This window comes from Trichomycterus rosablanca, chromosome 3, assembly GCF_030014385.1.
Source record: "Trichomycterus rosablanca isolate fTriRos1 chromosome 3, fTriRos1.hap1, whole genome shotgun sequence".
Classification (NCBI taxonomy): domain Eukaryota; kingdom Metazoa; phylum Chordata; class Actinopteri; order Siluriformes; family Trichomycteridae; genus Trichomycterus; species Trichomycterus rosablanca.
In genome coordinates, this window is record NC_085990.1 from 12,861,380 (window position 1) to 12,981,506 (window position 120,127).

Genomic DNA, 120,127 nt, shown 5'->3' on the forward strand with positions numbered 1-120,127 from the left:
TTGTAAAATGTGTTTGTCAAAGCTTGATTTGTAGAAAAACCACTGACTTTTGACCCCCCACTGTAACTTCACTGTAACATAAACTTATATATGTATATACTAAACTGATTTGACTTTTGACTTTACTTTAACAACCAGTCAGTGCAGATTTCAAGGAAACTTGAAAGGAACTTTCATTCACAGCATTTGAGGGTGCACATGAATGAAGCATGAGACAGCAGCCTGGTGAATCAAACATACATATACGAGAAAGAAAAATAACTGTTTAAAAACAAATAGTTCAATTAATAAATAAAATAGTAAAGGAAAAATAAATTATTATATTATAAGAAATTATATTATAAGAAACTACTATAAGAAAACTGTCAAATTAAATGCATAAGTGATACCTGATTATGCATTTAATTATTTATAGCTGAGTCTAGAATGTGTGGATTAATAGTGATCATGGTAGTGTGTTGGAATTTGTAATTATTTTAAATACATTTGATGCAAAATCTTGCAAAAACAAGGAAGCTTCCCACTGGGATATCTCAATTTCACAAGATCAATGGATGACAAGATTGAGCAATGCTCACTTTCACCATGTTTCAATTAAAATAAACTAAATAAAACTGAATGCATTTCAGTTGTAAACATATGCAATCATGAAAGGTTTTATCCACCATTTACAGTCATGTCAGTTACTGACCAGTGTCGGGGTTAAGCTTGGCGCTGTTCAGGGTTTTAATAAGCTCTCCCAGGCTCTTCTTGTCGCCGTTCATCTTCCAGTTTCCACCCACGAAGAATTTTCTGCCGGTCATGATTGCAGAAGGTGAAGCACTAGCACACTGCTAAGTTATTAAAGAGTAAAGGTCAGCCCGGTCGGAGAGATGAGCAGCAGTGTAGAGGAACAGATCCGGGTATATATGGAGAAACAAGCAGCTCCTCCTCCAAAAACCTTACTGGTCCTAACCATGATGCCCTCAACGCTATAGTGTAGGGTGTGTTCCAACTTAGAAATGTCAACTGTCCTTACTCACTTCTGCTTGATCACTACCACCTGACAGAAAGTGCGTTTTAGTAGATGGATGGATGGATGGATTTTTTACATACACCGATCTGCCATAACATTAAAACCACCTCCTTGTTTCTACACTCAATGTCTATTTTATCAGTTCCACTTACCATATAGAAGCACTTTGTAGTTCTACAATTACTGACTGTAGTCCATCTGTTTCTCTACATATCTTTTTAACCTGCTTTCACTCTGTTCTTCAATGGTCAGGACCCCCACAGAGCAGGTATTATTTCGGTGGGGGATCATTCTCAGCACTGCAGTGACAATGGCATGGTGGTGGTGTGTTAGTGTGCGTTGTGCTGGTATGAGTGGATTAGACACAGCAGTGCTGCTGGAGTTTTTAAATACCGTGTCTACTCACTGTCCACTCTATTAGACACTCCTACCTGGTTGGTCCACCTTGTAGATGTAAAGTCAGAGATGATCGCTCATCTATTGCTGCTGTTTGAGTTGGTCATCTTCTAGACCTTCAAAGTAGAACTACAAAGTGCTTCTATATGGTAAGTGGAGCTGATTAAATGGACAGTGTGTTTAGAAACAAGGAGGTGTTATGGCTGGTCGGTGTATATTGCATAACTACAGCGCAGTTACTAATGATAAGGAAGCATCTGAGTGACAATTGGATGAATGAATGCAATTGCAGGGAGGTTCAGTTCCAAGTATACAGTGTATGGTTCAAATTAAATATAGATTAAATATTAAATAGTACAGTGATAGAGTGGTGAGTATTGCACATTGAATTGTGCCAATATAGCCATATCTATATCTACAGTGTATCACAAAAGTGAGTACACCCCTCACATTTCTGCAGATATTTAAGTATATCTTTTCATGGGACAACACTGACAAAATGACACTTTGACACAATGAAAAGTAGTCTGTGTGCAGCTTATATAACAGTGTAAATTTATTCTTCCCTCAAAATAACTCAATATACAGCCATTAATGTCTAAACCACCGGCAACAAAAGTGAGTACACCCCTTAGTGAAAGTTCCTGAAGTGTCAATATTTTGTGTGGCCACCATTATTTCCCAGAACTGCCTTAACTCTGCTGGGCATGGAGTTTACCAGAGCTTCACAGGTTGCCACTGGAATGCTTTTCCACTCCTCCATGACGACATCACGGAGCCGGCGGATATTCGAGACTTTGCGTTCCTCTACCTTCCGCTTGAGGATGCCCCAAAGATGTTCTATTGGGTTTAGGTCTGGAAACATGCTTGGCCAGTCCATCACCTTTACCCTCAGCCTCTTCAATAAAGCAGTGGTCGTCTTAGAGGTGTGTTTGGGGTCATTATCATGCTGGAACACTGCCCTGCGAACCAGTTTCCGGAGGGAGGGGATCATGCTCTGCTTCAGTATTTCACAGTACATATTGGAGTTCATGTGTCCCTCAATGAAATGTAACTCCCCAACACCTGCTGCACTCATGCAGCCCCAGATCATGGCATTCCCACCACCATGCTTGACTGTAGGCATGACACACTTATCTTTGTACTCCTCACCTGATTGCCGCCACACATGCTTGAGACCATCTGAACCAAACAAATTAATCTTGGTCTCATCAAACCATAGGACATGGTTCCAGTAATCCATGTCCTTTGTTTACATGTCTTCAGCAAACTGTTTGCGGGCTTTCTTGTGTAGAGACTTCAGAAGAGGCTTCCTTCTGGGGTGACAGCCATGCAGACCAATTTGATGTAGTGTGCGGCGTATGGTCTGAGCACTGACAGGCTGACCCCCCACCTTTTCAATCTCTGCAGCAATGCTGACAGCACTCCTGCACCTATCTTTCAAAGACAGCAGCTGGATGTGACGCTGAGCACGTGCACTCAGCTTCTTTGGACGACCAACGTGATGTCTGTTCTGAGTGGACCCTGCTCTTTTAAAACGCTGTATAATCTTGGCCACTGTGCTGCAGCTCAGTTTCAGGGTGTTGGCAATCTTCTTGTAGCCTTGGCCATCTTCATGTAGCGCAACAATTCGTCTTTTAAGATCCTCAGAGAGTTCTTTGCCATGAGGTGCCATGTTGGAACTTTCAGTGACCAGTATCAGAGAGTGTGAGAGCTGTACTACTAAATTGAACACACCTGCTCCCTATGCACACCTGAGACCTAGTAACACTAACAAATCACATGACATTTTGGAGGGAAAATGACAAGCAGTGCTCAATTTGGACATTTAGGGGTGTAGTCTCTTAGGGGTGTACTCACTTTTGTTGCCGATGGTTTAGACATTAATGGCTGTATTTTGAGTTATTTTGAGGGAAGAATAAATTTACACTGTTATATAAGCTGCACACAGACTACTTTTCATTGTGTCAAAGTGTCATTTTGTCAGTGTTGTCCCATGAAAAGATATACTTAAATATCTGCAGAAATGTGAGGGGTGTACTCACTTTTGTGATACACTGTACATCAACATACATACTCATGTGTATGAATATACTTAAGTACACATATATACATGTATATACACATACATACAGTACATGGCTACATGTAGGGCCCTCAGTTCTTAGCTATCACATGCTGTCTCCAAATGCTGGAGTTGAAGATCCTAATGGCTTTGGGGACAAAGGACCTTTTTAGTTTGTTCGTGGAGCAGCTCAGTGACAGCAGCCCCGAACATACTCCTCTGTTTTATGATAACTGTGTGTAGGGAGTGGCTCTCATTGTCCATAATGGAGTGCTCAGGGTCCCTTTTTCTGCCACAGTCAAAGTAGAAAGTGTAGCAAGATAGTAGCTGTTGGTAGCTCAGCAGATAAAGTACTGGACTAGTAATGTAAAGTTGGTGGTTCAAGCCCATCATCACCAAGTTGTCACTATTGGGCCCCCAAACAAGGCTGAATTCTGATTTTAATTCACACCCAATATTCTTAATTTACCTGTGCATTCTAGCCTTTAAAGAATGCGCTTACATGCACACCTGCTTATTAGCACACCTGCTTATTTACGCACATATCAGTACGTCAGTCATGTGGCACTGATGCAGTGCATAAAATTATTTAGACAAGAGTCAGGAGTTTTTTTTTTTCTTTATCCGATCATTGTCGGGTTACACCCAGAAGCACTGGGCACATGGCAGGAATACTATGGACAAGGCACCAATCCATTGCAGGGCTTCGGCTGTCGATTTGAGACACACCCTTAGTCCTGTCAGGGGCTGCTGTATCACATATTTCTCCACTTTTCAGATAGTTATAAATAAAACGAGTCCAAAAAACGTGTATAGTAAACACATGTAAGCACGTTTACACTATAATCATACTTATCGGTATTTAAACATTTAAACGAATGTACGTTTTTCGAATGTATAGTCGATATCATTGAAGAGAGGGTTAAAATGGGCGTGGTCTACTAACATACCCAGAGGTCTTTGCGCGGTGTAAAGCGTTCATTCAAATGTTTTATTTTATGTTCATTTGTCAATAATACTTATAATAATGTTTTGGTTAATTGTGTAACATTATAATGTTTTTATGTGTAAACCATGCTTTTACACGGTGTTAAATATGTTACATGTTAGCTCACCATCAACAAGATGTTAATGTGATCTAATGGGAAAGATGTTCAGCCCAATAGACTTCAGGAAATTTTGCTCTTTTAGTATTTGTCTAGCAGGTTTCTCTATTTGAGAAGCCCACACGTACTTGTATAAAAATAGATTATGTTTAGATTGCATAGGTGATATAGGGAGAGGACTGTTAGATAAGTAAGCTTGTGTTGGATTCTCTGAGTGAATCGAGTCAGTCGATTCGAGGAACGATTCAATGACTGAAGTAGCAATAGCGGCAGCTACTGGTTAATGTCTTGAAAGTGCAGCAAAGTAGGTCATTTCATAGTAAAGCTTGTCTGAAATCAAATAAGATTATATTTCTATATCTAAAACAAGCAGTTAAGTGTAGGTCTTCACATTGAAGTACCACTTTATATATTTAAATTTTCAGCATTTTAGCAGACGCTTTTATCCAAAGCGATTTACAGTACTGTGACAGTATATTATGTAATCAATTGAGGGTTAAGAGCCTTACTCAAGAGCCCAACAGTGGCAACCTGGCATTGGTGGGGCTTGAACCAGCAACCTTTTGATTACTAGTCCAGTACCTTACCTGCTAGATTATATAAGAACTTGAATTATTTTATAATATTTATAGTGTTTTTTGTGTGTATATATGTATATATATATATATACATATATATAAAAACACTACAAATATTATAAAATATTTCAAGTTCTTATCTAGATATATATACATATATATAAATATATATATATATATATATATATATATATATATATATATATATATATATATATATATATATATATATATACATATATATATACAGTACAGGCCAAAAGTTTGGACACACCAGCCAAAAGTTTGGACACACCTTCTCTTCAATGTTTTTTCTTGATTATTTTTATTTTCTACATTGTAGATTAATACTGAAGACATCCAAACTATGAAGAATTATGTAGTGAACCAAAAAGTGTTAAACAAACCAGAATATGTTTTATATTTTACCAACTCTACCTCTGCACAACCCAACTGATGGTCTCAAACACATTAAAAAAGCAACAAATTCCAAAAATTCACTCTAGACAAGGCACAAACATTCATTGAAAACCATTCCAGGTGGAAACCTAATAAAGCTGGTTGAGAAAATTTCAAAGAGTGTGCAAATCTGTCATTAAAGCAAAAGATGGCTACTTTGAAGAATCTAAAATATAAAACATATTCTGGTTTGTTTAACACTTTTTTGTTTACTACATAATTCCATATGTGTTCCTTCATAGTTTGGATGTCTTTAGTATTAATCTACAATGTAGAAAATTTAAAAAAAATTAAGAAAAACCACAGGAATGAGAAGGTGTCCAAACTTTTGGCCTGTACTGTATATATATATATATATATATATGTGTGTGTGTGTGTGTGTGTGTATTATTGGTCATATTGTCTATAAATAAATATACCCATAACCAATACATTGTATATACTGTATTTATGACTACAACAATATGTTTCTATCTATCTATCTATCTATCTATCTATCTATCTATCTATCTATCTATCTATCTATCTATCTATCTATCTAGTGTGCAATCACACAGAGATTATGTTTTTGTATTATATTTGTATATTAATTGCATTAATTTGTGTAAACATTTGGCTTAACAAAGAACTGTACAATTAGGTGGGTTTATGTAACAAAGAATATATAAATACGACTAGAATGTTCTATACATTTTTATTGAGAAAATCTGTTTTATTGTGTTTTTGCATGTTCCTTATAATGACAACAATAAACAAAATCTTTTTAAATTTGTTTATTAGGATTTTAACGTCATGTTGTACACACTTTGGTTACATTCATGACAGTAGTTACTCATTACATACGATTAATCAGGTCACTCACAGTCATTAACAATTTAGTATATCCAATTCACCTCACTTGCATGTATTTGGACTGTGGGAGGAAACCAGAGCTCCTGGAGGAAACCCACACAGACACAGTGAGAATATGCAGACTCCACACAGAAAGGACCCAGACCGCCCCACCTGGGAATTGAACCCACACTTCTTGCTGTGAGGTGACAGTGCTAGCCACTGAGCCACAGCGCCACCCAAATCTTTCTAAATATCACAGAATTATTTTGTTTCTTACTCAAAATCATAAACTTACACGGCATGGTTATTTTACTTGGATTTTTTTTTTTCGAAATACTGGTGGAAAATTACACCAGAAGTTAACTCACTGAAGTGAATCACTGACTAAAATTGAATCGGCTCAAATATGCAGCATTGTATATGGAATGAACATGAAAGTGACTCCCCGCCGTCCAAAATCTGACTGCATGATGCATCTGTATGTGTCCTGTGTATTTTTAGTACATACTTCTCTAAACGCATCTGAAATGCCTTTATTAAGTAGAGTGCTGGAAATAAACACTGAGCCGTTAGTTTATACATGTGTACTACAGACCTACAGCTATGACAGTGTATTTTAGATGTCAGGCAATGCGAATGAAAGAGTCGATTCCTAAGCAAAAAACTGAATCGGTTCAACTAAGCTTTTTCTATATGATATGGACTTAAAGCTGTGAAATATCGTCTCTCAGAAATCTATGAACACGATTCCTTTGATTCCTATGTACATGATTTCTCTTTTTTGTTTAGAGTACGTGTTTTTCTGAAAACATTAGCACAGCCTTGCTTGTTGTTTTCAAAAAGGAATTAATAGGGACAAAAGTCAGTTTAAGAATTTAAAGAAATGTTCGGTTAGCGTGTGTTTAGAATTACAGGTCTAAGAGTCGGTTCCGAAGCTATGGAGTCGATTCACAAAGTCAGACCGTCTTAAAAATACAGTATAGTGTTTTATATGCTGTGGACGTGTTGGGGTGACTCCTTGCACCTCGACGATCTTTGTACAGCGCTGTAATGTTGCAGTGGCATTAAAATGTGGTTTCTATGAAGAAGTGGCGAATTGTGCAAGGTGTAGAAAGAGAGGAGGAGAAATGGGAGGGTAAAACAGAAATAATAGCTCTGTGGAGAAAGGAGACTTACTCACACGAGCACGGAAACTCCTGTCAGTGCCACTTCCGCCCATACTAAACATGGCGGCTTCCTTGATGGAGCTACTAGCTGATTATTTAGGGTCGCCCGAACCGGCTGTTCGACTTGTTCTCTCAGTTTTAATAGGTAAATGCATTTAAACTTTTTGTGCTTAATATTTTAGACATGTTTCTGACAGACAGTTAGCGCAGTAGTTATAATAGGTATGTAAAAACAGGGTGGAACACTGCTGTGTGATGTGGAAGTTAGTGGGGTCGGTTCGACTCTTGCTCTACTTGGCTAAGCTGCCGAAAAGATCCGAGTCGAACCGAACCGAACCGAACCGAGCCGAGTTCAGTTTGATTGTGTGAATTCAACTTGATGTATTTTTATCCACCTGTATTGGTGCTTATTGAATAGTTACTCATTATTAAAACACACTGAGTCTGTCTGGCACACGTGGAGGTCGATTATGCTGATCACTCCCTCTGCTACATGCCTTCCTACAGGCATGTCCCTAAATCTCACTGCCTGACGGGACAGGTCTTTCCGACTTACACTTCAGGGTGACCTGGCTGCACTCCTCCTCAGATTTGATCAAAGCTGTCAGCTACGAACTGTCACTGTAAAATGATTCACCCATCTCCAAACAAACAGGAGGTTTGGAATAGATTATCTGATTTAAGAAACATCAGGCTACTCGGATCTTCTCTGGACTTTGGACTGACACATGGGATAGGTTACATTAGGTCATGCTGCTGAATACAGAGGTGATTATAAGGAAGTGATCATGAGTAATTGGTTTAATATTGAATTCACAGATGATCATTTACAACAACAATTCAAATGCTTGTCCTCCAGTCTTGAGGTTTTAGACAGACATGGTGGGTTATTGGCACAGATTTGATTACAGTTCTTGAGTACAGAAATGAAGGAACTGATTTATATTAACAAATGAAATGAAGCTCATTAGACAAAACGTAAAATATCTTGGATGCAAACTGTAAATGTAAAAAACACAGGACACACGTTTTTTTATTTGCATTTTTTATATTGTCCCAACTTTTTCCGAATTGGGGTTCTAAATATAGTCAACCTAAGAGAACACAAAATACATTATTATTCTGAGAATAAAGGTATCCAACACCAATTTGAAAATGTGTGTTAGAATGGAATTTCCCCCTTAGTTCATCAATCAATTAACTTAATTTAAGATGATTGAGTTCCACCAGACTAAACACACCAAGCTCATTACCATCACTGCTGGGGGCGGCACGGCGGCTAAGTGGGTAGCACTGTCGCCTCACAGCAAGAAGGTCCTGGGTTCTTTCTGTGTGGAGTTTGCATGTTCTCCCTGTGTCCGCGTGGGTTTCCTCCGGGTGCTCCGGTTTCCTCCCACAGTTCAAAGACATGCAAGTGAGGTGAATTGGAGATACAAAATTGCCCATGTTTGATATAACCTTGTGAACTGATGAATCTTGTGTAATGAGTAACTACCGTTTTTGTCATGAACGTAACCAGAGTGTAAAACATGACGTTCAAATCCTAATAAACAAACACAAACCATCACTGTTGGTTATGTTATCACATAAACAGAATCTTTTCTGCAATGTAATGGAGCTAAAAGGTCTCAACAAGCTGCAAACCATGTCACAATCTTGATCAATTTCAGACAGTGAATATGTAAAATAGAAGCAATTCAGAAGGAGGCAAATTCTTTTTCACAGCACTGTACAAATCCTTAGTAAGTTTTCTTTCTTTCTGTTATTTCTATTATTATTATTATTATTATTATTATTATTGCAATTACTGTCTGTTAAAAATGTCATTTCAATTTATATCCAACAACTGATGCTTGGTTCCAGTTTAGAGCATAGCTGCAGTCTGTACAGAGTAAGAATTTGAAATATGCAAAAACGTAAAATCACAGTTTCAGTTATAAAAAAAATCTGGACGTCTAATGCCACTCTTTATATGGTATCATTAGAAAATAGTAAACAGAAGGTACATCTTTAATTAGGATATTTTGCTGGCACTCTGAATAGTTTTGCTGGTTTAACAACTTCTCCCACACACTCTAATTCCAATTAATACTACAGATGACAACTGATTATAAAACAATTCCTGCTCAGAATAAAAAAACCACAGATAATTTAGACTCCTCTTAAGTCTGTTGGAGCTAATTTGTTTTAAACTAATATCATCGTTTTGAAATACGTATTGTATGGATAAACAACCCTCCTTTTTTCACAGGTTATCCTCTTGCGCTGGTGTACCGGCGGTTCCTGTTCCATCAGTCTCCTTCAGTCCTTCATCTCTTCCATGCTCTTTCAGGCCTCTGTCTGGCTGTCTTCAACTTTGGTAAGAGAAAATAAATTGAAAAGTAGATTGAAAGTAGAATGGAAAACAATGTAAAAGCTGCAGAACAGACTTGGGGAAAGTGCTAGGAATGTACTGATCTAACACTGAGTATCAGTATCGCCTCATAGAAGCCATAAATGCTGGATCAGCTCCCTAATAATATGCACAATACTTTTTGTTTGTACCACGAAACTGATTGGTTACATGTTAATAATTTAATTTTTAAAAGAAGTAGTTTGGCCTGCTGAGTAGAAAAAAACTGTCACATGCTAATGTGTGGGTGCTTGGTTCAGTGGTCTGTTACCCTAGCCCTCCTTTGCTGATATCTGGGTTCAAATCTCAACACAGAAACGATTGGCATATCCAATATCGATTGACATCCTGTTTAGGACACTCCTACCCCCCAGTGTATTCCACTGGAATCAGAACCGCCACAACCTTAACCAGGATAAAGTGGTTGATTGAAATAAAATAAATATTTATGTGCTTATTGTACTACGTAGTAATAAATGACTTAAATATGTGATTTCTGTAACAGCAGAAAATCTACTAATCAAACTCCAAACTTGATCAGTGTTTTTTATGAGTCTGACTTTGTTTAACAACCATGAACCAAAACAGTTCCTCCTGTGGATATTTACATCCTGTCTTTTATGGTTTGGCATTGTAGGGCTTACAGTATAAGACTGATGTCTTGTAAGCAAAATAAAGCACTCTGTCTAGTACTGTTATTGGAACATAATATGCTGAGACTGCATCACACCACCTATCATGGATTATCATTAAGTTTAATGTTATTTCTGTACAAAACCATGTGACAGATAGTAAAGTACATTATGTATGCAATATGATACAATATAATAAGGGTAAAACTGTATATTACAGAGTGGGTGTGTTCTTTGTGCATATAATTGGTTTAAAGTGAAAGTATGAACTAACCTGTGCCTATATTTACATGCTGCTTTGGGATGCAACAGCAGGTTGGTCTTTTCTCTGCCTGTTTACTTCTGTAAATGTGTTTTGTGTTGCATGTTTCCAAATACGCAAGAATGAAGAAGTTATTGCATTGCAAAATGTGTCTGGATGCAATGCATAACACAGGGCACGCTGCATTTTTAGTGTTGCAGCAACTGTCTGGTTGTTTTTTAAGCTCAGTGTGTGTGAGTGTGTTTTTCCTGGTCTGTCATGGCAGTTCAGTTTAAAAATGTCAAATACTAGCAGGTGGCGCAGCAGTAAAATACGCTAGCACACCAGAGCTGGGTTTTCAAATACATCGTATCGAAACTCAGCTCTGCCACCCGGCTACATGAACAATGATTGGCTGTTGTTCATAGGGTTAGGGGCAAGCCGGAACATGGGTCCTCATAACTGGTGCAATTACGACCCCTGCTGGCTGATTGATGGCGCCTGCACAGGGCTGAGGAATAATGCTGATCAGGGTGTGGCTCTCCGTGCACAATTCTGATCTGTATATATGAACTCGACTCATGAAGGGGAAAAATGCAGTCTGTACTTAGCACGTGTCGGAGGGGGCGTGTGTTAGTTGAGAAGCGTCCTCACTCAGCGGTGGAGGGTTGAATCAGTGGAGGATGCAATCGGAGTAATTGGACACAACTAGATTAAATCTCAAATACTTTCAGACATGTGCACAGTCACTGGCCTCTTCTTTTCACTTGTACAGAGAGACCAGCTTTGTTGTGCCAGTTGTGTCTGTTGGGTGTCTGGCTCAGTTGGTAGCACAGATCAGATGTATCTGATCCAAAAACAAAACAATCCTCTGTAAGATCAACCTTTTAGTTAGTTATAGATTTATAGTGTGTAATGATTTCTTTAAAGCTGAAGTTTAGTGAGGCATTAAGGGCATGTGAACTAGATGATGGGAAATCACAATGCAAACACACTTTTAACAGAACATGCCCTGTACAAAGCAGTCAATCTGTTAAAAGGATTGACTGCACTTACATCTTTTCCACTTGTCTTCTCTGATGTGTGTTTGATCTTAAATATTTAATAGTCTTGTGTCCCCGCAGGTTAAGGTATGCAGCATTTAACCACTGAACACTAACAATGTGCCACCTCTTGTTAGTTTGTTGTCAATAAACCGGTTTAAAACAGATTTTGTAACCTTTGCCATAGAAATACAAGTTTATACAAGCGTTTTTTTTTTTGTTTTTTTTTTAATTACTTGCTGGATGAGCCACTGATGTGTTTGTTCCCAGATATTTAATCTTGTGTTTCCTGATGTGTTTGGTGACCATTGCTAGAGTAAAACTAGCAATAGGACATGGTGCTAAAGAAAACAGTGCAGTCGGTTACATCCTGAAAGCGCTCCAGTACTGTTTATAACCTCCACAGTGAGGTTACGTTTCCATACTACACTGCGTTTATAATGTTCCTAGTATTGTACCTCTCATGATGTGTGAATGTCTCTGATCTGAATCTCTGATCTTACATTGTATTAAATAACATGTCTCTCTGTTACTATGTGTGTAAGCTATTAAATGCACAGGTCTGGATGTTCTAACCGAGCTGCCTCCATCTGTTTCACTCCCAGGGTCTCAGGTCTGTCACTCTGCGATATGCATAGTCATTCAGTTCCTGTTGCTGAGGCTCATGGGAAGGACGGTCACTGCTGTTCTGAGCAGCTTTGTCTTTCAGATGGTGAGATACTTACAGTAGACCACAAACACAAACATCCCTCTGTTGTGTTTGCATTTTGTGCAAAATACATGAATGTTTGCATAAATGACGCATTTACTACCTCAACTCTCCATTAATGTGCTAGTTGGGACAGTAGTTTGGAAATTCACTTTGGTCTGTCCAAATATAAAAGCATACACCACAGCAGCTTGGCAAAAAGAATGGGAAACTTATACCACCAACAGACTCTACGAAATCCACCCTAACATTAAAAATGGAAAGAGCTCAATACCCCAAAAAACAATTGGAACAATCATACCTACCTGCTAAAAAGAGACCAGCCCCCACTTGCCTCCTTTGTGGATCAAGAACTGCTATCAAACACATTCTCTATTTATGTCAAAAGATGAACACCATCAGAACAAAACTTTACCTACAAACAATGTCATGTCTTACACTTTGGTTACATTCATGACAGAAATGGTAGTTACTCATTACACAAGATTCATCAGTTCACAAGTTAAATATCAAACACAATCATGGACAATTTTGTATTTCCAATTCACCTCACTTGCATGTGTTTGGACTCGGAGAAAAAAAACCCATGCAGACACAGGGAGAACATGCAAACTCCAGACAGAAAGGACCCAGACTACTCCACCTGGGTATCAAATCAGGACCTTTTTGTGCAATAGCACTTAAAACGCCATATAAGTAATGAAAAAACAATTAAACTCCACACCCCCATAGTCACACAAACACTCTAACCACTATACACACCAGTAAAGAAAGCAAATCGACCTCCGACCTCCGACCTCCTACTTTGATGTTTAAAGACTATTATTAAATCTATTATTCAGCCATGATAATAGCCATAGCACCTGACATGGCAGGTATCGTCGGCTAAGGTGGCGCAGCTGTAAAAACACACACTGGAACCAGAGCTGGGATCTCGAAATCATCGTGTCGAATCTCAGCTCTGCCTGCCAGCTAGGCTGAGCGGCCACATGAACAACGATTGGCCTGTTGTTCAGATATGGGTGGGACTAAACCGGATGGGGTCTCTCTCATGATTGGTGCAATTACGACCTCTGCTGGCTGATTGATGGCGCCTACACAGAGATGAGAAAAGAGTGCTCTCAGGGTGTGTCCCTCCGTACACAATGCTGAGATGCACTGCACTCATCAAAGTGTAGGTGATAAGATGCATACGGCATGCTGCCCACGTGTCAGGGGGGCATGGGTTAGCTTCGTTCTCCTCAGTCAGAGCAGGGATCGGCATTGGTGGAGAGGAAGCATGACACAATCGGGCAATTGGACGTGCTAAAAAGGAGAGAAAATGCATAAAGAAAATATAAAAATAAATAAATAATACACAGCCATCCGTCAACAATGTCCAGCTTATGTTGTCACATTAAATGGACTAATGCACAGTGGAAAGTGTATTTTAGTCTGATAAGTCCAACATTAATTGATTTATTAATTTGTGTTTACTGGGCCAAGGAAGAATAAGAGCCAGATAGTTACTGGCATAAAGTTAAAAAAACACGGTCTGCCATGGTATGGTGGTGCATTAAAGCTCATGGCACTGGAAACTTGCACACTTGTATAGGGTACCATGTACACATTTTGGGCCTGACATCTGTGCTCATGACAATAACAAGCCGCATTCTCTATGTTATGGCAGAACATCTACATAATCCAAGAGTGAGGGTGCTACACTGGCCTGTCTGCAGTCTAGACCTGTTTGTTATTAAAAACATGTGAGGTGTTTCAAAAACAGAATATGACAACAAAGCACCGGTACAGTTGTGCAGATAAAGACAACTGGTGTATTTGGTCCAAAACTGTTTATTAAGTGTTAAAAGTACAGGCGGGTCAACACAGTGGACGGGTTGGCCTAATGTGATACAAGTCGGTACTGACAAATTACAACCAGCCCCCAAAACTATCTTTTTTAAGTTCAAACTTGAAACACTGTGTTTTCAATAACAGATCAAAGAATAATTACAAATCACTCACTCACTCTCTTTTGTAACCGCTAATCCAATTAGGGTCGCAGGGTGCATGCTGGAGCCTATTCCAGCTTTTCAATGGGCACAAGGCACACAGTAACACCCTGGACGGGGCGCCAGGGCAGATACACACACACACCCATTCACCTATAGGGCAATTCAGTGTCTCCAATGAACCTGACTGCATGTTTTTGGACTGTGGGAGGAAACCAGAGCTCCCGGAGGAAACCCACACAGACACTGGGAGAACATGCAAACTCAGCACAGAAAGGACCCGGACCATCCCGTCTGGGGATTGAACCCAGGATCTTCTTGCTGTGAGGTGACAGTGCTACCACCGAGCCACTGTGAAGCCCAATTACAAATCACTGCTTTCTCAATATACTACCCCAAAATCTTTTGTTTCTCCATCTATTAGAGTGGTTACCTTTAACACTGCTTCTGTAAATCTGCATCAACAGAATTTATTTCCAGACCTGATCAAGCGAAGCCGATCTGGCTAATCTGGTAGTCTCATTATCTGCAGCAGGCCTGCTGGATTAGCCTTGCCTCTGAACTTGATAAAAACACTGGCTTTACTGGAACAGGTTTCACTGCATCGCCTTCTTGGGAGGCTCATACCTTGAAGGTGTTACAAAAACTGGACTGAGGGGTTAGTTGCTTCAGCTGCTGTTCAGCAATATTGAGGTTTGCTCAGTGGTAAAGTAGGAGACAGTAAGAATGGTTAATGGATGTTGGCATAGCATATGATTTTGTAACACATTTAGTAATAGATTTAGTGCCCTTTGTGCCTTGGTAATTGGAAAAATGTGATCTTGGAGGAGAACACTCCAGTCAGACATGAAGTGTTTCATGGCATGAATCAAATAATCAAAAAGATGCGCTTTGTCCACGTGATGTAAAAGAAAACGTAATTTATCAGACCAGGCCACCTTCTTCTATTGCCCCGTGGTCCAGTTCCGATGCTCACATGCCCTTTGTTGGTGCTTTCGACGGTGGACAGGGGTCAGCATGGGCACCCTGATTGGCCTTGGCGCCAGTTTACCACTGTTCCTTCCTTGGACCACTTTTGATAGATACTGACCACTACAGACCGGGAACACCCCACAAGAGCTGCAGTTTTGAAGATGCTCTGACCCAGTCGTCTAGCCATCAGGATTTGGCCCTTGTCAAACTGACTCAAATCCTTACCTTCGCCCATTTTTCCTGCTTCTAACACATCAACTCTGAGGATTAAATGTTCACTTGGTGCCTAATATATCCCACCCACTAACAGGTGCCGTGATGAAGAGATAATCAGTGTTACTCACTTCATAATGTTATGCCTGGTTGGTGTACACTGGCAATTGAGGGTTAAAGGCCTTGCTCAGTGGCCCAACAGTGGCAACTTGGCGATGGTGGGACTTGAAGCAGCAACCTTCTGATCACTTAACAACTTATCCCTAGTTCACACTACACGATTTTTGCCCTAATTTTTGCTCGCCGACTGGTCGCCGCTAGATTTGCCGATTCGGGAGCAACTCGGCGTTTGCTCGGCGATTGAAACTCGGCTCTCATTTGCTATGTGTGAACCACTCAACAACTCGATCCAAGCGGCTGAACAAAGAGAGACATCTAGCATGTCAGATATCTGGATCTGAGTTGCCCGACAGGCAGTGAGTGCTGTGTCGAACAGCCAGTGAGAACGCAAGATATGGTGTGAGGGGAAACACAGGGGAGGTGTTGTAAAAAGGTGGGACAGGGGCATAATTTATATCAGAATACATCGGTACACACACAAGTTTTACAGTATATCTGCCCTTATCGTTCTCTACAAAACATAACACCACCATTGCGTTGCAAAAAATTTTTTATTGACCTCCAACTTACTACAGAACAATTCAAGCCAAATCCACTCGGATTCATTTATATTTTCTCCTTAATTTTACGTTGCACATCAGCGCACAAACTTTGATCGCTCGCTACTTGTTGACGTGCATTTTTGCGTGTGTTTTCGTGACAAAACGTAGTTTGGGAGACCAGAGAAGCTTGTCTGCAATTCCAGTTGGTGATAGAACGTGTAGTGTGTGACCCCCTATCACCGATCAGTCGTGTAGTGTGAAAGCCACTCCCGATTACAAGAAATCCTGTCGTGTAGTGTGAACCTCTGCCTACCACAAAATACAATGAAGTTAATCAGTGAAGACACAAACAGAGTTTGTAATTTAATACATTTATGTTCTAACGTTTCTCTTTTTCCCCTTTCTTACAGGCATATTTATTAATTGGTTATTACTACACCGCTACAGAAGAGTATGATATCAAGTGGACGATGCCTCACTGTGTCCTCACTCTTAAACTAATCGGTACACTCACTTCTTCTTCCTTCATTTACACCAGGGGTGTCCAAACTTTTCTTGTTGGGGGCCAGATGGAGTAAAAACACAGGCCATAGACTTTTATTATGTAATAAACTATGTAATTATCTGTCTTTGACAGTGTTGTGTAAACTAAGATTTTGCCAGTTTTACTCACCAGTTTATAATCATAATATGAAGATTATTATACTTCTTCAAATTAAACGTACCCACTTCCCTCTGAACTTAGTGAAAAAATATTCATTTTCCCAGCATGTCTGAAATCTTCTGCATTCTTTGTCTAGTTTTTCGTTTCTTTGGAACCACCATGTTTATCCAAAAACTTGTGGGTGAAAGAACATGGGGAGCATTTAGATTTATTTTATGCGATAGCTTCACCCAGAGTTCAAACAGTTCAAGCAGTTTTTTCAAAACCTGCCGTAGTTTGGACATCCCTGATTTACACTTAATTAACGTGTTTATTCATGCAGTGTTGAAATGCTTTGGAAATATTTATTACCAGCCGCTAGATGTTTATTCACGGCTTGGTATTGATGAACTAACAGAGGAACTGGCCTTGTGTTTTCATTAACACTGAATGACTAATTAATCACTAGTGTGCTTTTCTCGTTACAGGTTTGTCATTGGATTACTATGATGGTGGAAAGGATCCAGTAAGTAATTGATGTGTATTTTTTTTAACTTATAGATATTTCAGTGGGTGCTTCGGTGGCACTGTGTTAAATTAATCTGGCTCACCATATGGACACAGTGGTCCTCGTGTTGCCCTACAATCAACTGGCACCTTATCTAGGGTGTATTTCTGCATACCTATTCACACCGTTGGAGACGTAAAACGTTTATCTACAGTCTGCATGTTTTTGGGGGATGAAGAGGGAAAACATTCTGAACTCCTTGCAGAAAGTGACCGACAATGAGAATTAAACATAGGTCTTTAGGACTCATGTTGCAGCCAGCTGCACTTCTGCACTTTAAGTCAAGGCTAATATATGTAAAATTAAAATGGGAGCTTCTCATTGCTGTGCCAGTTTAAAAACACCTGAACTAGGAAGCTCTCGGTTGGTGCATCAGTCTAATGTGCTGATATTGTGAGCACTTGGGTTTGAATCTCGGCTCTGCTGTCAATCAGTCTGGACATCCAGCAGGCAAAATTGGCTGGGCCTGAGAGAGAGAAGTTAAATAGGTTCCTCATTACTGCTGCAATTGAGGCCTCGGGCAGCACGGTGGTTCGGTGGATAGCACTGTCGCCTCACTGCAAGTAGGTCCTGGGTTTGATTCCCAGGTGGAGCAGTCCAGGTCTTTTCTGTCTGGAGTTTGCATGTTCTTCCCGTGTCTGCATGGGTTTCCTCCGGGTGCTCTGGTTTCATCCCACAATCCAAAAACATGCAAGTGAGGTGAATTGGAGGGGGTGCATGATAGTCCACGGCTCTTTTCGGTCAGGGCAGGGGTGGTACAGCAATGGGGAAGTTACAAGTTACATCAAGGAATTGGACATGACTATAAATTGTAATAAGTGATCAACATTTAAAGTTTTTGTTTGAAGCAACAACAAAGAAGCACCAAAATGGATTTTGGATTACTGTGTATCAGAATAAAAACATCTGTAGTTCTGAGAGCTGACCTTGTACCGGTTCTGTGTCTAGATTAATTGTCTGAGTCCTTGACCCTTCCTAATACATCAGAATTTAAAAACTTTTCATCTCTGTTTGTCCTGTACTTTGCTTTAGTCTAAATTAAGCGCGGAGCAGAAGACCTCTGCTCTACCAACCACCCCGTCTTTCTTGGAGGTTTGTGGTTTCTCCTACTTCTATGGAGGCTTTTTAGTGGGACCTCAGTTCACGCTGCGCAACTACATATGCCTGGTTTCCAGAGAAATGACAGACAGTCCCGGCCAGCTACCCAACAGGTAAGCTCATGTGCCTCTGAAACATGACATTTTCATGTCGGTATTTTCATTGAACTTGAACTCTAGCACTGTCATCTTCATCTTTGTTTTTTTCCTTTGTTATTTGTAGTGTGATCCCTGCCTTCCAGCGTTTCTTTTTGGGTTTGATCTGCCTTGGTATCTTCACGATATTTGGTCCATACTACCCAGACAGCTATTACCTTACAGATGAATTTGAGGTCAGTAAAATGTTTTGTGATCACTTGCTATGATTGCCATGATTTTGGAAATTAGAAAATATCTACTTACAGCCGCTCAGGTGGCGCAGCGGTAAAAGACATGCGCTGCAACCAGAGCTGGATTTCGAAGGAGCGTCGTTTCGAATCCAGCTCTGCCTTCACGGTCGAGGCTGGGCGGCTATGGACAACGATTGGCCTGTTGTCCGGGTGGGGGGCGGGACTTGAGACCGTAGGGGATGCTCTCTCAGGAACGGGGCGGTCGCGCCCTCTGCTGGCTGGTTGGTGGCGCCTGTATGGAGACGGGAGGGGGTGTGGCGGAGTGTGTGATCCTCCGTGCACAGTACTCTGCCACGCTACACTCGTCAAGTGTGGGTGATAAGACGGTCGATTGGCTGGAACGGAGGCGTGGAACGGCCTCGTCAGCCCCAACCAGGAGCAGGAATCCGCACTAATGAGAGGATGATAGATGGGATGAAAAATTGGACGTGCTAAATAAAAAAATAAAAAATGAAAAATCTACTTACAGTCAGTATTGAAGTTAGAGTGAAAATGGGTAATAAATAGCATTAGAAAAAACTAGGGTGCTTGGGTGGCGAGGCAGTAAATTGCTCTTGCCGATTGTAGCTATAATCGAGGGGTCGAATCCCCTGTGGTGCTATCGGCCAGTCAGAAGTCTACATTCAGACATGCTTTTTTTTTTGCCAATTTGTTTATGCATTTTTACCCTTTTTCTCCCAATTTAGCGTAGTCAATTCATCTTCCGCTGCTGGAGACTCCAGTCATGTCCGAGGAGGGTATATTTGTCTGCCTCATGCTCCCTCTGATGCGTGCGCAGTACACCGACCCCACAATTTTGGTGAATTCGTGTATGAGGCCAGTATTCGCACACGGAAAGCCACGCACTGATCCACTGATTGTACAGGCGCTACAGGCTACAAACCAAGGTTCTTACACAGCGTCGAAGACCCCACCCACATTAGTCCGGTTTTTTACCCTTCCGACAGACTTTAAATGGCCAATTTTGTCTGCTGCAGGCATTGCCAATTATGCCTGCTAGAGGGCGCCCAGCCGACCGGTAGAAGAGCTGAGGTTCTGATCTCAGCAGTTCAGAACCTCAGGGCTGGTGCGCTAGCGGATTATTTGGCTGCACCACCTGGGTGCCTCAGACATGCTTGGCTGTGTCTGAGTGGTGGTGACCAGGGCCCTGCGATGGATTGGCATCCTGTCTGGGGTGTGGTATTGCATTGTGCCTAATGATTCCGGGAAACCTGCCCGCTGTGACCCTCACCATGATAAAGCAGAAAAAACAACATGAAAATGAAATGGAAAAATTTAGAATTGTATTTGATTAATTTGTTTTTTATTTGATTTAAAATAAACTTGGGTTTGGGTAAAACTGTGGCGTAGGTGAGAATGATGGAAACATTTCCGCTCTTTAAACTGTAGGAGGCATTGCTCTTTATTCAATCGCTTTTGAGAAAGTACAAAAGCATGAAGAAGAGACTAGCTCTGTAATACATAGCCCACTCTCCTTGACCAGCCAGCAAAGGCCACAATTGCAGCAGCAATGAGAAACCCAATCAAACTTCCACCCTTAGGCACAGTTGTTTCTGCTAAATGAGAGATTGAGATTTGACCAGCACCTTTAAATTTGTTTCTCAGAGAGCTTTGTTCGATTTATGTATTATAAAAACATTTTTTAGGGTCCAGAATTCCTCACATCTAGAAAAAGTCATTCTCAATGTTATTTTATAGAAATTTTGTCTTGGTAATTTTTTGTTATAATGTTAACAAATTTGTTAAATGTCTTTTTTAGGCTCAGCCTTTTTGGTACAGGTGTGTGTATATTCTTCTGTGGGCTAAAGTAAATCTGTACAAATATGTCAGCTGCTGGCTAATAACGGTAAGTATTCACCAAAACACAATTAATTTAGATTTAATATCATTAAATTAATTTATATTAGTACTTATATGAACAAAGTAAATGTATGTATAAATATAAAAAAATATTTCTGTATATGCTAATAAAAATATACTGGACTGCATTTTCTCCAAGATTAAGAAGAACACTGAGCTTTCTTGTTCCAAGTATGTAAATTAGATTCCATTGAAAAAGCGTTTGTTCTATTAATAATTGAAATCACCAGGAAACACCGTGGTGCCTTTAGGATCATTAGAATTTTTAATCACTTAAAATTCTAATTGAAACCGTATTTAAACATTTTGGCACTTGAGCACCAAGTGCAGAAGAGAAGCCTCTTGATATTTATGTTAACTTTTCTGTGAGTAGTTGGACATAATAGACAGAAACTGTAGTGCCAGTGGGTAGCCCATTAAGAGCCAGTGGATTAACTGTTGCACAATGTATAGGAGTGGATACAGGCGGCTGTGGGCGATGGTCGTTAGTGTTGGGCTGTCCTTTATCAGTGCCTGTGCCTGAGAAAACACAATCATGGTTGTTAGCTTTTGGTATTTACATGAACAGATAACATGGCAAAAATAATGTAGTGTCAGGTTGGGAGATTGCAGTCATTGATTGCACTTCACAGTACATTAATAATCATGTGTGATATAACTGTTGTTTATATATGAAGCAGATCAAACAGCTCTCACTCATGTTGGGAGTTTAAGCAGATGCGAGTAATTATTAAATTCTTTGTAAATACTATGTCTTGTAAAGCCTAGAATCTTTAATACTTTGTGTCAGGTATCACTGGACAGATTAAAAGTGGGCTAGAAGTAGTAGTGGATTACCTTACTGCAATGCATCCGAAGAAAGTGAGCTTGGAGTAGCAGTGCAACAGATACCATGACTTTATGAGCTTATGATCGATTCCTATTAAGGGAAAATAATGTGCGCTCTTAATTTATGTACCTTTTTTTCTGTCATTTTAGGAGGGTGTGTGCATCCTTACTGGGCTTGGCTACAATGGCTCAGATGAGAATGGCAAACCCAAATGGGATGCCTGTGCTAATATGAGGGTCTGGATATATGAAACCACACCACTCTTCACAGGCACCATCAACTCCTTCAACATCAACACCAATGCATGGGTGGCCAGGTATATTCCAGCTTTGTTTAGCACAGCTAGTCATTATTAGAGCTGCCGCATGTTTCCTGTTTACCAGTGTGCGAACTGTCTGACTGTGTTATTCCATTTTCATACAGACACATTTTCAAGAGGCTGAAGTTTCTTGGGAATAAGTTGGCATCACAGATGGCCACGCTGCTGTTCCTGGCGATCTGGCATGGTCTGCACTCCGGCTACCTGGTCTGCTTCTCTATGGAGTTCATCATTGTCAACGTGGAAAAACAAGTAAGCATTTAGTTGAATACAACAGTTCAGGGTTTTTTGAAACAATGACAATCGTTTTTTGTCTCCTCCATGGCTGTGCTTTGCTTTTGGCATCACACAAACATTTTGTCTCATTGGCGGGGCTTTAAAAAGGTGGCAAACTGGGTCAAATTTGCTTATGGCACAACAGTCTAATGAGTCCACCACTACAGTTCAAATATCAGCAGTGCTATTAACCTAGCCAGGTGTCTCATGGGCACAACTTGCCGTGCCTGATGGAACGAAAGCTTAATGGGGTATCCTTGGCATGAAGCGGCGTAGTACAGCTCTCTGTGGGAGTCCACTGCTGTCTAGTGAAAAAAAGTAGCTTACAACTGCATTGTCTTAGAAAAGGCGTGGGATAGTCTGCGGCTCTCTTCAGCCAGCTGGCGGTGGTGCTAGTGGCAAAAGAAATGCAATGAGTAGAATGGAAAAATAAAAACGATTAAATAAAAATGTAATAAGTATTAGTAGTAGTATGAACAAAGATGTTTGTGTTCATCATAAACAAGAATTTGTTAAAAAAATGTGATGGGGACATTATGACATCACAAATTAAGGACATTAGTACTTAATGGCCCATTCCTGGGAGCTCGAATACACCGTATCGAGTCTCAGCTCTGCCTGCCGTCTGGGCTGAGCAGCCACATGAACAACGATTGGCCTATTGTTCAGATCGGGGTGGGATATTAAAGTCGGATAGGGACTCTCTCATAACTAATGCAATTTACGACCTCTGCTGGCTGATTGATGGCGCCTGCATAGAGACAGGAAAAAAGTGCTGTCACGGTGTGTCTCTCCGTACACAGTGCTGATCTACATTGCACTTGTTAAAGTGTAGGTGACAAAATGCGTACGGCTGCTGCCCACGTGTCGGAGGGGGCGTGCGTTAGTTTTGTTCTCCTCAATCAGAGCGGGGATCGGCATTGGTGGAGAGGAAGCATGACACAATTGGACGTGCTAAAAGGGAGAAAAAGGGGAGAAAATGCATAAACAAAAATATTTTTAAAAATAATAATAAATCACTGCCAAACACCTTTTTTTTTTATGTAACAAAACGTAAGAAACATGTTTTATTTTTTTATTTTTTTGCATTTTCCATAGTGTCCCAACTTCTTCTGATTTGGGGTTGTAAAAAACTGTGATATTGTAAAACTACATTATTTTTGCCATGTTGTCTATCCATGAAAATACCAAAAGCTAACAACCATGATTGTGTTTTCTCAGACACAGGCACTAATAAAGGACAGTCCGACACTGACGAACATCATCCACAGCCGCCTGTATCCACTCCTATACGTTGTACAACAGTTCATCCACTGGCTCTTCATGGGCTACCCATTAGTACCATTCTGTCTCTTCACTTATGATAAGTGGCTCAAGGTGGGTGAGCAATGAAGCACTGGTACAATCACTGGCATGATAGATTGGTTGCTTTTTGACATGATCAAGGGTCACAGGTGAACATGTACATGAGGTCATAACCTTTCAAAACATGCCTCTGTTTTCTTTTAATAAGATGTTTCATTTAAACTGGGGGCAAAATAACAACTCAGTGGATTCTGTTTCTGAGTTCTATTATTTATAGACCAAAGTCAGGCTGTATTCACTCAATGCTCAGAAATTTTAATGGGTTGCTTTGGATGTGTGATGGAAATTTTAAAAATTCTAAACTATTCAGGTGCTTTTATGCATTTTAAGGATTTGTTTGCTGTTTACCAGTGTTTCATTCATGTGATTTTTTTTTTTTTTTTTTCTTCTCAGGTTTATTCATCAGTGTATTTCTGTGGTCACATCTTTTTCTTCATTGCCTACCTGATTCTACCGTTCCTTCGTAAAGCACTGGTGCCTCAGAAAGCAAAAACTGACAAGAAGGAAAATTAAAAAAACAACTGGGTACTTTTGTGTTTCTATTTTCTAAATAATCTTTTTTTTCTTCTTTTATCTGCCATTGTTCTTTGTCTTCCTGTTTTTGTGTCTGTTCTTACTGTCTCTTTTCTTCATTTTTCTTTTCTTCATTTTCTTTATTACTTTTAGACAGAATGGAATGCTGTTGTTTGTCTTGTGTACATTTACACTGATCAGCCATAACATTAAAACCACCTCCTTGTTTCTACTCACTGTCCAAATTATCAGCTCCACTTACCATATAGAAGCACTTTGTAGTTCCATCATTACTGACTGTAGTCCATCTATTTCTCTACATACTTTTTTAACCTGCTTTCACCCTGTTCTTCAATGGTCAGGACCCCCACAGAGCAGGTATTATTTAGGTGGTGGATCATTCTCAGCACTGCAGTGACACTGACAGGTCGCTGTTGGCTGGATATTTTTGGTTGGTGGACTATTCTTCCAGCAGTGACAGTGAGCTGTTTAAAAACTCCAGCATCATTGCTGTGTCTTATCCACTCATACCAACACAACACACACTAACACATCATCACCATGTCATTGTCACTGCAGTGCTGAGATCATCCACAACCTAAATAATACCTGCTCTGTGGTGGTCCTGTGGGGGTCCTGACTATTGAAGAACAGCATGAAAGAGGGTTAACAAAGCATGCAGAGAAACAGATGAACTGCAGTCAGTAATTGTAGAACTACAAAGTGCTCCTATATGGTAAGTGGAGCTCATAAAATGGACAGTTAGTGTAGAAAAAATGAGGTGGTTTTAATGTTATGGTTGATCGGTGTATACATGTGTACAGTATGATGAAATTCTACTTCCTTAATTTAAATAAAAACATGAATTTTAGCTTTTTAGAAAACCTGACGGCACAGTGGCTCAGTGGGTAGCACTGTCGCCTCACGGCAAGAAGGGCCTGGGTTTGATCGCCAAGTGGGGCGGTCCAGGTCCTTTCTGTGTGGAGTTTGCATGTTCTCCCTGTGCCTGTGTGGGTTTCCTCCGTTAGTCCAAAGACCTGCAGTCAGGTGAATTGGAGTTACAAAATTGTCCATAACTGTGTTTGACATTGAACTTGTGAACTGATGAATTTTGTGTAACGAGTAACTACCGTTTCTGTCATGAATGTAACCAAAGTGTAAAACATGATGTTAAAAATCTTAAGAAATAATAAATACATTTTAAAAAAGAACTCAAGGTGCCCAGGTGGCGCAGCGGGATATTCCACTAGCACACCAGCGCCGAGATTCTGAACTCCTCAGTTCGAAACTCGGCGTTGCCACTGGTCAGCTGGGTGCCATCTAGCGGGCATAATTGGCAGCGCCTGCAGCAAACACGTGGGGTCTTCAAACACTGTGTAAGGACCCTGATTAGCAGATAGAGAGGTGCCTGTGCAGAATAACTTTTGACTCCCACTTTATTTCTGTTTTGAATTATAGTAAATCCATCCTCTTTAATTTCTTTTTACTTTTTCTTTCTTACAGGCGTCATTGTCTGGATCTCCAAACACTGACTGAAGGGAACTGTGACATACTGGAACATTTTAGGCATTTAATAATATATATTATAAATATATATACACATACATATTCAAATATCTTCATTTGTTATGTATGTGTTGTGATTTGAGTCGGCATTATTTTGGGGCTGTTTGGGAGAATATTAAGGTGATGCAGCAGAGTGACGTTCTGGTTCATTAAGAGCTGTTATGTTTTATGAAATGAGACGTGAGTGAAAGTCGAACGATTATCCGTAATAAATCGTACGGAGTATCGCAGCAGTATTGCACTCGTGACTCTGGTTTTGAGCCATCTCAGTGTCAGGTTCATGCAAAAACAAGCATCTGAGCCGAGAGCCCAGAGTGCTGCCTTGAATTTCTGTGCATTTTCAGGTGTCCAGTCAAATGAGTTTTCTTTCCTGAGCCGCAACCACTGGTACCATTTATACACTAAACACTGTCCTGTAAATCTCATGCAAACACTCACCACATGATGTGCAGTCCAACTCTGATACGTCTTGCCTTGTAAATGAGTTTTTTTTTCCGTTGTTGTTGATTTGACACAGATTTTCAGGATATTTTTAGCGATTTTAAAATGAATGATTTTTGTAATTTTGTAGCTTTTTTTCCAGTCTACAGCAAAGAATGTGCTGTCTGTGTATGACTTTTACACTTACACTCGGTTCAACTAAAACGGAAGCAAAAAAGCATTCCCAATGCCAGAAATTCTATCCATTAATCACACTTTTTGCCAAAAGGATCATTTTTGTATTACAGTAAACATTGGTTACTTGGCACTGTGTGGACCAAGCAACAGTGAGGAAGCTTTTTCCTGCCTTCAGCACTGATGCCAGGGGAAGAAGCGGTGACTCACTGCAGCTTTGGGACGATGTTAATAATATTTATACGTGTTCGACCTTTCACTGATGTTTGGTAAACTAATTCTGCCTTATTGCTACCAAATGTACGAAGGAAAAAAAATCAGTTTCAATGATTTTGTAATGTACATTAAAATGCTGGATTTGATCTAAATCTGACTCCTGACTTTAGTTTTTTGGCCAAAAGTGCGAATTTGCCTTCTAACTGGTGGGTTCAAATATTTAGGTCACACTCTGGGAACAGGAGCAGGAAATTAAACAGAGCTGTGCAGTTTTCCCTTGACAAACACTAACAGTAGAATGGGTGGTACCGAATAGAATGGGTGGTTTCCATCTTGCAGTTTGGATACATTTCTGTCCTGTTATAGCCGCCTCACTCAGCTTCCGTTATTTATTCAGCATGTTATTTTCAATAAGAGCTTCATTCAGGTCTGAGACATCCAGAATTACAGGGGCGCAAGGCTGAAATCCCCTCCGACAAGGTGCCAATCCATTGCAAAGAAAACACACGCCTACATTTTCACTTACCTAATCTCACCTCTGGACACATTTGAGCAGCCAATCCACTATCTGCATGCTGAAATGTGGAGATGTCTATAGTAGCTTACCGACAACTGATTCTAAAATACAAAGCTTGGATCAAATTTAATATACCAGCAACAGTATGTACAAATGAAGCTGCCTATAGAAAGTAGGCCAACACTTCAGGCTATTAGAACTACTTTAGTTCTTCTTAGAATGTTCTAATACAGGTCCTAAATGGATAGTGGTGGACCTTAGTGGGTTCAGAGGTGCACATATATTTGACCATGTATTATAGTTACATATATCACAGCAATATTACAATATTTTCCAGCTCTTTAGACCCAGGGGTGCTGTAAAGAGAGGGAGGTAAGCTTTGAGATACCTGCCAGATGGTCCAAAATTTTAGTGGCTCCTTTACTCAGTGCCAGCATCTGCCAGAATCTACTGTACATTAAAAAAAAAAAAGGTTAATAGAAAAATTGGCTTAGTGTCACAGGTGACTTGTACCTTGTGCTCAGTGCTCTTCAGGATTCGCTGTGGCCCTGATCAGGATAGATAAAGATAACATGAATGCTTTAGGTGATCTTTTTTTTTTTTTTTATTATCTGTAACTCAATCCATTTACAATCTAACAATGTCAAACTCCACACATGCAGTGACCTGTGGTGTGTATTGAACCAAAGTCTTGGGAGCTGTGCAGCATGAGGTGTTGTGGTGAGTCCAGTACCACCACAATAAGAAAACAATAAGCATAGCCATTTTAGGAGAACCAAGACATACCAAACTTCTTACAGACAGTAATCAGCAGTAAGACTCGAACCCAGGTCCTTTTTTTATTTAAAAAAAGTTGTGTGTTGTGGGTTTGGACTGAGTCTTTAAATCCAGTGTTAAGTACTGTAGTATAGGGAGGGTTTGGCCAGCGACTTAGATAAGGGAGCCGCTTACGTCATTTTGCAGTCTGGCCTAATGGGGTCGGGAGACTGGAGGGGGCGGGGCCAGAAACGCTTCAGCTGTCAATCATGGCAAAGTGGAGGAGGTGGAGGATTAATACAGTGGTTTGGGGATGAGTGAGAGGGATTCAGCGTGAAATAAGGGAAGAGAAGTCTGTGTGAGTGAGAGAAGGAGGGTGTGTGTGTGTGTGTGTGAGAGAGAGATTAAAGATTATACTTACCTCGGACTAAACATCAGTTCCACAGGAAACTTTAACCCGGCAGTAAATGAACTGAGAGAAAAAGCTCGCAGGGCCTTCTACGCCATAAAACGTCAAACATTCGTGGAAATTCCAGTTCGAATCTGGCTTAAAATTTTTGAATCAATAATTGAACCGATTGCTCTATATGGCAGTGAAGTTTGGGGTTCGCTTACACACCATCAATTCCATAATTGGGACAAACATCCATTAGAGACCCTGCACACAGAGTTCTGTAAAAGCATCCTAAAGGTGCACAGACACACCACGAACAATGCGTGCAGGGCAGAATTAGGCCGATTTCCACTAATTATAAACATACAGAGAAGAGCAATTAACTTCTGGAACCATCTAAATGAGAGCGACCCCCAAACTTATCATTATAAAGCCCTGAAACACCAAGAGCTGAGCAAACATACCAGTCCCCTAATCCAACTGGTCCTGAGTCACTGCACCCATACACCACTAACACACACAGACACCCTAATAACACACACAAACACATTACTAACACACGCCGCCACACCACTAACACACACTAACACAATAAAGACTCAGGAACAGAAGAAATCTGCAAACCCAATTAAAATAAACCAAATTACACAAAAACTCAGAACTAAATATCTGAATTATTGGGAAACTGAAACTAAAACTCAAAGTAAAATGCAGTGCTATTTGACCCTAAACAGACACTACAGTGCAGCAGATTATCTGAGCACAGTATCCGACCCTAAATTAAGAAACAAACAAATGTGTGTGTATGAGAGATGGGAGTTTGTGTGTGTGTGTGTGTATGAGAAAGGGGTTTAGTGTTTGTGTGTGTATATAAGAGAGGGGGTTAGTGTGTGTGTGTGTATGAGAGATGAGAGATGGGAGTTAGTGTGTGTGTGTGTGTGTGTATGAGAAAGGGGTTTAGTGTGTGTGTGTGTATAAGAGAGGGGGTTAGTGTGTGTGTGTGTGTGTGTGTGTGTGTGTATGAGAAAGGGGTTTAGTGTGTGTGTGTGTGTATATAAGAGAGGGGGTTAGTGTGTGTGTGTGTATAAGAGATGGGAGTTAGTGTGTGTGTGTATATAAGAGAGGGGGTTAGTGTGTGTGTGTGTGTGTGTGTGTGTGTGTGTGTGTGTATATAAGAGAGGGGGTTAGTGTGTGTGTATGTGTGTGTATGAGAGATGGGAGTTAGTGTGTGTGTGTGTGTGTGTGTATATAAGAGAGGGGGTTAGTGTGTGTGTGTGTGTGTGTGTGTGTATGAGAGATGGGAGTTAGTGTGTGTGTGTGTGTGTATATAAGAGAGGGGGTTAGTGTGTGTGTATGAGAGATGGGGGTTAGTGTGTGTGTGTATATAAGAGAGGGGGTTAGTGTGTGTGTGTGTGTGTGTGTATGAGAGAGGGGGTTAGTGTGTGTGTGTATATAAGAGAGGGGGTTAGTGTGTGTGTGTGTGTGTGTGTGTGTATGAGAGATGGGAGTTAGTGTGTGTGTGTGTGTATATAAGAGAGGGGGTTAGTGTGTGTGTATGAGAGATGGGAGTTAGTGTGTGTGTGTGTATAAGAGAGGGGGTTAGTGTGTGTGTGTGTGTGTGTGTATGAGAGATGGGAGTTAGTGTGTGTGTGTGTGTGTGTGTGTTTAAGAGAGGGGGTTAGTGTGTGTGTGTGTGTGTGTATATGAGAGAGGGGGTTAGTGTGTGTGTGTGTGTATGAGAGATGGGAGTTAGTGTGTGTGTGTATGAGAAAGGGGTTTAGTGTGTGTGTGTGTGTGTGTGTATAAGAGGAGGGGGTTAGTGTGTGTGTGTGTGTGTGTATAAGAGAGGGGGTTAGTGTGTGTGTGTGTGTATATGAGAGATGGGAGTTAGTGTGTGTGTGTGTGTGTGTGTATATATAAGAGAGGGGGTTTGTGTGTGTGTGTGTATGAGAGATGGGAGTTTGTGTGTGTGTGTATAAGAGAGGGGGTTAGTGTGTGTGTGTGTGTGTATGAGAGAGGGGGTTAGTGTGTGTGTGTGTGTATGAGAGATGGGAGTTAGTGTGTGTGTGTGTGTGTGTGTGTATAAGAGAGGGGGTTAGTGTGTGTGTGTGTATGAGAGAGGGGTTTACTGTGTGTGTGTATATACAGTGTATCACAAAAGTGAGTACACCCCTCACATTTCTGCAGATATTTAAGTATATCTTTTCATGGGACAACACTGACAAAATGACACTTTGACACAATGAAAAGTAGTCTGTGTGCAGCTTATATAACAGTGTAAATTTATTCTTCCCTCAAAATAACTCAATATACAGCCATTAATGTCTAAACCACCGGCAACAAAAGTGAGTACACCCCTAAGAGACTACACCCCTAAATGTCCAAATTGAGCACTGCTTGTCATTTTCCCTCCAAAATGTAATGTGATTTGTTAGTGTTACTAGGTCTCAGGTGTGCATAGGGAGCAGGTGTGTTCAATTTAGTAGTACAGCTCTCACACTCTCTCATACTGGTCACTGAAAGTTCCAACATGGCACCTCATGGCAAAGAACTCTCTGAGGATCTTAAAAGACGAATTGTTGCGCTACATGAAGATGGCCAAGGCTACAAGAAGATTGCCAACACCCTGAAACTGAGCTGCAGCACAGTGGCCAAGATCATCCAGCGTTTTAAAAGAGCAGGGTCCACTCAGAACAGACCTCGCGTTGGTCGTCCAAAGAAGCTGAGTGCACGTGCTCAGCGTCACATCCAACTGCTGTCTTTGAAAGATAGGCGCAGGAGTGCTGTCAGCATTGCTGCAGAGATTGAAAAGGTGGGGGGTCAGCCTGTCAGTGCTCAGACCATACGCCGCACACTACATCAAATTGGTCTGCATGGCTGTCACCCCAGAAGGAAGCCTCTTCTGAAGTCTCTACACAAGAAAGCCCGCAAACAGTTTGCTGAAGACATGTCAACAAAGGACATGGATTACTGGAACCATGTCCTATGGTCTGATGAGACCAAGATTAATTTGTTTGGTTCAGATGGTCTCAAGCATGTGTGGCGGCAATCAGGTGAGGAGTACAAAGATAAGTGTGTCATGCCTACAGTCAAGCATGGTGCTGGGAATGCCATGGTCTGGGGCTGCATGAGTGCAGCAGGTGTTGGGGAGTTACATTTCATTGAGGGACACGTGAACTCCAATATGTACTGTGAAATACTGAAGCAGAGCATGATCCCCTCCCTCCGGAAACTGGGTCGCAGGGCAGTGTTCCAGCATGATAATGACCCCAAACACACCTCTAAGACGACCACTGCTTTATTGAAGAGGCTGAGGGTAAAGGTGATGGACTGGCCAAGCATGTCTCCAGACCTAAACCCAATAGAACATCTTTGGGGCATCCTCAAGCGGAAGGTGGAGGAGCGCAAAGTCTCGAATATCCGCCAGCTCCGTGATGTCGTCATGGAGGAGTGGAAAAGCATTCCAGTGGCAACCTGTGAAGCTCTGGTAAACTCCATGCCCAGGAGAGTTAAGGCAGTTCTGGGAAATAATGGTGGCCACACAAAATATTGACACTTCAGGAACTTTCACTAAGGGGTGTACTCACTTTTGTTGCCGGTGGTTTAGACATTAATGGCTGTATATTGAGTTATTTTGAGGGAAGAATAAATTTACACTGTTATATAAGCTGCACACAGACTACTTTTCATTGTGTCAAAGTGTCATTTTGTCAGTGTTGTCCCATGAAAAGATATACTTAAATATCTGCAGAAATGTGAGGGGTGTACTCACTTTTGTGATACACTGTATATATAAGAGAGGGGGTTAGTGTGTGTGTGTGTGTGTATATGAGAGATGGGAGTTAGTGTGTGTGTGTGTGTATGTGTATATAAGAGAGGGGGTTAGTGTGTGTGTGTGTGTGTGTATGAGAGATGGGAGTTAGTGTGTGTGTGTGTGTGTGTATAAGAGAGGGGGTTAGTGTGTGTGTGTGTGTGTATGAGAGATGGGAGTTAGTGTGTGTGTGTATGAGAAAGGGGTTTAGTGTGTGTGTGTGTGTGTGTATATAAGAGAGGGGTTAGTGTGTGTGTGTGTGTGTGTGTATATGAGAGATGGGAGTTAGTGTGTGTGTGTGTGTATGAGAGATGGGAGTTAGTGTGTGTGTGTGTGTGTATGAGAAAGGGGTTTAGTGTGTGTGTGTGTATATATATAAGAGAGGGGGTTAGTGTGTGTTTGTGTGTGTGTATGAGAGATGGGAGTTAGTGTGTGTGTGTGTGTGTGTATGAGAAAGGGGTTTAGTGTGTGTGTGTGTATAAGAGAGGGGGTTAGTGTGTGTGTGTGTGTATGAGAGATGGGAGTTAGTGTGTGTGTGTGTGTGTGTATGAGAGATGGGAGTTAGTGTGTGTGTGTGTATGAGAAAGGGGTTTAGTGTGTGTGTGTATATAAGAGAGGGGGTTAGTGTGTGTGTGTGTGTGTGTATGAGAGATGGGAGTTAGTGTGTGTGTGTGTGTGTGTGTGTATGAGAGATGGGAGTTAGTGTGTGTGTGTGTGTGTGTGTGTATGAGAGATGGGAGTTAGTGTGTGTGTGTGTGTGTGTGTACGAGAAAGGGGTTTAGTGTGCGTGTGTATATAAGAGAGGGGGTTAGTGTGTGTGTGTGTGTGTGTATGAGAGATGGGAGTTAGTGTGTGTGTGTGTGTGTGTGTGTATGAGAAAGGGGTTTAGTGTGTGTGTATATAAGAGAGGGGGTTAGTGTGTGTGTGTGTATGAGAGAGGGGGTTAGTGTGTGTGTGTGTGTGTGTATGTGTGTGTGTATGAGAGATGGGAGTTAGTGTGTGTGTGTGTGTGTGTGTGAGAAAGGGGTTTAGTGTGTGTGTGTGTATATAAGAGAGGGGGTTAGTGTGTGTGTGTATGAGAGATGGGAGTTAGTGTGTGTGTATGAGAAAGGGGTTTAGTGTGTGTGTATATAAGAGAGGGGGTTAGTGTGTGTGTGTGTGTGTATGAGAGATGGGAGTTAGTGTGTGTGTGTATGAGAAAGGGGTTTAGTGTGTGTGTGTGTATGAGAGATGGGAGTTAGTGTGTGTGTGTGTATGTGTGTGTGTATGAGAGATGGGAGTTAGTGTGTGTGTGTGTTGGTCTTACTATCTTTGTGAGGACCACCGCAAGACAAACTTCCATGTTGTGAGGACATTTTGGGAAGTGAGGACCAAAATGCCGGTCCTCACTTCTTTTTGCTATATATGAGCTCTGAAGCTCATATGTGTGTGTGTGTGTATGAGAGATGGGAGTTAGTGTGTGTGTGTGTGTGTATGTGTGTGTGTATGAGAGATGGGAGTTAGTGTGTGTGTGTGTCTGAGTGAGAGAGACGCAGTGTGGGCGGGGTTTAAGAAACGCTCTAAGGGCGGGGCTCGCTGGCGGCGCTGTTATATCGTGCGACCGATTTTTTTTATTCCTTCTCGTACGGTGCCAGCCAAATACAAACCTGTACGCAAGAGCGTCCAACCATCCCTTCAACCATAAAATCCTGGTTCGATATATTATTCACCGATTCGAACGAACGGTTTTCCATCAGGACAGACGAGGCGCGTGCGCGCGCACCTGTTAGACACGCTCCTGTCAGTGCGCAGGTGACAGAGGCGCACCGAAGGCTGATTCGGGTATCGACTCGGGTGTCGACTCGCATCTCACGGTAATGTCCGCCTTCTTTTTAAAATAACGTTTTTATTTTATAGCCCGTTTTATTCTGATAAGTGCAGCGTTTTGCTGTGTGCGGCGTTTGGTTGCGGCTGAGAAATCGATCAGTAGTGTAGATGTCGCATATACAGGCACCACTATACATTTACCTTCCATAGCGAGCAGAATCTTCTCAGGGTTCTAGTTGTTCTAACCTTCATGCTGCGTTTTAGATTATTCACACAGACTTAATTCTTACATCCTGATGTTAGGACGGTGTTATGGAGATGAAAACGATAGTACCCATAGTACTATACTGAATACCATGTCAGATTAGTATGGCACCACAGGCACCTGAGCAAGAGCATCCAACGTAATGTCATTCTGCAACACTAGATTTTATTTTATATAAAAGGACTAGTACCCAGTGCCAACAAAGGTACCAGTGAAAGATCACCCAACGTTAGGTTTACTCCTGTGCTATAGAATATACAAGAACATGTCACCAGATATACATCAGCAAGATAATTCCTAAAAACATTCCTAATATATATGTACCATTATTTGATGCCGTTATATAGACTATAGTATGTGTTTTAGAATGCAGTCTATATGAGCTACACTGCAAAATGAAACCATTTACACATTTGAATCAAGTACATTCCATGCATCCATTTTATCAGCTTTTTTTCTGGCACGCCATTGAGGTCAATGACTGTCCATTTTAAATTGTCATGTCATGATATTCAGGGGTCCTAAATAAAATTCAGTTAACACAAATACTACACATAAATGTTATAGCAACCGACACGTAATATACAGTATTGATGTTATATATATTTATATATAAACCATTATTTGATGTAGTTAACTAAAATAAGTGGTTGGAAATGTGGGCTGGATTGAGCTACTCTGCAAAATGACACAATGTACACATTTAAATCAAGTAAATTCAAAGCAACCTTTGTATCAGCGTTATAGAAGTATTTTTTCTGGAACTTCGTTAAGGCCAACGTCAGTCCAGTTCAAACTGTCATGATATCCACAGACTCTAAATGGATGCAGTTACCAAACGTACTGCACATAACAGGTAAAAGCGTACAATATATAGAATAGAATTCCTTTATTTGTCATATGTACATATACAGGTGTACAGTACAACGACATTATTTTTCTGCGTATCCCAGCTTGCGTCAGAGCGCAGGGTCAGCCGTTGTACGGTGCCCCTGGAGCCGAGAGGGTTAAGGGCCTTGCTCAAGGGCCCAACAGTAGCTGCATGGCAGAGCTAGGATTTAAACTCTCAACCTTTGGAAAGCCCAAAGCTCTACCCACTAGGCTACCACTGTCCCAAATAACAACAAAAATTATATTTAAATTTAATTAGTGACCTGTATGTACATATTTAAATATCACAAACTGAATAGAATCATTTTATCATTATCTAGGCAGTGAAGTGATGTTCGGCACATTCTGCAATAAAGCTATTTAAATAATACATAAAGTCTCAACTTCATTTTGCTATGAAAACACTACAGGCATCCGGGCCAGGGATTGCAGCATGTTGGTATGGCACCTTAGGAGGAGAATCTGAAAAAATAGCATTTTACGGAAGGCAGGATGTTCTAGAGAAACACTATCCATATGGCTAACAGGAGTCGAAATCAGTTAGAAGAATAGGGGCTTTGGGACGTGGCCTGGGTAACTTATACGGAAATAAATGTGGCACACAACACACCAGAATGAATAATGAATGTACCAACACAACAGTTTACTCGAATGTGTAATGGGTAGATTTACAGTGTTACAAGGTAACCTTCATAAACATTGGACATTTTTAAAACTTTTGACTAGCTGGTAAAATAAGTGGTCTACCTTTTTTCATTTAAGAAAGCAAGGCTTTTTTTAGCATGTCTGTCGAAAATGTGATTAAATAAAAGAGACAGTCAGGATCTGTGTTATTTTAGGTGTTGTGTTCTCAGGGGTTTGATGCACTTGCTTAAATTAAACTATTCTTGTAATTCAGTGTGAATCATTCATTGTGTTTTGTTGATTGTATTAAATATGCAGTGCAACTTTAATTTTGTTATTGTGTTGATTTACTGGAAAGCACTGTTGGGTTGATGGAATGCAGTGGTTCTCAAAATGTGGTAGGAGTACCACTAGTGCTATGCCAAGCATTTCAAGGTGGTTCTCCAGATAATATTGGAAAATTTGCTAAACACTCTGAAAAAAATAATTTTCTGATCCTATGTTGAATGTGTCATTAATACTGGGATTCCTTTGTTAAAATAGGTTTCCGTGTTACCATTAAAAAAAAAAAAAAAAAAGACACCCTACTCTGAACACAAAACAGTAAAAGACATTTATCAGTCTTTTTAGTTTTGAGACTTTTTTCCCAAAACCCACCACCATTTGCAGAAAAAAATAGTAGTTTTACGTTATTTAGCAGACATGTTTATTTAACGTAACAACAATTATGACTAAATAGCAACTGCAAGCAACTGAAGGGACTAGCAGTGGCAACTTGTTGGTACCTTACCCACTGACCAACCACTGCCTTAAAAGAATGTGTGCTCTATTAACTAAGCTATCGAAGAAGCTCAACTGCTATAGTCCAGCATTATGTAATGTCTGAATGGACTAGATGCTAAAAAGAATGATGCCAGGGTTCGATAAATCAGGCACAGCTGTTAAGAATAAGGAGAATTATATATTGGACGCAAATGTGACATCTGAGTTTGGGAATAACCTAGACTGGGACGGAGGACAAACCAATAAAAAATGTAATAAAAACATTTTATTCATGTGAAAATGATTTACTTATTTGAAACAGGTAAAATCAGTTCAGCTGTTTTCAGCATACATACAGATATTGGCTTTTATTGCGACACCATTGTGGTCAACTTGGTTTCATTTCAATGTATCATTACATAATAGTCGGGCGGCACGGTTGCTAAGTGGGTAGCACTGTCGCCTCACAGCAAGAAGGTCCTGGGTTCGATTCACAGATGGGGCGGTCTGGGTCCTTTCTGTGTGGAGTTTGCATGTTCTCCCCGTGTCTGTGTGGGTTTCCTCCCACAGTCCAAAGAAATGCAAGTGAGGTGAATTAGAGACACTAGATTGATAGTAAGTCTGTGTTCGATATAACCTTGTGAATTGATAAATCTTGTGTAATGAGTAACTACCGTTCCTGTCATGAATGTAACCAAAGTGTAAAACATGACGTTAAAATCCTAATAAACAAACAAACAAACAAACATGATAGTCTGATTTCCAAAATTTATATAAAGTCTCAGCATTCTGTCTGATATAGATTATAATGCGAGCTACATGATATTCAGTCAAACCAGACCATCAAAAAATGCTTTATTAACCGACAAAAGTACAACTTGATTGTATTTTGTAAACGTACACACATTTTTAATTTGATGGATCCACCAAAGGCTTATTCTTTGCAAGCAAAGATGGGTCATGGCTCATCACTTTGTGCCAAACTTCATGACAGAATTACCATTTAGTACAAAAAGAACATTTTTCATCATGATTGTGAATAATTTAAGCCTTTCTTCATCTACTGCACATATTATTTTAAAAAGATTCAGGTAAGTGGAATAACTCTCTGTCTGTGTAGGGCAAGGCCACAAATGTTGAATGTGAGTGACCTTCGAGCTCTCAGTCAGCATAGATGTGTCAAAGCCAAAAAGGACCTAGCGACTAATATAAGCGAAAGATGCATAAGCCAAAGTCTATCACGATATGGGAATGCATCAGTGCCCATGGCATAGGAGACCCGCATATATGTGAAGGTACCTTTAATTCAGAGGGGAATATTGCTATTTTAGTGAGACATGCTGCTACCAAGGCGACGTCTTTTCCCTGCTTGCAGTCCAGAAATTTCGCTTATTGAAAATATATGGAGACTCAGAAGAGGAGATTTAGACACTCGTGACCACCGACTGTTAAATCCAAAATTCCATTAGCAAAACTGCAATAATTAGTGTTTTCGGTTCCTAAACCATTAAAGTCTTATTAATAAAAAGATGATGAAATGCAGTGGTAAACACGCCTCTGTCCCAACTTTTTTGAATATGTTGCAGGCATTCGAATTTGAAATTTGTTTATAGTTACAACATACAGTTAAGTTGTTCAGGGAGACCCGTGTTCAGGGATATAATTACAATAATATTAAATAAAGATAAAAGAGATTGGCAAGAGAATGAACACATTACAGATTCTTGTTTTGATGCATTTTACAGAACGTCCCATCTTTTGCTTCATATAGGTGCTTAAGCTTGTTCCATGAAAAGTAATGTGTTTAAATAGAGCATATCATATATTATAGCATATGTGCCTGAGCCTAAGAGCTAAACCATCCAGCTATTAGCATGCAATGTATTAAAGTGGAATTTAATGATAATAGAGACATATAAGTAAAAGCTTTGTACATTAAATGGATCATAATGAACATTCACCTCTATTTGGTCGTGAGAGATACGTGGCCTAGATTCTATGGGAAGCCATAAGGGACAATACATGTTCAGTTTGAGTAATGTATTCAAATACTACGCACAGACTACACACATGAATATGCGCTAGTATCTTGTGTGATATTGGACACCTAGACCATTTGTGTGCTTTTAACCACAAACCACAAGTGACAACAGTTAAACAAGTATCATACTGTATTACAGTAGCATTAAAAATGAATGTATTTGTGATTCTGCTGAACAGTCTACTGCAGGAGTCTGTAATGACTTGTACCAAAACACAAAAAGTCATACAGCCTTAAATAATATTAATATTAAAATACAGTATTATATCATATACTATACCATAGGTGCCCGACCCTAAGAGCTAGACCATCCAACTAATAGCATGCAACTGTATACTGCTGAGCAGCTATGCTAACATTTTTCTCCCAATCTAGTCATAACCAATTACCCGATTGCATTATGCTTCCTCTCTACTGATGTTGATCTCCACCCTGGTTGAGGAGAGCCGAGACTGACACACTAGTGCAGTAGCCGACTGCATCTTTTCACCTGCACGAGGCGAGTTCATATGTGGATCAGCTTTGTGTACAGAGAGACACACCCTGTCCACATTATCCCTTGACTCTGTGGAGGCACCACCAGCACCATGCATCAGTTATGAGGTCCCGTCCAGCACCCCCCAAAACAAAAGCCAATCATTGTTCGTGAAGGCGCCCATCCTGCCGGATGGCAGAGCTGAATTTTGAACCGACTAGTTCATAATGTCAGCTCTGGTGTGCTAGCGTGTTTTACCGCTGAAATTGGATATTGGACACCTAGACCATTTGTGTGCTTTTAACCACAAACTAAGTGACAACAGTTAAACAAGTATAGGTAGTATCATCCTGTATTACAATAGCATTAAAAATGAATGTATTTGTGATTCTGCTGAACAGTCTACTGCAGGAGTCTGTAATGACTTGTACCAAAACACAAAAAGGCATACAGCCTAAATAATATTAATATTAAAATACAGTATTTTATCATATATTATACCATAGGGCTAGACCATCCAACTAATAGCATGCAACTTTATACTATCGAGCAGCTATGCTAACATGGATCTACAACTAAAGCATTATGCATCGAAGAGGACACACTGACCATCCTACATACTAAGCGTACTAAATAATATGCAAGAATAGTAGAGACCTGATTAAGAACACTGAAGCATTGAACACAAAGGCAAAACATAATACTAAATAATATTTTTAATGTTAATATAATGTTAATATTTTTAATTAATGTGCTAATAAAGACACCTAACCTAATATGTATACATAGTAGATGGTGTCATAGCATACTGTATATACCATGAAGATATATAGACCAGGACCATCCAACAGGCTTTCACATTTTAAGCACAGATATATTGCGTGTGGATCATGGAGCCGAATACACACTAGCATGATCTCATGGGATGAAGGTTGGTGGAATAGGGGGAGGGTGCTGAGTAATCAATACCATTGCTTTATTTAAGGATAGTAATTAAGTGGTAATAAAGTGCCTGTTAAAAGGTGACGAGACCCCGGTGTGCTATAGCAGCGCTGATGTGTGTGTATTTCCACTGTTCTTATTGCTGTCTATGCTCTGCCTTATCTTGTTCTGGCTTACATCAGTTTAATGCATGTCTTCTTCCATGTTCTTTCCCTTCTCACTGTCCCTTCCTCCCTCAGATGGTCGGAATGAGTTTCATCTCCTTACTCCTCCTTTGCTTGACTGCCATTGCCCATGGCAACAAAGGTCAGTGGCCTCCGTCCGTTTGCATGCCCGTTATAAGTGACGTGAATACATGATTGTTTGAGTAAATGAAGCTTTTGCAGTGTCTATTCTAGACCAGTACTGACCCTTGACCTTTTAAACTATTTGCACGTGTTTTGTGTGTATTGTTGGTATGTAGGACCAAGCAATGATGTAAGTACTGTAAAAGAGATTTGACTTGATGCGTGCACGTAAAGCACACTATATGGCCAAAAATTGATGGACACACGATCAGGACTGCTGGGATTCATTTCCGTGAGCATTAGTAAGCTCCAGAACTGGTGTTGGGCTCAGGCAAAGACTGTGTTCCAGTTTATACAAAGGTGCAGTGGTGTATAAAGTACCGGAAGGCCATACTTGAGTAAAAGTACAAGTATCTTACCAGAAATTTACTTTGATAGAAGTAAAAGTCACCTTTTAGAATATTACTTGAGTAAAAGTCTAAAAGTATCTGATGTTTAATGTACTTAAGTATCAAAAAGTAACTTGATATTAAATGTACTTAAGTATTAAAAGTAGAAGTAAAAGTAAAAGCTGTTAGTATAAATGGAAGCGGTCATTTTAAATATAAAGATTGTTCTTTTAAGCCTGTAAACCACCTTAACAATTAACCTGTTTTCTTCCTTTCATCTGAACATGATTTGTGTCAACTCATGATCATAATCAACTTTTGACATCACCTGTTTGAAATCATGACATTATTTAGTTGTTTTTTTAACTTATTACTAGCCCTAAATGTTCCTGTTCCAACGTTTGTAGAATGTGAGTCGATGTAAATGTAAGAAACACTGCATCTATTTTATTTCATTTTCTATACTGTCTTTTTTTATTTGGGTAGTATATTTCAATGACAAAAAAATAATTTTGGCATAATTAATTTAAAGCAAAACTCAGGAGAGTTTAACAAAACGTGTGGCACTTTTATCCCTTTAATGATCTGTTCTACCATTAATTTAAATCAAAATATTTGAGTAAAATAAGCTGTATTTAAATCATCTTTTTTGGGGCTGTATCTGCTCACTGAATGGCATGTGTTAAACTAAAAAAATATTGGTATTCTTAATTTAAGAAAACACCATTTCTAACTTGAAGCCAACAGCTGAAAATCATTAATAATAAGTTGGATAAGCTGAGTTTTTGTTGAGATCATTAAAGGGTTAAAGACGTGCTGCATGTTCCTCAGCACCATGAATCTCTCCTCTGCCGGTCTAATACAGAAGTTATCTGAGGAAATATTTGTCCGTAGGTGAGTTTTTAAAAATAATGGACGTGTCTTCATGAGTTTTGCAGTCAATGAATTCCAAACAAATTTAGTGAAACGTTTTATTTGTGCTTCGAATGTAATCGGTAAAAATGGTAGGTAGATATCTGAACAATGTTACTTTGTTAATCATTGTTAACTTACATCAGTGTGTTGGAGCTTCTGAAACGTCCATATTTGCGTGTCTTTGGGTGAACGATGCACTTTTAGAAAACTCACCAAACCAGCGTGCAGTCCGTCACACATCTCACATCATTTAACTTTCATTTTGTAGTAACGAGTAACGAATTTACATACAGCGAATGTATCGGAGTAAAAGTACACAATTTCTTTAGAAAATGTAGTGGAGTAAAAGTGAAAGTTGCCGAAAATTTTTATACTCCCGTAAAGTACAAGTACTTCAAAAAACTACTTAAGTACTGTAACGAAGTATTATTACTTTGTTAGTATACACCACTGCGAAGGTGTTAGTGTTGAGGTCAGGACACCTAAGTAAGTAGGTTTCTCCCAATCTAGTCATAACCAATTACCCGATTGCATTACGCTTCCTCTCTACTGATATTGATCTCCACCCTGGTTGAGGAGAGCCGAGACTGACACACACCCCCTCCGACACTAGTGCAGTAGCCGACTTCATCTTTTCACCTGCACGAGGCGAGTTAATATGTGGATCAGCTTTGTGTACAGAGAGACACACCCTGTCCACATTATCCCTCGACTCTGTGCAGGCACCATCAATCAGCCAGAAGAGGCCGTAATTGCATCCGTCCGGCACCCCCCTAAAACAAAAGCCAATCAACCAGTCCAGACCATTATACCTCCTTTTCCAAAATTTACACTGGCACATAGGTGGCCAAATGTACAGTTTTTTTCCTGGCAATTGGAAAATCTAAAGTTAGCCATCAAACATAATTTGTGAAAGAATTTTTTTTTTAATTTACACTAGAAGTATTAATATACTACATAATCAATTACTACTTAGAACGTGTATACACCAATCAGCCATAACATTAAAACCACCTCCTTGCTTCTACACTCACTGTCCATTTTATCAGCTCCACTTACCATATAGAAGCACTTTGTAGTTCTACAATTACTGACTGTAGTCCATCTGTTTCTCTACATACCTTTTTAGCCTGCTTTCACCCTGTTATTCAATGGTCAGGACCCCCACAGGACCACCACAGAGTAGGTATTATTTCGTTGGTGGATCATTCTCAGCACTGCAGTGACACTGACATGGTGGTGGTGTGTTAGTGTGTGTTGTGCTGGTATGAGTGGATAAGACACAGCAGTGCTGATGGAGTTTTTAAACACCTCACTGTCACTGCAGGACTGAGAATAGTCCACCAACCAAAAATATATCCAGCCAACCGTGCCCCGTGGGCAGCGTCCTGTGACCACTGATGAAGGTCTAGAAGATGACCAACTCAAACAGCAGCAAAAGATGAGCGATCGTCTCTGACTTTACATCTACAAGGTGGTCCAACCAGGTAAGAGTGTCTAATAGAGTGGACAGTGTGAAAGCAGACTAAAAAAGTATGTAGAGAAATAGATGGACTACAGTCAGTAATTGTAGAACTACAAAGTGCTTCTATATGGTAAGTGGAGCTGATAAAATGGACAGTGAGTGTAGAAACAAGGAGGTGGTTTTAATGTTATGGCTGATCGGTGTATATGCTTAGGGCATGATTGCCTGTAGTCATATTCCAATATTCCAGGAATACTGCTACAATGGAATGTTACTGGAAAGTGGTGTATGTGACAAGAATGGTGTCAATTTCATTTTATAACCTCCAACACCCAGTTCTAGCTGGTTTAGACCAGTTCCTATGGTCTAGCTAAGAAATCTCTGGTAACGGTTGAATCGGTGGAATTCCACTGGCCTTAAGATCCTGACAAAAAGCTGTTGAGCTTACATTGCTTCAAGTGCAACTTTGATACTAGGTAGAAGTAAGATGATATGACACACTTTAGCACTTTTACACAGAACTGCCTTGTTAGTAGTGACAACAGTGCCACTTCAGAAGCTACTGAGTCTTTCACTGTGTCAGTATGAGACCCTTCTGCTGCCAATGTTTCTCTATAAGAATTTACCTGGTTTTATGCACCTGTTGTCAGTAAGTGTTCTAAGGTTATGTGGATTGGAACCTTTCCCAGACAATGAAGCTATAAAATTTGTGGGACACAGTATGGGTTGATGCCAGCGGAAATTTATATTCACTTAAAAAATCATTTCTAAGGTCAGGTACAGATTTTGGATGACAGGATGCTCATCCACATAGTTGAATCAGTTCATCTGGATGCAAAGTTTGGACTTTTATTGAATAACTTTACCCAAAGGCATTCATTGGGCTGCTCTGGACACCAAACTTTGCGTCCAGATGAACTGATTCAACTTTGTGGATTTGTGTACCTGGATTATTGAGCATGGATCAAGAGACAGGATGCTCAAGGACCTACCCCAAACTGATGCAACAATGTTAAAGACATATAATTTGTTCTATATTATTAATTTAATACACTTGTTAGTTAAAAAACAGAAACTAACCTGAATAGTAGAAAGAGATGTCCACAGAATATTGACCTCACAGGGAATGACAGAATGAAAGCTAAGAAATGTCTTTAACCCAGAGAAATGAAATGTCCACGATGAGTGATGGAGAGAGTCTGTGTACCGTGTCTCAGTCCATAATCCAGAAGCCTGATGACCAGATTAATGCAACATTATGGACAGGGTCGGAGGGACGGAAGAAGGATGACGGAGGAGGGACGAGGCAGATAAAAAGACCAGAAGAAAAAACAGAGGTGAAATATGATGAGGACAAGGTCATCCGTTGCTGATGATAAATCCTTATGATCTTCTGGAAGAAAGGAACGCTACATCATGTTACAGACCTCCAGAATACAGATTAATATAGATACAGATAACAGCTTCAGTTACATTACAGCAGGGCAAATTGGACCACTGGGGGTCAAGGCAGAAACACACCCTGGGCACAAATCAATTCCAAAATGACACAGTACTCAAATTTACAAAGTTACCAATCCACCTTCCGCATTGCTCTGAGATGTGAAAACAATTAGAGTATCCAGAAAAATGACGACGGGGATTGAAGTGAGGATCAAACCAACGTCAGTGACTGACCTCACAAATGCTCTTTTGACTGAATGGGAACAAATTTCTAAAGACACATATAAAAATTTTGTGGATGGCCATGGTTTTGGAATGGGATGACCACAACTCCATAATAGCGGCCATGGTTTTGGAATGGGATGACCACAACTCCATAATAACGGACATGGTTTTGGAATGGGATGACCACAACTCCATAATAGCGGCCATGGTTTTGGAATGGGATGACCACAACTCCATAATAACGGCCATGGTTTTGGAATGGGATGACCACAACTCCATAATAACGGCCATGGTTTTGGAATGGGATGACCACAACTCCATAATAACGGCCATGGTTTTGGAATGGAATGACCACAACTCTATAATAACGGCCATGGTTTTGGAATGGGATGACCACAACTCCATAATAGCGGCCATGGTTTTGGAATGGGATGACCACAACTCCATAATAACGGCCATGGTTTTGGAATGGGATGACCACAACTCCATAATAGCGGCCATGGTTTTGGAATGGGATGACCACAACTCCATAATAACGGCCATGGTTTTGGAATGGGATTGACCACAACTCCATAATAACGGCCATGGTTTTGGAATGGGATGACCACAACTCCATAATAACGGCCATGGTTTTGAAATGGGATGACCACAACTGCATAATAACGGCCATGGTTTTGGAATGGGATGACCACAACTCCATAATAACGGCCATGGTTTTGAAATGGGATGACCACAACTCCATAATCACGGCCATGGTTTTAAAATGTGATGACCACAACTCCATAATAGCGGCCATGGTTTTGGAATGGGATGACCACAACTCCATAATATCGGCCATGGTTTTGGAATGGGATGACTACAACTCCATAATAACGGCCATGGTTTTAAAATGGAATGACCACAACTCTATAATAACGGCCATGGTTTTAAAATGTGATGACCACAACTCCATAATAGCGGCCATGGTTTTGGAATGTGATGACCACAACTCCATAATAGCGGCCATGGTTTTGGAATGGGATGACCACAACTCCATAATATCGGCCATGGTTTTGGAATGGGATGACTACAACTCCATAATAACGGCCATGGTTTTAAAATGGAATGACCACAACTCTATAATAACGGCCATGGTTTTGGAATGGGATGACCACAACTCCATAATAACGGACATGGTTTTGAAATGGGATTACCACAACTCCATAATAACGGCCATGGTTTTGGAATGGGATGAATAACGGCCATGGTTTTGAAATGGGATGACCACAACTCCATAATAACGGCCATGGTTTTGGAATGGGATGACCACAACTCCATAATAACGGCCATGGTTTTGGAATGGGATGTCCAAGTTCAGTGTCTACACATTGCGCACACATACCTTCGACCATTTAGTGTACAGTATATATGTATGTATATTTTGTATGGCCAAATTAAAGGAAAATACAACATAAAGTGTCTTAATAAAATTTTGGGCCACCACAAATTGCCAGAACACCTTTAATATAAATGAGTAATGGGTTCCGTACCTCAACTGTACTTAATGGATGGGACACCAGTCCTAAAGATCTTCCCTCAATTGGTGTTTTCATGATGGTTAAGAGTGCAGTCTAAGACACTAGTTTAAAATCTCCCATATGTGTTGAATTAAGTAGAAATTGGGTGATTTAAACTCATGAGACAAATAAGTCATCTCTTAAGCCATGTTGGAATTTTCTGTGGCATCACTGTCATCTTGCAAGAGACCACTCCCATCACAATAGAAACCTGTCATGCTGTTAGTTCTGAGATCAGTCAGAATACGTTTGTATTGATTTTTAATGACTCTTACTTGATAGTAGAGAACTGACCTCAGCATTCAGTTCTGTTATGTTCTATTGATGCATGTTGCCCAAATACTGAGATATGATTCATACAACCAGATGTTTTCTTCCCCACATCTATGCTGTGTTTTTTTGCACCTCTAAACAAGCCTAGCTTCCTGCTGCTAGGGATGCTAATTGCTTATTTGTATGATGAGTTTGTATGCTGAGTGTGAGAGATGCATATTATCACTACTTATATATAGACTTACCTTCCTTGCACTTTCTCAGCCAACAAACACAAGCCATGGATCGAGACCGAGTACCAGGGCATCGTCATGGAGAACGACAACACCGTCCTGCTCAACCCACCTCTGTTTGCCCTGGATAAGGACGCTCCTCTTCACTATGCGGGTAACACACACAGCATTAAATATTTGCTGCTGTATTATTTTACCCACAAATATTTTTGTACAGTAGGATTGAGTAAATGGAATAAATGATCTTGGTATTGTGATATACAGAGGCTGGACAAAATATCAGAAATGGTATTTATTTTAAGGTACTAATAAAGAATTAAACAGAACGAAGTAAAGAACAGTAAAGAAATAAATAGAATAGTAAAGAAGTGACAAGTTTTACAAGATTGGCTCAAGCAGAATTTGATGGTGTAAATTGAATAACCTTATTTATATGGGTACAAACAAGTTAATAGTCAGTAGTTTCGTAATTTATTAATTAAGCTTTCACTGGCTATTTTAAATGAAAATTATTTTTGGAAGGCAGCCATATAATCTAATTACACAAATCAGATTTTAGTTGCCAAACCACTGTAATAACTCAGTCATTTACCGTAATAACCAATTAATTCACTGTAATAACTCCACTGCTACTTCCTGTTGTTCCACTATCATTACCCAGACACACTCGGGTTCCGTTTATAAACACTGAGGAACGAGTGGGTCAGTTTGGTGCCACAGTAAGTAATTACACATCAGTGTTTACTCAAATTACCCAAAATTGCAGAGGGATTAGATGGGTGACCTGCCCTCTCTGCAGGCCAATCATCCACAGTGGTACGATTATTTCTGAGTGTTTGAAGGTTTCTGGAGGCGAGCACACACCTGTAGCATGGTTACAGAGCAAACAGCATCATGCCATGAACTACAGAAATACTGACATGTAACTACTACTGAATTCAGGACCTCCTTTCCATTGTATGTGGTATATATGATTACAGTAATATTAATATCATAATTAAGACTGTGGGTAATATAATTATAATTATTATTGTTATTGTCATTTTAATATTATTAGTAGTCGAACACAGATGTCTTAACCCCGTCTTTCATTCTTTCCTTCCTTTATTATTTCTTCTTTTTTTGCTTCCTTCTTTCTTTCTTTACTTTCTTTCTTCCTTCTTTTTATCTCTTTTCCTCCTTCATTCCTTTTTTCCTTCTCTTTTTCCCTTTTCCTTTCTTCGTTCCTTCCTTTCTTTATTCCTTCCTTCCTTTATTATTTTCTTTCTTTTTTTGTTCCTTTTTTCTTTTCTTCCCTCTTTTCCTTCTTCCTTCATTCTTTCCTTCCTTCATCCTTGTTCCATCCTTTCTTCCTCCCTCCCTTCCTTCTTTCCATCCATCCCTTTTTCCTTTTTCCATTCTGTCCTTCCATCCTTCCTTCCTTCCTTATTTACTTACTTCCCTTCTTCCTTGATTCCTTCCTCCATTGCCTCCTTTTTCCTTCCTTGATTCCCTCCTACCTAACTTTTTCATTCCTTCTTTCTTCCCTCCTTTCTTATTTTTTTCCTTCTTTTTCTTCCTTTCTCTTCCTTTCTGCTTCCTTTATTGCTTCATTTTTTTCTTTATTTCTTCCTTCCTTTCTTCTATCATTCCTTCTTTCCTTCCTTCCTTCCTTACCTCTTCCTTCCCTTTTTCCTTCCTTCCTTCCTTCCTTCCTTCCTTCCTTCCTTCCTTCCTTCCTTGTTTCCTTTACTTCTGCCTTCCTTCCCTTACTTCTGCCTTCCTTCCCTTTTTCCTTCCTTCCTTCCTTCCTTCCTTCCTTCCTTCCTTCCTTCCTTCCTTTACTTCTACCTTCCTTCCCTTTTGCGTTTGTTCCTTCCTTCCTTTCTTTATTCCTTCCTTCCTTTACTTCCTTCCTTCCCTTTTTCCTTCCTTCCTTCCTTCCTTCCTTCCTTCCTTCCTTGCTTCCTTTACTTCTACCTTCCTTCCCTTTTTCCTTCCTTCATTCTTCTACCTTCCTTCCCTTTTTCCTTCCTTCATTCTTCTACCATTCTTTCCTTTTTCCTTCCTTCTTTCCTTCCTTTACTTCTACCATTCTTCCCTTTTTCCTTCCGTCATTCCTTCCTTCCTACACTCTCTCCTTCCTTTCTTCCTTCCTTCCTTTTCTTCCTTTCTCCTTCCTTTCTTTTTTTATTCTTTTCTTTATTTCTTCCTTCCTTCTATCATTCCTTCTTTCTTTCCTTCCTCCATTCTTTTACTTCTTCCTTCCCTTTTCCTTCCTTCCTTTCTTCCTTCCTTCCTTCCTTCCTTCCTTTACTTCTACCTTCCTTTCCTTTTTCCTTCCTTCATTCCTTTCTTCCTACCTTCTTTTTCTTCCTTTCTCCTTTATTTCTTTATTCTTTTCTTTATTTCTTCCTTCCTTCTATCATTCCCTTTTTCCTTCCTTCCTTCATTCCTTCCTTCCTTTCTTCCATCCCTTCTTCTTTCTTTTTTTTCTTCCTTCCTTTTTTCTCTTTTCTGCCTTCATTCTTTCCATCCTTCTTTCCCTTTTTTCCTTCTCCGTTCCTTCCTTCGTTCCTTCGTTCCTTCCTTTTTTCCTTCCTTCCTTTCTTCCTCCCCCCTTCCTTCCTTTTTTCTTTTCTTCCCTTTTCCTTACTCTATTCCTCAATGTTGTGCTTCTTTCTTTCCTTCCTTTCTTCCTTCCTTCTGTCCACCACTTCTTGTTCTATCTGTTAATCTTTATTCTTTAGGTGAGATCTGTGGATTCCGGATTCACAATGGACCGGGTGGTTCTGGAGCGGCTCAGTTTGAGGCTGTAGTGTTGGACCGTTCAACTGGTGAGGGTCTGGTTCGTTCTAAAGAGCCACTGGACTGCGAGAGTCAGAGAGAACACAGCTTCACCATCCAGGCTTATGACTGTGGAGAAGGTCCTGATGGCACCAACAGCAAGAAGTCACACAAGTAAGAGTTAAAATTGCTATAAAATATTTATTTTGTGAAAAGTGGATGTTTCTATGAGGTTTTTATTAATTATACTATTTTCTAATTGTTCATAAGCGTCTCTTGTCCCACAGGGCCACGGTTCATGTTCGTGTGAACGACGTGAACGAATTCTCCCCTGTGTTTGTGGAGCACCGTTACGAAGCATCCGTCCCTGAAGGTCGTCTCTTTGATCGCATTGTACGTGTTGTAGCCCTGGATGCCGACTGCTCACCTCAGTACAGTCAGATCTGCTTCTATGACATCATCACACCCAGTGTTCCATTTGCTATCGACAATGATGGTGAGAATCTATTGAGTTGGCTAATAATAATAATAATTCGTATTAATATCAAATAATAATACATTTATACAAATTCTCACTTATTTATTCTTTTTTTTTTTTTATTCACTTTTTTTACCCAATCCGGTTGTGTCTAATTGGGGGTTATTTGTTTCTCGTCACTGCCGCCACCCCCACCCATAGCCTTGATTGAGGGGGACCGAGGCTGTCACACATCCCCCTTGACTAATTTTTTTGTAATTTACTTTGTAACAATTCAATTCATTTAAAATTTTGTTTTAGCAGTAGGCAGCTAGAGAATTTTACTAGCCATTCATACAGACGTTTGAGGGATGGTACGTGGTCTGTTGATGTTAGGTTCTGTTGATGTTCAGAGTTTTTGGGACTCCTGGGGCATTGAAATGTTTTTTGTTGAAAATGGTATTCAAAAAAACTTGTGAAAGATTATTTTTTGCGGATTCATCTAAAAGTTACGATTCAAAAGGATTGTGTCCAGGCGCTTGGGTGGTAAAGTGGTTTAGCATACTAACCCCCAACTGACGAGGCTTGACAGGAGTCTGGATAGGTGTTCATACATGTGTAAAGCACATTCATTTAAATTATTTTAAAAAATTGATTTTATACACTCGGTAGCAATGTGTGTAGCTAAAACTCTGGAACTTGATCAGGTAAGGTGTCTACAACTTTTTGGCCTTATAGTTTTATAATTTGCTGCTTTAACATGCTCCTAGGTGTGGGCGAGAGAGTCAATAGGTAAGTGTGTTGCCCTGCAATAAATTGGTGGATGTATTTTTGCTTTGCGTTTTTGGGAAGGCTTTGAAACTATGACGCCCCCTATCAGGACCAAGTGCTTACTAAAGAAAAATAAATGTACGACTATTAATCATCAGATTAAATTTTATAATCCTGGCAGGTTGAGTATATTGTGGTAGGTTTCTTTTTTCCTCTCCAGCGCTCTAGAAGAATACTAAGGTGTCTATGTATAGTAATGCTGAGGGTCAAGAGGAATCTAATTAGGTCTGGTATTCATGCAGGGCAGATGAGATTCTCTCTGAAGAACCCTGAAGATCGATAGCCGACATTTTGTAATGTAATAAGAGCCGAGAGAGGAAGTAGAGCGTAGAAGAGAGGCTGAACGTATGGGAGGGGAGAAAAACAGAGGGTCACGACAAGGACAGAGAGAGAATAGTGGCCTTTTTAGTCATGATTTGCAGATTTCTCTGCCAGGCTGTGTGGGGTTCGACTGGTGATATGGGTCAGACTGAACCTGGCACCACTGAGTGAACGTCTATTGTACTGCCTCTGTTGTACTGTTGTACCCTTTTGAACACAGCTATTTTTAATCTATTTAGGGTCTGTGGAAATATTTCAACCATGTTATTAAAACATCTGAGCATATACACTATATAACCAAAACTATGTGGACACTTTACCATAAGCTTGTTGGACATCCTATTCCAAAATCATATATTTTATTGAAAGTATTTCAGCTGCCTGCCGACATTATTTTTTGTTCATTGCCCACAGATCACTTAACCCTGGGGTGTCAAACTCACGGATGTGGCCCGCGGGCCGTGAGTTTGACACCCCAGGGTTAAGTGATCTGTGGGCAATGAACAAAAAATAATGTCGGCAGGCAGCGAGAGCATAAACGACTGTACGATTGTTGTGATGGGTTGAGTCATTACAGAGACTGTACTAGTGTAATGGGAGTCCTGCGCCTTTAAGTGGCAACCGTTGACATCGTAGTCATGGCAACTAACATTGACCTTCGCTAGAAGCCATGTGACTTTTACGGCAAAAGAACGCGGGGTAGCGTAGTCAGTAATGTGAACAATAATAAATACAGATAAATATCTTGCAGTATAATACCAAAGCATCGTCTGTAAGTAGTGGCGTTTATATTCTCAGTTGTTAGTAAATGTTTAGTGAGTATATCACAGCGTTTTAGTTACAAATTTACCGTAATTAAATACAATTGTTACCGTTACTATAGCAATTAGTGTCTTTACACAAAATTTTAACTCGTTAGCACTATTTTACGTTTGGTTAAATCTTATATTGTACCAGATGTAACACTTGACTACAGCTGTGTGCTTTTACTGTATTAAGTTCTTTATTGTTTGTATGTTTACTTTATTTTGATGCACACAGTGTATCACACAGCTGGGAAGCAAATAAAACCGACTGTATTCTGAAGGGAGCTGTCTGTCTGTCTGTCTGTCTGTCTAGCTGGGAAAGGGGGATAAACTATTAGTGAGGGCAGAACAATTGTCTTAAAAATACACTGTAAAATCCTAAACAAACTGCATCTCTCAAAATGCCTAATTTTGTTACCTGTAAAGTGACACATCCCGCCAGTAGATGATGTTAAGAAATATTTACACATAATCCCAAAATGTGCAAGAAAATAAGTAAGAAAATTAAGCAGAAGGAGGAAATGTAATGAAAGTGAAAACAAGTTTGTGCTTCAGGAAGAGAAACAGGTGCGTCTCTTGTGTTATGAGGCCGTGTCTGTGGTAAAGGAGGACAATATAAATGCAGAATTCAGCCTCCAAGAAAAACAACAGACTGCAATCACAGCAGAATACGTTACTTGAGGGCCACCATAATGCTGATGTGGCCCTTGGTGAAAATGAGTTTGACACCCCTGACTTAACCCCTTGCAGGATCAGCACCTGCAATGTAATGGATGATGGATGTGTCAGATGTGATGCCAGTTAAGCAGTAGGCATGAGACAAAGTTATGACAATTTCTTTTATTTTCTGCTCTGTCTTTTTTTCCCCTAGGTAACATTAAGAACACTGAACCATTAGACTCCAAGAAACAGAAGGTTTATAACTTCTGGGTGACGGCATTCGACTGTGGGAAGAATCGAGCTCAAGCTGATGCCCAAGTTGTGATCACAGTGAAACCATCGTGCAAGCCTGGCTGGATCGGTATGAACCTTAGCTTTTCATCAAACACCTACTGATGTACACACATACAGTACATGTTAATGTTGAAATGTTACAATGTTACTATGTTTGCACCATAAAAATAGCATTTGTATGTTTTTATAACATCAGGTATGTTTGAACCTACACACTATGACCAAATGTATGTGGACACAGTTGTAGTTCAGCTTAACAAACAACCTTTGCCTTTTGGTTTGTTCCAAAACCAAATAGTGGGCACATATGGGCACAAACTGTATTAAATAGTATGTGAAATTAGTGTCGTGATTATGGGATGCATTTAGAATGTGCACTTAGAACCATCTTTTTAACTTAAAGTATTAGCAAGTGTTTGGGCAGCCATGACCATATTGGCAGACCCTCGTTCAAACCCTTTTGGCAGATATCAAAGCTTGGCAGATATCACAGCTTTTTATAGCTAGCTAAGAGTCTTTTTTCTTGTTTTAGGACATTATACCACTTTTCCATCCAGAACACATTTAGTTTTTAGATATTTAAGGTTTTCTTGGTTGCACAGCATGTTAAGAACTACCCACACATTTTAATACTGTACTGTCAGGGAACTATAAGTGCTATTTCAAAAGCATTAGTTTGCATTTCTTAAAGTAGTTCATTGTGGAAGTACCTTTTCAACCTCATTTTATTTGCCAGACTGTGCCACTTTCTTTCCTAGAATTTTGTAATATTTAGTGGAATCCATACTTACATCTAAATGCAGTGTTTCCAGTGCCACTGGCTGCCACACAACCGCAAAGCATAGATCCATGTAGATCCACTCCATGCTAAACAGTTGGCAAGGGTTTCTTCTTTTTCTCCAAACATACCTTTGATGGTTATGACCATAGAGATCCAGTGAGTTCCAAAATTGGCTTATCTAGATGTTGCTTGGCATTACTTTATGCGTTTTTCATGCCGATCATGCTTGTGCAAGCTGTGCTGCACGATAGAACAATGCACCACCACTCCTGTGTCAGCTAAACCTTAACTTTGCTGCCATGTAGGGTTTTCCTTTGCTTTTTCGACAACCATGCCATCCCTCGTTGCTGTCATGGGTAAAAGTACCGTGGGTAAAATTCCCTGGAGTGGATGGGATCTTCCAGCAAGACAATGCGACATGGTTGGAAGAGCATGACCAAGACTTCCAAGTACTACCCTGGTCCCATAATTCCCCAGACTTTAACTCAATTGAGCATCTGTGGGATCACCTTGATTGTCATGTTCGCTCTATGGATTCTTTCCTTACACCCCCTCCAGCAGCTGTGGGATGCACTGCAGCATGGCTCCAGATACCTGTGATAACCTACCAGGACCTTATTGGGTCACTCCCAGCCCGTCTAGCTGCTGTCGGTGCTGCACATGACGGTTATATATAATAAATCCCTGATGTCATTGTTAGATCATAAGTCAGCTCATGGTTGCTGAGTATTAGCACAATGTTTAAAGAGTCAGATAATTTAATATGCTCTGGAATTAGTTTTATTCTTTTTACTTTAAAAATGAACAAAAACCTATAATTTGGTTAGGAGTGATGAAATCTTTGCACATGCATTTAAACGTGTGTGTGTGTGTATCTGTATTGAAATCTTAGGCTGGTCGAAGCGCGTTGAGTACACACCTGGTTCGGGCAGCATCCCCCTCTTCCCCAGCTTGCGTCTGGAGACATGTGAGGAAACTGTGTGGAACATCCAGGCCACCGTAGAGCTTCAGACTGGTCATATTGGGAAAGGCTGCGACCGGGACAGTTACTCTGATCGCTCTGTTAGAAGACTCTGTGGTGAGCTCTTACTTTAGCAGAAACCATTTTGAACCATTTTTGTACATTGATGTGAAATTATTGTTTGACCCTTCATTGCTTCATTATTTTCAGGTGCTGTAAGGGGTGAGGTCGACCTGCTACCGCCCCCTTCCCCAGTAGCTAATTGGACGGCTGCTCTGCCCACCCTACCCTCTTCAGATTCATCTTTAGTCTTTTCCTTCAATGGCTCCACGCATGTTGCCATGGTGCCCGAATCGGTCATGTCGGCAGTTCCAGGAGATCACTTTACCCTCCAGCTGTGGATGAGGAGGGGCGGAGCCAGTGCTCAGCCGCCAGCCAATCAGCCAAGAGGAGCTCGTAAAGAAGAAGAAACAATTGTGTGCAGCACAGTGAAAAATGGTACGTTTCAATTGTTAGTCACTCGTGACTTCTCTGTGCCCATAAAAATTGCTTGTTTGACTGCACCCAATAAAAAGAACATGGAACAGCCTAATGCCATACATTTAAAGCTGCTGGATGTTGGTGGTACTGTTTACATTCAAGCAAGCTTTACTTGGCCACAGGCTCAAGAGGTGACTGTTTTTGTTCTTGTAATAACATAACAGTCTTCAATTGAGCTTTAAGGCATCTTACTTGCACAACAGTTTCTAAACCTATGGCAGTCCAGCTCACTTGACTGTGGACAGATCTGTGCATGGTTCAGCAACTCTAAATTCATGACAGACCTTTTTTGTCAGTATAAGGTGACAGCTGGGTTTTCTTCCCTACCTTTGCCATGTATTTTTCAATGTATTTTTAATGAATGAAGTCAAAAGGTAAGATTTAAAAAAACATAAATATAATGTTTAAAATGTTATTTACTGTTTATTTTTACTGTATTACTTATTTAGTATAATTTATTATTTTATCAAATTAATTTATATATTATTAATTAAAATGTTAATAATATTAATAATATTTAATAATATTAATAATTAATATATTATCTCGGGGGCGGCACGGTGGCTTGGTGGGCACCTCACAGCAAGAAGGTCCTGGGTTTGATCCCCAGGCAGTGCGGTCTGGGTCCTTTCTGTGCAGAGTTTGCATGTTTTCCCTGTGTCTGTGTGGGTTTCCCCCGGGAGCTCCGGTTTCCAAAAAATACATGCAGTCAGGTTAATTAGAGACACTGAATTGTCCTATAGGTGATTGGGTGTGGGTGTGTGTGTGTGTGTGTGTGTGTGTGTGTCTGCCTTGTGATGGACTGGCACCCCGTCCAGGGTGTTACTGTGTGTGCCCATTGAAAAGCTGTGATAGGCTCCAGCACTCCCCTTCCTCAAACTGTTGTCACAAAGGTAAAAGCATACATTTTGGGTGATAATAGTGCCGTCTCTTACTAGTGTACTTACATTTTTGACTTCACCTGTCAGGAGTTCCAACTCCTGAATTCAAGACTTGTGCTATCGGCCTGGCTGGGCGCTCAACAGACACAGTTGATGGTTTTTCCTCATGTTTCTGCAGCAGCAACTCCTGCTGTCTTATACTTTAGCTGGCATGTGTAGTAGCAGCATGACTCTGCGAAAGCAGGATGACTTTCTGTAAGAATCTATTGCTGGAGTAAAGAATTGATTGAAGACTTGTTTTGTAGTCTTGGAGTTGTAATAGGGGAATTGGAAATGACTAGATTGGAAGAAAAATCCACGTTTTTGGTCTGTAATGTACGAGAGGCTTATTGAATAGCTAATCCGGCTAAAGTGCTGTTCTCCTCCCACCATCTCTAAGCTGACTCACTACTAAGAGTCATGGATTTAACATTTTCCTCTCTACATCTTTTGAGCTGCTATATAATTACTACTCTAAAAATACACACAACCCTCCTTTCTAATATTCTACAATATGCCTGAAGATAAAACAAACAGAAATGAATAAAAATGGTTCTGTAAGAAGATGTATGAATAAGGATCGCACTGAATAACCATGACGTGTGTTCTTATTAACAGATGACTCATATTCACACTATTCACTGTCCGTCCATGGCTGCCGTCTCTCGCTCTTCTACTGGCCCGATGTTTCTGCTGCACGACCAGTGAAATTCCTCTGGAAGCTGGAACAGGTAAACTGGAATCACTTAGACATAATTACTACTGAGTTGGTATCATTGTGTGCCTCCTTGTTTAGAGCCCTTTTGTAATCACCCCTAATGGTAAGTTAGTGGGTTATTGTTCCCAGTGCTAGTTGAGTGGTTACAGTATGAGACTAGTGATCAGGAAATTGCCAGTTCAAGCCTCACCACTGCCAAGTTGCCCCTGAGTAAAGCTCCTAACCCTCAATTGCTCAAGTTGTATTTGGTCACAATTGTGAGTTGCTTTGAATAAAAGTGTCTGCTAAATGCCGTAAAAGTATACAAATATTACAGCATTATAACAGTGCAGTGATAGCTCAGTGGATAAAGTACTGGTCTGGTAATCATAAGATTGCTGGTTCAGGCCCCACTACTGCCAAGTTGACACTGATGGACCCTGATCAAGGCCCTTAGCCCATTGTCCAGTCACAATTGTAAGCCGCTTTGGATACAAGCGTCTGCTAAATCCCATATAAGTACTCAAATATTCCAACATTTTAACAGTGCAGTGATAGCTTAGTGGTGAAGGTACTAGCCTGGTAATCATAAGGTTGCTGGTTCAGGCCCCACTACTGCCAAGTTGACACTGATGGACCCTGAGCAAGGCCCTAAACCCATTGTTTAATCACAATTGTAAGTCACTGGCGCCCAAGTGGCGCAGCGGGATATTCCGCTATCACACCAGCGCTGAGATTCTGAACTCCTTTGTTCAAAACTCACAGTTGCCACTGGTCGACTGGTCGCCATCTAGTGGGCATAAATGGCAGTGCCTGCAGCAGACACTAGTTGGCTACCATGTCTGCTAGGGCGGGATGACCGGACTATGTGGGTGGGGTCTTCTAATGCAGTGCAAGGACCCTGATTAATAGATAGAGACGCCTGTGCAGACTGCATGGGTGAAAAAGAAAGGGTCGGAGGAGGCGCGAGCAGGAAATATACCCTCCTCGAATGCAACCAGGAGTCCCCAGCAGCAAAAGACAAATTGTAAGTCACTTGGGAAATTGCCCTTGCCTCTGTTATGGCATATTTGCCACAAAAAGTGAACTCAGACTATTAAAGCATGAAATTACACAACTGGAACTTGAATGAAACACATTTTCTAAAACACAATTTCTTTTACGCAAGAAACAATGGTAACTAAAACTATTAACCTTGTAAAAAAAGGAATTGCCATCTTGGGAAAAAATCACTCATTTTGAACCTTACCATTCAAGTCGATGTCACCTTCAGTTTTTAGGCTGTAGGACTCCATTGAACCAAAGTGAGAGCCTTTATTTTCATATAGAGAAAATGGGATTCATATCAGCTTGTCTGACATTTACAAAGAAAAATACCTAAATGATCCCTAAACCTGTGTTCTATTGACAGATAGACATATTTATTCAACAAGGGTTTCATTATAACATTTTAGCATTGCATAATAACAAAAACAATACAACAACAGTCAAAATAGCAGTGGTAATGTGATGGTGTTAGGGGGGCTGACATCTTTAAGCTTTGTGCTCATATCACCTACAAGAAAACATACAGTTATGGATATTCAAACATTTTTAATTAAAAATAATTAAATCAATGATGCTAACAAGGAGTTGGAGTTGGATACTAAAATTACCATCAGTTAGCTAGCCAGCCTGCTAACCACACACTGCACGCTACATATAGTGTGTGTGAATATTAACAGAATGTTTATTAAAGTTGTATGTGGTTTTAAATTTGGTTTAATTGGCTTATTTGTATTTATCAGGTGTGTGACAGTGAGTGGCATCACCTGTCCCTCAGCGTACAGTTTCCCTCTGTTACACTTTATGTCGATGGTGTAACTTTTGATGCTGCACTTATCCATGACAATGGTGCCATCCCAAACCCAGCTCCACATCAGCGTCTAGTGATCGGAGCATGCTGGGGTGAGTGAACTAAACACAATATACACTACACAATACACTCTACACAACTATACAATATACTGTACACTACACAATACACACTACACAACTATACAATACACACTACACAATATACACTATACAACTATACAGCACACACGACACAAATATACATGATACCTTACACAACTATACAATATACACTACACGCAGTGGCTGCAAGACTGCGAGACTGCAAGGGAAGCTCAGCTTCCCCTAAAATGTCAAAAATTAAATGGTCAAATATGTACAGTTGTGTTAACATTTCATTGACTACAAATGCGTTAGAACACGTTCATCTCGAAGACGAGTTCGTTCAGAATCAGCTACTTATCACAAATCGACTGACTCCATTTTGTTAACTCCCAGAGCGTCAATGCATTTGCCCGTAGAAGCTGAGCGTCTATTCACTTCAATGGGACTGCATGGAAAAGTTTTTTTCATTGCTTCGAAACTCGCCGGTCATTGGATAAATGCCACGATTTTGTCCCGCCCCCGGACGCTGAGCGTCTCTGGGGGTGAATGGAGCTGTGGGCGGGTCTGGACGCGGAGCTTCTGCAAGATGATTGAAGGATCAGTCGAAAGGCTGAATCCCGTTTTGATTGACAGCTAGTTTGAGATCTACACGTCACTTAATCACTGGGAGCTTCAGTCCCATTGCGAATTTTGCGAGTGAAGTCGAAAGACAAACTGCAACCCATTTCTTGGTATTTGCTTGGTGAAATTATTTGACCATTTCCATTGTTCACTGTGTAAATAAAACACACTCATAGTATTTGTTTCAGGACACTGGTCAAGTCCCTGGAAAAGACGCCTACTTGGTACGATAGGATCACAGGCCATTTTCTTGAAAAGGAACGGAGGGCAGAATTTATGTATAAATAAATTGACAAATTTTATGATGTAAGCCAACAATGAGCTTCCCCTCTTTGAAAGACCAGCAGCCGCCACTGACTACACCAAACATTTTACTGTATAATACAACCTACACAACTATACAATACACACTACACAACCATACAGTACACATTACACTAATACACACTACACAACTAAACAGCATAGATGACACAAATATACAATACACCCTACACAACGACACTACATACAATATACACTACACCAAAAATTATATAATCCAAACTATACAGCACACGACACAAATATACAATACACTCAACACAACCATTCAGTACACACTACACAAATATACAGTACACCCTACACAAATATACAATACACCCAACACAACCATGCAATGCTCACTTCACAGCCATACAGAACAGACCACACAACTATAGAATACACAATAGACCCTACCCAATAATACAATGCATGCAATATAATATACACTACACAATACACCCTACACAACAATGCAATATACACTACACAATACACCCTACACAACAATACAACACTTGGTACACAATACACCCTACACAATAATGCAATATAATATACACTACACAAAACACCCTACAGAACAATGCAATACACATTAGACAATGCACTACACAGCAATACAATACACACTACACAATAACAATACGCAGAACATAGCCAATACTTAAGACTTAAGAAGTGGTACACTACATGATCAAAAGTATGTGGACACCCCTCCTTAATAACATCATTAATATAGAGAATTGCATGCTTCCACCTTTGTAGCAATAGCTTTGAATAGGCCTGATCCTGTTTTAGCATGGCTGTGCTCCTGTGCACAAACTATATGTATATGCCATAATGACCTGTTTTGACAAGTTTGGTATAAGGGAAACTACGAACCAGCACAGAGCCATGACCTCAACCCCACTCAACACCTTTGACATAAATTGGAACATTTAATACAAACCAGATTTTTTAAATCAAACAGTAGTGCTTGGCCTAACTTATGCTTTTCTGACTGCTTGGTGACAATTTAAAAATAGAATGTCGAGCTTATGCTCAGGTGTCCACATTTTTTGACCATGTAGTGTATGCTTCTGCAGTGCAGCAGTGCCTCTGTTTTCTGATGGTACTTATCTAAAATACACTTCAGTGCAGAAGCAATGCAGCAGTGGTCCGGGTGAAAGTGTTTCTCCTCTGTAATTACATTCTGTGTTTGCATTTACGACTGATATTAAACTGTCTGATTTAGTTATTGTTCAGCCAAAAACATCTGTGTGTAAAAGTAAGTGTGTGTGTGTGTTGATGCAAGGCTGCCCAGCAAAGCTTTTAGTCTCCTTCTGTCCTGCTAACTGCACTGCACGGTGTTTGAATCTCCACACTCATGCTTCACTATAATGCTGAAGCATTATAGTGCCTTTAATTCCTTGTTTCTTTTGTGATGTTTAGATCTGGGGCTCAAGCATAAAGACAACAACAGCATCCCAGAGGGTACAGGTAATATTTGTGCTTCCTAGATAACGTGTATGTGACAATGTGTAATTTTGTCTGCGTAATTTGGAGTCATTTTGGACCGATCCCAAAATTAAGCTTCAGTATTATAAGACTGACACCTGGTTACTACAAAGGTTATGCAATACTCTTATAAGGGTCTTTTTAGGAACTAGAAGGCCATACAACAATGCTAAATGACACTGTTTTACTTACTAGTTTCTGTATGTATATTTGACCCAGTAGAGGTTTAAAAAAAATACAACCTTAAACTTTAAACTCTTCTAAGAAATCCTGCTTCAAGATGCTGAAAGCATTTAGACAAGTCTGAACAATGGTCAGATAAAACAAACAAACAAACAAATGGCAATAATCTACGGCAGTAATCAAGCTTGTCATGTTTGTAGCTAAGTGAAGTATGGAGGTGGGAGCATCATGATATGGGACTGACTTTCTGCAAACACTTCTTCCCTCAGACAGCTAATTGTGTCTGAGTGTCCCGCCAGTAGCTATGCTGAGATTCGAACTCAAGAGCTTGAGCTCTCAACAGTGGTGAAAATACACCCACATTCCAATAGAATACATCCTTAAAACCTGTCTCTGATGTGTTGGTCTGGGGGCTTATGGGAAGTTGAGTCCCAAAGTCCTTAGCAATGGACGACGAATCTGGAAGCGTGACAATGTGTCATATGTGTAAAGATGAGAACAAAAACATTCTGTGTAAATTTAAAATATATTTAAACATTTTAAGTATTATCAATAACAAAAATAGAAGTAATTGAATTATTAAAATTTCCTGTGTTTTGGTTTGTATTATCGTGTATTTTACTGTAAAGGTTTTCATTGTTTTTGTGTCATTAATAATAACCACTTTTGTCCTTACGTGGTCCTCAGAGAGGTTTGTAGGTGGTTACCGGGGCTTGTTGTCTGGAGTAACGGTGCGTCCTGGAAGCGTGGAACCCCACAGTGTGGTGGAGTGTCTGTATGCCTGCAGGGAGGGCCTGGATTTTGGAGATCTTGAGAGCCTTGGCTCAGGCATGAAGGTATGATGTTAGAATAAGGATTTGTTAACAGCTTGATGTTTTGTTGTTTTGTTAACAGACTCTGCTGATGCAGATTTATCAGAGAGAGGATCAGTATTGGTGGATTTATTTAAAATGCTGATCAGTTTTATTTAAAATGCTGATCAGTTTTCCTTTAAATTCTTCATCCTTTTATTTCATTAGAAACGACAGATAAGCCGCTCAGGTGGCGCAGCGGTAAAGTACGCTAGCGCACCAGAGTTGGGGTTTCGAATACATCGTATCGAATCTCAGCTCTGCCTTTCCGACTGGGCTGGGCGGCTGCATGAACAACGATTGGCTGTTGTTTATAGGGTTAGGGGTAAAAAGTTGTATCATAGGTCCTCATAACTGGTGCAAATGCAGCCCCTGATGGCTGACTGATGGCGCCGGCACAGGGCTGAGGAATAATGCTGATGGGGGTGTGGCCCTCTGTACACAGTGCCCGTCGGTGTATGAACTCGACTTGTGCGGGTGAAAAATGCAGTCTGTACTGACTGTACGTGCTGGAGGGGGCGTATGTCAGTTGAGAGGCGTTCCTCAGTCAGTGGTGAAGGGTCGAATCAGTATAGAGGACGCATTCAGGGTAATTGGACACGACTAGATTAGGGGAGAAAATTGGGGGAAAGAAGTGAAAAAAAAAAAAAAAAAAAAAAAAAAAAAAAAAAAAAAAAAAAAAAGATAAGATAATCCTTTATTAGTCCCACAGCGGGGAACTTCAGTGTTGCAGCAGCGAAAGGATATCAAGGCAAAAAATAGACAAATTAACAGTACAGTGTAATACTGATAGTAAGGACGGGTTTATTGCTTCAGTGCTTTGCTTCATGTTTTCTCAGGTGCATGTGAACCCCAGTCAATCTGTGCTGGTGTTGGAGGGAGACGATATCGAGAGCTTCAACCGAGCTGTTCAGCAGGTGACATACAGAAACTCGCTGCGCTTCGCCACCCCGGGGGTGCGACCTCTCAAACTCAGCACATCCCTCAGGTAAACAAAACATAGAGAAGTGTGTTATACCAAAATTGTTTATCACATTTGTTTCCTGTAGTTCACGTGTTGAATGCAGCAGATCTGATCAGCATAAGGACCTGAGTCACTTTAATGAGGGCCAAATCATTATGGCCAGATAACTGGTTTGAAGTATCTCCAAAAACAGCATGGATTACACTAATTCACAAATCAGAACTAATTATATGGACACAGAGAAGTCAGCAATATTCGTTCATAATCACTAACAAAGGTTTTCCTGGGGGTACTGTGTATGCTTCTGCTTCCCAAAAACATACAAATAATAAGTAAGTGATTGAATGGGTGAGTGTGTGGTGTCCTGTTACAGACCCACACTATGTTCAGCCTTGTGCTTAATGTTTCCTCATGGCACCAGACCCACTGTGATCCTGACCACAATAAAGAAGCTAAATAAATGAATATTTAATAAACAATGAATATTTTAATAGCAGGTTGTGGATTTCACAAGGAAAACATTAGTGAATTGAGTTGCACTGGAGCCAGTGACTGTGATCAAGATAAAGCGGTGAAGATGATTAGATAAATGAAGGTTTATTTAAAATGGGTCAAATTACGCTCCACATTGAGGTTTCCTTGGTTTGTGTTTTGTATTAAAAGCTAAAATGACCTGCTTCTGTCTATGAAACAATGGGAATCAATGTTCATAGAATAACAAAAGAAAATCGATACTGCAGCTCCATTTAAAGCATCTGTATGCACAGATGCAGAGGATCAACATCTGTAAATGAATACTGGAGGAAAGGAAAAGTGCACGACTATTTATAGATCACTGAACAGAGGGAATAAAGCACAGGAGGAAGTAGGTTAGACGGGCATAAAAACAATCGTCCCGACTGAGCAGTGTGTTTTATGACTTAACTGTGGTGTAATCAGATTAAAGGGCATAAGGTTACGATACCAGATGGACCTTCATCAGAGATCAGAAATAAAAATACATCCAGCTGCTCACTGTGACACACAAATATAAAAGCTGCTGAAAACAATAGTGGTCAGTTTGTCTTTAAAGGCCCTTTAACACCTCAACTGCTGTGTAATAATAATAATAATAATAATAGTAGCTTTTATTTCATTTTCATGTTTTACCACCGCTTTGTCCTGGTCAGGATTGTGGTGGGTCAGGTTTTCCCAGATCATTTGGCACAATGCAATAACACAACTTGGACAAGAAAACAATCCATCACAGGGCCTCAGCCTTAACTCAGACAGAGCCAATCATATGTATGTACATGCATGACAGGTCGATAGCACCTCTGGGGATACAAAATAGAAAACATAATAAATAATTGTTTTTACTGTTGTTATTACAAGTTTTAAAATAAAAAGAGAAAGAAAGTAATAAAAATGTAAATAAAATTGTCAGGAATTGCTCCATTACCCAGGAGCCCTTGGAGGATCATGTGACCTCTGACAGGCAGCCGGCAACCTGTCAGAGATCAGTATCACCTGATTTCTAATCATGCACACCTGTTCTATAGTTTATTTAAATCATTGTATTTCAGAGCGTACTGAGCGGTTTTTGATCATCTTTGTGTTTTCTGTTTTTTTACTTTTTGCTTACGTTTGACCGTGTCATTGGATTTCCCTTTATCGGCTTATGTATATCTGGATATCGACCTTTTTGCTTGTGTTTTCGACTATGATTCTGGACTGTGATTTCAATAAACCGTTTTGCCTCTTCTGCGAGCGTCCTTCATTGATATGAGTGTCGCAAATATCAGACAGCAATTATTTGCAAAAAAAATTTATTTGAGTAAAAACAGTACAAAGACAGGATATTTAATATTTTAATTTATAATTAATTTTGTTTTTTATTTTTCATATTTACTCATTCTTAATTTGATGGCTATAAAATTATTACCACTGCTACATTCCGTAATTTTTATTTTTTAATAGTCTCGGGACACAGGTGGTGCAGAGATAAAACACACTAGCACACCAGAGCTTACATTTCAAACCTCAGCTCTGCTATTAGGCTGGGCTGGGCGCTTACATGAACAACGATTGGCTGTTGTTCATACAGGGTGGGAAACCGGATAGGGACTCCTCATAACTGAGGCAGTTACGACCTCTGCTGGCCTCTGCTACCTGCACAGAGTTGAGGAATAATGCGTTAATCAGGGTGTGGCTTTCCGTACACAAAGCTGATCCACATAAACTCGCAGTTGGCTACTGCACACGTGTTGGAGGGGACGTGTGTCAGTCTCACTCTCCTCAATCAGGCCGGGGATCGGCATCAGTTGAGAGGAAGCGTAATGCAATTGGGTAATTGGATAAAGAAGGGGAGACAATGCATAAAAACAAAAATATAAAATAGTCTCGGGACAGCGTTTTTAAATATTGTGCTTCATTTTTAGTTGGAGACAGGTCTGGACTGCAGGCAGACCAGTCTATCACCTGCACTCTCTTACTAAAAAGCCACAATGCTGAGACACTTGAATTGTGTGGCTTGGCTGTGTCTTGCTGAAACAAGCACATTCATTTGTGCTTGTTTCAAAATTATTTATTAAGATGGACGCTCAGGTGGCACAGCAGTAAAAACACATGCTGGAACCAGAGCTGGGATCTTGAGTACATTGTATCAAATCTCTGCTCTGCCTGCCGGCTAGGCTGAGCGGCCACATGAACAACGATTGGCCTGTTGTTCAGATATGGGTGGGATTAAGCCGCATAAGGTCTCTCTCTCTCATAACTAATGCAATTACGACCTCTGCTGGCTGATTGATGGCGCTTGCACAGAGACGAGAAAAGAGTGCTCTCAGAGTGTGTCTCTCCGTACACAGTGCTGGTGATAAGAGTGTAGGTGATAAGATGCATACGGCATGCTGCCCACGTGTCGGAGGGGGCGTGGGTTAGCTTTGTTCTCCTCAATCAGAGCAGGGATCGGCATTGGTGGAGAGGAAGCATGATGCAATCGGGCAATTGGACACACTAAAAAGGGAGAAAAAGGGGAGAAAATGCATAAATAAAATATTTTACAAAATTATTTATTAAGGTTAAATTATTATTTTTATTATTATTATTACAATGGATGTGTAGGGATGTGTCTGCATGTCTTTGGGAAGTGAAAGAAAAACAAAATACCTGGAGAAAACCCACAGATTGTTAATGACATGCTGTTGATTACCAATCATGTTAATAGTGATTTAGTTCTATTCAGAAGTCTGTTTGGTATGGATTTTCCTGTGTTATTAATTATGTTAATTAATTTCAGTAATTATGTGGCTTTTAGTTAGCGTACCAATTATCATGTTGTCTCACTGTGTTTCTGCAGATGTTCCAGCGAGGATGGCTGCCTCTCTCTGAAACAGCTAGAAGGTTATCTGGTGGTGCTCCAGCCAGACGCCCCTCAGATCTCTTTGTCGGGTGTAGGACCACACTTGGCTCGTCCCGCCCCGGAATTTGAGATGGCGCACGGAGTGCCGCTGTTCCCTCAGCTCCGAATCGTCTGCTCCCTCTCTCACTCTGTGAACACGGCGGCCCAGGACATGGAGGGAGGAGGTGAGGAAACTCAGGAACAACCCAAATATTCAGAGTTTTAAAACCTGGATTCTGTACAAAGTGGCTGATAGATGTAATGCTCATGACTCATAGTCATAGTGCTGTAGCATCATTCTGCCTACCAGATTATTGTAGGAGGATCCTGGCATGAGAGAGCAGCAGAGTGGGAGTGAAACAAGTATGAATGTGGATAATATGACAAAGAAACCCAAAATTGATTTTATGGTACACAGTAAATACAAAGTATCTATGGTCTTAGTTCATTTTATTTAATGTTTACAAAGAGACCATACATCTGTAGGGCACATTCACCGATCAGGCAAAACATTAAAACCACCTCCTGGTTTCTACACTCACTGTCCATTTTATCAGCTCCACTTACCATATAGAAGCACTTTGTAATTCTACAATTACTGACTGTAGTCCATCTGTTTCTGTACATACTTTTTTATCCTGCTTTCACCCTGTGAAGCAGGTATTATTTAGGTGGTGGATGATTCTCAGCACTGCAGTGACACTGACAGTGTGGTGGTGTGTTAGTGTGTGTGGTGCTGGTATGAGTGGATCAGACACAGCAGCTCTGCTGGAGTTTTTAAATACCATGTCCACTCACTGTCCACTCTATTAGACACTCTTACCTAGTTGGTTCACCTTGTAGATGTAAAGTCAGAGACGATCGCTCATCTATTGCTGCTGTTTGAGTTGGTCATCTTCTAGATCTTCATCAGTGGTCACAGGGTGATGCCCACGAGGAACTGTTGGCTGTATATTTTTGGTTGGTGGACTATGCTCAGTCCAGCAATGCCAGTGAGGTGTTTAAAAACTCCAGCAGCGCTGCTGTGCTTGATCCACTCATACCAGCACAACACATACTAAAACACCACCACCATGTCAGTGTCACTGCAGTGCTGAAAATGATCCACCACCTAAATAATACCTGCTTTGTGGTGGTCCTGGGAGAGTCCTGACCATTAAAAAACAGCATTAAAGGGGGCTAACAAAGCATGCAGAGAAACAGATGGACTACAGTCAGTAATTGTAGAACTACAAAGTGCTTATATATGGTAAGTGGAGCTGATAAAATGGACAGTGAGTGTAGAAACAAGGAGGTGGTTTTAATGTTATGGCTGATTGTTGTATACAGTGTATACATCTTATACATTTACATTTTTGGCTTCCACAGTAAACATTTCCCTACTCTAGTTCAAGTAGATAAAAATCAAAGGATACAAATCTGCTAAAACCCTGTTAACACAAAGGTATAAGTAAAATACGAGGGTTCTTCAAAAACTTTCCACACTTTCCACACAGTCAAGCTAGCTTCACTTTGCCATGGTTTGAAATGGAAAAAGAGATGCCCCAGTTTCTGCCTTTTTTGTGTATGTAATTAGCAAAAAACCTCAAGATCTTGCATGGCAGCCTGTAAACCCAGGGTGATTTGTGAAACTTGCATAAAGTTCCATTAGCTTTTACCAAATTCATTCTCCAAAACTAGAAAGAACAGATGCAGCAATTATTCAAATAATAAGGCTGACATGGCATCTAATTCCCCTACAAATTTCCTTTATACTTTTGACAACAAGTAACAACAATGATAGTCGTTGCTTTTTGAGTGTTTTCGGGATATGCACATGGTTCATCTGTAACCTCACCTGCATAGGAAAATACCACAGGTAGATGAACTGAACTTGGGGCTCTGCAGGAGCGGACTAGCGCAACAAACTGCTGCAACAGAGTTATGGTTTGACTACTGATGTTGGACTCTTTCTGTGCCTGAATCAGCTCTCATGTCAGACGCAGTAGCTCACACTCTGGATGGATGTGAGGTCCAACCGCTGGGGGAGGAGCTAAACCCAGAGAAGGAGGAGCTTCTGGTAGACATGGATACACTAAAAGAGAAAGGGTTGGACATCATCAACACAACGGCTTACATCGCCATCACTGGTCAGTAATGTACAGAACAAATGCAAACATCATATATATATACAGTTATATATATATATATATATATATATATATACAGGGGTTGGACAATGAAACTGAAACACCTGGTTTTAGACCACAATAATTTATTAGTATGGTGTAGGGCCTCCTTTTGCGGCCAATACAGCGTCAATTCGTCTTGGAAATGACATATACAAGTCCTGCACAGTGGTCAGAGGGATTTTAAGACATTCTTCTTGCAGGATAGTGGCCAGGTCACTTTGTGATGCTGGTGGAGGAAAACGTTTCCTGACTCGCTTCTCCAAAACACCCCAAAGTGGCTCAATAATATTTAGATCTGGTGACTGTGCAGGCCATGGGAGATGTTCAACTTCACTTTCATGTTCATCAAACCAATCTTTCACCAGTCTTGCTGTGTGTATTGGTGCATTGTCATCCTGATACACAGCACCGCCTTCAGGATACAATGTTTGAACCATTGGATGCACATGGTCCTCCAGAATGGTTCGGTAGTCCTTGGCAGTGACGCGCCCATCTAGCACAAGTATTGGGCCAAGGGAATGCCATGATATAGCAGCCCAAACCATCACTGATCCACCCCCATGCTTCACTCTGGGCATGCAACAGTCTGGGTGGTACGCTTCTTTGGGGCTTCTCAACACCGTAACTCTCCCGGATGTGGGGAAAACAGTAAAGGTGGACTCATCAAAGAACAATACATGTTTCACATTGTCCACAGCCCAAGATTTGCGCTCCTTGCACCATTAAAACCGACGTTTGGCATTGGCACGAGTGACCAAAGGTTTGGCTATAGCAGCCCGGCCGTGTATATTGACCCTGTGGAGCTCCCGACGGACAGTTCTGGTGGAAACAGGAGAGTTGAGGTGCACATTTAATTCTGCCGTGGTTTTATGTTTTTTGGATACAATCCTGGTTAGCACCCGAACATCCCTTTCAGACAGCTTCCTCTTGCGTCCACAGTTAATCCTGTTGGATGTGGTTTGTCCTTCTTGGTGGTATGCTGACATTACCCTGGATACCGTGGCTCTTGATACATCACAAAGACTTGCTGTCTTGGTCACAGATGCGCCAGCAAGACGTGCACCAACAATTTGTCCTCTTTTGAACTCTGGTATGTCACCCATAATGTTGTGTGCATTGCAATATTTTGAGCAAAACTGTGCTCTTACCCTGCTAATTGAACCTTCACACTCTGCTCTTACTGGTGCAATGTGCAATTAATGAAGATTGGCCACCGGTCCAATTTAGCCATGAAACCTCCCACACTAAAATGACAGGTGTTTCAGTTTCATTGTCCAACCCCTGTATATATATATATATATATATATATATATATATATATATATATATATATATATATATATATACACATATACACAGTGGGGCCAAAAAGTATTTAGTCAGCCACTGATTGTGCAAGTTCTCCTACTTAGAAAGATGAGAGAGGTCTGTAATTTTCATCATAGGTACACTTCAACTATGAGAGACAAAATGAGAAAAAAAATCCAGGAAATCACATTGTAGGATTTTTAAAGAATTTATTTGTAAATTATGGTGGAAAATAAGTATTTGGTCAATAACAAAAGTTCAACTCAATACTTTGTAACATAACCTTTGTTGGCAATGACAGAGGTCAAACGTTTCCTGTAAGTCTTCACCAGGTTTGCACACTCTGTAGCTGGTATTTTGGCCCATTCCTCCATGCAGATCTCCTCTAGAGCAGTGATGTTTTGGGGCTGTCGCTGGGCAACACAGACTTTCAACTCCCTCCACAAATTTTCTATGGGGTTGAGGTCTGGAGACTGGCTAGGCCACTCCAGGACCTTGAAATGCTTTTTACGGAGCCACTCCTTCGTTGCCCGAGCGGTGTGTTTGGGATCATTGTCATGCTGGAAGACCCAGCCACGTTTCATCTTCAATGCTCTCACTAATGGAAGGAGGTTTTGGCTTAAAATCTCACGATACATGGCCCCATTAATTCTTCCTTTAACACGGATCAGTCGTCCTGTCCCCTTTGCAGAAAAACAGCCCCAAAGCATGATGTTTCCACCCCCATGCTTCACAGTAGGTATGGTGTTCTTGGGATGCAACTCAGCATTCTTCTTCCTCCAAACACGACGAGTTGAGTTTTTACCAAAAAGTTCCATTTTGGTTTCATCTGACCACATGATATTCTCCCAATCCTCTTCTGGATCATCCATATGCTCTCTGGCAAACTTCAGACGGGCCTGGACATGTACTGGCTTAAGCAGGGGGACACGCCTGGCACTGCAGGATTTGAGTCCCTCTCGGCGTAGTGTGTTACTGATGGTAGCCTTTGTTACTTTGGTCCCAGCTCTCTGCAGGTCATTCATCAGGTCCCTCCGTGTAGTTCTGGGATTTTTGCTCACCGTTCTCATGATCATTTTGACCTCACGGGATGAGATCTTGCGTGGGGCCCCAGATCGAGGAAGATTATCAATGGTCTTGTATGTCTTCCATTTTCTTACAATTGCTCCCACAGTTGATTTATTCACACCAACCTGCTTGCCTATTGTAGATTCACTCTTCCCAGCCTGGTGCAGGTCTACAATTTTCTTCCTGGTGTCCTTCGACAGCTCTTTGGTCTTGGCCATGGTTGAGTTTGGAGTCTGACTGTTTGAGGCTGTGGACAGGTGTCTTTTATACAGATAACGAGGTCAAACAGGTGCCATTAATACAGGTAACGAGTGGAGGACAGAAGAGCTTCTTAAAGAAGAAGTTACAGGTCTGTGAGAGCCAGAAATCTTGCTTGTTTGTGGGTGACCAAATACTTATTTTCCACCATAATTTACAAATAAATTCTTTAAAAATCCTACAATGTGATTTCCTGGATTTTTTTTTCTCATTTTGTCTCTCATAGTTGAAGTGTACCTATGATGAAAATTACAGACCTCTCTCATCTTTCTAAGTAGGAGAACTTGCACAATCAGTGGCTGACTAAATACTTTTTGGCCCCACTGTGTATATATGCTGTTTTAGGATAAGTATACACAATAAATAAATATATTTTTACATTGTCTTTCATAAAAGACCTACAGTAGTTATCAGGATTTAAAGATAATGCATGTGTGAACACTTACATGGAACAGTGGTCTTTTTACCATGATCAAGAAAAGAAAAACTCTATGTCCAGATGGTCAAATGTCATTTAGGATTCGCCAAAAAAAACTGGTCTGCCATTAATTACAAGCTGCTAGATCGAAGTTGTTACTGTCCACAGTCAAACGTACTTTACATGTACATACTATGGGGCTTCAATTCTGGACAAAAAAACCCTGTTCAAACATTGCCAGTGTAAAGCTTTACGATTGAGAATTTAGTCATTTAAGCCCCTTTCACTGAGCACTGTGGCTTCACTGGCCTGGACCGGAATGTTGTTGCAATCTTTTGGCTAGCACAGTTGGCCTGTGAGGGTATTCTCCATAGGCCATTGCTGCTGGCCCATACCAACCATTAATCTAAGATGCATACAGAAGAGTATGCATTTACAGAGAACATTTACAGCTATGTGTGGGTTTCTGTGAGGACAGCTAGTGGTATAAACCTAAATATGGACCAGTAATCCTTCACTAAGGTCAAACTAAATAAAAAAGGAGTGAAGACACCCTCTGCGGCAAGCAAAGTCTTCTGCAAATGTTAACACACGTTATATTAAATTTGGACTTAGTAATAGTGATTGTTGCATGTGCAAAAGTTTGGACAACCTTTAAGTTGTATTAGAGCATAATTAAATATTTGGCTTCTCATGGCCTTTCCAGTTAGCTGATCTGAATCCAATGGAGAACATTGGGCTTGTAGTAAACAGGAATGTGCAGCTGACAAATCTTCAGTAAATACAAGATGCAGTCATGTCAACGTGACCCAACATTTTATAAAAATGTTTTCAAGACATTGTAAAATCCATGTCACAAACAAATGAACACAAGGGCTGTATTTACTGTTTATATCCTGGCCTTGAATGCTGTATAATGGAGGTAATAGATAATTTTGTGTGCAGGTTAATAGATTGTATTTTTGTAAATTTTACATCTGGAATGCCTGTCATTTTTTCCCTCTTTTTTCAATCTAAGGGGCGGAGTCTATCTCAGTGTATGAGGACATACTGCGTTCAGTTCGTTACCGATTAGCCAAGGGTACCGCCCGCTTCGAGAGGAGATTCAGGCTGTCCTGTTCAGAAATGAATGGACGCTACACAAGTAACGAGCTCACACTGGAGGTACAGAAAACACCATGTACTACACAAATAGGGTCAACAGTGCAACACCAAATCCTGAATCACAAACCTCATTCTATTTTTCATCCAGGTGAATTTCCTGCACTCTCTGGACAGTCTGTATCACCCGTCACACCTGCTGGCCTCTCAGCAGCAGTTCCTCCACCCGTCTCATCACACAGGAGAGCTGAGCGGACACACACTGCCAAACCCGCACCGCAACTCTGGTACGCACACAGTGACTCATCAAAAGCTCATTTAATCAACACAGCAGTAAGATACCCAGTGCCCACACTGCATTTCTCTGAAGATTTCCTTTTAATTCTGTTTTGTAGTGGTGCCAGGAGCCGCCACCATCATCATCATGGTGTGCGTGGGCTTCTTGGTGGTCATGGTAATCCTCGGTGTGTTCCGCATCCGCTCCATCCATCGCCGAGGAGAGGGATCCAGAGGTGCCGGCAAAGATGGAAGCAACCAATGGGATGATTCAGCCCTCACCATAATCGTCAACCCAATGGAGGTAATTATTGTTAAGTATACAGGTGTATAGAGACATTTGTGATTTGGGAAGTATTTAATAATATTTGAAGACACTTTCATGATACACAATCCATTATGATATTTTTTCCACCCAAGGATGATGGGGGGTCTCTGCTGAGTCTGGTTCTTCTCAAAGTTACTTCCTGTAATTTTAAGGGAGTTTTTCCTTGGCACTTTCGCCTTGGCTTGCTTAACAGGGGGTTTGGTCTGTCGGTCCTGCTCTATACAAATAAATTTAACCTGACTTGACTTTTTAAAGCCGCCATGTTTATCCAAAAACTCAGGAACATTAATGTAGGTGTAACGTTAATGTTTTGAGTTGGGGGGAAAGAAGATGGGGAGCATTTTAGATTTGTTTTATGCGATAGTCACACCCAGAGTTCAAACAGTTCAAGCTGTTTTTTTAAAAAACCTGCTTAATAGCGGACCAAATTTTATGTTATTTTGAAAATACCTCGCGAGCCATTTCAGCAATTACGAACTCTGCCAACCTAGCTCCCTCAGGCACTGCCAGTTGTGCCTGTTTGATGCCCTGGCCAGGTCCGTAGCACTAGGACAAATGCTTGGCATCTCTGTGACGATGAGCTAGTGTATAAGACCACTGCAGTCTGTAAGTTGTCTAGAATATTAAAATCATTACATCTATCCATAGACTGAACTGATTATTCATCCCAGTTGGAATTGACATTTACGTAATACAAATCTATTTTCTGTCTCATTTTTCAGTCCTATGAGAACCGCATGGGTATTTCTGCAGACACAGAGGGCGAAGGTGATGAGGAGGAGGAAGCGGTTGAGTCACCTGACGATACAGGCGATGACCAGCGAATTATCATTAAGAAGGAGGGAAGAGACTCCACCCCCCGTCGCTACTGAGTCGAATTTATTCATGCGTGTAAAAACCACCTGCACACCTATAATAAACAATATAAAACCACACACTTCCACTCACATATATTCACATGGCATTAATGTACTCGTATCAGGCTTTGTGAATGCATTGTCTCTGGAAAATATGCCCACACACACTCACACACACTTACAATGCATAGCATCCCACTCCAACGTTCAGTCAGTGCTCTGTCCACATTTCACTCAGTGTATGTATGCACAATGATGTAATAACCATCAGTGAATGTGACCACTGCACCATAGTCATACACTGAAACTCCGGGTATAATTACAGATGAATGTAAGCTATGTGATTTACATTACTGTAGAATTCAGCCTGTGAAGTTAATCTTATAAGTAATGACATTTTTACAGTAAAACAGTAGTGTGGTTGGTGTAATTCATATAATGTACAGTTTAGTTTGAAATCTGTTCCTAAAACATTCCTTCAGCTACAAGTTCAGCTTTGGAGAATGAGTGTAAATGCTAATAAGCTATGTGCAGATAAATTAGTCTCTCTGAACTGGACATGACCTCATTATGAGAATATACGTCTGGAGAACCATGTGAAGAAATAAAGTTAAGGTCACATTTAACATATATTTTAAGCGACATGTGGATCATGACAGTCTTGGGATTTCAAGATTTTAATCCATCTCTAACCCTCCTTGTATGCCCGTCCCAAATTGAAATTTTAATGCTGGAACTGTGACATGCTGGCTGAAGAGGGCAGACACAATAATGCAGTCCCTTTGGTGATTGCAGTTGCCAGCTGCATATTTCTACCTGACAGTGGTGGAGTCTCACAGAGAGCCAAATCGTGTATGGTGAGAGACATTATGAGCTCCAGATTATTCATCACTAGTGCCTAAACCAGACAGCAGAGGCCACAGTTGGATAGTGGCAATGAATTTGACTTACCTATGTCAACAGTGTAGGTGCCCAGCAAGGATGAAAGCACTGCATGGGATTCAAGCTCAACAGTGCTGAGTGATCCATATACATAATGTAACTGGAATTAGTTAAATGTTATTTTTGTGGCATGACCTCCTAATTTCTAGTTAGTTACTATTGACTACAGCTGGTGACTTCGTTTTACCCGTATAACTAGGGCTAGTTTGATTGTCTTTTATTGCCAAGGCTAGAAGGACTCTAATGTTTTCTCAGTCAAGCTTTTAAGGTGCTAATTTGCAACAACCTTTAAGCCTATGCTGATAAAAAGCTTGCTTTACTGTGGACAGTGACATCTGTGTTCCCGCTACTTCCAGTTCATGTCCCTTGCAAGTATACATTACACTTACAAGTATTTTTACAAGTATTTCAACTGTATGCTAGAACATGTAAAAAAGTGAAATTTTTAAGATAGGGTAATGCCATGTGAAGGTGAAGCTAAATAAGTTGTGATTGAATGGGGGCTGCATCCCAAATTCCATACTACCTTACTAAAAAGCAACAATGTTATTAATTTGCATAAAAAACAATAACTAACAATAAGAAAACTGTAGACAAATAATACTAGAAAACTGTGAAAAATTAAATAAACACTAACAGTAACCTACAACATAAGCAAAAAGGTTTTTTTTTTTTTTTTGGTTTTTTTTTAATGTGTAAAGTATACGAGGAAGTTGTTTACCAGGCTATAATTACTGTAGATTTGATGAAGTAAATGGTGTCTTAGACTAAAACTAAACTGAAAGATTTTAGTCCTAAAACTGCTTAAAAATGAAAAAATAAATATAATTAACATAAATAAAAATGTCATAAAACATTATAATCTGCTGTAAAGTAGGTCAAAAGTACTAAATCACTGGTGTTATTACATACTACTCAGTATATGGTATGAAGTTTGGGATGCAGCACTGGCAACGAGCGTTATTTTACCATACATTCAGGCTACTATGGCTAAAAAGTCTCAAATTAAACATTTTGTTTGCTGCATGTTGTAAAACAGTCTGATATGCTGCCTCACTTCTGTTGTGGATTTTACTCCTGATGGTAAACGTCCTCAGACTAAAGAAAAGAAGTTAGTCACTGTGGGAAAGCCTTTATGTTTAGCCTGTACTCTCTTTCTTAGAACTTCACTATTACCTATTGAAAGGAATTAGGTTCTCCAGACATGTTTTCTCATCACATCTGGCTTTGTTATACTTCCGGTAACGTGTATCTCTCTGCTGAAAACTCACACGCACACCACACACAGACAAATAAGCATATACTGTAAACAGGAAGCTCAATATACACTGCACACTATTACTTGCTATGACAGGTTGTAAGTTTTCCACACTACACATCTGAATGTTCGCTCAGCTTGGGCAGTTTTGATTGTATTTAAATGTATGTAAATACAAATGACTATTATTATGATTATTAATATTTTGTTAGTTCTGTTGTTCTGATCCATATTCAGTCTTTGCACTTTTAAAATGGGCTAGTTATTATTTTCTATTCTTATTATTTCTCCAATGATTAGTAATTCTATAATTCACAGTATAGTGATAAGAATATTAGAAATAATAACAGTCCTGAATGGCTTTATGAGTATTTATTTGTTTGTTTAACTGTGTAATTTAAGAATTGTTAATATATAAATAACAGATGGCACATTGTTGTTATATTTAATTTTTCACTCTCATCGGTACATCTCTTTTCTATCTTTCCCTTTTCTGTTCTTAGTGTTTTTATTTCTGAATATACACCCATGACCCATGATCACGTGTGTTTTCTCTTGCTCTCTCTGTCTGTGTCAGTGTACAGTGAAAATCATGTCTGTTATAATAAAGGCCTGGTGTTTTTCAATGTGATACAAAGAATGAATAAATTGCATTATTAAATGATGTGACTATGATCACTACTGAGATATCTACCTAAAATCATAACTGATACAGTAACTATTAACTGATTGTTATTGAAAACTGTCTAAATAACAAAAGCTGTTCAAAGGTTCATAATAAAATCACTCGGATGACTTCAGAATGGTGACATATGTGTAATGATTTTTCGGCTGTTCTTTTTCTGTGATTAAACGATTGGAACACATACTTTATTTCCATCCCCTAAAATGTGTAACAAATGTAAGGTCCTTTATAAGTTTATTGTGGGTTATCTGAAAAATGCTAGATACAGCTATTTAAATGATTGTGGATGGTGTTCAGTAATTGAGACCTGAGGAATCCAATTGTTGTAGTCGTGAAAGTAGAAATGTTTTTCTTATTCTTGCTTTATATAACACATTAGTTGCTCAACAGTCTGTGGACTCTGCTGTCATATATTGCACTTAAATGCAGCCCAACTTTCCAATAGGGGACAGGTCTAGTACCTATACTCTCTTACTACAAAGCCATGCTGTTAAAATGTGCAGAAAATTGTTTGACCTTGTCTTGCTGAATCATACAGGGATCTCCTGTAAAAATACATCACCTATAGCAGCATACTTTGCTCCAAAATATGTATCCCTTAGCATAAATGGCCCCTCTAAGAAGTGTAAGGTACTCGTGCCATTGGCATTACTCACCCTCACACACAATGACAAATGCTGTTGTTGTTTTTTTTGGTGTGTGTGTTGGTCCTTTTCATTTTGGCCCAAAAACATGACGTTCAGGTGGACTCATCTGACCAGAGCACACATTTTCACTTCATGTCAGTCCAAAGAAATCTGTCACTTTTCTAAATGTTGTTGTTGTATGGTTTTCGCTTTGCATGGTACATTTAAAAAAGTACATTCTAAAAAAAAAAAAAAAAAAGAATTCTCATTCCTAATTTGCATTTGTAGATGCAACAGACCGTTTTTGACAAGGGTTTTCTTAAAGCCTGTGTGATTTTATTCATTACAGAGGGATTGTTATGCTACAAATCCAATTCAACTACACTGCAGCCTCAGCTTACTTACAGATAACCTTACATTTTTTCAAAAAGGGAATTTATCTTTCCCTCAGAAATGGTGAGTAGCCTAGCAGTTGTAGCCACCACAAACGTAGCCTTGTGGTTAAGGTGCTGGACTACATTTACATTTACATTTTCAGCATTTAGCAGACGCTCTTATCCAGAGCGACTTACAGAAGTGCTTCTATAGTGAACATTTCATTTCTCAAGTTTAGGTAAACAACAGTCGAAGACCACAAATCTGCTAAAACCTGTTAGAACCAAAGTGGCTTTTTTTTTTTTTTAAATGGAAAAGATTGTTAGTAAATAAGTACAAGTCAGCCTAAGTGTTTAGTAAAAAGTTGGGTTTTTAATCGTTTTTTAAAGACAGCAAGAGACTCAGATGTTCGGACAGACAGAGGAAGTTCGTTCCACCATTTGGGCGCTAGAACAGAGAAGAGCCTTGATGCTTGTCTTCCTCTAGTCCTGGATGGAGGCTCAAGTCGAGCGAGACTAGAGGCTCGGAGGTTGCGTGGTACAGAGCGGGGTTTGATTAGACCCCGAAGGTAGCTTGGGGCTGGTCCATTTTTGGCTTTGTAGGCGAGCGTCAGTGTTTTAAACTGAATGCGTGCAGCTACAGGAAGCCAGTGAAGAGAACGCAGCAGTGGCTTGATGTGGCAGTGTTTGGGTTGGTTAAAAACCAGACGGGCAGCTGCATTTTGAATGAGCTGTAAGGGTTTAATCGTGGACATGGGAGCTCCAGCCAGAAGGGAGTTGCAGTAGTCCAACCGTGAGATTACAAGTGATTGCACCAGAATCTGGGTAGCTTCCCTGGAGAGAAATGGACGAATCTTCCTGATGTTGTACAGGAGGAACCGACACGCTCTTGTCATGTTGGCTATATGAGGAGAGAATGTCAGCTGGTTATCAAGAACAACACCAAGGCTTCTTACCTTATCAGATGGTCTGATCTGGGAGTCATCCAGAGAAATTACTAGGTCCTGGGTTGGAGACTGATCTCCAGGAATGAGCAACATCTCTGTCTTGCTGGGATTAAGTTTTAGATGATGAGGACTAGTAATCAGAAAGGTCGCTGGTTCAAGCCCCACCACTGCCAGGTTGCCGCTGTTGGACCCCTGAGCAAGACCGTTAAATCTCAGTTGCTTAGACAATATACTGTCACAGTACTGTAAGTCTCTCTGGATAAAAGCGTCTGCTAAATATTAAAAATGTAAATGTAAATCTAGGTCCTAGGCAGCAAAAAGCACCCCCTCATACACAGACACACCACTGCTATGTTTATTTGTATGGTTAAAATGATAAAACCCATATAGGACGTTCCATAATACAGACTGGTCATCCCTCACCGTTTTATCCCTGGAAGGTTTTCCACCACAAACGATTCAGGAATTGTATGAGAGCATTCCAACAATTATTATAAAAAACAAAGGTTGCCTCTGCTTCTTATCACCTCCACTACTATGTTACACATTGTTTCATATGTGTTGTTCATTTGTTTTATCCAATATGTCGGTTATATTAGTGTGTTCTATTCAGTACTCTCTGACCCAGTCAGACAATGAACTTCTCTTGCGTAACCTGACATAACGCTTGTGCTAACAGTATCGCAAGAACAAACTCGTTGTATTTTTTCACTTGTTTTAACATGCACCAATATTTTAAAACATAAAGTTTGCTGTGCCACCTCTTAGACATATTTTAACAACAACATGTGTCTTTAGCCTGCTCTGTGTGTACTGTCACTTCATGAATTTAGCGTAACGTTTGCGTAAGCTACGCACTAGTTGCCTCTAGTTACATTACAGCTGTCACCGGGTGCTTCTTAGCTTGTGTTTGTGAATGTGTGGAATGTAGCTTTGGCTCTGTGTAGCTGATTCGGGGTTTTAATGGGTTTGAGGATAATGCAAATATATTTAGAAACAATTTGTACTGACGTTCTGCAATAGCGAAATGGTTATTATTGTGAATGGTTGTGCGAGTGAAAGCTATTTTCCCGGTAGCTTGTGTTAGCAATTGGCTAAATATTAATCTGCACCGCTGAGGTAAGAACAGCCACATCGGCTGGACTGAGGTAAGTGTATTAGCTTTGCAGCTTTATAACCTATCCAGCTACACATATCATATTTTATTATTATTCACTAGTTTGTTCGTATGTTCTGTCTACTATATTTGCTAGCTTCTTGGCTATCTTGTGTTTAGCTGCTGGTTTAAAACACTGCTGAAACACGTACTGACTATTGATTTTGAGCTAGCTGTTGACATTGGTTAGCTATAAAGCTGACAGTTCATAAGATTTACTTCCAGTACCATGTAGTGTACACAGTGTATGGAATTGGTTGTATATACCATATAAGTGAATATTATAGGTAAACAATAGGTGGCAAAAACCAACATGTTGCTATACATAATTTCTCACTTCTTTATTAATGAATAACGACCACCACAGGACCACCACTGACAGTCTGAAGTTCACAAGGGACATGAATGTCTTGGAAGTTGTTTTTCTCTGGTATGAAATGTAATTTTAAGTCCCAAACATGCACAAATTGAAATAATTCATGTTCTATGTATGTTTTCTTAAATATACTGGTTTTTTTTTTTATATATACTGGTTATAAACATCTGGTGACTTTTCTGTGCTCATATAAATAGAGCTAGTTTGATTGCACTCTCTCCAAGGTTCAGAAACGAACCTTAATTATCACAATATGCTGAAAGCAAATGTGTTCAGATGGTCCGATGCAATCCAAGAACCACCAAAAACAGGCCAACCATTATATATAGATGACTGGCACATTATTGACACTGTCTACAGTCAGGCATGTTTGACACAGACACAGGCTTAAAGGCTGACTTGAAAACGAAAAGCCCCTGCTCCAAAATCAGCACCTTTGTTGCTCATCACATGGACTTAATAAAAAGCCCAAGAAGGAGCTTCTTAGTTGAATAACTGCATTAGACCACTATTCCATGTTATTTGTAATAATACTAGCCATGTCTATATAGACACAGCATGCCATTTTTGTGTAACAGAAAGTTATGGTCAATCATAATTAGTAACAATGAATTAGGAGGCCAAACCATGTTGCAGAAATGACCCCAATTCCCAAGGCTGCCAATCGCATGAATACCCATGATGTCCTAATCCCATTGTTGATGTCTGTTGGCATTTATAGCATAATCTGTGTCAGTGGATTGAAAAGCATTACTCTGTATACTTCTGGACATCCACAATAATTAATCTATCAAGTTATTAAAAACAAGTTTTTGTGGGTGACAATCCCAAATATAAGGTGCATATCAATCTACATCTACTTTATAATTTGTATTCTTTGATTTATGCTTTTAATTCAAACTTTATGGACAATGTTACCCACGTATGCACATGTGTCATGCAGACATTCATAATTTTTATTCCCTTGTCCTATCCCCACCTATAGTTATGACATGTTTTAATCAGCTTATGCAGCTTGTGTTAACGTCAGTGGAAATTCAGATCAAGCTGTTGGATTTAGATCAGAGGGGCAGACAGCAGGGTAGTCATGAAAATGATGAGATGACTTATTACAATCAGAGCTCCTTTAGGCTGTATTGCATTGTACTTTAAGGTGTCGCTTGTTTTGTAGCTATAGATTAATTTGTATGACATTGCTGCTTCATAACTTATAATTTAAATATTTGTTTTCCTGCCTTAGAAATTTCAATCTGTGTGTCTGAGCTGTTCTGACCCTGTGTTGCTATGGCGATGCGGGAGCTGGTGGAAGCAGAATGTGGGGGAGCCAATGCCCTTATGAAGCTGACCGGTCACATGACCCAGGAAGGTGGGGCTTGGAGACATCGGTCAACGCCCACTGTAAGTTTTGCTCGTGATTTTATATTGTCATTTAATTAAGTCGCCAGTTTAATTTTTGCCATTATTAACATACTTTTTTGTTTTAGATTCCCCCCACACCAATTGAAATAGCCACAGAGGAAGAGGTACGCATTTACCAATTTTATTTTGTTTGTTCTGTTAACCACTTATTTTATTGGGGACCTGCTGTCGGGGACTTACTGGTTAAGAGATCTGTGTACATAATAATTCTAATAAAAATCTAAACCAACTCATGCTGACCTCAGAGCCACTCTAAAAGAATAAATAATGTCCTTTTTGGCTGATAAAAAACTATGCAGATTGCTTTTCTTATTGTTGAACATCATACTAATAGCACCTATACTTACAGCTGGTAAGTGAATTTCTCCAGGCGCCCCCTCGCCCTCCCCAAAGTTTTGACATGGGGCAGCTATTGGAGGAGATGCAGCAAATCGACCAGCAGACTTATAGACAGGCCCCACAAAGAGGTAACTAACACACAGACAAAGTTGGTGCACAGGCCCAAGCACTCTTTTCTTTTCTCTGTCAGTCCATAATGCTCCTTTTTGTTTTTTTTAAAGTTTATTTCTTTGTAGTTGCTTCTTGGACTAATAAATGACTAAAGGTCTATGCTGCTTACTTTTAATGCTGTATTGTGGGTGCATCTCAATTTACGGACATATCAGTACGGTTTGTATGGTTAGAAGAACTGAGGAATGTAAAGACTTCAAAAGCAAGGTTACATAAGTGTTTTAATTTAGAAGCTTGAATAGTCAGTACATTTCCATCCTACCTCTGCAAACAAACCAAAACAATTTTACAGCTAACTCAATGGGCAAGCGAGTCAATCACTGTGCTTGCTAAAAACACAATTATGTTGAAATGACAAATGATTAATACTATAAATTACTGTAATACTATAAATCTAATATAACTCTACAATAATTATCTTATTACATGTATTAAAGCCTTTTTAGCTACTTTTTGCTAGCCACTGAGAAATATCTAAACTATTTGTTAAATGTGTCTGTTTAAAACAATGTTAAGTAGAAAGTTGGCTGATTAGTGTGCTGGTGTATGTTCATAAAACAAACACAATTATTGATAATTAAATATTTAATCATGTGATGTTCACATGCAGCAATTCTCTAATAAATATTAATGTAATGTGTAATTGCACTGGGTCATGGATGCGCATATTTTTTATGCACTATAAAACTGTGCTTGATCTAAATGCCCTTGTAAGTGACACTTTAATGTGAGTTAATGTCCGATTTCTTTATTATAAGGTCTGATGTAAGCTATAACTTTGTGATTGCAGCTCCAGATGTTGCTGCATTGGCATTATCCGGTGACTGGGCATCTGAGTTCCTGTCCAACGTTGACGCTGATGTGGCATCTGGCCAGCCTGGTTTTGATGCCTCGGATGCTGAATGGACCAGAGAATTCATCAATGAAGTTTCAGGTCAGTAGAAACTCTCTTTCCTTCCTGTTATAAATAGCTTCTTGGTGTTTGATTTACATTCTACACAATGTTTAAAGGCCTGCAGTTTGCTATTTAAACGCTTTATGCTAATAAACAGTAGCGGTAATTATAGGTAATTAGGTCCTCACCGGCTAAAAATAGGGACTTTCTGATTACTAGTCAAGTACCTGAACCCTTCAACTAACCGCCCTTGTCATGCACCTAATTGGCCTGATCATTCTTATATACAGTGCTGTAAAAAGTATTTGCTTCCTTTCTGATTTCTTCTTTTTTCATGTTTCATGTTTTTTTTTTAAGATAATTGTCTTCCATATGGCCATTTATATACAAAATCAATATAATTACTACAACTCAAATAGTTGTTAATAAAGGAAGCAAAAATGCTGCTTTTAATGTGTAGGCTCTCAGTCTCAAAGGAATAAGCTTTTTCAGCTTTCAGTTCTCTCTGGAGTTCTTGACACCACTTTTCGCACCACAAGACATAAAGAGCAAGACCCAAAGAGGAGAACACAGAGGTCCACATACACTATATACCCAGCAATTAGCACCACAAATGTACTTATTCAGTAATTAACCTTCTTAATTATCCCCTAAACCACCCCACTCCCACCCAGTACAGCTCATATTAAAACATACCCCACACATCTGTCAGATCTTAAATAACATTAACAAAAAAAACCTAAGAAAACAGCATTTGTTATTAAAGGGAATTTTTATAACCAACACCAACATTTTTTTCTATGTAGAAAAAAATGTACCCTTCTAAATTTAATGACTAGCTTTGTCACCTTTAGCAACAAAAACTGCAACCAAACCATTTTGGATAACTGAATTGCAGTCTTTGAAATTTTCCCACTTTGTTGCTGATTTTTTTAAATTCACCTATGTTGGAATGCTTTTAAGCATGAACTGCCCATGTAAGGTCCTGCCATAGCATTTTAACCAGTAATCAAGTCAGGATTGTAATGTCTTAAACCATAACTTGGTTTCTTTTGATCAGTTTTAAAGTAGACTTGCTTTAGTGATTCATGTAATTGTCTTACAGCATCAGCCAGCTGTATTTTGGCTTCAAATCACCAACTAGTTGCTAGACATGCTCCTTCAAAATAGAGAGAAAGAGATAAAATACATTTTTCTGTCAGTGTTCTTCTTGGTTACTGGGTAGTGTTGTTTGTCTTGTAACTCTCCCATGTACTCAGTTTTGCCCAAACTCTTTCTAAGCATTGAATTATAGAAGCTGACCTTCTCTAATGTGAACAATATCTACAGTATCTTTTTTCTTATTTATATTCATTTTCACTCTTTATTTTGCAGACCCTGGGCGATGGGCTGAAGAATACTTGGAGCAGTCAGAGGAGAAGCTGTGGTTGGGAGATCTGGGAGAAAAGGAGCAAGAATGGTAAAAGAGTGAATGCCAGAAAATGAAAACTTGTCAGTGAAAAGCTATTGAAGAATAAAAAGAAACTTGATATAAAAAAAATGTAATGAAAGGTCAGGAAAAGTTAACTGTTAAAGCACAGCCACAAAGGATGTGAAATTGCAGGGTTGGTACAGCTTACGGTGGTAGCTTTTTCAAAGGAATTGCAAAAGATTAATGAACTTTAAAAGAGAGTATTTCAACCTTGAGGCTTAGACAAACAATTTAAACTGAGACGTTCTGAGCAGAATTGTAAATCGTGTTTTTGGTGTTTAAATATGAGGAAAAAACCTGTATAAAAGAGAGAATTTGCTGCAGCTTATTTGTATGAAAAGGATATGTATATGTATATACATAAACAATATATATATATATATATGTGTGTGTGTGTGTGTGTGTGTGTTTGGTTGTGTGCGTGCGTGTTCAGGGAAAGCCTAGTATTAAGAGGAAAATTGCACAGTTATTGCAGATTTTGGATGTTTGACCGTGTTCAGTGCATAATATCATCAAAGAACTTGGAAACATCGCTGTGCATCAAGGCCACTATTAAATGCTTGTGACTGTCAAACCCTGTCAAACTGTCCCACTTGTCTTTAACCTCAAGTTTTTTTAATCCATTAGGACAAAGGAATACCAGCCAGGGGAGGATCTGAAGCAAACGGCTAATGAACTCATTGCAAAGGTGGATGACCCCAAACTGCAAAACACAGAGGTGAGGAAATGCACTTGTGCAGGTTACGCATTGGTGTACGCCAGACAGTTCAGGTCAACGCAATATTGTTACTTATGAAGTCGAGTACTATGGCATTATAAAAAATTATCTCCTTCAGGGACTAATAGCAGTTGGTTTTAGAAAGCTTGTGCTCTTGGCATCTGAAGTTGCTTAGAAAATCTGTGTTCTTTTTCCAGTGATTTGTGCAGAGCATACCGGACATTCCCATTTTATTACTTGTAATAGGAGCAGGAAGAACAGTCACCAGCTATAGTCAATCATTTTGTTGGATGTCTTTTTTGATCCATCGCATGCTTTTATATTTTAAGAAAACACACAATAGACTTTTTTTTTTAAAGTTCTTCTAAATTCATGGTTATGGATCCTTCACAGTCACTAACGTGTTTGCTCTGTACATTTGTAAAATAGCTTTAAATATTAGGTTGTTGTGATTTTGTTTTTTCTTTCTATTATGTAAGGGCTTTTCCCTAGTATATGAAGTCTAGTATACTTTTTGGGCTAGTTTTCTAGGCCCAGATTAGCCTTTATCCTACACAAAAAAGGACTTTCAGTGCTGAATCACCATTCATTATTTAATTCATTTATTCTTTTTATTTAACTTAACCCTTCACGCTAATGCTGTGTGCAAGGCAGGAATTCTCCTTGGACAAAACACCAGTTAATTGCAGGGCACCACACACTTACATATTCACTGACTTATTCACATCTAGAGTGGTCATTTCTATGCATAGATTTGAGAGGTGGCAAGAAGCCATTTTTAGGAAGGACAGACAGTGAACTATGCGATAATTGGGACCCATGTTATTGGGCAGTGGGAGCTTAGTGGGAGCTTATTGATTTGGAAACTGGACTAGTAATCAGAAGCACTGTTAAAACTAGGTTACCTCTGTTGGGCTTTTGAGCGAAGCACTTAACCCTTAATTGATTCGATTGTAATCGGTCACAATTGTAAGTCACTTCGGATAAAAGCATCCGCTAATTGTGGTAAATGTTAATGTGTGGCATTTATTCTACCAGCTGTGCTACTGTGCCACCCTGGATCACTGTATTAATTTACTCCAGAATGAGACTTAATCCATGTCTGAGTAACATGCTGTTTGCCTTTTCTGTTGAATTTTGCTTGCATTGCTGTACTGTATCATAATCATGCCAATTTTACAGTGGTACACGATGTCTTGATTGAGCTCATGTGTTCTGAATCCCAGTGACGGTGTGTAATGGCCGTTGTTGTTGTTATTGTTATTATTGTGCAGTTCCTGCGCTTTGTTAAGCAGATTGGCGAGGGCAGTGTGACTGTGGAAGACAAAGCAGGAAAGCAGCTCAGTGATAAAGCACAGGCCAATGAGGCACAGAACTGGGTGTCCAGCTTCACACAGGTATGAGGCCTATACACCTCCCATTGGTTGAGCGTTGGAAAGAAAGCATCTAAAGCTGGCAGTCATTTGAGCTCATGCTGTGCCAGAGAACTAAAATCATTTGACAAACAACTATGCCAATGTATTTGTGAAAATGCCACATTTTCATTGGCTTTCAGTATCAATAGACTAGATCATTCAGCCAGCTGAATAATGTATAATTTTTTGTGACATCCTTTTTTTCTGGCTTCTTTTGGACCCATCTATCTCTGTCCATACATAAATATAACTCCACTCTTAACCCAAAACCAAACCCTACATACCCATACCCTTTTGTCCCCCCTACCTGCCACCATAATGCTCGCCCAGTCCCTGAAGGAAACAGGGGCCGGGATTGTACAAGTGGAAACTCGAGCGTGCAAAGAGAAGAGTGACCAAGCAAAAGCTAAGCAGGCAGAACAGTGGGCTAATGTCTTCAAGCAGGTAGGACCCCTGTTTCTTAGCAACACAGATACAGTGGTCCTGCGACATGTATTTTTTAGTTCTTTTCTTTAATATTATCAGCTTTAGTACGTTACAGTTGGACGTCCATTTGTGGCTCTTTTGGAATTATCTGGATTTCTGCATAAAATACTCAAAAAATATGGTCTGACCCTCATCCAAGTCAAGAGTAGAAGAATTGACAATCACATTCTATAAACTTTAAAAAAACTGCTGCGTCTTTAGCATTATTTAACATTTCCTGTGGCTGCAGATCAGAATAGTGAGGAGAAATGTTGTACTGTTCACTGTTCTTTTTTTAACATTTATTTTAATTTTGTCATTTTAAGGAATCACTTGCCTTTACTCTGACTTTGCCGTTACAAAACATTGGTTTCATCTTTCTAACATTATCTTATGTATTAACTGTGTGTTTTGGGCCATTGTCTTGCATTATCCACCATTTATTGAGGTTATGGAAAGTGATGGAAGGGTACTCTTGGGACCCTTCTCCTGCAAAATATTGTGCTAGTTCAAATTCATTGTTTTCTCAATGATTGAACACTGTCCTGGCCCTAAAGCAGGAAACCAAACCTTAATTCTTCATGAATCACACTGGGGATTAGATTTTTGTCTCTGAACATATCTTTGTACATTTTTTGCCTCATTGGTCCACAACGCATTGTCTTAATTCCATCATGTTTTGCAACATGCAAAATCCACAATGTTTTTGGAGTGCATTTTAGTATAGAAAGACACTTCTATTTAAATCCAGGCATTTTGTAGATGCTTTTTTTTTTCCAAAGTGGCTTATACTATCAAGAAATTATGGGTTGGGGCCTTGCTCAAGGGCTTGGACCAATGACCTTTCAATCTCTGGTCCAGTCTACCACTGCTCCACTAAAAAGGTTTGATTATAGAAAGATACTTACATTTACATCTAGGCATTTAGCAGATGCTTTTATTCAAAGAGGCTTAAAATTGTAACTAGTGTCCTTTCAGTCACTAGTCTGGTCTATCTCTGCTCTACAGATTTCTACAGATCAAGTTTCCTTTTGTTACCTTGGGGTTTGTTTTAACTTCATTCAGAATTGGTGGTTGTGCTTTTGGTGTGATCCTTGCGGATCATTTGCAGAAAGTAATTGATAAGTAATTGTTGCAGAAATGTGGTTAATCCCTAAAAGTTTAGAACTTGCACTTTCTTGTTTGCTAGGCAAACTCACACGCATTTGCAGTTGTTTTGTTAGATCTGTTTAGTTCCTGAACGTTAACTGTGATTAGCTGTTAAGTCTGCTTGCTGCATTTAAGTAGAAAGAAAGGGAACAGGGGATAGATGCTTTCTCCTGCGCTTTCTCAGCCCCTCTTTCTTATTTGCTTTTAGGGTTTTTCCCTGCCTTCCTTGTGTGTTCCCTGTTTATGTTCCTTTTATCTTCTGTATGCAAATGTCAGTTGACAGTTAAGATTTTAGCTGTTTTCTGTTTTCAGGCTTCAGAAGAGTCGGCAGAGGCATGGGTAGACGAGTTTGCTACAGCAGGTCCTGACTTTCAGCAGGCAAAAGCTGCTGTGGAGGTAAGGAGCACATGCATTCCTCCAATACTTCAACTACAAGTGTGTGTGTAAAGTAGCATACTTGTGCAGTTATAAAAATGGTTTATGCAAACGTGTGCATGTTTGTGTGTGTGCTTAGAGTGATGTGGATTTTTGGGAGAAGCTGCAGGAGGAGTGGGAGGAGATGGCTAAAAGAGATGCTGAGGCTCATCCCTGGCTTTCAGACTTTGACCAGATGCTGAGCACCTCCTATGACAAGGTAGCTGTGGATATTACACACACACACACACACACACACACACACATTTGTTTTCTATGGTTGTGTTCAAAAACCTAGTGAGCGCTCTACGTAGACAGCATTTTACGTCACCCTACGCGCGCTAACGAGAAGGAGACTGTTTGAATTCTTACATACCTTAAAATGCTGCCTAGTAAGGCACCTTAAATCTGAATGGTATTTTGACAGAATAACGAGGGAGCATCCGATGCTGCCTCGCAGTGAAGGCAATCCCAGCATTCAGTACGGCACAACTTTTTTCACAGAAAAAGAAATAATATGGCGGACAGTGCAGAGCAGCAAACAGAGTTATTTTCAAACGTAAATAAATTATTATTAATTTTTAATTTGTATAAACTTGCACAAGTGTCATTTATTTGCAAATATGGGCTTGTCAGCAAATTTAACCGCTTTCAGTACACAGGGAGTTAGTTGACATGTTAGCGCTTTGTGCCACCTCATCCCATTGGTTTGAATGGCATGAGGTTAACTGTGTTAGCTTAGTAAGCAAAAAGTTATGGAATTGCTGTCTTAAGTAGTGCGTTTGAATAACTTGACTTATAAGTCGATGACTTATTAGAATCCTCTCTGCTTAGGCAGCTGCCTATGTAGGCAGTAAGACAGCAAGGCAGCTCACTATATAGGGCAGACCCACAATATATATATATATAACTAGCGTGATTCTTGGAGCTACCAAACCCGTAGATATTGTTTTATAGGAACACTCAGGTGGCCTAGTACTGTATAAAGAATGGATGATTTACAGACAGCAGTTTGCAATACGTCTCTCTGTGGGACTAAATTTCTGGCAGAGAAAAAGAAGCCGAGTAGTATACTGCAATAGTTGTGAGCCAAATAAGACCCATATCTCAAAGTACCATAGAGTATTAAACTAAATATGTCTTTTAATCTGATTTTTCTAATACCTGACCTGGAACAGTCACATGGCTTTGTCATGTAACCTAAACAAAAACCCAAAACCTAATTTCATAAAAATGCTCACCACTTCAGACTGTAGGAAGGGTTGTTTATAATGTATTTTTCTGCACAGTGTAGCATATTTTGTATATTTTGAAACACATTCATGGAAGTACCATTTCAATCCTTACTTTCAGTGTCTTTGGAGGGCTGTTGTGTGTATGAAAACCCTATTTTTAGATTTGCCATATTGTTTCACTTGCCCACTAAATACAGATACAAAAAATACTATGTTAATTCTGTTTTGTTTTTTTGTTGTTGTTGTTAATTATGTGTGCACCAGTTTGTATATTTTTACTTAGTGCTTATTGTGTGGTTTTCAGGGGTACCAGTTTGAGGAGGAAAATCCATACCTGTCCCATGAAGACCCACTGGCGGAGGGAGTGAAGAGGATGGAAGCTGGAGACATCCCTGGAGCTGTACGCCTGTTTGAAAGCGCTGTGCAGAGAGAACCAGACAACCAGCTGGTTAGAATTCAATGTTTAACAACATAACATAGATCAGTACTAATAATCCAGTACTGTTATCGTGTCTTTGGATTTTAAGGGTTTTGTCTCTTTTATATGCTCAGGCCTGGCAGTATCTGGGAACTTGCCAAGCAGAAAATGAGCAGGAGTTTGCAGCTATCAGTGCCCTTCGCAGGTCAGTAAACAATCCACTTTCTTATGCATCAGCTTCTTTTCGTACTGTATTTTCACCTAAAGTTATTTTGCTTATAGGTGTATTGAGCTGAAGAAAGACAATTTGACTGCCCTCATGGCACTGGCTGTCAGCTTTACCAACGAATCATTGCACCGGCAAGCCTGTGAGACACTCCGTGATTGGCTGAGACACAACCCAAAATACCGGCATATCCTTGAGCAGATGGAGGCTAAGGAGGAAAGGGGGGGAGTTCGAGAGCGAGAAAAGGAGAAGGAGAGATTCGGATCTCTGTTGCCAGAGTAAGGCTATTTTAAAGCTGTTGCTGTAAATGCACCATAAATAGGGCTCTGGCAGATCTGCATATCCTGGACCATCCTGATATTCCATTATTAGTCTACATATTCTCTTTATAAAAATGGTGTCCATTATGTTTTGAAATGTATTTTATGGACATACACTCCAAAAGTATATGGACACCTAACTATGAGTTTGTTGAAAAGACTCAATTCAGAACCATGGGCATTCATATGTAGTAGGCCCCCCATTGTGACTAACAGCCTTTCCATATTAGTGAAAAGCTTTCCACAAGATTGTCTGTGTAGGGAGGGGGTATTTGTGCCAATTGGAGTACATCCCAAAGGTCTTCATTGGGTTAAGGTCAAACTTAAGGGCCAAACTTGTCAAATCATGTTTTTTTAAACCTCGCTTTGTGCACATAGACACGGTCATGCTAAAACAGGAAATGTACATTTAAACCTGTTAGCAATAATTAAAAGGGGTGTCCACATCCTTATATAGATCCTTATATACTTAAATAGAGTGTTATCATATAAAATTACATATACATATTAAAATACAATCACTTTTGTGTACTATTGGGACAAATATAAATCTAATTTAAGAAAGAAATACAAGCAGTTTGGAACATGTAATTATTTTGTTCTGTAAATGTATGAAAACCATGGTAAGATATAAAATAAATGTAGTGTTTAATGTAGCCTTTTTTTTTTTTTTTATCTTTTAGGGCTTTGTTCAATGAGGTGCAGTCATTGTTTCTGAGTGCGGCCACTGCTGATCCTACACGGGTCGACCCACAGCTGCAGTGTGGTCTCGGTGTTCTCTTCAACCTGAGTGGAGAGTATGACAAGGCTGTGGACTGTTTTAGTGCTGCTCTGTCTGTTACACCACAGGTATACTCAAATAGACTGCCATTTAATTAGGTACACTTACTCATTCATTAACCATTTGGTTTGGAAAACCACATATATAGGCACACTTTAAAAGCGTACTTTTATTAAATATAGCTGAATAATCTTTGACTGCACACACTGATTAAAGATGATTAAAGTCTGTAATTGGTTTGATGTATTTGCAGGATTATTTGCTGTGGAATAAATTGGGAGCTACTCTTGCTAATGGGAATCACTCTGAGGAGGCCGTGGCTGCCTACAGAAGGGCTCTTGAACTGCAACCTGGGTTTGTGCGCAGTCGTTACAACCTGGGCATCAGCTGTGTTAACCTGGGAGCTCACAGGTAAGAACCTTTACATTTACAGCATTTAGTGGACAGTTTCATTTAAAGCAACCTAACATATATATTATTATATATTGTATCTGGACGTGGCTCAGTGGGTAGCACTGTCACCTCACAGCAAGAAGGCCCTGGGTTTGATTTCCAGGTGGAGTGGTCCAGGTCCTTTCCATGTGGAGTTTGCATGGTCTCCCCGTGTCTGCATGGGTTTCCTCCGGGAGCTCCGGTTTCCTCCCACAGTCCAAAGACAAACAAGTGAGATGAATTGGAGATGACCATGTCTATGACTGTTTGACATTAAAAGATTTTAACTGATCTACCTTGTGTAACGAGTAAATACCTGTCTTGTCATGAATGAACCAAAGTGTGTAAAATGGCGTTAAAATCCTAATAAATAAATATATTGTATTTGTCCTAATCTTAGATGATCTTCTGGTTTAATGCTTGCTAATCGGTAGTGCTGCATATTGCCAGTTTGCAACTTAATAGAGAAGTTGTGAGACAGTTTCAATCTGTTTGCAGGCCTGTACTTTGCCCTCCGACCAGACTGTGTTCTGTATTTATCTACATACTCTCTTGTATTTAGCAAGTTGGCTTTGTTTGTGTTTACATTCCGTCACTCCAGGCTAACAAACTGGCTGGAGTAGTATTTTATTACTCACTGTTGTTGTAATGTTGCACTGCTAATTTACATGCTCATGTTCTTTCTTTCTCTCTCAGGGAAGCGGTGGAGCATTTTCTGGAGGCGCTCTCTCTACAGAGGCAGGCGGCTGGAGAGGTAGAAGGGGGTGCAGGTCGAGCACCCGGAGCTGCTGCAACCATCATGTCAGACAACATCTGGTCCACCCTACGCATGGCACTGAGCATGATGGGGGAAAGCTCGCTGTACACCGCTGCAGACCGCCGAGATCTGGACACGCTGCTGGCACATTTCTGCCAAAGGGATGATGGGACAGACTGAGGGTGGGAGAAAGGAAAGGAGTGGAGAGAGGTATTGTGTGAATGTGGAGAAAAGTGTCTTGGAAGTACAGGAAATTGAAGAAGTACATTTTGATCATTCAAGAGAGTCGTTAAAAAGGGACAGTGGGAACAAAGCGGTAATGGTGATTCAAATGAGTGTGAAGCACTCAACACATGCACTACATGTCTGAATGGACTGATTGACAAGTGACAATGGCTATTATTAAGTAATGGGCAATACATCGTTCAGCCGAATAGACCAGGGAACTTTGGGAGCTGTTAGGTCATTTAAACCACTAAATTGGTGCTGGTGTACCAATTGGTGCCAGAGGTACAAACTTAGAGTTAAAGCGAAAAGTTTTATACACTAAGGGACATGTATGCAATGGCAGTGGTGGGTTTTAATGATTTCTGCAGTTTTCTGTGACTGAATAATTTAAACACATATGCTGCTGGCTTGGATTATACATTCAACAACTTTGTATTACATTAATAATTTATTGGTGTAATTTGCATATTAAAGGTTATTGATGCCCCCATCCTGATTATCCAGAGAACCCCCCAAAAACAGGTCTGCCAAGGGTACAGCTGCTGAAACATGGGTGATACTGTCCACAGGCTGCCATGCAAAGACACACAACTACATTTTTGGTTTTTTTATTTTTTTATTTTAAAATGTCTGCACTGTTGTTCTTTTTTTGTATTGGCTGTTGTGGGTATCTGCTCTGGAACCAGCACGGACACAGTGTCAGTGGAAAAAAGTGACCGCAGGTACTGATACAGATACTGATACAGAACTGAATTTAAGGTCCTCATGCACAAGTCTATTGTTGTTTTTCTTATGAAAAGTATTATATATTCCAGGTACTTGAACACAGTAATGCCAGTTATTTTAACTCAAAACAGTTGTTCATTGTAAATCCTGATTGTGTATGAGACTTGGAAGTAACAAACACTGAAGATACTAATCCTTGTATAATTAAAAGATCGTGTAATAAAGCAAGGATGAGAAATTAGGAACATAAACCAGACCTCTCATTCACTCCTCATCTAATTCAGCTGTAAATTAATCCGCTTAATTGTAAATGCTTTCATTTTGTGAATTGTACCATAATTATTGTATTAATATTATTATACCAGTTTTTAAATATAGCCAGCACATTGTAATTATCTACGAAATCCAGGCAATAAAACCTTAAAATCAGAGTCTGTCTTTTTTGGCATTTAGACATAACATTTTTATTTAGTTACAGCAGAGGTTTTCAAATGGTGGTACCACAGGTTGTTTCCTCTAGGTGGTTCCTGATCTTGGAACATTTACTGCATGCCCCAAAAACAAGAAACAATTTTAGCTGATGTATATTTACAAATGTTTTTACATTTACTTGTGTTTTAATGTTTAATAAAATACTGTTAACTGTATGCAGATCACAGTGCCTTACAAGCCTACATCACATGCTTAAATCATTAAATCTTAAAACTTTTGATACTTTATTTCCAAGGCTGACCACTTTACCCAGAAAAAGATTGAAGGAAATAGATTCTAGATAAAATGTTGCAGCTTTGATAGACTAGTGGTTCTTCTAGAATTAAGAGGATTAAACATTATCCCATGATGCAATCTAAATAGTTTTAAAGCCAATAATCTATAGTAACTGCTTCAGCCCGGTCAGTCATTACAGTCTGGAACATACAACTGATAAGGCACTAGTTAATCTGAGCCCCATGCACACACAATCGTATGCATTTTCACCTAGGAGCAATTCAGAGTCTGTCATTCACATACTGGCATGGGGGTCGGTGGACGTTAAAAAGAGCATACCAAACTCCACACAGCAGGTAACTAGAGGTGGGCAGTGGTAGCTCAAATGTAAATCGCAGGCAATGCAACAGTGCCTAACATCTTTAAAATAAATCATTGTTGCTAATGCAGGGGTTCAATTATTGGATAACACATGCTGTTAAAGGAAAATAGTCAATGATAGAGTAACCCAAAGTAACCCAAATTATAATATTGATTGCAGCCAGGTCAACTCAGCAAACATCAGTGTCTGATCTCACGAATTTTCCATTGACTGAGGGGAGAAGACTGGATGCTGTTATAGCTGTCTGAATTTAATCCCATTGCAATGCTATGTCAATAGCAGCATAATGAAAAAGACTGATCTTAAGTTACTAGAACCGTTATGTAGGCTTTACTTTTTCATGTAGGACCAGTTAATGTTGGATAACTTTTTACCTCAGAAACTAAAATGATTATTATCTAAATATGTTAACATTTACCTAAATATACCAAATCCTAAAAAATACTAAAAGTTAAGTTATCAAGTGCTGTCAAGCAAATATCAACTCCTGGTGATGATATGGAGAGTGTTTTTCCAGAACATCCTGTTTTCTGTTTGGGTCTTTAAGCTTCTAAATGGCTAATTTATTGTTCCTCTTTGTTCATCTATCCATCCATCTTGTTGCTGACTGTTTTTCTTTTACTTTCGACTCTTACAAGCAGAATTGGATTTTCCAATAAATTTGTTCTTCTCATAATGTATTAAAAATAAGAGAGCTTCCGTTTGTTTATCTGGGTTTTAAGTGAGAGGTGATTTTGATTTTGTTGAGGATATTTTTGTTGGTCTACTTTGCTATTCAAGTTAATCTCCAAAGTCTTAAGCGGGACCACATTTCAAAGGCATAAAAAAATTCTTCCTGTCCAGCTTTCACATCCAAAGAGAACCACAGGAAATACTATAGTCTGAAGAACACTGTATTATCTTTGTTTTCAGAGACAAATTTGTTACATCTGATCATTTCCAGTTCCTTTATTCTTGTTCTGCCAAGGGCCATACCTTCTGGCTGCTGGATCCTTTGCTGTTAATAATTAATCCAATTAGGCAAAAGTTGTCCACCACTTCAAAATCTTCACCATCAGTGGTAAAGTTATTGGTTTTGCTGCCATGACTTTTTGCTTCTTTTCCCATCTTTTTTTTGCTCTGTTCTTTAACTTTTCTTATAAAGGCAATCAGGTCTTCCTAAGTTTCTGCTATGAGTGTTGTCAATGTCATTTGGATATTAAAGTTTACTTATGTTTCCTCCACTAATTTTGAATCCTTGATCATCTGTCTCCATTCCCGCTTCTCTCATAATGTTCAATGTACAATTGATCAGTAATGATGACAGAATGCAGCCTTGTGTATATCATTTGGAACCAGTGTGTTTGTACATTTTCTGTCATGACTGGTTTGTTAATAAATGAAGATTTTCCCATTGGAACAATGAGATGCCCTAGTGTTCACATCTTCCTGAATACATTCGATCATTTTGTTTGGTCAACACAGTTAAAAGCTGTAATTAATGAAGGACATGTTGACTTTTTAAAATCCCTCGTACATATGTGATCTCTTTTTCTTCTGCCTTTAAGAATTCTGCTTGAGCATCTGCCAGTTAAAATATATATAAAATTATGATAACGTTGGAAGTTAAATGTATAAAATCATGTTGATATTGAAAGTAAAAACACACACAATTATAATAAATTAAATGTAATTATATAGAATTATGTTGATATTGGAAGTAAAAACACAAAATTATGATAATATTAAAAATTAGAATATATTAATTCATGTTGATATTAAAAGTAAGAGTGTATACAATTATTATAATGTAACGAAATGTTAATATTCGAACGAAAATACGTTAGCTGTCTATCACGTGATCATTCAGTCACGTGGTGTTTCGTTTCAAATTGTTCTTAAAAGACCCAGTTAGCGTGTTGCTCTCAGCCAATCAGTGAGTCCGCCATTGGGCACGTTCTTAGCCTCTGATTGGCTGGTTTGAAAATTGCCGCAGCCGTGCTGCTGGTGATTTAAATGCTGTGTGTGGAGGTGTCTGTACGATAGAGTGTGTTTATTGTAGCTGCTCCTGGTAAGCACGTTTATGTGACCTGTTTAATTATAGTTTTCAATAGTAAACCAAATAAATTGTAAGGATAAAGATACACTGAGGAGACCGGAGTTTGTGTGGCTGTTACGTTCAGGTGAGGAATGTTTTATTTGTTTGGTACTTTTGCTTCTGTTTGTTCTAAATAACATCATGTCGACCACCAAGGAGCCTCCGTTTTAATTTATTTATATCTCTCTGGTGACTATCAACCTATTATACACATTTAAGATTAACCAACTTGCTAGTAGTAGATTTAATATAAAACCAGCCCAACATTTTTTAGACAACTAGCGTGCAAGAACTCTTCATACATAAAGGTAGCAGAGTTCTGTGAAGTTGATCCATCACAGTCAAGTACTTAATAGATCATAGTAAGATGAATTTTAATAATTAGTTTTAACGAGACCCATTTTACTACTACATTAAATCAAATAAACTCCATGATGATGATGATTTACAGTACGAACCCTTGTAATCCTTATATTTTTTTGGCGTTGCCCATCAGATCACCTGTAAGCAATTTATTGTAACCAGTTCATCTTCTGTATTTTTTGAGAATTAAAATGAAACCAGAGTAAACACCCATGGCCTTTAGGACAACATGCAAAACTCTTTACAGACACTGAGTGGAAGCAAGAATAGAACCCAGGACTTTGGGAGCCATACTGCTGTGCAACACCTACATGGTGCTACTGCATTGTTCTTTAAATAGAGACACAATTTCAATATACAGTGGTACCTTGTAACTCAACATCCCCTACACTCAAAATCTTTAAAACTCAACGCCATTTGTCGAGAAATTTGTACCCTTAAACTCAACGTGTTCAGTTTGTGTTTAAAAAAATTCAAGTGAACAATGAAGGGTGTGGTAATTTGTCATCAAAGTGTGCATATGAGACAAAACTGCATTTGTGTTGAATAACCATCAGATTCACTCCGAAAGCATCCACATGTATCTGTGTTTAGCTGGATTTTCCTCACTGTTTCACTTTTAAACTTGTGTTACAGCTCGAGGTTCTGAGAAATTGTGAGAATCAGCTTTTTATTTCAGTGATTTTATATTATATTTGTTATTTTCAGTGTATAAGTGTCAAAAACAACCCTATTATTTTACATTAGTGTAAAATATATGCAAGTACACGGGACCATGGAACACATGAACAGGTTTCCCATACATCCTTATGGGAAAAAATACCTTTAAACTCAACACCAGTCCCAGAACCAATTGACGTTGCATTTCAAGGTACCGCTGTAATGAATCTATGCTAAACCCAATAATGATAGTTTGATAGAGTATGGAAATTATATATACTGTAGTGTGCAAAACACTGTACTTTGGGTTTTGCTGCATCATTGCAACATCTTGGACTCACATAAAAATACAGAATGTAATTGCTGGGACAGTGTAATTGTTTTGCTTTGTTTCTTTTCTTTAAAATCTTGCCTGTAAAACAAACTTCAGACAACTGCATGGCAGAGGAACTAAGAGTATCTGTGTTAATTAATGGTGGGACTTACTAAGGTGGTAACAAAAGCATTTTCACGGTCAACTTGTTAATTAAATTAGCGCTAATGTTAGGGTTGCAGTAGGTCCAGCTTCCCTGCAATCACTGGGTGAAATGCACCAACACCCCCTTCAGAGGATGCAAGTCCAGTGCAGTGTCTTATTTTTTTTTTCTTTTTACATTTGTAATACCATTATTGTCATTACAGAAGCTTAACATGGGTTCCAGTGAAAGCAAAATAGCTGTGGTATCGACACCAAAGCCAGAGCCTATTCAACAGCTCAAGTGTCGGCGTGTAGCTGAGCTCGCAGATCCCCGATCACCGTCCTGTGGGATCGACCGTACACCTATACAGGTAATGCCTGATCTTAAGCAAACCAATTAGCCACACAGTAAATTGTTCCAAGGCATGTTGATATAAACAATCATGTCTTTATGCTTTTGTATGTTTCAGGTGGGTGGTGCAACCTCTGGTGTTACTCAAGCTCAGTCAGTTGGACCAATGTGTTTTGACCCACGATCACCCACACCTGGCATTGTTCGCACCCCACTGAAAAACAACATGAAACGTAAGGCAATTTTAAAAAGCAAACACAATTTGTCAGTAATGAGTTTTTTTTTTAACATCACCCATCCTGAATACAAATGTTCAATAATAATGTAGTAATGTTGTTGGCAATTAGTCAGGCATTTTAATTATTTGGATTGGATTACTTGTATTTAGTGGTTGCATTTTCACTGTTAATAAGGCAGTTAGCTACAACCTGAACAAGCAAGCTGAATTACTGTAAATATCCAGATGTTCAATCAGATTTTTTTCCCCTTTTCTCCTTTTGTAGTAACGGTCACATCACTGGCTCGTAGACTGAGCACGTTCTTCCTCAATGATGTTGCTTCTGGTGAATCTGCTTTTGCTAATGTCCCTCCTGCGTCCTTCACTAAACACCCCAGCCTTCCCAGCGTGCAGCAACAGGATGGGATGAACTCCAGGGAGCCTCTTATTCCACCTCATTCCCAAGATACCCTCAGTGCAGTCACAGACTGTCCATCAACCCCAAAGGGCTCCTCACTGGGTTATGGTTTCTTCTGCAGTAGTCCGTTTGTTGTTGTAGGAGAGCCTCAGGTGGAGGTGGATGCTGACACCACACTGGAGGAGGGTGAGGAGGCTCTGCTGCTTGGAGGGTCACCTCTCAATAAGGAGCTCAGCCTCAGCTTGCTCGCCTGCCGTGAAGGTGTTTACTCTCCCGAGTACTACCCTTCAGCTGACGAGCGTCCTTCTACTCCTCTTCCTCCATCAGATGAACTGCAAGGTGCAGATCACTCCTATGCTCTACCCTCGATCACCTGTGAGCCCACACAGCCTGCATCACCTGCCCAGCAAGCTATCCTGCCTCCTGCACAGGTAACTGCACTATATTTAAGACATGTTGTCTGTGTACAGCCTATGACCTGTAATGTTGTCTATTTTTTTGGTCTCTTACCCTGAATGTTTTCTTCTGTACACAGGAAGTCAAAGACATTGCTCCTGTAGTGCCAGAACAAGCTCCAGTTCAGCCAGAGGAGCCCAAGTCATTGCTTCCTGAAGCAGCCAACACTTCCAACAAGAGTGAAATCTCCCTGCCTGCTTCAATTTTGCCCAAATTTGACCCATGCAGTCCAAGTCAGGTTGTGTTTAAGCCTCAATGGCTCGGTAAAGGATTTGCATCAGCAGGTGTCAGGCCCAGAGGAATCCAGAACCGTGGACAGAGCCCTCTGTCCTTCCGCAAACCAAGCATTGATGAAAATGAGAACAAGGTTGTGCTTACCAAGCAGAAACACAGAGGTAAGTTGCTTTTGTGATTTGTTTCTACAGACTAGGGGTGTAATTTTTTTTTAGAAGGGTCTGTGAGGCTCGCAGCAGTCTAGAGATACAGAGTAGAGATACAAAACAGATTTACAGGTATCCTACATAACATGCAGTGCAGGCTGTGATGTCATGTAAATGGAGACAAAGGTCTTGTTTTATCTTGGCCCATCAGCAGTTTGCTAACACAAGCAAGGTTTTGCTCTAACAAGGGGATGAAACAAGTTGAAAGGAATATTGGCCAAATTCGTGCCAAGCCTCTAGCTCACGTGTCAAACTCGAGGCCTGTGGGACTGGTCGTTTTATGTGGCTTGTTAGAGCCTAAAAGGCGTGTGGTTGTCCTAAAATACATTGTACAATTGTACATAAACTACATCTCCCACAATGTCGATTTTGTGCCTCGTGAAGTGACCGCATCCTGCCACTAGATGGCGTTGTTTCCCCATCAGCGTCTAACCAATGTGTGCTTTATTTAAGCGTAATTAAATAGACTTGTCAAGCAGCCTTTTTAAAAAAAAAAAAAAAAAACATAGGCTCTGTCACAAATTGCATATTAATGTGCTACAAATTTATTTCAAAATATCTTCACTATTCTTATTATACTGTTTAGTACATGTGAGTTGGAATTGTATTCTAGTGTATATAATATTTAGTACACAATGCAGGTCTGATATCTGTTTCTGCTTCAAACAACCTTGTGTACAACGTGTTTTAGCCAAATTCTGCACCCAACCCCACAACTAGCACAAAGTGCTAGTGCTTTTTTTGACTGCCCACCTCAGTAGGTCACTATATGGCCTCTGGGAACATCACTACAGACAGTCCAGAAGATTTGTGGAGTGAAGTTATCAAGAAATTGTTATAGTACTACTGAAGTTTAAATGATGGGTGTTTTAATGGGGATGTATTATTTTCTTCACAGGTAAAGCTCTTATTGGTGAGGGTAGATCTCCTCTTCAGGTCCTAAAGGAAACTAATTCACCCAGAAAGAACAATACACAGGTTTGTGCTCTAATGAATCTTACACAATATACTGTGTACACTTGGTAACCTCAATCACACATCTTGCAATTTAAGGATTTTGCTACTGAGGGGGAAAAGATAAAGCAAATTTATTTAATCTTAATATTAAATATTTCCCAAATTAAAATTTTATGCATTTATAAAAAAAAACTTGTTTGTAGTTTTATATTAGGACTAATCTTTATATGAGAAACCAAGCCAGTGTTGCATCTTGGCTAACAAAGGTTTGTATAATCATAACCACCAACTGTAGCTTGTTACAATTAAAACCGCAGTCCAGCCATTGGGAGGTGCACTTTCAGTGCCATTCCCAAGCCTGGATTGCATTGGGAAGGTCATCTGGCAAAAAAAACAAACTGCAAAGTCTGTTAGGCAGACTAGAATGATCTGCTGTGGTGACCCCAAAAAGTAAGGGTGGTGATTTGTTAATGTGTTTTGTCTGTATACATTATCTCAAACTATTCAGTTGCATAACCAACCTCACCACCTTGTTGTTTAGATGAAGCTGAAAGTTTCTACTCCAGAGAAGCAGCGGTTTGGTCAGATAGACAGAAGAGCGCTCATTCTCTCCCTGAACAAGGAGAACTAGTGATCCTGTACACTGATACGGACTGAAAAACACTCACTACCAAACACTATGTACATGAGCTCTGAGTTTTTGTTAGGCAGCAGCTGTAAAATGATTCCAAACTTTTGTGTGTTCCATGTGTGGATGTACTTTTATATTTCTTTTCCTTCTTTCTTGTCCTTGTCTTACATTTTCATGAAATGTAAATAAAATTAAAGAGATGTTTTACTTTACTGACTCGTCAATTTTTGCAAAATAAAACTTGTTAAATAAACATCATAAATGTTTTCTTTAAACTGAGGCTTCCTTCAACAATTACAAGTGTGCGTCCAAGATGTGAAAGTGGTGTTTCATCAGAAAGTAGAGAGCATGTCTGTGCAAACGGGAGAAATGTACTAAATTTAGCAAAAAAAAAAGTCAAACTGAAGTATTGATCACAACACCCTAGTATCGATCTGCCCACCCCTACAGACATGGTCTCTACTTTTTGATGAAACTGGAGCAATGTGGTGAATGTAGATTGATGGGACAGGTGTGGCCTAGTGGTAAGGTACTGGACCATTAAGCCAAAGGTTGCTGGTTCAAGCCCCACCACTGCCAGGCTGACACTGTTGGGCCCCTTAAACCCTCAATTGCTTAGACAATATACTGTCACAGTACTGTAAGTTGCTTTGGATAAAAGCGTCTGCTAAATGTCAAAATTGTAAATGATGGGACATTATTTGTCTATTATATAGACAAACTTTTCTATGGTACAGGCTGGGAGACTGGGAAAATGAAGCTCAGCCTTGAATGTAACATGACTCAACTGGCTCACTTTTTTTTTTTTTTTTTTTTTTTTTTTTTTTTTCCAATACTGGCTTTGGTGGTTTTCTTTTTTTTTTTTTTTATGTTCCACCTTGTCCTTCATTTAAAATAAATTCTATTTTACTTTTAGAAAAGAAATATAGCTAGATTTTTAATGTTCAGTGCAAAAACATTTTCTGTGCATATTAACTTGAACATTTAAAATGCCGTTAGGCAAATTTGAGTTATTAAATGAAAGAAAAACAAAATAATCATTTGGTTAATTTAGTTAAGTAACCTGACATTTCTGCATAAAATCACAGGAATTCACTTAGTGAATTGTCATGATAATTGAGCTGCTTAGATACTAAACTGCCTTCATGGTACCATTAAACCTGAGTCAATCCTACATTTACTCTGCTAACCCCCCACACTTTGTGAAATACCTCTGAGCTGTAGCTGTTTACATAAAAAAGACCTATACATTTCCAAACCAAACATGTTAAAATTACTTTTACTTACAGTTTTTACTCTGGTGGTAACCACAGTACTTCATACTGTCTAGTAAATATGGTACAGTATGTACTGGCATTTACTCAATGAGCTAACCAGTATTAAAAAAATTAAGATTCTCATTGCTGGTTAATTTTGTCATTATTTCTGGTGTTTTTTCATTAAAGGTCAGACTCTGTATTTTTAAAATAAGATCTGTGTAAAGCTGGTCAGTTGGTGTTTATTGTGAACCGCTATCCTTGATATTTGATCAGTAGGTTGAATGTGAAGACTAGACACCAAAGGATTGAGATTAACTTTGTTTTATTACTGGAATAAATAAGAACAGTGATAAAGCAGAAGACTTTAACATTAAACAACTAGCATGTATAGAACATCCAACAGATATTGTATATCATGTAAATATAGAGTACACTCCATTTATTAATATGACAAATATGACTAATTACAAATCGAAAAGCAAAGAGAAACCAAATATAAGATCTATTATTTACACATTGCAGTGTATTTTTACTGGTTGTTTTTATCATCTACTACATACTATGTACTACTTACAGCACATATCTTAAACTGATAAAATTTTTGCTATGCTCTCTAACATTGTTATTTTTTCCTGTACTAAAATAAGCAGGTTTTTTTGGAAAGTGCTTTCGGCAGTAGGAGAGCGCAGAGCCCCCTGAAAGATTTAAAATTGGAACAATTTGAATCCTATGTCGCGTGTAAACTATTGCATAATTTCTTAAATAAGAAAAAAATGCTAACTGGCAGAGTGCCTCTATACCAGATATTCCTTCTCAAACACAAAAACCTCTTTCGTTTTTGTCCCCAACTTTCATTCTTAGATTTAACCTTCTCAGTTGTTGCCCTGAATCGTCTTTTAATTGAGTATTTTTCTTGTTTTAAATGGTGGATCAGTTCCAGATCTTCAGGAAGCTATCCCATGATCCTGTGCAGCAAGCCATTCCATTAGGTGCAATACCCATGCAGCTTACCCGGTTATCATGGCCTGACAAAGTTCCTGAAAAATAATAATAATTAAATATAAATATATATATATATATATATATGTGTGTGTGTGTGTGTGTGTTTACCTATAAACAAACAAAAAACTATATTTACATCTGGTTCAAAATACGTCAAAATAAGTGTTCAAGCAACAAGCAGCAATTAAAGTGAAGGAGCTACCCAAAGTTCCCAGATACAAAAATGAACTATGGGAAGTCTTTGGACTGTGGGAAGAAAACTGAAGCTCCCAGAGGAAACCCATGCAGACATGGGGAGAACATGCAAAATCCACACAGAAAGGACCCAGGAATCAAACCCATGACCACCTTGCTGTGAGGCAACAGTGCTACCCACCAAGCCACTCCCACATAAAGAAATAAGTCATGCTTCCATGCTAGTCAGGTGATAGACCTGCCCCCAAAAGACATTTACTACACGAAGTTTTGCTCACAAATGAAAACATGGCAGACTTCGGTGCTAACTTGCTACTATTGTCTGGTTGTGGGCAAAGAACATGATCTGCTGCTGTAGTTCACCTTGTCATGACATAAGTCATAATCCCTCCCTATAACACGTTATTTACTAAACAACAGCAGAAGTGAAAGTGTTAATTTCATAGACTCATAGACTATGAGGTAAATCCAAACAATTCTTGTACCCTCCTCTTCCCTTTATCTTCCTGTCTTATACTCACCCACTCTCTCAGCCTTCAGTGTGTCCCAGATGTTGCAAGTAAAGTCATCGTATCCGGCCACGAGGAGACGTCCTGAAAATGATGGGCCAAGGGAGGTGACACCACTGCTTAGGTTTGAGTCCTGATATGTAGCCAGCTCCTGGTCACCACGCAGATCGTACAGTCTGCAGGACATGTCATCAGAGCCGGTGATCACTGCGTTGCCGTTGGGGAAGAACTAAGGAGAAAAGATGAATATTCTTATTAGTAAATTCATGTGCACATTACAGTATATAACATGCAAACGTACACTATATGGTGAAAATAATGTGGACCTTCCTCCTAAATGTATAGGTGTATAAAAGGTGTATAAAATCAATCAGTCAGTCTTGGACATCATTGGTCACAGAACTCATAAATGCTCTTTTGTGAATAGGCAAAAATCAGTCCAAAATCTTGGAAAGTTTACAGAATCTCCAAATGTTTGGGCATGGAGAGAGTGTATTCTAGGTACTGACAAGAGTAAAATGTCTAAAGAAATGTTATTCCCTTTTAATCTGTTTGTGTTTTGCCCTTTACCAATAATATCCTTCTAAGAAAATGTAGCTTTCACTAATAATCACACCAGTGCAAAAATGCAGAAATCCAGTTTTATTTTTTAAGAAAAATATATAATATTGCACATTAAGGTATTATACAGTATATTAGGCAATAAAAATGAGGGTATATAGAATATTTACCCCAATAGCGTTGATGTCACTCTCATGGCCATAAAAGGTCTGCTTGCACTTGCCCTCTCGTATGTCCCACAGTTTGGCTGTGTAGTCGCATGATCCTGAAATGAAAAAATTCATATCTGGAGCCATAGCCAGTGACATACAGTCACCCAAATGGCCTTCATATATGTTCTTCTGTGAGCCAGTCTCAATGTCCCACAGACAGCTGGAGAAAATACAAAATTGAATGAAGTCAGTGTTTATTTATTCACATAGAAATTAACACTAAATTTGTGGTTTACAGTTTTGTTTACATTGTACCCAAACCCCTTCTATGCTGAATATACAGCTGACATCACGGCTTTTTAAGTCCTTTCCTTACGTGTGTATTTGTAAAATAATCAAGGACACCACTTGTGCTGGCCAGGATCTAGTGATAAGGAAACTGCATGTCTCCTAAAGGACTAAATTGACAATATGGGGTCCTCCCAATAAGTACCAGACTGATGTTGTTCTAAACAGATAATCTGACTAATTTTGTTGATCATATGACAATAAAAAAGTAAAAAGCTTATGTGTGAATTTTATTGCCATTCTGCTCTGTTTATTACAGAGAAAAACTGATTACAGAAGAAACTCTAAGAGATCAATCCTATCTGAATTAGGGATGCACATTTTTGCATTTGCTTTATACTGCTACGAGCAGGAAGGTGGCTACCTCTAAATTAGTTCGTATGTTGACAGACGAGACTGTATGATATACAGTATTTTCTGTTTATTGCTTTATTTTTAAAAATCATGTGCTTACCAGGTATTGTCTCCAGAAGCAGTTATGATCTCATTGTCACTCAGGAAACGACAGCATCCCAGGTAGCCTACATCATAAACAAGCAGAACACTTAGTGCACGACTGTAGAAAGTATATAAATGCTTTCTCTTTTAATATACTTTTTATAAATGGGTATATAAATTTCCTTTTTTTTAGAAGTTACAATATTTGTCCAAATGAGATTTTTAAACCACCTTAAATGTCTGGGATTTGGTTTCATGTTGACACTTGCTTTTTATAATATAAAACTAAATCCGCAGCATAAAAAATGCCAGTATTACTTGATGATAGCATTTCAGGGACAAAATTTTCACTTGGTGTTTTACTGATCTGGCGACATCTATCGGTGCAAAGCTTGAATTACACATTAATTGTGACGCTTGCAGTAAATATAAAACATTACAGTCGTTTATATCACCACAAACTCGAGAAGAGTTGTAAATTAGATCATATTTATGTCTCAAATCCGCAGTATAAAATTACGAGCATTATTTAATTATAGCATTTTTAGGTACAAAATCCCAAATTCTCCAGCAGAGGTCAACCGCCTACACTTATTTTCACGTGGTGTTTTACTGATCTGGCGACATCTATCGGTGGAAAGCTACAATTGCACATCCATTGTGAAGCTTTCAGTAAATATAAAAACATTAGAGTCTTTTATATGACCACAAATCTGAGAAGAGTTGTAAATTAAATCATATGACATGGCTGCACATATGGGTCAGTTTTCTCCAAAGCTCTCTTTCTCGTGTAGCTTGTAGCATACTAGCCCCTAATTTAACTCATTTGAGTCCTGTCATAACACTGCCTTCAGCATTGTCATGTGGGTGCCTCATAGCATGCCTAAAGTAACGTAACTTGTGGGACTTGATATGGTATCCTAGCTTCTGTTCTTGTGAATTTGCTCAGTGGTGATCATCTTTCATGAGATTTTTAGCAACTGATGCACTTGAATGCGTCTTTTTTTGTCTTTCTTTTGTGTCTTGGCTTTACATCCAAATGTGGGTCTTGGCTAGACCAAGGCATTCATCAATTGTAGCTTATTGACTTATTGCTAATTGACTTGTTTTTCCATATTCTTGTCAATTTGACTATCACTGCCATTCTCATTGCCATTCTTGAAGCACACAATAAAGCTACACAATTCACACTTAACACTGTTTATATTGACTCTTTTTAAACTATAGACAAAGTTTACAGGCATCATGTAATAAAACAAAGACACACAGTTTTCTAATCAAAATTATAACTTGAACCCACTGGAGTTGATGTTGTGGGACCTTAAACAAGCATTTCATGCCAGTGTGTCTGATTTAAAGCAGTTCTGCAAAAAATATGAACTAAAATGGCTCTATGTGAATGTGAAAGACTTACAGTATAGTTTCAGTAATTGTTACTAAAGCTGGTGCATCCAGTTATTATAAATACATTATTGGGAATGATAAAAGTGTTGGATAAAAAGGTTCCTAAATCAGTTTAATTATGATTTACAAAAGGGGTTGCTTTATCTTAGTGTATTATGATGGTGTTTTTTAAATGATCTGTAATAATTCAATTGGACAAAAGGTTCAAAAACAAGAGCAATCAAAAGGGGGCAATTGCTTTTTAATAATATCAGCATTTTAGGAGAAAGGTTTTTGGGAGGTGTGTTTATGTCTCGTACCTGTATGAGCAGCCAGCTCACGGATGGCCTTGACTTGTCCATCTTTGCCATGCAGGTTATAGATGGTGCACATGTTGTCCAGACCACCACATGCTGTGAGGTTTCCAGAGGGGGCGTAAGAACACGTCATCACCCATGAAGATTTCAGTGGGATGGCATGTACCTGGCATTAAAGTAGGAAGAAACTTGTTACAGAGGGTATGTCAGTGGTTTTGGACACAGCTGCTCTATTTTATCAGTCATGGTGTATACACTAAGAGTCACACACTACTGCACCTCAATGGTCCCTAAGGCAGCAGAAGTGAGGAACTTGTTCAGGCATAAACTATTGTTTTTAGAAACATGCCAGTAGGTGGGTCAGATGCAACTTTGTTCAGGATATATCAGAAGTATAGGAGTGTTCAGGAGCATTTTAAGGTTGGGTTTAGATGTAAAACACACCACAAGTATTTACTTTATAAAGTATATACTTTATTATAAACATTAACAAAGTTATATGTATACACTAACTGATATATCAAACGATATTCAGACCTAATATAAAGATCTAAATGACCTTAAAAAAAAGTGGTTTGCTAAATGCCAAGTACCTTGTTGGTGGTTTGGGTGTCCCACACAATCAGCTTGCCATCCTGAGATGCACTTACACAGAGCCTGGAAGGACAGGCAGGTGGGGGAGATGGAAACAGTAAGTCAAAGTAAATTGTTTTAAAATGACAAAGCGTTAATGTAAGTTAAGAAGAAGTGATTCTACATCGTCATCAGCAGATGGTACCAGATATTTACATGTTTTTTGGTGGTTGGTGTGATTAGTCGGAGCAGCAGTGGATTATTAAGCTAAGGTATTATTAACCTGTTTTTTCTTGTGTCCTGCAGGCCAGGTGCTACCTGCCTAGGTGATATATGTAGTCAGCCAGACTGCAGTCAGTTAATAGTTATAAAAAAAAAAAAAAAAAAAAAAAATAAAAAAAAAAAAGGCTGAACACTTTTCGTGAGACATTCTGATCTGCACTTACATGATATCTAAGATTAGCATTCAATTTACTAAAACCATAGCTCATTATGCAAATAGAACCTGGTACCACTTAGTTGCAGCTGTGAAATGGTAAAAACTGACCCCACCCTGTACAATCCACAAGTGTTTTGCATATGTATTGTTGGCTAATGTATTTAGCTATGGACTGTATGTGGATGTGTGTATACTATACTTTGAGTCCGTGCCCCATTGCATAGCATAGACCTTGGACAGATGTCCCCTTAGTGTCTTCCTGGATTTAAGCTGGATTTTTCCCACTGCTGATGTGCCTGAGGCGGCCTCCTTCAGTGTGGTGTCCATCACTTCTTTACGTGCAGCCTGTGGAGGTGAATGTTCACAGTGAGGAACCAGCTTTGAAAATAAACACTTAATACGAACATAGTGGTCAGACACATAGTGAATGTAAGACTATTAAGTCAATCAAAATTTCCTCTTAATGATCAATTACAACAAGTCAGCTCCAGAAGGAGGACACTGCCACCCTACTCAAAATGTACCTAAAATATTCTGGAATTTGACACTGCATGAACAAATCTTGAATTTTCTAAATAAGATCATTAATTATAATTAAATTATTTTAAGCCAGGCTGTTTGGTTGGGGCTGGTCATACTAACAGTGATTTGGTCCTTCAGGCTCTCGGCTTCTTGACGAAGCTGCTCCATTTCACCCATGGTTGTCAGGCACGGTCACAAATGTCAGCGAGAGAAAGTACGATCCGGTGACTGCAATGCTAGAAAGGAGAAAGAGAGGAGAAGTTAGGAGCTAAAATAATATACCTTAATAGAAATATTAGAAATTAAATACACTGATAATATCTGTTTTATTTCTATTGTGTTTTAGTTACTGTGTTTGTTTCTAGATAATCTATAAAACGTGTGTTATGTCAACTCAAAAGAAATTCACTCAGTTAATATGTTAACATCTGGGTCAGTTTCTAAAGACTGCAGGACAAAACCCCTTTTTAATCTCTTTAAAAGGTCTATTAGTATGGTAGAACTGCCCACAGAATAAATACAATAAACTCAAAGTCACATTCATGAAGAAGTACAGATCAGAGCAGCATTTAAAATCTCCTCTTTAATCTCAGTGAACAGCCTAGAAGGCGCTTGACTTGAAGAGGCTCGGATTCTAATGTTCAGGATTGAAATCTAACAGTCAGTTCTCTATAGAAATAGTGCTGGTTGCATCCTGTTTTGAGATGTTTTCATCAGCAGACATGAAAACATCAAGCATGATGTCAGAAAAATGAATACAGATAATCTTCTCATCAAACATTTGTTGTGGGACCTCAAAATTGCTGTAAACAACACCTTGTTAACCTGGCAAAACTTGTTCCATCACACAATAAGACCTATACAAAAGGACTACTGAATTCAATTGCAGTGCAACCAAGTTCTGAACAAGAGGACGAAGAGTTGACTCGTAAACACCTGTAATTGTTGACATTAACAAAAACAACTGTCTGGATTAAAAATGCTATATTTTAATGGAAAGAAAGCTTAGGGGATGAAAATTCTTCATAGTGCTGTATATTGAAAGGTCACTTTTTAGTGAAACTAAAGCTCTGTCTGCGTATGGTGAGCATTTGCAATTCAAACTCACCTCAACTGGTTTGCAAATGGGCACAAATAACAATGCACGCAAACATACACTGATTGAACCACAAGTCTTCAAAACATTAAAAAATCTGGGCTTACTGAGTGTGTTTGTGATCTTCAATTAAATTATTTTTATATATATTTTTACCTTTGTTATATTTTCTAAAATAATTAGCAGTATTAAATGAATCCTGAGTAATAGTGTGAATTTATTTTACCAGTATGCATATTGATTTAGGTATTAGACTACTGTAGAATACACAGAGTACAGAAGAGATTTATTTCAAACTAAAGTGATTTACTCTGAAGATTGACATTTATTTCTATCCACACAAAACAAAACAACTGAGAAATACCTCTAAAACAAACACACAAAAAGGATTCACTTAGCTCGTTAATCTATACACTTGTAATTTATGAGAATGTAAAGTTGAAACATTGAATACAAACAACACATGAAAGATAATATATTAATCATTTATTAAATTTGTCTTTATTTCTTACCTTAAAAAGCTTGGCAACTTTACTTGCTGTTAAATGTAGTGTCCCTATTGAGCTCTTATGACCAACTGAGTTTGCCTAAAATTTGTTTTAGGAAGGGGAGTGGGACAAAAGCCAAGCCAGGGACAGAGGGTGGAGACTGGGCAGTCATGCACATTAGTCAAATACTGTCGTTTTACATTGGGTCAAAAACAAACGTGCGCAATTTGAGGCTTGTATGAAATTAAATGCTTAAATGTAAGACATATTTACAGGATTAGTTGGGAATTTCTGTGGAAGATCTATCTGGAAAGACTCCCAGACATTGAAAATACATCAAGGGAGTGCTGGGCCAGATAGTTGTGAAAGAATGTGTTGGTGGAAGGATGGATATATCGGTGGATTGAGGGTAGAATGGGTTAAAATCCATTGCTGAGATTTTAAGCGATGTCAAATCTGCTTTCATCGGATTACAGATTGCTCTTTACATTTGGATAAGCTGATGGGATATGGGGCAGAATGATAATGTGAGGTAGAGATGATGGGAAGAGGGAGGGAATGAAAGGAGTGGAAGGCATTGAGAGGAAGAGGTGCATGTTTATGGCCTAGACATCATTTGAATCCTGGACGTCCATGTCAAATCACCTTTCATTACCATACAAATGATAATTTTATCAATATATTTTAATGTAAAAACCTGCTGTCTCATTATTATCGTTAAGAAAAGTTACCAAAATAATTGGCATCAAAATGTAGGACATTTTAGAGCATATTAAATTGTAAAATCAGTGCTATATAAGTCAGCCAGTACAATTACATACATACTAATGCAATAGAAAACTTCCTAATGAAAATGGAATTCCTAATGTTATATCTTAATACGTATATGATTCAATGTTTTCATTTAAAAGATGTTTTTCATTAAGTTAAACCCGCTGGCTTGACTATATAAAACGAGCTCTTAAAATTGCTCTATTAATTCTTTAAATAAGGATAAAAACCTATACATTAAATGGTTTGTGTGGATTATTTATTTAGTCGTAATTAGTATGGTATATATTGGTATGTCATAATTAGGTTGAAATAAAAGCAGCTGTTTCCAAGTGCTACCTTAATTTACATTTCAGTGACAGTATATTTAAGGACAACATCTAAGTACCAAATATTTTGGTCATTGGACCAACCCTCTCATCCCAAAATGATTTTATATAAACAAGACAGTATGATTATAATATTAGATTTTATACAACATACAAGTGCAATATGAAATAAAAAGGAAAGCCATCTTTTTAAACAGAATTCCTCATTAGATTTTTGAAGAAAGATGGACTCAATATATCCAATAATACCTATTAATTATAGGAACTAGTGATCAGAAGCTTGCTGGTTCAAGCCCTACCACTGCCAAGGTGACACTGTTGTCCCCTGGGCAGGGCCCTTAACTTTGCTTGCTTTGTATTTGCTCACATCTGTACTCTGGATAATTTTACAGCTAAATGCCATTAAAGTAAATCACTGATTTGTAAAATTAAACTGTCAAAATTGATTTTGTAATTATGTATAGATTAAAATTATGCATTTAATCTGCTTTATAAATTCAGCAGTCATTTATTAATGAGGTACTAGTAATTAGTCATTAATTCAGGAGTCTCTGAATTAAGGAGTGCTCTTTTTTTAGTAACAAATAAATAAAAATAAACTTGCAACAAACAAAAGTTGATGACATTCCAGATAAATAGCCCATTTCAACGTGAACTTATTCAAACACTGAAAGTTAACACCTGAGCAATACAATTTGCAAATCTGATGTTTTTAGTGACTTCATAAGAACAGCCCATCTATGGTAAAGACATAGAATTCACTGGAATAACAAAGAGCATTAAAAAAGTTGGAAATGTAACTATAGATAGAACTAAGTACGGATGTAGAGAAGTCTATGAAACTATTTCAGTGACACTTTGCGTGCATCTGAGCTAGGTTCAGCCCATCATAAAGAAGTTAAGAAAAAGTGTGGATAAAATCACAGCTTCACTACCTAGGTCAGGCCATTTCTCTTAACTAACGTTCTGTCTAACTGACTATTTAAATCAGTGAATGAGCCAAAATCAAGATATAACAAAAAAGTTTTTGATATAATTTGCAAAACATCACTTAAACTCCACAATAAAATGATGAGACCACATTTTACCCTCCCAGCAAACATTCTGTCTGGTATGTGTAGTGTAAAGCTTACAGACATATACAGCAACACAGCACTCACTGTAAAAATACTTGTGGTAGCAGCATGTTCTGTGAAAATTTTAGATTCAGAGAATGAAGTAAGACATTTGAATAGGGCTAATTTCACTTCACCCATTAGAATAAACAACAGCCATTTCTAAGAAACTTCAGGTTCCAAAAACATCTGTAAAAACAACTCTCTGTAAAAACAAAATACATGGAACAGTGGTTGAGATACAAGTGCATTGCACTTTGTGTATGGAATCACATTGAAATATTTTTTTTTACAATTCTTATAGTTTTAAAATGGCAAACATCAACAAACAATTAATTAGCCCATACATAAAACATACGGTATTTTTTTGGATAAGGATCATTCAGTCACAGACTAATATCAATGTCGGAGATCTTAAAACAGACATGTTTCTTACTAGTGTATGTAAACACAATGGCATAACAGGTGGGTAACACACAGCACCAGAGTCACTGGAATCTGGTTTCAGACCTCAACACTCATGTTTATGCAGCTTCATTCATTGCAGACCTATTTTTGGTTTTTGGAATACATTTGACCATCTGACTAATTTTCTTTCTGCATAAGGTGATATTTCCTAATTTTATTCTTGTGTCTTAGTCAAAATGGTGAAGACAGACTATCCCTAATTATGTTATTATATTCATTTAATTACAATTGTTTGCATATGGGCTTCATGAAAGGGACAACTTGATTCGTCAAAACCAAACAAATCTTATAGACACACTCACCAGCAGTAAGAAGGAGAAATGTCCAATTTTTTACTTAGCCAATATGGTCATGGGTGTGATAGCAACTTTTAAATTAATTAAATGTATCTTTCAGAACTTTATAATAACTGTCCATAATAAAAATCTCTTGCAATCCCATCTGTATCTCAGGTGACACCAAACAGGGTCCTGATCCACAAGCTTGAGAACTGTTATTTAAAATGCTTTTAATTAAAAGTAAATGAGCTGCCTTTAGATTTGGTTGTAGCTCTGTTAGTTTTTGTAAACATCATTCGAATTACAGTATAAGTTTATGTTGTATAGGTATTCAGGTATTAATAGAAAACTTGGTGAAAGTGCTGTAAAAAAATGAGGTGAAAGTGCTGTAAAGTTATAAATCAAGAGAGCTGTAAATTATTTTATTAACACAATGTCATTAGAAAAGTAGCTTTAGAAACTTTTAAATGTGCACAGTTTCAAAATGTTTTTAATCAAATTGAACCGATTCAAATATGGACTGAATAGAATAGTTGCGAGTCAGTCTTGTAAAGAGTTCATTTACTCTCTAGAAACAACGAGTCACCTTTTAGCACTTCTGAGTAGAAACTGAATCAGTTTGGGCAAAATGATGTAAACAATTTGATCATGAATTAGCTTGTGCAGTTTAGGGACTTTACTTCATGTCCCTAATTACAGTAGTAAAGTTCATGATTACATATTGGAAAATGTCAAATTACAGTAATAACGAGTATTACAATTCCAGATGGAGGTACATTAATTTCCAGAACTAGCAAAGCATTCATAGCTCTGGCTCATTGATAGCTGGGCTAACATGACATTTATTTCACATTTAAAATGGCCTGCCTGGAACTTTTTGTTTGCATATTTTTACTTTAATCGTATTTTAAGTAAATTGCCAATAAGCCAGTCACATGCAAATCAGTAATTACTTAAAAGCATTTTAATAATATAAAATATTTGGCTAGATTATTGCATTATAATAGACACCATCAAACACTTCGTTACAGCATTTCAAACATTACAAAAATTGAAATATTTGTAAATGATTCATCTTTATCACTGACATTTATACACTTTATAATAAACTTTTATATTACACTTTAAATGTATGAAACACAAAATTCCAGTTACAAATACAAGCAAACTGCCCTTACATTTACGGCATTTAGCAGACCATTATTATACAAAGCAACTTACAGTTATCACTGAATACAGTCTGAGCAATTGAGGGTTAATGGCCTTGCTCAGGGGCCCTACAGTGCCAATGTGGTGATGGTGGGGGTTGAACCAGCAGCCTTATTTATTACTCGATTACTAGTACAGTACTTGATCTGCTAAACTAACAGTTTGGTCTTTTGCGAAGGCTGGAAAAATCTGCCACATTTTAGTTAAATTAGTCACATTTCTCAGGAATATAGCTTTACTGTAGCTGAGCTCAGTTTTGTTTAGAGTAACTTTTTCAACAGTAGTTAATCATTTTTAACAGCAAAAATAGTAAAAATACTATTGTTTTTTCTTATAGCCATTTCCAGGGAAAAAAGACAGAAAGCTAGAACATTAGCCAGTAACATTATGGTGTTTGTATCAAGCTGGAAAATAGCTAAACTTAATCCCCCAGTTTGCCTGTTTACTAATAAGTCGTGTACTGAGTTTTGGCTACCACTGATGCTTTCTGCTATTATAAATTGCCAAATATAGCCATTCATTAACTGAATTAAGACATGAAAAACCAAACCTGCAAATTGAAAGTCTTCTGACTTGACATTTTTAAACCCCATTAAAAATACAAATCCAAAAAAGGTTGTTTAGGTAAACACATCGTAAACATAACAAACATAAAATTTTAATACATTTGCTTTTATGCTTTTTAGTTTATATAAATTGCATTCAAAGATTATTTTTGGATTATTTTTACTTTGTGTTTTTATTGTAATGAATGAATACATCTTTGGTCATTAATTATCCATGTTGCTAGCACTCCATTAAGCATTTTAACAACTTTGGTTGCAATGACAATAGAATGGAATAGACCAATTTAAATAATGACTAGAGATGAATATAGAATATAGCAAAATAAAAGTGTAATCACTTACCTAAAGCTGCAGGATTGTATCCTCTCCTCTGTATGGCTGTGTATTTGCTTTGTGAATTCGGCAATAGTACTCTCAGTGCTGGAATGTTCCTCTGTTTTCCCTTGGTTTTCATACAACTCACACTGAGTTGTTTTGCTTTACATTTCTGACTTCTGTGTCTCTGTCTGGATGGGGGCGTTACTAACACCACTGTACAGGACAGATGATGTTTGGAGAGGATAAATGAGATCAGGGAACTGAAGGGATTAAATTGAGGATGCAGGGAGGTAAAGGGAGGGATGCTGGTTGATGAGGATAAAGGACTGAGAGGTAGTACAAAGAACAAAATATAGAAATCTTAGGTCCCTCAAACATTGTTGTTATGGAAATAGAAAACAAAAGTAGAAAAGCAAAAGAACAAGGGACAAAGGTACTAGAGATGAGTTGTTTTGGTTTGTAAATTTGCAGGGTCAGAATTTGAATATGGATGGTAAACAACGTCCTTGCTTTCCCTTAAACAGAGAATTTTAGAAAAGTATACTTCATCAGTGTATATGTTCAAGTCCAAAAGCCAGGGTCTGTCATGGTATACTGTTGTGTCAGTGCCTTTGGCAAAAATAATTTACCCCATTGTGCTCACAGCATTAATGCATAAAAATATGTTGCTGCCATATGACATCATCTTTTCCAGGGACGTCCATGCATTTTTCAACAAGACTATGATAAACCACTGCTGCACACATTACAAAGGCATGACGGTTGAAGAAGAGGGTACAGGTACTAGACTGGCCTGCCTGTAGTCTTGATCTTTCCCCAATAAAAAATGTGTTGAAAATTTTGAACTGAAAATGTGACAATGACAACCCCGTACTGTTACACAGCTTAAGACGTGTTTGCAGGAAGAATGGGACAAATTGACACCTGAAACACTTCATCACTCGGTATCCTCAGTGCCAAAACATCTTTTAGCTATTGTGAGAAGAAATAACAACATTACAAAGTGGTAAATGTTTTATGTGGTACAATTTTTTGTAATGCTAATGCTAAAATGCAGGAATGGATGTTTATTAACAAAAGAAATGATATTGGTCAGACAAAACATGAAATATCATCCTGTCTGTAGTGAAATAAAAGTCAAAGTAAATGTAAGAAACTGAGATTTTTTTAGTTGCATTTTCCAAATGGTCCCAAACTTTTCTGATTGGGGATTGTAAATAAGTGAGGAAGTGGGTTTGTGAGTGGACCCTGTGATAAGTTGTTGCCCTGTCCAAGGTGTAATTGGCTTGCACTTAGCGTTAACAGATTAAGCTGTACTCACCATGTCCATAATTAGTATAAATTGGTTATTAGAGATTATTAGATTATTCAAAAAGTTTAATTTATTGTGCTCCTGTTGGCAATTTTGAGAAGCTGGTTTAAGAAGAAATAAGGCAGGAGTGTTCACATTGCATTTAAACCTCATTTCCTGCTATGCTATTCAATCTCAAACAAAGTGCCATCTCAAGTGTGGCTATTTGCATCTTCAAGATGGCTGCATGTACAAATGAATGTCCTCTATGTATATGACCTTGCTCTCTTTCTAGTCCTGGTACACTGAAGAAATTAAAACAAAAACTGTACCAGCAAAAATCCACGCCAACAGTATACTGATAAAGATCTGAAGAAGGTGGAGAAAAGTCAAATGTCTGAATTAGCTCGGCACAGACTTTCATTTGTTCAGTTGACTTCATTTGGTAAACAAAGATTCTGAAGCCACTGTCTGGCTAAGAGACAGCAAGTACTTCGAGGATCTATGCAGGATCTCCAAGTCCCCAATAAAAATAATTGGTCCACCTTAGCTCCAGCGACTTAATTTCAATCCAGTTTCATGTACTGTCTGTGTATTACTTCCGTGTGGTTTCCCTCCCAAAACCTCTCAAAATCATTTCACTGACATAGACCCTGTTTTGAGTTTTGATTTGAGCTTTGAGTTTTGATCAGCATATTTGAGCATGTTATGATTCTATGTAGGAATCTGCAATCCTGATGGCTTCAGTTGTGTTGAAAAGGGTGTTCTTTTTAGCCAGCTTGCATTAGGTGAAAATTTACGGTGCAGTGGGGTAAAATTTTCTGTTAAGTTATTATTATTAAGTTAAGTTATTATTATTAATTTTTAAACTGACATATTTCTAAGGAAATTAAAAAAAATATATATTAAAAATTACAAATTCCATAATTAATTTCTTTAGTCGTTATTATCCTTACAGTCAGGTTGTAAGAAAGTGTAGAAAATGCCCTGAGACAAGGAAATTATTAATAAAGATTTGGTTGTAACACCTATACTAAAAATCAGCCAGATGTTTTAACAACAGTTTAACTTTACAACATAAATCTTTCAATAAAGTTGCAAAATGAAACAAAATTTTTCAGGCTGTTTTGGCTGGAATGCCTTGTACAGGTTTATTGAGATCTAGGGTAGACACATCTACAGGGGTTGGACAAAATAACTGAAACACCTGTCATTTTAGTGTGGTAGGTTTCATGGCTAAATTGGACCAGTCTGGTGGCCAATCTTCATTAATTGCACATTGCACCAGTAAGAGCAGAGTGTGAAGGTTCAATTAGCAGGGTAAGAGCACAGTTTTGCTGAAAATATTGCAATGCACACAACATTATGGGTGACATACCAGAGTTCAAAAGAGGACACATTGTTGGTGCACGTCTTGCTGGCGCATCTGTGACCAAGACAGCAAGTCTTTGTGATGTATCAAGAGCCACGGTATCCAGGGTAATGTCAGCATACCACCAAGAAGGACAAACCACATCCAACAGGATTAACTGTGGACGCAAGAGGAAGCTGTCTGAAAGGGATGTTCGGGTGCTAACCCGGATTGTATCCAAAAAACATAAAACCACGGCTGCCCAAATCACGGCAGAATTAAATGTGCACCTCAACTCTCCTGTTTCCACCAGAACTGTCCGTCGGGAGCTCCACAGGGTCAATATACACGGCCGGGCTGCTATAGCCAAACCTTTGGTCACTCGTGCCAATGCCAAACGTCAGTTTCAATGGTGCAAGGAGCGCAAATCTTGAGCTGTGGACAATGTGAAACATGTATTGTTCTCTGATGAGTCCACCTTTACTGTTTTCCCCACATCCGGGAGAGTTACGGTGTGGAGAAGCCCCAAAGAAGCATACCACCCAGACTGTTGCATGCCCAGAGTGAAGCATGGGGGTGGATCAGTGATGATTCCCTTGGCCCAATACTTGTGCTAGATGGGCGCGTCACTGCCAAGGACTACCGAACCATTCTGGAGGACCATGTGCATCCAATGGCGGTGCCGTGTATCAGGATGACAATGCACCAATACACACAGCAAGAC

General features: G+C 39.2%; 6 protein-coding genes, 1 long non-coding RNA gene and 1 other non-coding gene across 15 annotated transcripts in view; 5 read left to right on the forward strand and 3 right to left on the reverse strand.

Annotated features, from left to right (window-relative positions):
- tpi1b (triosephosphate isomerase 1b) overlaps positions 1-886 on the reverse strand; it is a 10,032-nt gene extending 9,146 nt beyond the window's left edge. Inside the window, exon 1 of the mRNA XM_062992717.1 lies at positions 692-886. Within this exon, the coding sequence (XP_062848787.1) occupies positions 692-803 (112 nt within the window). The 5' untranslated portion in view covers positions 804-886. The remainder of the gene's footprint in view (positions 1-691) is intronic.
- Positions 887-4,647: 3,761 nt separating this feature from the next.
- Positions 4,648-4,704, forward strand: LOC134311011 (U7 small nuclear RNA). Its single transcript, XR_010011378.1, has one exon. It is a non-coding gene; the product is annotated as a U7 small nuclear RNA (small nuclear RNA).
- A 2,897-nt stretch (positions 4,705-7,601) lies between these two features.
- On the forward strand, positions 7,602-26,882 carry lpcat3 (lysophosphatidylcholine acyltransferase 3). The gene is made up of 13 exons (XM_062992718.1): positions 7,602-7,764; positions 9,871-9,978; positions 12,533-12,639; positions 16,885-16,978; positions 17,606-17,643; positions 18,718-18,896; positions 19,006-19,114; positions 20,931-21,017; positions 22,010-22,176; positions 22,284-22,431; positions 23,677-23,832; positions 24,214-24,345; positions 25,837-26,882. The coding sequence occupies exons 1-12, from the start codon at positions 7,680-7,682 to the stop codon at positions 24,331-24,333; spliced, it is 1,398 nt and encodes a 465-aa protein (XP_062848788.1). The 5' UTR covers positions 7,602-7,679; the 3' UTR covers positions 24,334-24,345; positions 25,837-26,882.
- Positions 26,883-33,859: 6,977 nt separating this feature from the next.
- Positions 33,860-77,367, forward strand: clstn3 (calsyntenin 3). Of its 3 annotated transcripts, none has more exons than XM_062992720.1 (19): positions 33,860-34,061; positions 40,254-40,320; positions 46,832-46,954; positions 49,530-49,740; positions 49,854-50,062; positions 52,853-53,002; positions 54,609-54,794; positions 54,888-55,175; positions 56,756-56,868; positions 58,622-58,781; positions 61,137-61,184; positions 62,073-62,221; positions 63,076-63,224; positions 66,538-66,764; positions 68,547-68,708; positions 72,821-72,966; positions 73,055-73,190; positions 73,299-73,483; positions 74,230-77,367. In XM_062992720.1, exons 2-19 carry the CDS (start codon positions 40,254-40,256, stop codon positions 74,377-74,379), a joined length of 2,859 nt encoding a protein of 952 aa, XP_062848790.1. In that variant the 5' UTR covers positions 33,860-34,061; the 3' UTR covers positions 74,380-77,367. The 3 variants fall into 3 exon arrangements, with proteins under 3 accessions (XP_062848790.1, XP_062848791.1, XP_062848792.1); XM_062992721.1 differs by having other exon boundaries at positions 61,137-61,178; XM_062992722.1 differs by lacking the exons at positions 46,832-46,954; positions 49,530-49,740; positions 49,854-50,062.
- On the reverse strand, positions 65,096-68,432 carry LOC134310943 (uncharacterized). Its single transcript, XR_010011353.1, has 4 exons — positions 68,417-68,432; positions 66,887-66,906; positions 66,525-66,728; positions 65,096-66,194 (listed from the first exon to the last, which is right to left on the reverse strand). It is a non-coding gene; the product is annotated as an uncharacterized LOC134310943 (long non-coding RNA).
- Positions 77,368-80,128: 2,761 nt separating the features above from the next.
- Positions 80,129-94,738, forward strand: pex5 (peroxisomal biogenesis factor 5). Of its 5 annotated transcripts, XM_062992724.1 has the most exons (17): positions 80,129-80,344; positions 80,720-80,782; positions 81,969-82,126; positions 82,213-82,251; positions 82,497-82,614; positions 83,448-83,591; positions 84,927-85,011; positions 85,651-85,741; positions 87,016-87,138; positions 89,083-89,166; positions 89,285-89,404; positions 90,724-90,867; positions 90,972-91,042; positions 91,120-91,341; positions 92,067-92,232; positions 92,418-92,575; positions 93,293-94,738. In XM_062992724.1, exons 3-17 carry the CDS (start codon positions 82,013-82,015, stop codon positions 93,531-93,533), a joined length of 1,920 nt encoding a protein of 639 aa, XP_062848794.1. In that variant the 5' UTR covers positions 80,129-80,344; positions 80,720-80,782; positions 81,969-82,012; the 3' UTR covers positions 93,534-94,738. The 5 variants fall into 5 exon arrangements, with proteins under 5 accessions (XP_062848794.1, XP_062848793.1, XP_062848795.1 ...); XM_062992723.1 differs by lacking the exon at positions 80,720-80,782; XM_062992725.1 differs by lacking the exon at positions 80,720-80,782 and having other exon boundaries at positions 87,034-87,138.
- Positions 94,739-97,395: 2,657 nt separating this feature from the next.
- On the forward strand, positions 97,396-102,637 carry cdca3 (cell division cycle associated 3). Its single transcript, XM_062991855.1, has 7 exons — positions 97,396-97,559; positions 99,179-99,325; positions 99,425-99,539; positions 99,810-100,372; positions 100,477-100,792; positions 101,736-101,815; positions 102,336-102,637. The coding sequence occupies exons 2-7, from the start codon at positions 99,188-99,190 to the stop codon at positions 102,423-102,425; spliced, it is 1,302 nt and encodes a 433-aa protein (XP_062847925.1). The 5' UTR covers positions 97,396-97,559; positions 99,179-99,187; the 3' UTR covers positions 102,426-102,637.
- Positions 102,638-104,225: 1,588 nt separating this feature from the next.
- On the reverse strand, positions 104,226-110,300 carry gnb3a (guanine nucleotide binding protein (G protein), beta polypeptide 3a). Of its 2 annotated transcripts, none has more exons than XM_062991858.1 (8): positions 110,244-110,300; positions 109,801-109,946; positions 109,183-109,246; positions 108,593-108,755; positions 106,906-106,972; positions 106,122-106,323; positions 105,403-105,619; positions 104,226-104,721 (listed from the first exon to the last, which is right to left on the reverse strand). In XM_062991858.1, exons 1-8 carry the CDS (start codon positions 110,298-110,300, stop codon positions 104,615-104,617), a joined length of 1,023 nt encoding a protein of 340 aa, XP_062847928.1. In that variant the 3' UTR covers positions 104,226-104,614. The 2 variants fall into 2 exon arrangements, with proteins under 2 accessions (XP_062847928.1, XP_062847927.1); XM_062991857.1 differs by having other exon boundaries at positions 109,183-109,262; positions 109,799-109,946.
- Between the last annotated feature and the right edge of the window lie 9,827 nt (positions 110,301-120,127).

Excerpts from the sequence above, each read along its gene's own strand:
- lpcat3 (XM_062992718.1), top strand. The coding sequence starts at position 7,680 with ATGGCGGCTTCCTTGATGGAGCTACTAGCTGATTATTTAGGGTCGCCC. Across the intron at positions 16,979-17,605 it reads CCTCACTCTTAAACTAATCG|GTTTGTCATTGGATTACTAT; the intron begins GTACACTCACTT and ends TTCTCGTTACAG. Across the intron at positions 22,432-23,676 it reads TTGTCAACGTGGAAAAACAA|ACACAGGCACTAATAAAGGA; the intron begins GTAAGCATTTAG and ends GTGTTTTCTCAG.
- clstn3 (XM_062992720.1), top strand. The coding sequence starts at position 40,254 with ATGGTCGGAATGAGTTTCATCTCCTTACTCCTCCTTTGCTTGACTGCC. Across the intron at positions 53,003-54,608 it reads GTGCAAGCCTGGCTGGATCG|GCTGGTCGAAGCGCGTTGAG; the intron begins GTATGAACCTTA and ends TTGAAATCTTAG. Across the intron at positions 55,176-56,755 it reads GTGCAGCACAGTGAAAAATG|ATGACTCATATTCACACTAT; the intron begins GTACGTTTCAAT and ends TCTTATTAACAG.
- pex5 (XM_062992724.1), top strand. The coding sequence starts at position 82,013 with ATGGCGATGCGGGAGCTGGTGGAAGCAGAATGTGGGGGAGCCAATGCC. Across the intron at positions 85,742-87,015 it reads CCAAACTGCAAAACACAGAG|TTCCTGCGCTTTGTTAAGCA; the intron begins GTGAGGAAATGC and ends ATTATTGTGCAG. Across the intron at positions 87,139-89,082 it reads GGGTGTCCAGCTTCACACAG|GCTTCAGAAGAGTCGGCAGA; the intron begins GTATGAGGCCTA and ends TTCTGTTTTCAG.
- cdca3 (XM_062991855.1), top strand. The coding sequence starts at position 99,188 with ATGGGTTCCAGTGAAAGCAAAATAGCTGTGGTATCGACACCAAAGCCA. Across the intron at positions 99,326-99,424 it reads TCGACCGTACACCTATACAG|GTGGGTGGTGCAACCTCTGG; the intron begins GTAATGCCTGAT and ends TGTATGTTTCAG. Across the intron at positions 99,540-99,809 it reads ACTGAAAAACAACATGAAAC|TAACGGTCACATCACTGGCT; the intron begins GTAAGGCAATTT and ends CTCCTTTTGTAG.
- gnb3a (XM_062991857.1), bottom strand. The coding sequence starts at position 110,300 with ATGGGTGAAATGGAGCAGCTTCGTCAAGAAGCCGAGAGCCTGAAGGAC. Across the intron at positions 109,947-110,243 it reads GCCTGAAGGACCAAATCACT|GCTGCACGTAAAGAAGTGAT; the intron begins GTTAGTATGACC and ends TCACCTCCACAG. Across the intron at positions 106,324-106,905 it reads GCTTCTGGAGACAATACCTG|CTGTCTGTGGGACATTGAGA; the intron begins GTAAGCACATGA and ends TATTTTCTCCAG.